The 121,896-nt window shown below is 39.9% G+C and overlaps 5 protein-coding genes across 10 annotated transcripts; 2 read left to right on the top strand and 3 right to left on the bottom strand.

Moving 5' to 3' along the window:
* Positions 1 to 15,761: 15,761 nt before the first annotated feature.
* RTF1 (RTF1 homolog, Paf1/RNA polymerase II complex component) lies at positions 15,762 to 44,246 on the bottom strand. Its single transcript, XM_066551910.1, is given in 19 exon segments — positions 15,762 to 18,520; positions 19,301 to 19,412; positions 19,703 to 19,798; positions 20,860 to 20,937; positions 21,512 to 21,569; positions 21,941 to 22,062; positions 23,391 to 23,468; positions 24,038 to 24,145; positions 24,230 to 24,317; positions 24,654 to 24,736; positions 25,659 to 25,836; positions 26,436 to 26,571; positions 27,409 to 27,520; positions 29,108 to 29,222; positions 31,267 to 31,471; positions 32,955 to 33,102; positions 41,399 to 41,509; positions 44,048 to 44,156; positions 44,158 to 44,246. Coding segments are annotated over 19 exon segments (2,133 nt in total). The 3' UTR covers positions 15,762 to 18,413.
* Positions 44,247 to 44,319: 73 nt separating this feature from the next.
* Positions 44,320 to 51,696, top strand: NDUFAF1 (NADH:ubiquinone oxidoreductase complex assembly factor 1). The gene is made up of 5 exons (XM_066552732.1): positions 44,320 to 44,487; positions 45,724 to 46,340; positions 48,149 to 48,334; positions 49,534 to 49,608; positions 51,265 to 51,696. The coding sequence occupies exons 2-5, from the start codon at positions 45,837 to 45,839 to the stop codon at positions 51,403 to 51,405; spliced, it is 906 nt and encodes a 301-aa protein (XP_066408829.1). The 5' UTR covers positions 44,320 to 44,487; positions 45,724 to 45,836; the 3' UTR covers positions 51,406 to 51,696.
* A 909-nt stretch (positions 51,697 to 52,605) lies between these two features.
* On the bottom strand, positions 52,606 to 86,698 carry NUSAP1 (nucleolar and spindle associated protein 1). 6 transcript variants are annotated; one of them, XM_066552965.1, is made up of 15 exons: positions 86,610 to 86,698; positions 81,846 to 81,881; positions 81,090 to 81,312; positions 79,958 to 80,277; positions 63,758 to 63,823; positions 62,529 to 62,717; positions 61,335 to 61,509; positions 59,745 to 59,828; positions 58,928 to 59,028; positions 58,181 to 58,240; positions 57,802 to 57,989; positions 55,685 to 55,860; positions 54,807 to 54,917; positions 54,134 to 54,239; positions 52,606 to 53,655 (listed from the first exon to the last, which is right to left on the bottom strand). In XM_066552965.1, the coding sequence occupies exons 5-15, from the start codon at positions 63,758 to 63,760 to the stop codon at positions 53,568 to 53,570; spliced, it is 1,281 nt and encodes a 426-aa protein (XP_066409062.1). In that variant the 5' UTR covers positions 63,761 to 63,823; positions 79,958 to 80,277; positions 81,090 to 81,312; positions 81,846 to 81,881; positions 86,610 to 86,698; the 3' UTR covers positions 52,606 to 53,567. The 6 variants fall into 6 exon arrangements, with proteins under 6 accessions (XP_066409062.1, XP_066409064.1, XP_066409066.1 ...); XM_066552967.1 differs by having other exon boundaries at positions 81,090 to 81,146; XM_066552969.1 differs by lacking the exon at positions 63,758 to 63,823.
* Positions 65,374 to 70,762, top strand: OIP5 (Opa interacting protein 5). The gene is made up of 5 exons (XM_066552970.1): positions 65,374 to 65,728; positions 65,863 to 65,929; positions 66,912 to 67,034; positions 67,556 to 67,637; positions 68,888 to 70,762. The coding sequence occupies exons 1-5, from the start codon at positions 65,401 to 65,403 to the stop codon at positions 68,960 to 68,962; spliced, it is 675 nt and encodes a 224-aa protein (XP_066409067.1). The 5' UTR covers positions 65,374 to 65,400; the 3' UTR covers positions 68,963 to 70,762.
* Positions 86,699 to 88,629: 1,931 nt separating the features above from the next.
* On the bottom strand, positions 88,630 to 108,579 carry CHP1 (calcineurin like EF-hand protein 1). Its single transcript, XM_066552303.1, has 7 exons — positions 108,353 to 108,579; positions 102,097 to 102,169; positions 95,067 to 95,147; positions 93,743 to 93,870; positions 92,786 to 92,847; positions 91,716 to 91,838; positions 88,630 to 90,411 (listed from the first exon to the last, which is right to left on the bottom strand). The coding sequence occupies exons 1-7, from the start codon at positions 108,417 to 108,419 to the stop codon at positions 90,358 to 90,360; spliced, it is 588 nt and encodes a 195-aa protein (XP_066408400.1). The 5' UTR covers positions 108,420 to 108,579; the 3' UTR covers positions 88,630 to 90,357.
* Between the last annotated feature and the right edge of the window lie 13,317 nt (positions 108,580 to 121,896).

Here is a 121,896-nt window from a genome sequence, read left to right as displayed (position 1 = left end):
TAAGATTTCAGCCTACAGGTAGATGTTCAAGTCACTTGACACAACTCTTCCTTTAACGTTTTCAAAATAATTGCGTTTCACAAAATCCTGTCACTTCAGAAATGCTGGGAGTCACTTCAGTCTTTGTTGCTTCCTTGTGCAGTCCTGTGTGCTGCTCCCTGTCAGGGCTTCCTTGGAGCCTTATTGGTTTTATTTTGCTTCCTGGTGCATTTGATTGTTATTTACTAAGTATAAATTGGGCAATTGATTGTTATTTACTAAGTATAAATTGGGCAATTCTAACTATATTTTCCTCAGTTGTGGATTTTGACATCTTCTTGCAAGACAGTCTTGGACCAGATAGCCTTTCCCCAACATCTTTTTACTTATTTTCATTGTAAGGACTTTATTTCTTTCTTTCTGGAAATTCTGTGTTCTTTGGTACCCAAATGACTTTTCTTAACTTACCTTCTATTTTTGACGGATATCTAGCCTCACACACATACCCCTCCAATTTGCCTGCCACGCTTCTACAGCACTTCAGGCACCCAGGGGGTTTGGTTTCCTCATCTCATATACACAAGCTCTTATGCAGTTTCTTGACACACTTTTTTTCCTACCCTGCTCCTGGCATAACTCCCTCTGTTTGGGTTCTAGTGAAGATGCTGGTCCTGCTTCCAAGGAGCACTCTTGCACAGTAGCTAGAATGAAGTCAGTTGGTGACTTAGACTCCAGAGGAAACTTTAATAAAACACCACCAGCTTCTCCAGCTGGGCACTCCCATGTCTCTTCCTCTTTTCCCAAGGTTTCCTCTAGGCAGGGCAGACAGGAGGGCCTGGCAGTGTGCAATGGTGACAGGGTGATGAAGTAACTGTGAGCACAGTATGTGCTCCCTGAATAGACAAAGCACTTTCCTCTGCAGGGTTGCAAGATGAGCAGCTTTCACCAGCACCATGTTTTTTCAGAGTAAACAAAGGCTAAGGTATTGCAGATCAAAACATTAACAAACCAGATTGTCATAGCATCATAATACTGAGATTTCAGCTCCTCTTGAGTGAAATTTAGATATTTCTGTAGTATCATTTTCTTTCATTCTGCACCAAACACACCAGTTTAATTATATTATCATGAGTCTGGACAATTGACTTTTTTTAATCCAAAAGGATGAGTTTCTGAGGACGTCGTTTTCTTCATTCTTCAGTTCTCTGTGAAAGACACATTCTGTGTGTCAGAAATATTCAGTCCTAACCCTAATGCACCTAATGTCTTAACTTAGTCCATGACATAAAGCTGAAAGCATGTTCAGGCTTGGAGAGAGAGAGAGGGAAAGATATGATGAAACAGCAACTGCGGTATACCCATTGTTTGACCATTTGAGAACTGTATGACCTCTGAGTTTACTGAGAAATATGAATAAACATGTGAACATAGTGAGTAATTTCTCTTCTCTGAAAGCTTATTGTGTGTTCAGGTTTTTCGAAGAGACATTTATAACATTTGTTTTTGTCAAAGATAAAGGACAATTCCTCCTAGCTACCTTTACTCAGCTCCAATGCACACATTGTGAAGTTTTTCCTGTAGAGCATGAAATAAACTCCGGGGAGCATAAATATTTGAGGACAGATTAGAATTTTCTGTCCCGATCATACATTTTTAAAATAAGCCTGACTTGGTTCTGCTCATGTTTTTCCAGGAGGCACAAGCATTTCTGCAGAACTGATCCAGATAGAACAGAAGGTTATGCGCATTATGGTGGGGAAAGAAGAGAGTTACCAGCAGTCCTGTGAGGACATGACAGACACCATTACAAGCAAAGGCCCCAGGATAATGTATATGAAGAGGAACACAAAATCAGCAAAATAGGGTTCAGCAAGATCACCTTAATTGCTTACAAGCAACTGCTCTTCCATGCAGAAGCAAGGAGTGCCCACGGGGCACTGTGATGGGAAAACCAAGCAGGACACCAGTGTGCCCCTTGGGAGTGCCTGCACACATGCATGCAGCATTGGGAATAACCATGAGGAGCTAGAGATCTGCCTGCCATCACAGGCCATGATCTTTTTGGGACCACAGAGACATGGTGGGATGGCTGTCATGGCTGGAGCGCTCCAACAGAGGGATACAAGCTCTCAGGAAGGACAGGCTTAGAAGATGAGAAGAAGTTGCCCTTTGTGACAGAGTAGCTTGTGTGCATGGAGCTGTGCCTGGGAATGGATGATGAGCCAGCTGAGAGCTCAGGATGTACTCCATGGTCCTGGGTAGGGAATCAGGAAAAAAGCATCATGAAATGTTTTGCTGAGCACTAGAAGAGGTTGTCAAATCTCCGTATCAAAAAATAATATATTAAAAAGCCACCTGAACATGGTCTTGGGCAACAAGTGACACTGCTTGAGCATGGGGGTTGGACATTTCTTCTAGCCTCAACCATTCTATGATTTTGTGATCATACAAAAACTGAAGACAAGTGTTGTCTGGCTAATCCAAAAGGAGTCTTGGCTTTGGCTTAATAAAACAGTCAAAAATAGCTAAATTACAAATTCTGTTGTTATGAGTCCTTTCAAACCACCACTCTATGAAGTCTGGAGATACAATCAGCAATGGACCCATTCTTCATTACAGGAGCAATCTCTGAGCTCTAATCATAACAACTTCATGATAACTTAATTCTTTCATAATGAAAAATAGCACCTGGAGTTTGAATGTACTACACTGCCTTCCAAGGCCACAGAACGCAACGGTTACTGCATTGGACAATGTCCTCTGCCCACACAAAGATGCACATTCAGGATGCTGGAAGTGGGCACCAACACCAAAGAAGCAATGTTTTGAGACAGAAGTTTTCATTCAAATCCTATGATTAATGCAAGGAAGTACTGGAGTTAATACTTTCAGTAAGAACAAAAAACTCATATGTTGGAATCACATAAAATACATTCACACAATACATTTGCTTTGTTGATTCAGATGATAAATACCTCAGTAAAAATTCCTGAGTGTTGAACAGAGTAAAGGGATCAAGTCATTGTACCCTTTCTGTGATACTGATCTGACACTTTTTACCAGAGTTCCTCTGTGGGTTTGGTGGTACTGGTAAAATGTTAGCAACACTGGAAATATTTGTTTGCTTCAAACTGGATTGTCACTAACAGACAAGAGATCAGTATCTTTGAAATTAACCTGTGTGTTCATTACCTATTGGAGTGGTATTTAAAGAATGAAGTCACCTGGTTTACACTACCAGTTCTTCATCGTAAAATCCAGAGATTATACTTCCTCATATTCCCTTTAAAAACATCCTGAGATTTGGGGGAAAAAAAAGAGAACATTCTAATCAGTTCATCTCTGTACTTACTTACTCCTAAGAGGAAAAGAAAATGTGTGTTGCACATAATTTTGAAGTGGAAAAATGTGTGATATGGAGAGAGAACAAGATTATTTAAAAGTTATCTGAGAACAAAAAAAAAAAGGAAAATATTGATTTATCCCATTTTTCATCAAAAAATTAAAATTTCAGACACCCTTACAAAAATTTCAGGTCTGAAGAAAGGAAGGAGAAAATACATGGAATGTAATACAATTATTATCTTTATGGTAGATGCAAAAATAAATATTCTGAAACCCAGTGTATGGATATAAACTTTTCATGTAGAACACTTAAGTAGCATTAAGACTTACAGTTTAGTTTCCTTTTCAAACACATTAAAGAAATAGTAAAACTAAAAAATAGCACTTGTGACCATTTGGGACGGCCATGACCTGAATGAGGGGATCACGTGCCCTCTCAGTCACTTTGCAGGCAGTACCAAATTGTGTGGGAGTGTTGATCTGCTGGAGGGCAGGAAGGCTCTGCAGAGGGACCTGTACAGGCTGGATTGGTAGGCTGAGGCCAGCTGTATGAGCTTCAACAAATGACGTGCTGGGTCCTGCACTTGGGTCACAACAATCCCAGGCAGCACTACAGAAAAGTAGTGGAGAAAAGTGGCTGGAAAGCTGCCCAGCAGAAAAGGACCTGGGGGTGCTGGCTGACAGCAGCTGAACATGATCCAGCTGAACATGATCCAGCTGTGTCCACCTGGCCAAGAAGGCCAGTGGCATCCTGGCCTGGATCAGCAACAGTGTGGCCAGCAGGGTCAGGGCAGTGATTGACCCCCTGCACTCGGCAGTGGTGAGGCCACACCTCGAGTGCTGTATCCAGCTTGGGCCCCTCACTACAAGAAGGACATTGAGGTGTGGGAGTGCATCCAGAGAAAGGCAATGGAGCTGGAGAAGCGTCTAGAGAGTAGGTCCTATGTGAGGAGTGGCTGAGCAAGCTGGGACTGTTTAGCCTAGGGAAAAGGGGGATCAGGAGTGACCTTATCACTCTCTACAACTTCCTGAAAGGAGGTAAAAGTGATAAAATAGTAGAAATTACCTCAAGTTGTGCCAAAAGAGACCAGGCCAGTAGCAGAAGTTTCTTCCCTGTAAGGGTGGTCAGCACTGGAACAGCATACCTTGGGAAGAGGTGAAATCACCGTCCCTGGAAGCATTCAAAAAACATGTGGACATGGTTTAGTGGTGAACATGTCAGTGCTAGGTTAAGAGTTGGGCTCTGTCTTAGAGGTCTTTTCCAAACTAAGTGATTCAGTGATTTTCTTACCCCCCTGCATTGGCACAGAACTTAGCTGCTGTAAGTTGTCAGTCATAGGTAACAGTAATTCCATACTCTCTCCTTTGAGATGTAGCCCTTAAACTACACAGAGTATGCCTAAGGTCTGTTTGGCATCTTGTCCCAAGGCCCTCTGATGTTGTAGTGAATGTTACAGTGATGACAAAAGGGGAACAGGAGCTTCTAGCAAACAGTCAAACTCTTGAGTTGGCAAAATTGCTTTCTTTCAGCTTTCAGCCCTTTACATATAGTTGTGATGGTGGCTCCATAGGTTCCAAAGGATCAGAAAATATTGATAGGTTTGAAAAAATTTCTCCTCTGCTTTACTCACCATGGTTTGTCATAGAGGATTAAATTTTCTGCTTTTCCTCCCATATTCTGCTCCTTAAAACAGGTCTGTGCTTTATTTGCTCTGTGTTCTCTTCTGCATTTGGGCAACATTCACCTAGCAAATTCATAAAATTCACCCAGCAAAAACTCTTCTTCTGACCTTACATTAAAACAGAAAACTAAAGCAAAGGAAAGGAAAACTGCACCAGGTATTAACAAACAGAAGTGGCAGTTCAGCAGCAGTGCTTTGCCAACTGGACAAACCAAATGGCAGTGAGTCTGTAGCCTGGCCTCAGCCTGGAACATGATTTCCCTTTTAACTGCCTGTTAGAAAATTCTGTCAGTGACTTGCAGCCCAAACTAACATGGCAGGAGCCGGTGCTGCACTGGCACCTGCCACTAAATGTGAGGTTAAAAACACGATGGGAAAAAAACCCCAGCTCTACTGCTTTCTCCTGCTGGATGGCTGGGTGCACTGCTCAGGGAAGAGCTGAGGCAGAAGGCTGAGCCTGACAGGCTGGGAAGTGAACACAAAAGGAAGGTAGTGTGGCTGGAGGTGCCAGGGTGGGGAACTGGGGCTCTGTAGAGGAAACAGAAGGATAAACTGATATCCTTGAGAATATTTACATAAATATTAAATACATAAATTCTCGAAACTGGACAGGCAACATGGTAAGGAAGCATGGAGGAACTTTCTGAAAGATATTTAAGTCAGCCATAGAGAGCAAAGACAGCAGTCAGTGCCTCATTAACAATGACAGAAAATCAATAGGGTGGGGATAAATAGCAGAGAGCCTTAAAAATGAAGGCATCTAGCCAATGTCTGATGTAATTAGAAAAGTATATCCCAGAAATGGGATATAAAGAGAAAGAGAGAGTGGATTATATATTGTCAACCAAATAAGACTTTAGGACAAGTCCCAAGCAAAGTGATCTTGTAATCAAATTAAGAAAGATGAAGTCCTGTGGACAGCAAGTGACAGACACTATAGCAATTTCTCCCAGTCTTTTCTCAGGGCAGCACAGCTCAGACAGCTGAATCCTCACAGCAGAGGAGATTGTGAACATACATACCTGCCAGAAGAATGATGCTTGTTGCCCCACACCAGCAAAGCTCCTGTATTGTTTATGCTTATACCTCAGCAAGGAGCACATGCCAGCAAGCCAGCCAGCAAAAAAGCATGATGGTTGGGCAGGAACTCTGTTCCTCACACTGCTCATGTTGAGGTTTGTTGTCTTGATCCAATAAAAAGCAGAGGCTTTGAAAAATGTCACTGAAACCTGCTCAACACACCACTGTTTCCTCCAGTACCACACTTCCTTTTAGCTCTTCTTCACCTATTCATTACTTGAAATAAGAAAAAAACCTCAAGATCTTTAACAACAAGGCTCTTGTTAAATACTGACTTTTTAAGTCTACAATCATACCCACAGTACACAACTCCTCTGCAAATTTTGGATCCATCAAAGACCATCATAGTTTCTCCTTGACCCTTGTTCCTCCTCCAGAGTTCTCTTGTCCAGTGAATCCCAGAGATTCCTCTTCACGTTTCTCAGCTTCTATTGGCTGTAAAAAAAATTGTGTTTTCTGCCACTTTAGTCTTCTTGCGCTTCCAAAGGAGATTGTGAACAAACAGGAAGAGGCTAGGTCTGCTGATGGCTTATTTCTTATGTTCATGTCCTAATCATCCCACACTGGCTGTTGTCTGAGACGGGATACTGGCTCGAAGGGATATTTCACAAGACTCAGCCTGGCAACTCTGATGGAAGCCCTTCCCTGCCTAGAAGGGGAATGCTGCTTTTCCCTCTAAAGAAGCAATGGAATATTTCCTGGCAAAATTTCTGACAGTCTGTCTTCTTGTGGGAGCCCTTCTCACCCAGCACAACTTTCTTTCTCCACTGGAGAGGTTTGCAGTATTTATAAGACCATCCTGTTGGGAACCTGTCAGAAAACCTACTATATTTCTTCCTCACCGTACAATTTTATTGTGAAACTTTCAGTTCCCTGACAGAAAAGAGAGAAATCAATCTTCTACAGCCTAGTCAGGTAAGTAAGAAAGTAAAGCTTATTATAGTTGCACATCTGTCCCGTATAGGATGTCTTTACTTTTTTAGAGAGATCCTTGCAAGGGATGGTCCAGTGCAGGGCCAGGAGTCAGACTCAGTGGTTCTCTTGGGTCCCTTCCAACTCAGCATATTCTGTGATTCTGTTTCATTTTTTTAAAATGAATCCCAAATCAATTTCAAGACCACAAAGAGACTAGCAAAGATTCCACAAAACCCTTGTCTCTCCATCCTGACTACCAGTTTTAGGAGTGTTTGTTTAATTCCTGGAAACTGAATGCAGTGTTCACATCTGATGCAAGTTAGCTCTGTAGCCTCATGATCTGCTACTGTCTAGAACAAGAAATTTCACCTTAAGTATTTTATCATGACAAGCAAGTGCTCCTTCTCTTTTTTCTTTCTAATCTAAGTACTTCTTTCTGAACAAGTCACATTTTCTCTTAACTTTGTTCATCTCTGAAAATAAAGTCTGGGATAAATGAGACAAAACAGAGCATATAAACATTTTTACAGGTATAAGCTAGAGCACCATCTTAGCCTGTTCAGCCAGTGAGCCACTAGCTCCTTCCACAACCATGCAAGCAAACCAAACAATTTTATTCACATCCAAAGTCTTAGCCCTCCCACACCAAGAGAAACCCCTCAGGAAATTCACCTTTTGCTGTGCTTGTTCAATGCTAGAGCTAAAAGGGCACCTAGAATTGCAACAATAGCCTGGCTCCTAAACAGGGTTTGACCCTAACAGGGTCAAATGTTGTCACTCCACTTGCAAAAAGTATAATACCTGAATGTGCTTGCCCAATGGATTGTTACCACAGCTCCCTGCCATGGCTGAATGGTGCTTTGCCTCCCTGAACTTGACAAATCAGTTCTTTTTAATACTGAATGAGTTTCTACAATACCGTGTTGGTTTTTCCACAGGATTAATTTTCAGGCTTGGTAATAAGTTAAGAATAGAAGTATGCATAAATATAATCTTTTTTAATAAAGAAAACAAAGCAATAGTAAACTACATACACGTTTTTTCCCAGAACCTAATCAAGTACAGCTGTGTTTTTACAAGCTTGTGCCAAAAAGCCAGTGCAGGCATTTGGAGAAGGGTGCTTAGGAAATGCTGCTGAGCTGTGGCAGCTATTCAGCATGCTCAGGAGCAACCTTACCTCCCTGCTCCCCTGAGCTCAGGGAACTGGAAAGACAAGCCAAGAGACCACAAATGGAGTCAGGCCCTGCTTTAGAAGCACAGTTCTCAGGTTTGAATGGGCTTGCCCTTGAGGCACTGCCTTTCATTCTCTTTGCTGCCCAGGCACTGCAACCCCAGCATCACATCTTTGGTGTTCAAGACAGGCCATGCTGAGAGACCAAGAGTTAGAAATACCTTTATGCTGCCTGGACCACTCGCTCTGTGACAGCCCACTCTGCCAGCCCCTCCTCTCAAGGCTGGGGTTCCGATCACATTTGTTGTATTTTTGTCAAACTCCCACTTCAATTCAGCCCTACTTTAACATCTGAAAAAACATCTGTTGTTCTGCTGTGACCATCTGCTTCCACCCCCAAGAAGGCAGGCCAAAAATACCCAGGGAATTCGAAGAACAGTGTTAGCTGAGACATATTTATGTTAAGACAGACCAGCAAATGGGTTATCTTAAAACTTACAGGAATCAATGGAACTTAGTTTCTACCTCCAAGGGTAAGTTAGCATCATTATTCCCTTTGAAAAGGGACTGCAGCAAATGGAACTAATATACCATATAAATATGCAAGGTGTGATAAACTGAAGAATTTACTCAAGGCAGAAGTTCATGAGCAGGAACAAAGAAAAACAGAGGGGCAATAATCCTTTGGAATTTAAATTATTTCTAATTTTATTGTAATAACTGAAGATTATTACTATTAACCAGGCATCAACAAACTTGTCATGAGTGATGAGTCACTTTATGGTAGATTACAGTGGATCTCTTTATGCGTCACTTTTTGAAGAGAGCAGGACCTGAGGAACTACCCAGGCTGTCTCTGCCCATAAGTCAAAACTTTAGTGTGTGGCAGTCCACAATGACCTCTGCCTTCACTTTTAGTAAATAACACAAAAAAAATCACCACAGGAAGAGTCCTGCCCTGTGACTTTGCAATTTGAGTCACCTGTGAGTAAAAATATTCCTCATGAGGACTCTATCCAGTTCCCACTGCCTCCCACAAAGTCTTCCCTTTCATTGTAACACTGGCTAAATAGACCATAATATAACATTTGGGACTGTATGCCTTCAGGCTTCTGGGCATTCAACCCCAAAGTGTTTCAAGATACAACTTATTTTTCCCCCTCTGTACTCTTATCTGCCTCTGGAAGAGCACTAGCTGCTGTGAACAGATTGTGCTAGCTGAAACAGGCAACACAGTGACAGGAAATCCAAGAGTACACTCTGTAATAGTAATGCTCTAAAATTAAAAGCTCTTCATTGTTATGCACTAAAGGGATGTTAGCCCAAAGTGAAGGTGTTTGTTAAAGACCATTTACCCCATGCTGTTATGAAAGTTCATTCCCACTTCCAGACTTTGGCTGCTAAGCTAAATTGCAGAACTCTTCATAGCAAATCCTTTACCAGGAGTAGAACTAGAAGAGGATTTTACAAAATGCTAAAATGGTACTCAGCTTATATTTCACCTCAAGTTTGGCCATCATAGTTTGCTATCTTCAACTTCCTACCTTTGATCATTTGAGAAAATATTGTGGAAGTTTGCAATGGAAATAAAAATCAATAATCAATTTAATAATTAACTAACCCTGATTCAAAATTGAAAGTAACTGCTTTGTGTTTGAAATTCATCTAGTCTTTCTCAGATGAAGACAGCAGTTATTCCAACATTTAAGTTTACTTCAATAGTGGAAAACCAATTTACCTCCATAGTCCATTATAATATTTCTGGGAGAGAGCTTTATTACAGTAAAAATAGCTACTCTCTGTTTTCAACAACTGAGAAGTCTTCAAGAGCAAATCATGAAACAAAAGTCTGGGTTTTTTCCTTTTAAGTATATATGTTGTATATGATCTGCTTTTTCTAGTCACAGATCAGTTTGTTCCCCCAGCCAAGGAAGACTACATTAAACTGACTGTTGAGTGAGGGCTTGTGCTAACTGCAGCCAGAAAAAACATTGCATTAGCACCACTCTTGGGAGAAGCTGTAATTTCTCATAGTAACCTTCTAAAGCACATGTGGGATATGAGCAATAATTTTGCTCTAATTTCTGTAGCATTAATCAGTACAAAAAGTCGTTAGGGCAGTAACGGTTTCACTAGAACTGCCCTGTCTGAAAAGAGCCACGCAACAGCTGCCAAGGCACCGGTGTTCAAATCGCTTCCGCTTCTGCTACTGCTTCCAGCACACGGCCCGAAAACTGATTGCCACATGGCTACTTTCAGGAGTTGAGCTTTTACACAGCAATTTCACTATGAAAAATAGTTGGCAGATATACCACAGGAAGAATTACAAAGGGATGAAGTAGACACCACTTACACTGTTGCACTCCAGGCAAATATTCTTGCGTGCCAGGTGGGGTATCTGACAATTGCATGTTTGTCTGTAGTCTTGAAGGAGAGCCAACAAATTATTCAAGAACAGTCTTTTAATAAAGCCCAAATCATCTCGAGTCTCACATAAAATTTTATCTGTTTAAGGGCACATTTTACGGCTGTTTGAATATCCCCCTCCCTGCCCTAAAGCAAAGATATTTTGAATTTCTTTCCTGAAGCAGGCACATTGAAACAAGGCATTGTGATCTTGTTTATGCCATTTACAAAGGCAGATCACTCCAAGCCTCTAATGTTTTACTCTGCTGCTGCCTCTTCCTTCAACCCACTGAATCATAAATTCAATCTCCCCAAAGACTTGATGTCTTTTGGTCATCATACATATATACTCATGCCAGAAAAGAACCTGTATTCTTTATTTCCATTCCAATGCTCACTTAGCAATAAGCTGCATTTATGAGTCTTGTCTAACATGGTCTTTAACAAGTTGACAAAGGTACTCATCTGCAGTGTAATTTATTACCCTATCCACCCCTGTATTTTCTGCAGAACAAGCTGACAGAGGTTTAATAACAAAAAAAAACTGCCTCAGGAAGACTGAGGAAATACAAAGTTTTTACTTGAATGTTAATGTGAGATTTAGGACATGAACCTGAGACTTCCAGCAAGTTTTTTTGCCAATGGCCTTCTTCCCTTTCTCTTTTTTTGTGATCATGGGTTTCTGTACTGACCAACTCTAATTTCTCCAGAATAGTACTCAAAAACCATAGCTCTCATATAACAAAATTGTATACATTTACTAAAACCAAATAAACTTGTGCAGAATCCACAATAATTGATGCATATTCAATTAAGTCAGGGATGTTGCTTGCAAGCATTGTATGAGTAACCACTAATTACCCAATTTCAAAACTTTATTGTTTCTTACAAATAACTTTAGAAAATTACTTCCTGCATGATGGTTTTCTGTAATATGGGTGAAAACAATGTGCTCCACTCAAACCTGGTTCCACATTTGGAAGAAGTGGAAGGCTAACCATGAGAAAGCAACATTATTTTTGTCTTTAAATTTGCACGGTATTCCTCCTCATGGCCCAGAGGTTCCTAGTGTTTCCAGGCTACAACTACTCTTTTCCCACCCTCCTTATGGCTCAGTGTTTCTTCTGTTGCCAGGGGATTACAAATGTGTTTAAAGACAGAAGCTCAGAATGGCATCTAAAGAGTTTAGTGGAGCAGGGTCTGCTGTTAGCTTTCAGGAATTAGACATCATCTGTTGTCACAATCAAACACACCAAGAAATTAAACCAAATCTTTTTCTAAAGCTTGATATGAAGAAAAGAAAAAAAAAAACACAAAGAACACCCCTCCATAACTATCACTCTTAATACACTCCCCTGCTTCATGCTGCTTAAGGGTATTGAGTCTCTTAAAGTACCCCCCTCACAGCGAGTGCCAGCACTTAAGAAAACAATTTTTTTTCATTTCAAATAATTACTCATGTTCCAGTACTGAAGACAGAATGCCAAGTTAATGACACAGAGTACATTCTACCCAAAATACATTCTATGCAACTTAATCACACTTAGGTAAATTATTTGCTCTACAGAAAATACACTTAACAATCCACAGACTGCTGGAATGCAGCATATAGAATTTAGAAAGACAGTTGTTAAATTCCAGTATTTTCCCAATATAGAGAGAGAGCTGCTGCCCACACCAGCAGTGGGCTACAGGAACAGAACTGCACTTTACATTTTGCATTCAATTAAAAGACAAAATTTAAGAAACTTATGTGCATTGTATATTTAGAGAAGCCAGACCTCACAGGAATCACTCACTGGCAAACAGCCAAGTCCTGTTTGGCAAGCTGGGTAACTCCTATCAGTTTTCTTAAAGCAGTTTCACTATGGAACAGACAAGCTACAGCAAAGTAAACTCAGGCTTCACTTAGAATCTACTGTAAATAGAGTCATAGTATAATTTAGATTGAAAGGGACCTCAGGAGGTCCCCAAGATTAGCCTCCTACATCCAGCAGGATCAGATCCAAGGCCACATTGCTCCAGCTTTGTCCAATTGAAAACCTCAAAAGATAAGCTCTTTGGGCAGCCTGTTCACTGTCCACATAAAGGAGTTCCACCACCTTTAATCAAAACCTCTAGTTTCAAACGATACCATTGTCTCTACTTCTCCCAGAACCCACAACAGTAAAAAGCAGACCACTTTCCTGAGCACCTCTCCACATTCACTGGAAGGCTGCTATTAGCTCCTCCTGAAGTTGCATCTTCTGTTACACTGAAGATTTTGTTTATGGGTTAAGAGGAAGCATAACATATATACAAGTAAAGCTAAGAATTTATTATTAACATATGGAAATCTTAACCCAATTAGTCTATTAGTCTAGATGTAATTACTACAGGAAAAGAACAATAATGCAGGTTGTGTACTTTTACACAGAAGTTGCAGTAACAAACTTTTAAGACACATTTCTCCATTTCCCTCCTTTTTAGGGGTTATTTTCACCCTTCTGTTGTTACTCTGCATCTCAGAATTAATGTCTCCAGACTGCTGGAAAAGATAACCTGAAGCTATCAGCATTTCTCCCTTTGTTGGGAGGAATATGCTGCTGGTGTCTTGTTCCTCGCTCTAGGATCTACTTGGGGTGGTTTTTATGTTTGCTAACATGCTCTTACAACTTTATTTTTCCCTATTGGCCTTCAGATCCAAATATATATGAGCCCTTCACATATGTTAGATGTAATTTCTTTTTTCTGTTACTTCCTAAACACAATTTCGTCCAGTTCTTGTTCTGCCTTAAACAACCAAACCAAGCCAAACAAAAAACCCACCAACAAACCAATCACAAAATCAGGAAAACCTACTAAAAAACAAACCACACCAAAAAAACCCACAGCCCAAACAAGGAAACAATTCCCCCCACCCCTATATTTGACTGTTGGTGAGTAACCACTCACCAATACAGAACTATGGGGTTTCCAGTTCCCCACATGTGCCCCATCATTAATCTGTACTCTTCTATTCTACATCCTTTGTTTCCAATTCTAAAGGCCTGCTATTATATAACATGCCTGCATTTCTCTCCATATCATTATTTTGGTCATAAATGTCTTATTGCACATAAAATACCTGCTTAATACTCGTACATATATAAAACTCTGGTTGCACCACCTGAAGGCAAACAGAAGTAAAAGAAACTAACCATAGACACCTGGCCAGTTATAGAAATTGTTATAGCAAAGCTAAGTAAAACAAAGATACAGGCAGGCCAAAGAAAGTTCATAAGGGGAAGCATGATTTTCCTCCTCGGGCCCTGCAGGCTTTGCAGACTCAGTACTAAGCTTATGGCCTGTTACTAACAGCCCTAAGACACTATTACAGCGCTTGTCATGACCTTCTTGGAAGAAGCTGAACAAGCCCTAATCCATGACCATCTCAGTGGCCTTTCACTAAATTTGTTTCAGGTTGCTGAAATCTTCCTTGAACTGGGGAACCCCAAAATTACACACAGTCTACATGCAGTCTGATATAAAATACCAGATACATCATCCTAAGTACTATCAATACTCACCCTGCCTTCTGTTACTGATAGGTAAGGGCAATATATTGGCTATTTCTGAGAAGTTCCTACTTTAAATTACCTTCTTTAACTGCTCATTCTCTTAGCTGAATACTGCTTCTTCTCAGGAGAAAGAAGTATGCTAAATTAAGAGTCAAGTCTCCCTCCAAAGGCTGGAATTATGCGGGTAATGCCTACCTGTTATGGCCTGACACAGCTGGGCCACAGGAGCCTTTAAAATCTTGATAGATGTCAAGGCATAAAGAACCCCAAGCAAATATTGAATGGCTGGCTTTCCAAAGAGCTGTCTGTAGAAGTTTAAGATATTACCACTACAACTCTCCATGTTTACTAGCCCCACAGTCCAACTAACCAAGCAGAAACCTAAGTTGGTGGTTGGGTTTTGTTTGTTTGGGGGTTTTTACCCAGATAATTGCATACACAATAGACTTGAAGAAATTGCTCATTTGAGATTCCTTCAGCTACTGAGTGTAGAGGTGAGCTAAAATCTGAAGCAAATGATGGTGGTGGTAAGGTAAAATTAGTGAGTTCAAGATGAAAAAAAAAAGAAAACAAACCTATTTGTTTGGCTACTTAAGCATTTCCCTCTAAAAGACTAAGCGACTGTGCCGAAAGTAAGACTGCATAGGTATCAGTAGCTTAATAACCCAATTTACAATTCACAAGTACAGCAAAGGAACGCTTTGCTAAGCAAATCTCAGTTACAGCTCTTAACTCAAACTTCCAGGCCAAGTCTTCCAGCCTGCTCAGTGATTAATCGCTAGGGACAATCTTGTTTCACAGACAGCCCTAGCAGGTGTCCACAACCAGGGAGTCTCAGAAAGGATGTGTTGGGAAATCCTGCACTGCTCATCCTAAGCCACCATGTCTGTGAGAAAAATTCTGGGTACTACATTACTTTGCATGTCAAAAGGGGGATGGGGCAGAGGCAGTACTTGCAGGGAAGACAGAGAAAACTGGAGAAAGTACAAAATTACTTACAGACTCATACATTAATTTAGATCAGAAAGGAGCTCAGGGTGATCCCCAATCCATGCTCCTTCTCAAAACTGGGTAAGCTACAGGATTGCTAGATTAAGGCATGAGTAACACAATCCATTCTCTTTTTGGAGGAAAACCTCCAAAAGAGACAGAAAAATATCTCAGGCAATCTAGTTCACTGTTTAACTGTCCTGAAGGTAATTTTTTAAATATTACATCTTGGCAGAGCTTACCCTGTTTCAAATTATGCCTGTTGTGTCTCATCCTCACACTGAGCGCCCCTGAGAAATCTTGCTTCACCTTACTCAGTAGCTTCTTCAAGTTCAGCTATATGCTTTAGCATTTTTGATTACAAAAGTAGACTGGATTTCTACAAGACAAGCAAAGTCTGTTTTAAGTGAGATGCAATAGAGGTGCAAGTGAACTAACCTTCCAAGAGGCTCCATTTGAGTCTAGTGATAAGGACCAACTCCAGATGTTAGAGAGTGATCCAGGAGTCAACAGCAGCTCTTGCAAAGAAAGAGGGCTTACTTTTCATTAATTATTTCATAGTATTAGTATTAAATATAATAGTGTCAGTTTCTAAAAAACAAGATCCAGACAGGAAACCCTTAGCACCTCAGATCAAGGGATAAACAATCAACCTTATTAAACCAACAAACCAAGTTTATTTATATAAGTCTGTACAATTGTGATGAACTATGCTAGGACACCAATGAAACAAAGTAAACAAATCTCTCCCTCTCTAACAAGTGGGAGGTGTAGTCACTCACCTTTACATGCACTTAAAGGAAAAAAGATTACAGCTTTCATACAATTATGTAACTATTCAAGAGTACTTTCTTCATGTATTATTTTCAATATAAGAGGTTTGCATAATTTACTGACAGTTGCCTTCTCTGAAAAACAGCATTTTAGGAAAACGCAGAGACTTTGAGAAGGTAAGTGGCAGCTTCATAATTGCAGATAACTAGGTCATAGTCCATCAATCAGACTGGCATCCTAAACACACTGCATCTCCTGTGTTTCAGTTTTCTCTACTAAAAGTTATTTGCAACACTGTATGGATCCATCATCCACATTTTGGTGTTTTGTGTTACCAAATGCAGAAGTTAACTAAAACTAATACATCAAGGCCAAGCATATTAAAAATACTGTATTTGGGTTAAGTTTACCTTTAGAGACCACTTGTCACTGCATCTCAGAGCTCTGAGGCATTTCTGTGGAAAAAATCAGTTCCTGAACTCTTTGATTTGGCAATTTCTGCAAACCATTAGAGTGATTATTTTTAAAACCGTCTATTGCCAAGTAAGTTTAATATTTTTTTTATCACAAATCACTTTAGCTGTTGAAAAAACCAAATCATATCAAATGCTTATCTACACAGTGAATCACAATGTTTCCTATGAAGTTATGATGGTACGTCCCATAAATCCAATCTTAAAAAGTTATAAGTATGTATATGTGACAGCCTACTCTAACTCCAGAGAAGCTGCTAAAATAGGCCATCAAATAAAGTAGTCTATGATTACATATTTACAGAATAATCCATATGTCCTAGAACTATGGACTATTCAGTAAATATGTACTGAAATAATTCTATTTATTTGTTTACATGGTAGGCTTCATATATTGATTTTCTTTTTATACACAGTTTGTAGAATCAATCTGCACATATTACATGATGTTTCTTTAAAGTTGCTGTTAAAAAAGGAAGAAAAAGTTAAATAAGAACTAGATTAAAGTTTCATTAAGAATCCAACAAGAAAGTATCAAACACAGGTTTTAAGATAACCAGTGTATAATTTCAGAAAAACAGCGATGCTCTGACACAAGAAGAGCATTGCATTTTTGCTCCTTAGAGTCCCCCAGAAACATTCCTATCCAGTTCAGTGCTTAAGTTGTTATATTCATACTGGCCTGAGTAGGAACACACACGTGCTTGCACGCTTACCTGAACGAGGGCCTCTAACTTTTAGATTTCTAATTCTCTTTTAATTTAGTTCTTAGTTTCATATATTCAGCTGTATCTTTTTTGGAAAAGCTATTTTTTAAATGTCACTTATATTTACATTTGATTTTTTTTTTCTTTTTTACACCTGAGTGATAATTTAGCTGTCAATTTATGCCTAGTCAAATATTCCATAAAGCCATATAATTCTTGTGCTAATGTTGCACTCTACTTGTACCAGGTTATATATGAAAAATGTCCATCACCTACCTCTCATATTACCCACTGATCTTTCTATTATGTCCTTCCCCTTCCATAAAATGTGATTTTTAAAAAAAAAATTTTGTTTATCATAGAAGTCCCATTTAAATGGTTCAGAAAGCAAGAAACAAAGTAAGCTGGAGTCCAGTGACGACATGATAACTTAACAAATATGTAATATTGAAGACTTGGAGAAGAAACTAAAGCCCAACCAAATGAGCTCCCCAGGATCACCCCATAAAAAGCTACTTCACCCCGTTACAGCTGTAGAGTCTGGATGTGCTATAGATGACAAGTCCCACATTAAGAGCTGTGTACCTCTTTCTCATCGGTTAAGTATAATTAAAAAAGAGAACATGAAGTTAAATAGCTATATCAGCCAAGCCGTTTTAGTAAGAAGAATCACATTTAATGAGTTTCTTTCTTGCAATTTCAGATGCTCAAATACAGCTGGTAGAAATTCAAACAGCCGTAAAGAACTGTGACAGACGGATACAAATAGTACTGCAGCTTAAAAATGATAAAAAACACCTGAAAAAAAGTCACACAACCCTCCCAAAAAAATTTACACTTTGAACCTAGGCCAGTTTTTGAAGATTCCCTTCTCCAAAACTAGGATGAAGGAGGAAGAAGAGGGAGAAAGTGCAGATGACCTTCCAGCCACAAAGGTCTTGCGCCAACGTTTATTCACTGTGCCTGTGGTGGTATGTAAGGGGAGATCACCAAGTGTTGATTCTGCGACTGCCAAGATTCCTATGGAAATCCAGACCTCAGGCTAATACTGAACACAGAGTGGACCAACGAGCTGCATCAACAAAATAAAAACAAAACTCAAACTAAAAGAAATGGGAAAACCCCAAATAGCACAGATCCACATTTGTGAGGGGAGCAGAGGAAAGGGCAAGAAGGGAGGTCTATACAGTAAATAGTTGAATGGTTTATGTTACAGATGACTGGCAGTTTTAAAGAGTCTCTTCCCAGCTCCATTGCTGCTCCAACCCAGAAGAGAGAACTGAAAAGGGAGGAAGAAAAAGTAGGACATCATCATGGAGCATGCAGGATCAGAAGCAGCAGAGTGGGCATGCTCAAATAAGCCCCCGTCTCTTTTTGTAGTCCTCCAAGTTCAATGATCGCCGAGGGGCACCATCTTTTGCTGGAGGAGCCTTGGAGGTGATGGCCAGTGCCTTAGATTCTGTTGGGGACAAGAAAAGAGTAAGGACAAAACTACAGGCAAAATTTTTACTTGTTGTTTTTGCTGACAACTTCACCACAAAATCATGTTTGGCTTCTCTAGTACACATCTTCAGTTAATAATACAGACAGTATTGGGGAGCTTATACTCATAGATGCAGCACATGCAATTTTGACTCTGTATATTAATCCAGAGACAGATAGTAAGCAGAAAAAGTCAAACATTCTATCTATGTCTACCACACACATTTTCATCAGTCTCCAGATTCTTCTGCTAAGCAAGGAGACTGCACAAAATAAGATGCCAAAATGGGTGTTCTGTCTAAGGAAAACTCCTCATCCTTCTCTCTTCAGTGTCCTTCAGTGCCTAACCCTCATCTGCTTGCTAACTCAAGTTCCTAACTCTCACTAGCTGTTACACAAAGTTTCTTGTTCTTGAACTCCTGCCTCATTCTCTAGTCTTACATCCAGAGTTGACCTCGTTTTGAAAAACAACTTCTCCTGCTCTTGCTTCTTGTCTTTGTGCATTCTTACAGTACTTCCTAAATTACTGTCCTCCAAAAAAACTGCAGATCTAATCCTTCAAGTAATGAAAGAAATGGATGTCACTATCACACATCCCCACCCTCCTCAGTTCAAGATACTTGCCAAGATGGTAAACAGAGTCCTTACTCCCATTTCCAAAAGCCCACCAAATCCTTGAAAGAATTATTCTGGAAGAAGTAAGTTCTATCAAAATGGGCTGGACGATCACATCCCCAAACTCAGATGGAACACCTACCTGAACTGGGAACCTGAAGATCAATCTTTACATCAAAGTCATGCACTTTGAAAAGATCTTCTGAGAGGTCACTAGCTGATTTAGAGTTCACATCTTTATCTTTTCCTTGACCCTGAAATAAAAACTACAGGTAAGTCTCCAAACCTTATCTGGCCACAAAAACAGAGATAAAAATGTTTTTTCCCCGTCTTCTGTCATAAACACACTTAGTGTAGCTTTCATACTGCTAGAGCAACTTAAATTTCCTGTTTCAAGTAACCAAGAAACTGTTGCTTTTTATGATAAAGCTCTACAGGATACCCTGTTCTACGATTGAAGCATGCATCTCTGTTACTCACAAGCTTCACAGAACAAAAGGGTGACAGTGTGAGGAACATAATGGAGACAAAAATGGAAACTTACCTTATTTATGTCCTTTGGAGCATCTGGTAACACACCAGATCCATATTTTGCATTTAGCTGGGCAAGGATGGCAGCTTGGACAGCAGGATCTCTGGACTGCAAAGGTGAAATATCAGGCAAGGATAAAAATCAAAAATTCATGCATTTAAATTTGCAAAAGCTAGAACTACATTTTGTTAAAACAGTTTTCACATCCATGAATCTAAAACCATAAGAGACTGTATATGCGTTTACCCAACTTTCAGAATCCCAGAAGGCTACTGAAATCATCCTGGCATTATCTGACAATAACAAACTAAAAATCATCGTCAGAAAGAAACCAGAAATACATTCCCTGGTTATACGGTTTGTTTCTGTGATTACTCTTGATGCTACTTAGTATGTATTTGCTTTCAGTTCTGCCTGAAACACTGACAAGCAATCTATAGAAGACTACTGTCTTTACCTAATAGTTCTCTAGCATAATAAAGCTACTCAGTTACAATTCTTTTCTATTAAAGAAGTATTTCAGAAATATTTCATTCAATCCCTGCAACAGAATTTCTCTTTTGTTTCCTTGCTGGTTTGTGAAGACTGATGAAAGCCAACCTGAGCAGTTGGTTTTTTAGGTACCTACACCAGAACCACATACTCTTCCAGAACAGACCTCAACAAGGCCAGATTACTTAGAAGGAGGAGGTGATCACCTTGCCACTCATCAGTTATATACGGAGGAATTGCAGGAGAAGGTTTTGCCACAGTATCACGAGGGAGGTTTCTGTTTAACTACTTCATCCATCACAGGCCCAAATGCTTGTTCTCCTCTCACCCTAAACTGACCTTTCAGGAAACTTTCAGCTAATTAAAAGTGAAACTCACACTTAAAGCAAACTATATTCTCAGAGCTAACTAAATCTGAATAATTCAACATAGATGAACTCATGACAGAAGTCTCAATCATGGTTGCTTTTGCAGTACATACCCACATCACTTATGTCCTTCACACTTTGCATTAAAAAAGAAGAGGGACCAGGATCTCACTCAGCTGTATCTCACACTGCCATTCAGGGTGTTAATAGCATATGGCACAGTTGGGAATTTTTGTTCCTGCATTCTGCATTACATTGGTTTCTGTTTTTCAACAAATTGCCTTAACTGAACTTAAGTCTTACACTCACATTAGACACTATTGTGGGCTTGCACTGCCGTCTAGTAAAGGGGTCCATTTGTTGGTTCTTCATGCTGTGACTTTCAGCCTGGAGAAGAAATTGCACATGGTTTTGCAGAGTTTGCTACTTGTTCTCTTTTAAATCCTCCCACAGCCCCCCATCCATGGAATTACTCATCTGCTATATACAATACTGAGATCAGAGAAAAACCAGCAACATTACAGATTAGAAAGATTTTAATGCACCCATTGTCTTGTGCTTCATAGGACAAAAGTGTCCATATTGCATGCAACAACAGAAAATAGGCACACAGCTCTCAGGAGGGTTAATGCTTAAGCATTTGTTAACAAGCTTAACTCTTCCTTAATAAAAATGTAACTACAAAGAACCGAATACCTCCTTCACTCTTCTCTTATTTGAAGTCTCCTTTATGAGGAGACATTTTCTTTCCCATACAACAAGCATTAAGTCACTCTTACAGTGACTAATCTGCTGATAACTGAATTGAGGAAAAGGATAAAGCAATGTGCTTTCAAATCATATCATTTGCCTCTATGAAAGATTTTACAGATTTTAAAAAATTAGTGACTTTGCCATGCAATTATCCCTCTGCATCATTTCACCTCTACTCGTAGAAAAGTATGAATTCAGCACTATTTACCACAAGAGCCTTCTCAGACTCAACGATATTCCACTCTCTATTTCTCTGGTTGATGTAACTGCAGAATGGAAAAAAAGGAGGGTGGGGGAAAGAAAAAGAAAGTGACTGTCATTTATCAGTCCCTACACAGCAAAACAGCTGAAAGCATTCTTGCAGCTTCATCCTGACCATAAATTACTCTTATTGCAATGCAACTGCACCCTGGGGTATATAGAAGACAGTTTACATTTTTGACAGTTTTAACAGCATGACAGATACAAGAAAGTGAAGATAGACAAGGACTAACAGAGCCATTACAATACACATTAACACACTGTACAGGAAAAAAGAAACAAAATCCTGCAGTTAATTTTTAATGCATTAGTTTCTCTTTTTTACATATTGTTTGATACTGTTTAAGAAAGAAAATGCCCAATATCTGCTTCTTACCTGATTGCAGAAATATTTTTTGTTCGCTGACGATCCAGGGCCTCTGCTCTCTCTTCAAGTTCATTAAGCTGATCTTGAATCTGCTTGGCCTTATCTTGGTCCCCCAAATCCTCAGCCATAGCCTTCAACCAAAAAGGAACTAATTAGGAACTACTCTCTACCCAGAATTACTCAGAGAGACAAGAGATATATCCGTAAATCAGTCAGCCAACCCTACTTCAGTCGTGAATGTTCTTCCCTGCATGGTAAAAGTACAACAAAGAGCTACACTTTCCTTACAACTCAGGGCAAAACTGGATTTCTTATTCTGAAGAACTCTGAAAACCCTTACACTAAGGAGGATGTAGGAACACCAGTCCCAGCATGGGGAGGACAGGTCAGTGAGATTACTTAAATTACAAGTTTTATTAAAATTTAACAACCCCATCATCCCCATTTAGCAGATCAGGAAAAGAATTATTTCCACAACTTCCAGTTGCCATTTACTTCGGCGAGCGGGGCGTCACCTGAGGCACGACAACAGCTTATTGCGCCACCTGGTGACAACAAAAAGAAACTGCACTCCCTGTGACGGGAACCTCATCATTTACATGTTCGTGTATAGTAAAATAGCGACCACAGAAAAAAATACAGTTAAACCAAGGAACCAAGAAAGGTACATTAATACGAACTCTTGGGTTTTACTGTATATGAAGCTTTAATGTCTCGAGAAAAACAAACAAATTTTGGCTCTATTTGTGCAGTCCTATCTTCAGAGATACTTAAGACTGCTCCTTTTCTTCACTTCTTGGCTTTGGCTTTTATGCACTGCTAGGTCTACTTGTTCCAGGAAGACTACAGGTAAAAATAGTTCATGGCAAGTAAACCTTTCAGCCACTTCTTTTTTTTCAATAGAAATTACCAGGCATAAAATGACAATTCAGTTAGTCCTGAATAAAAAATGTAAAACATCTTCTGTTTTTCCTATCTTATAATAAGAAGAGGAAATCAACTTCCAAACATTATTACCAAGTACTATAAAAACAAAAACAAACAAAACCAAAACAAACAAAAAAAACCCAAAAAACCCCCCAAAAAAACGAAACAAAAAACCCACCACCACCACCACCAAAAAAACCTAAAAGGACCAAAAAAAAAAAAAAAAAAAAAAAAAAAGAGAAAAAAACTAAGAAAAAATAAGAAGTTTCTGAGGCAGACCAATTTAAGACCTTGTTTAACAGACACAAGAGAAGACAGCTTAAATTGTTGGCAATTGCCCCTAAAAAAAAAGGGGTGCAATAGCTGACTGGATTCTTCTGAGTATTCCAATCCCAGCAATGAACCTTGAGAATCCCCTTCCAGCTACACAGTTAAAGTTGAGCCTACTGCTGACTTCTGCCAATCCAGATGAGCTCCAGTTCTTTGAAATCAAAGACTGCATTAAGCTTGCAGGCATCATCTCATCTCTCACCTTCTCCTTTAATAGCTGAGTTTTCTTCATGGCATAATTTGGAGGTGCTTTTCTGAACCTTTCCTTCTCCTTCACAATCTGTAAGATGCAGAGGAAACAACATGAATATGCAAATATGAAATCTCTATTTCAGTAGTTGGACATTAGAATCAACAGAAGAGTATCACCTAAGAAATTTATTTATTGCCACTGAATTTGATGTATGCTCTGATAGTTCTGTTTTTTAGTTTGTGCCCTTGGTAATGAGTTTCAGCTCCATTCTCCTTACTACCTACAAAAGCCTGATGCTTATCACCTTTGGTCAGTACCAAGCAAGTACAAAACTGCAAAACCTGTGAAAAATGCAACTACCATGATGCTGTCAAGTTTTTCACAACTTGAGAACTAAGTTGCCATACTCAGGAGTTCAGAGATACGCAACACAAGTTCAAGAGGAGATAACAGGGCACAAATGATAAAGAAAAGCAGGAGTGAACACAAGACAACGGCAGGATCACCAAGCTACTCTATCCAGTTATGAAACTTCCTTTGAGCCTTTTACTTCCTTGTAATGCAAATATCATGATCATTTGGCTTTGTAACTGCTACTGCATGAATTCCTGTCACTTTTAAGCACTGACACAGCTTCACTACAATGCACCATTTACCTCTTCAATGTCCTGATCATTAAACTTGTAGTTGAGGGCTTCTTTGATGGACACTTCCTTCTTGTTTATCTCATCTAGTGTGGGTAGCTGCATCCCAGCAGAGAACATCTAAACACAAGACAGAGTTACTTTCTACTTAAAGTATGTTTGGCAGAAGGCTGCTAAGAAGCAACTGAAGTCTAGCCAACTTACTGCTTCCTTCCACTTCATAAATTCACTTTCAGTAAATTCCTGATTTGAGACAAACTCCAAGCGAAACACACGTGAATCATTGCCATGCCTGCAACGATAAAATGCAAAACATCCCCTTGTGATGGTGTAAAGTGGTGACATTGGATCTATAAGTGTAATCTGATTAAACAAGTCCAAAAATAAACAACCACACATCAACATAATCATAACAGCCTGCATGAAATTTTTGGGGTATTTTATAATTTCCACTACGCACAAGGAGGAAAAAAAGCCAAATAAACCCAAACCAAACATTCTAGCATTAAGTAGCGTGACAAGGCTCAGTCTACTTTTCAGTTCTCACCTCCAAATCCCACACAAACCATTATTTGCTATGAAAAGGACACTTACTTACGAACTAAAGAGAATTCCTTTAGTATCTTACCGCAACTGCAGGCCTTTGTTTGTCCGTGTGCCACCAAGCTGGTAAACCTTTGCAGTCTCTACCACACCAGTTATTTCAGCAACCTGTATCACAGAGTATAATATATGAGAAGAAGGATGCAAGAGAGGTTTAGGGTTGTTTTTTCATGTTTCTGGAATGTATCGGGCATATTCAAACCTTTTCATTAGAAATAAAAAACCTTTATCTAGCTAACAATTCTAACCAGATCAAGGAAAGCAAGACACTTCAGTATACGTTATCAGGTACTGAATGAGTTGCTTCATACATAATTTTTGAGTTAATAAATTATACCATCTGAATACCTGATGCAGTTTTTGTATCTTCACAGCTCTGCCTTCCTGCCCAAATAGTGTACACTCTCCTACCTTTCCTATTTCCTTCTCAAATAATGTTGGTTTGGGTTAACATATATTTCAAATGAAATACACTACTGCTGCTCAGATACTAAACACACCCCTTCTGGGGTCTTTTTAAGGCAATTTTAGAGACTATTATTGTATCCTATGATTACAACAATGAAACAGAAAAACAAAACTGTGTTCTCAATGCAGTCTCTTCTGAAGGCACAGGGGTGTACTAGAAGCTTTGTAAAAAAAGAGTCAAGACCACACAATAACTTCAGAATGGTCCTAAAAGTAAGGAATGAATCTTACTCATCCTTACTTGGTCTAAGCAGTCTCAAACTAGAGTCTAAAACTCTAGTTTGCAATACAAATGATAAGACAGCATGAACCAAAACTGGAAGATCAGGCTTTTATAGTGCTCTGTCTCTCTCACTAAATTTATCTCCTCCCCTAGGTGGTCACACAGATTTAATTATTCTTAAACCAGTCTCTTCCACCTCTTTGGCAGCAATTACATTTTCTGGTTATAAGCAATCTTTTTTTATCAGTCAAACAGTCCCTGGTACCTGAGACCTGATAAGCTGCAAATATTTTATTACAGCGCACAACAAAGAATCAAATCCCTCAGCGCTACACCCACCCGATATACAGGTTTGCTGTTGTGATTGCCGATGCCAATGCGGACAAAGCAGCCGGTGACGGTCTTGGCAAAGAAGGGCATGTGACACCAGCGCTCCAGCTTGTGCCGCGACAACCGCACTCGGTTCAGCTCTTCAGGCAGGGACACTGGCTGGGACTTGGGAGGAATTTCTTCTTTCCTGATTTGGGAGAGGTGAGAGAGAATAAAGAAAAAAGTAGAGACATAATTGAAGCCCAAAAAGGGGGTCCTGAGTAAGGTGCAGCATGAGCACCTTACATTATTTAAATTACCAGTAAAAGGAATGATTCATCATGCACTAGTTGACTGTAGATGTGTAAATTTAGCATTCATGAGAAAGGCTTAAGGTGAAATCCTAGACTTATTAAATGCTGCCCCTGCTACCAGAAAGCAGAAAGACACACACCGAGGCAGTTTATAGACAAATGCTTTAAAATAAGCCAGCACATGTATCTGCCCAGAGATCTGCAGCTGCTGAACTGCAGGACTAAACAAATCAGTACACAACAGTGTAATTTGGGCTAAATCTGACAGCAGGGAACTGAAGTTGCAAACCCACCCAAGGTAACAAGTCCCATGAACCATGATATAGTGCCAAGGACTCAAATCTGAGCAATGCCATTTTGCCCAGAGGCAAAAACACTTTAGAGACACTGAACTGCCCCAAACAATCCTCTGAAAAAGCATGTGTCTACCTAAAGTAGATCTCTATTTTTGAACATACTTACAAGTAATCATAGCCTAGTGTTTACTACTTACTCTTCCTCTTCATCAGAGGATGACGATCTGGATGAGCGATCACTTTTCTCACTAGACTTATCATCCTCCTCCTCCTCTTCATCATCAGAGTATACTTCACTAGTTTTTAATGGCTGTTTTTTTGCAAGCAATTCAGCTGGGTGAAGGACAGAGAACAAGGAAAAGCAAGCTATAAATATTTTATGAAATGCTTCCCTATAAGAGCTGAACCTTAATTGCTTTAAAAAAAGTCCAAGAGGCAGACAGGTATTAATTTTACACTAGATACAGGTGGCACATGTTCAAATCCACTAGTAAGCTGTGCACTTCGTTGATTTCTCTCTTTGCATATACATGAAGTATTTAAAATCATTCTAAACCTCAGTTGTACTTAATTTCAGTCTCCCAATTTGACTGCACATAGTAACTCAAGATGGGTGTAACAACTGGATATACAAGAAAAAAACTATTATGATCAGACAACTCATTGCTATTTTACATGGAAAAATAAAAAACCTCATGTTTGGAGAGGATTACAATGAAGTCCAATAGAGTAAAAAATATGGCTGCATCAAAAGTTAGTGGCAAGATGGACAAGATGATGTGCCAGTGAAGAAACAAGCAAATGTAGACAGGGTATCACAAGTACAATAAGCAGGAGTTTGAATGATTCAGAGATTAAAAACCTGAATCCAAGTGACCAATTCAGATACATTAACTAAACCTTACTAAGAACCATTCAGTGGACTGTGATCAAAGTTCTGATGTTAGGCCACTCCAGGGAGGGGCAGGGGTGAGGAATATTCCATCAGTGGTAAATTGCCAAGTATCACCCTAGATGGTCATGCTGGGCAAAGGCCAAGGAAAACACAGACATGGAATTCATTCACTCCAAGGTGTAGGATTGATGCATTAATTTGAAACAGGAAGTAGTGATTTCAGAAAGCTGCAATAATGCCTCAAAAACTGTAGCAAGAGCAACATCCTTTCATACCTGTTCTGTTCTTCCTTTTCTCTCTTTCTGCTTTTAGCTCCTCCATTGCCTGAGATTTCTTGTCTAGCTTTTCATCCCGCTTTGATCTCCGCTCTTTGTTATGTGACATGACCTAAAAACATATGCAGAAAATCCCTCAACATCATTAATCCATAAGTTGAAAAGCATCAAAACAAATACTTGTTTGCATACTTTGAATTTTTTTCAAATAGAAATTACTAGCTTATTCCTTTTTGAAATCAGTTTTTTTCAGTTCATTTTTTATGGAAGCTAGAGAGAGATAGCAATCTGGAGCATATTTCTCTATTCTACCTCATATCAAAATTAATGAACATATTTATAGTTCAACATTTCTGCCACCAAGTCTTAGTCTCAAAATTCCTCCTTTAAGTTACAAAAGGATAGAGAAATAAAACAGAAATAATTCAGCAAATAACATGTAATGAGGAAAAACTGGATGAATAGTCTCATTTGCTGCTTCTGCAAGGCCAAATCAAAGCACTAGTTTTCATTTAGTAGCAAAGGAAAAAGTCATGTTAAAAAATACTTAAAGCAGAAAGAAAGTTGCTTGTAAAATCTGCAAGATGGTCCAAATCTTAAATGTTTAAAGTCTTCTTGTGTTTTCCATTTCTAACAGGTCTATCTCTATAGAGAAAGCAGCCTCTATAATAAGCATAAAAGACAGTAATTTCAGCTAAGTTGAAGTAATTTCTGCAAGGCACCGTAAAAGAACTCTACATAAGATCCTTTTACACATGCATATATGTATTTGCAAGTACACTTTGTGTATTATAAATGGACTATTAAAGCATACACAATGTACATATATGAAGTTGAGGGAGTAGGGAAATGTGATTCATTCCACTCAACATGTGCCTAAGGGAAAACTCATCTCACCCAATTAGATTTTAGGTGTTAAACATCTGTTTCACTAGAAAATAACACAGTGAATCGTCAGCTGAAGATGCCCTCTTCCATTGCACAAAACGACAGGCAACAAAAAGTGTAAACAATCAACTGGTTCTTAGATGGCTGAAGTTAGGCAAGATGAATCTCATCCCACTCTGAGAGCCTACCTGCCCTGGCTCTGTATTAATGGCAGGATCTTCATTATTTGAAACCACAGCTCAGTTACAGAGGCCTAGCCTCAAAAACTAGTGTTGTCCTCTTTTTACTGGAGGTAGGAAAAACTATAGAACTACTTCTGCTCCTCCTGGCATTCAAGCTTTTCCTTGACATCCCTGCCAGAGGAAACTAAGCATCTTTGCCACTGTATGTATGTGCACACAAAATAATTAATATGATAGCTGAGCAGTTTTTGGTCTGCTCTCTCAAACTTTTCAAGAAGAGCATGTATGGAATGTTTCAGACAGAACTACAGAAGTTTGGCTAAAGGAACTGTAAAAGGTTGCTTTCCTTTTCTCATGTGGGAGGGCTATCACAGCAACTGCAGACATAGCTGCAATTTTGTATTTTTCATTAAAGTAGTATTGTGCACCCCTCAACAGGCCAAAGATGTTAACTTCCTTAAATAAACTGGAAAAACTGAAGATAGCTTGAGCATATAAATTAACTAAATTCTGATTTGCTTACTACACTGTTAGACATTAAGGGAAAACATTAGGGGTAGAGAGGCCATATCCTCTCCCCTTTCTCCAAGGAAAAAGGGTTTGTTACAAAGAACAGTTTCATTTCCTACCTGGGATTCCTGGATCTGTGTGAGTTTTTTCTTCTCCTGCTCTTCCTCTTGCTTTTTCTTTTTCTCTTTCTTTTCTTTCTTTTTTGCTGTTTTTAGTTTTTTCTTGATTTCAAATCTAGTAGAAGTTATTGGAACAAAAAGAATGTATGAAAGAATGCTCTTCCTGAGAGAGCAAAGGATTGCTCACATGCTATCACAATTGCTATTAGGCTGCAAGTAACACTTCAACTGCTTGTTCCTTGTCCCTTTTATGTTATCCTGTCCCCTATTCCCACCCCCTTCCTTTCCCAAGAAAACATAGTGAAGAAAAGCTGAGCACACCAAGTGCAGTCCTTCAGAGAGCTAACCTAAAGGGTTGATGAGACCATGTAGAAATTACTATTCCAGAAATATGCCCTTACTCCATCTTCCTCTTTGCCAGTGCAGCAATCATTGCATGCTGCCTCAAACTCTAAAATCATGTGGCTATTTTACATAATTTGAACCTAAACAGCTAAAGATTTTTTTTCTTTAAAGCCACTGTCATGCTAGCTTTTTCATGCTTAAACTTCACCTTTTTACTGGCACTGGTCTGTATAAGAATGATTGCCACGTTTCAAGTCCTCCTTCAGCAGCTGAATTCTCATCAGACTCAGTTTCTGCAGAATAATTTAGGCACTTCCATGTCTACCTTCATGAAATATATCACCCTGATGTCTTATTTTCAGCCACTGAATTCAGAAGAGTAGTAATTTCAATAGAACAGACCCAAGAACAAGATTCCACTGCACCCTGGACTGGTCATTGCTTTAGTGAAGTGTGCATATGGACATACACAAGAAAAAAAATAGCTTCCAAAAACTGAAATTCATGTGTTATCTACATGCACACTACACAGTCGATTCTTCTTCAGTCCTTTACACCTGGATTTTGTAGACAACAAACTGAAGTGTCAGATGAGCTCATTGCCCTTTATGCCTTTAACATGAAGCATGACACACAAGGCACAGGCATTATAGCAGATGCAATGTCTGCTGTAATCCAAATGAACTCACAGCATAATGTGCACACAAAGAGCTTTTAAAAGATTAAATTTATCATAAATGACTACCCCACCACCCCCTTAGTTCTAACTGCCAAGACTTTACACAGACAGCACAAATTCATTTAAGATTAAATCAGTAAGTCAAGCTTTGACTGTTTAGCTTGTTTGTATCAAGTATTCTCCAGCATTCATTCTAGAACAGAGACATTCAGTTACCAGGAAATAGAGAGTAAAATTTGAACAATACGATGTCCTTCTACATGATCTAAATCCAAACTTACAATCATTCTGATCCCTTTGAGGAGAGCAGCAGACCACATAAGATTCTGAATGTGGTGTTAAAATCAAGGCAGGCAGGCAGTGCTCTAGCTATTGCTTGGACAAACACAGTTTGGCAGTTGCTTGTATTGACATGATTTACTCAACAGATGTCAGTCTTCTAGGGAAATTTCTCAGCAAGTGAGAAAAGAGAAGGCACTAAAGAAGAAAGAAACTCGAGAAACCTTGTCCCATACATGCCAAATCCTTTAGATTAAGACACATGGGAAGTAAAATACCTTTACTATATAAAGAAGCTGCCTGGACAGTGTAACAGCTACAGACAAACAATAAAACAACAGTACATAAGGTACTAAAGATTCCATGAAAAGGACATATCCAACACCACTCATTATTTCAGTATCTCTACCTTCTATTAGGACCCAAACCAGTTTCACACCCATATACAGGCAACCCTAACACTGATCATGGTTTTCTGAAAAGTTGCAAAAACTCATGTACACCTTATGCTTTGTTTGCCTTCCCAAAGCATCAACACATGACAGTTAATGCAAAAAAGATGAAGAAAAGCAGGCCTTCTGACTGTCTGGCATCTAACCTATGGGGCAGTAAAATAACTACAAGAGTAGCTGATAGAACCAGGCATATTCAACAGCTGAGAAACTTTTAGATACTGTCTCCTACAAGAATATGCAGAACTCCTGCTGTGTGCTTCTTAACTACTATAAGGACAGTTTAGTTACAAAAAATATACAGTCAAGCTTAACTCACTTAACAGTACTGAGAGCACAGTCAGCATACTCCCTATGCAGCCTTTAAGAATTTGCTACCAAATATCAACAGATATAAAATTCACCTTCTCTTTAGCACTTCTCTCTTCTCTATCCGGTTAAACAGCTCCTGCTCTCTCTCCTTTTCTGTCATTTGTTCCAGTCGAGCTCGGTCTTCTTCATCTCCCATCAGGTCTTCTCCATAGCCATCATGGAATTCCTCATCTTCAGATGAAGAATCTGAATCTGAGCTAGATGAGGAGCTGTTGCTTTCTGAGTCAGAGACCTCTCCTAAATCAAAAATATAAGGTAATGAGATTCAGCTGGGGCAAAGCCCAACCACTTCATTATAGCATATTAGCAAGGCATAACATGAATTAATTCTACACTTGTCTTCCACTATACTAAAAACATACCTATAATGCAATTTAAGGCCAGATCGAAATTATCATAATATATGTATGCTAAAAAAATTCTAAAATGAGTGGCACTACATTTGAATACAAACTGGGTTATAATGAAAAATTCTTAGTAGAACAAACAAATTTAAAAGGCCTTTTAGTAATGTGTTGCAGTCCTACAGTTAGATTTCTATGCCCATATGCTTATGTCCCTGACAAGTTGCTTATACAGCCATGAATTTGTGTGCACACACCTCAAACACCATGATCAACCACCACGGAATTAACCACCTCATTATAGCAACCTAAATGACCAAAATTAGTCATACAAAGACTGCAACACTATAAATTGCTACACCAGGAGATAAAGTTGAAACCAATACCCTCAGGGCTGGCAATGCCCTGTTACTGTAACAAGTCCTCCCAGCTCCAGAGGGGTTTAGGGAACAGCTGACTCCTCTCTAGTATTGGGTAATACCGCCTTTAAACTTGATCCAAGTCCAAACGCTTTGATTGTCTCACCTAATTGACTAAATAACATTGAATTATGAAAGCAGGCCATTAGGATTCCTTCTTTCACTTCCACTCTGGTATTGGTATTTCTGGAAACTTCCAGCTTTGCAAGCTCACACTGTGAAAACCCTTGATTTGTAAGCGCTGGTATATACAGGTGCAGTCACTCCATGCTTTTGTCTGTATCTGCTGTGCTTGATACACTTAAAACTGTAAGCTCCTTCATGTACTTTTTTAACTTCCTTTTTTAGCATCAATGGAAATTGCAAGTAAGCACCTGCAAACCTTCATGGACATGATGAAAACAGAAGATAGGAAGTTTGCCCAGCATTGAAATGTATTCAATATTAATTAAAAAAAATTCTGACAAAGTTAAAAAATTATTTTTCTTCTTCTATGTCAGTATAAATGTGCAAGAATTCCAATTCAGAGCAAATGCATAAAAGATAAGCTCTTATTTGCATCACAAACACTATGTACCTTTCCCTTTGTTATCACAAGAAGTTTGGGATGGGAAAGTACGTCAATGAGAATCAAAAATGCTTCCCACATGGATAGATAGGACATGCTAGAAGGAAGCAAGGAAGCCTCTTGTCCAGGAGAAAGTCAAGCAATGAAATGTCATTCATTCTTCAGATGAAATAGCATTTACCTTGTAGTTGTAATGGAGTGCTCACAGCAATGCTACACTGAATTACTTTAAGCCACAGTAAATGTAAAAGTTACCCTGACTGTAAGTTACACAACTAAAAATCTTTGAAGATGGTCTTCAATATCACCATGCAACATTTCTCTCCAGGGTGCACAACAGGTAAGTTCACTTGGAATCACTCTAAATAAATGCACAGGTATTATCTTACCCTCTTCAGGTGCCGAGCTCTCGGCCGAGCTGTCTTTATCCGAGCTGCCAGAAGAGGCAGCTTTGTTCATCTGTCTCTTCATGGCTCCTTTCTTCTCTGCCTTACCCGCTTTTCCCTTTTTCTTGTTTTTAGAACCTCCAACAGTCCACTGCAAGGAAAGAAGCAAGAAAGGGATTGTGAGATACAAACGCCACTCTCTTCTCCCTTCTCCAGAACACTGGAGTAAAACCAGCTGAGAAATAGTCCAACACCTGACAGCAAAAAAACCATACAAGTGTAAAGAAGAGAAAAAAAAGAGAAGCCAATAGGAAACTTATCACATAAATGAGAGCCTTTTTTGGGAGAGGTTTTCGGGAGTAGAGTGTTGTGCGGTTGGTTGAAGCTTTTTCTTTGAAAAAAAAAAACAGTTTTAACAGTTGGTAAATGACTGCTTTTAAAAGATAATGAAGACTTCAAAGTTGGCAATATCTGCCAAGCGAGGAGGTATTGAAAATATTTTCCTAAGAAAATAATTTTAAAAAATGTGTCCAATGTGTTTGTAAAGATTAGCTTTAGTTTACTATTGAACAGAAGCAACTGATGTTTTTCCAGAACTAGTTTAACCAGGAGCAGATTTTACATTCATGAAGGACACCAATTATATGTGACAGCCTCTTCAAAATCTCAGTTTTACCAAAATTACACAATGTCTGTATTTCTATGCAACAAGCCAACAGTCCACTTATAGATGCAGGTGGTGGCACTACCCCCTATGTACACAAAGTGGAATCAAATCAGAATCAAAGAAGTCAGGAAAAAAAAAAAAGAAAAAAATACAGTATCAAGTCCTAATTTTAATTTTCTTTTAATGTCATATTTTCAGTTAACTTGGACCATAGTTTCCAAGTACAAGACTTACACCACCACCAGACAGATAGCCATTTTAATTCCCAAAGTCCCAGAAGAACTAGGGTTTACCTTACAGTGTGATTTCTTAATAGAATTTTTACATTGTTTCAACTACCTGGGTAAAGATAGAGGGAATAGAAGCAATAAAGATTGCCCATATATTACTTAAAGGCATTACAATATTTTGCACTCCACCACCTCTTTCTAAAAATTCTCCAGGCATGAGACCCTCAGGCTTTTTACATTATATATATATATACATATATATATATATATATATATATATATAAATAAATATTTATATACACACACAGATCCTCTAAATACCTGCGTATTATTCTCATCTTTCATGCACATCACCATCTGGTTGAACACAGAGTCTTAAAAAACTAGTCATAATGCAAGTGAGCAAATACTACTGTGCATAAGTGAGGTCTTGCACTAAAAACTACTCTAAGTGGAAAAAAAAAACACCTTAGATTTGACCTCAGATACATAAAAACTTCAGGCTTCTTACCCAATCACTCTATCCTGGGGGATGAATCAAGACTATCTCTGCAGACAGTCATCATTCCATCAAATTTGATAAATTGTTCTGTCTGATAAGACACCATCCTCAGAGATCCCTGGTGTTCAATTACTCTAGATGAAACTCAAGCAGGTAATTATAAGCTACTACCTAATCTAACAATACCGAACAAATACCTTTAGAATTTGCCAGGTTTTGATTACTCTCACACCCAACCTTGTACTTTCCATGTAACCAAATGCTTCATCATGTACTTTAGGCACCATCAGAGTATTCAAAAGTCTCTCTCAAGGCCAAAGCTGGTTTTGTTCTTTTTCCTAAGGTAAAAGTACAGTGATGAGCCTTGCAATTCATACCCTATGCAGGTACCCCAGAGTCTGCTATGGTCCGTAGGACAGGTGAGAAAAAACTGCACAGAAAGCTTCTAACTTTATACCAGCCTGAGCTGGAAGTTTTTACTGGCTTCAGCATTAAAGTTTTACTTGTTCAGTGTTACAATATTGCTGTCTAATATTATTTCTGGTTACTATGCTCATATAAATCAGTAAAGAACAAGCTGGCACTCTGTCTAAATCTACTCAAATCTCAGCATTAAGGAATCATCTCCCAGGTGAAGAGAAAAGTGCATTTTTGCTATTTGCTCAAACACCCACCTACCGCTGACTTACCAGAGAGGACACAACAGCAGGAAAAGTGAAACTCAGTGTTTAGCAGTGATGAAGAGGTGCCTCCCTCCCAGAGCTCTGCCACTTCTTTTCAGTGTTCTAATGCTGAATTATACCTCATGTCAGCATGCTGCACAGCAAGGAAGCAGCACACAGAAAGCCACAGTAGAGCAGCACAGTTATATCAAGACCTTGAGAGGTCATGCTGAGATTAAAGAAGCTAAGATCAGATAAAAACCAGCAGGGCCTCAGTGAATAAAATGTTTGATAGCTGTACATACATGTGTTACATATCACTGTTTTCAGCTTTTAACTCACTAGTAGAATTGTGGATAAAACCTGTGACCAGGAAGATAGGACTGAAAAGAAACCTATGTGACAAACACTTGGAAAAACAAAACAAAACAAAAAAACAGCAACCAAAACAAAACCCACAAAGAAACACCAAACAAAAAAATCCCACCTAAACAACAAAAATCCCAAACACACAAACAATGACCAAAAAAAAAAAAAAACCCAAAGCAAAACAAAAACAAAAAACCCCACAAACAAAAAAACACGCCATCAAAATGAAAAAATGAAAAACCACCCAAACAAACCAACACGGGACAAGATAATTAAAATTCTGCTCTCTCATCTAGGAAAATGTGCTTTGGTTTCTATTTCACCCTGGAGATAACACTTCATCTCATTTTTGTTCATTCAAGTGACCTCTATGTCCATCTTCCAATTTCAGTGCTGTCACAAAGCCAAATTCTTAGCCAACTCAGTTGCTTCTGGGCTTATTCAGTTACCTCAATCCCTCATGAATGCCTGGTTATTCCCAGAACAACTACAAGACAAGACAAGAGTTAGGACAAATCTTGGACCACTCAAAACCAGGACAAGCACAAGACTCCTAGGCTCACAAAGTGCATTTGGACACTACTGCACTTGCTGTTTGGACACTCAATGATCTATCTGCTCTGCTCAGAGAGCATGGCCAATATGAATTTCTTCTTGCAACAGAGGAGGACACAACAGCTTAGCTGGTCTAGGAAGGAGAGGGAAGGAAATATTGGAAAGCCAAAGTCTTGAGTCCCTTCCTCATTCTCCAGCACACCAGCAGAAATCAAAAATACAACATGTTCACAATGCAACATCAAGTAAAAATGCACACAGTTATAGTCAGAAACATTTCTTTGCTCTTTTTCCCTTAACTCCAAACAACAGTCACTTTCCAAAATGTGTCCTTTACTGCAGTTTCTCCAGGTCCCCTCTTCCACTCTGCTGCAGTCAGGCAGCCCCAGTCAATGCCTCTCATGCTTCTCATGACTGTACTGCCTGCTGGGAACAGCCCCTCTATTCAGCACTGCCTCTTCGGCCACCATCTGGAACCCTCCGTGGTTCCAGACACAACAAGTTAATAAAGCCGTGCACAAGTGTAGTGCAACGTGCCCTTCTGCTTATTGTTCAGCACTACCAAACAACAGAGCTTTATGGCTCTCTCACAAGAAGGAGCCAGAAGAGCCTTTTGAATTTCCCTCTTGCTGCCAAGGTTCATAGTGCTAATAGCCTGCATGTTTCCTCCAAGAAACAGTTGGACATGATGATCCTAAAGGTCCTTGTCAACCTAAATAATTCTTTGATTCTAAGAAGTCCAAATTAAGCCACAGTAACCAGAATGGACTTAGGGAAAAAAAAAAACCCCAACTCACTACATTAGAAATTACCTAGATTTAAAAGTCAGCTCTAAAAAAAACAACTACACAAAGTGATTTAAGAAAACAATGTATAGCTCAGCAAACCTGGAACATATTTCCAGTAGGGAGACGAAATGAAATTGTGGGGGAAAAAAAGAAAAAAGAAAAAAAGAAAAAACCCTATACCTGAAGTGAGCTCAGAATACAGAATTGTTCTACTGCTCAGGTAGTTGCTACTTCCTTCTATTCACACAGTACCTAAATGCATTAGACGCTGAGATTTTAATTTGCAAATAGGTGTTCTCCCAGCTTTTTTTTAACCCCTTATCAAGCCAGAGAGGCACAAGGGAGGTTGCCAGCCTGTCTTGACATATCCAATGGCTTTATAAGCAAAATGCAAACTACAAGCCACAACATCAAAGCAAAATAGGTCCCTTACCAATATGTTCCTTTCCAAGGCCAGAAAAATTTCAGTTGTCCTGTTGGCATTGCATTTAAGTGCACCAAGGTAGGTAACATCAGCTCAGCTTACAAGCTCTCATGCATTCATACAGGAAAAAAATAGGGCAGTCCACCAGGCAAGCCATGAAACTACAGTTCCAGCCTGTCTGAACTCAACAGCAGGAAGCACAGATATGAAAATAAGACAGAATTTACTGTCTTCAGGCTTTCTCAAAGCTTGGAAAATTCTACAGACAGCACTCCAAGAGCTTCAAGGAGGAAAATACTCTCTACCACTACTTTTAAAACAAAATAGTAAATAAAAAGTCCCTGTTATTTATCCTGCCTTTACAGGATCTACACCTGTCATTTGAACACCTCAAACTCTTTCATGATGATAACAGCCTAGCAATCAGAAAACTTTAAGAACTATTTTAAACAGAGAGGAAATTCTAGGTACGAACACCAAAATGGAAAGGAAATAAGCAAATAAAGAAAACACCTTTGGAAGCCACAGAAGAGGCTTTCACAGGCACTGGCTGAAGAAGGCTTCATGGACCAAAGTATCACCAGACACCTGATCTACCCTTTTCATTCAAGTACAGCTCCAAGAAGCTCCCAGAAATCAAATCCTAGCATGTTATCCCCATGCTAGTTTGCAATATAAAGAAGTTAGTTACAGATTAAATTTTATACCAATTTTGTCCACAGCTTATTCACATTATTCCTTTGGACATGCCAGCCTTCACACAGCTTGTGCTATTCAGATTTGCACTTGCACCTTATTTGGAGTGGAGGAAATATCACCACCTCTCTTACTTGAGAAAAGCTTTACTATTGCACCCATTCATAGCTGAAGGAAACTGTCTCTAGGAAAAGTCAAAGTTACAAAGCACAGTCTATAAGCTGTGTATAAGAAGATTAAAGCATGGCCTGTTTCAAATTTCCTAAGCTTGAAAAAAATGTGTGGCAAAGGCCTCACAGGACTGGAGAACTCACTCATTTTTGAAGGTTTAATTAAGCAGTATTATAAAATAAAAGTACACAGGAAAAGACAATATTCAGTACTGTAATTTCTACAAACCCACAAAAAGACATCCCCAAAACAGAAAGAACACATGCAGTATTCTGTTCATCTATGCTTTGCTGGAGTGCTCTAACTTTAAGTGCAGTAAGGAGATACAAAAAGGCATAAAACCCTCTAGGCTGTTACTTGAAACCAATCTCCTCACTAGCTGCATGACTACTGCTCTTCCTCCTCTGTCCCGTAGCTCTTGACAAGATCTTCAGCTATACAGGTCCCTAACAAATTATCACATTTGTAAAAAAATGGTATAAACAGATAATCCTCACTAAACTCCAGAACAGTACTAAGCACTCATTATAGAAGTTTTCTAGTTCTGGAAGGATATTCTGTCCTGACCCTGTAGGTGTTGAAAGGCAGAACTGAACTCTTCCTGCCAGTAGAATGAGTGTACTTTTCAAGAGAAACAAACAGGAGCTCCTGTAGCACTGTGGCTTTCAGTCTAATCAACACTAATGTCAGTAAAGTTGTTCCAGAAGTCATCCCCTCTTCTCACACAACAGAATGAATTATCTTACTGTAAGCAAAGATGCTTAAAAGGAAAAGCAAGAGCCCAGAACTAACCTACTGCAATTGAGGAACATCATCCACCTAATGCCCTCAATCAGTAACACGAACACTTTGTGGACACACAAACCTCTGGCATGGTAGCCCCAGCAGGAACCTGGCTAGCACCAAACTGGTTACATGTAGAAAGCTACCAGTTTGACAGGGTGAGCTCTTGAGCAGACATGGTCACACACCAGATAAAGGAGCCATCTGTGTCCAGATTAGTACATCTCTTTGCAAAGGTGGCTCTCCTCATTGCAATGCCCTGCAGTCATTGCTATTTATCAGCTCTCTGAACAAAAGACTAGAGTGATTCAGTCAAGAATGCCCCACAGCTCCACCAGAAGGCAGTTCAGAGCATCCCTCCTATTTCATTACTTGCAACTCACTTTCAGTCTGGTGGCTAGGAAATTTGATTCAGACCACAGAGGTGGTTACGGAAGTGTTACAGAAGTGTTACAGAACTCAGCATCTGGGAGAGAAGCGCATTCTCACTGATACACATAAATATAACATAAAAGATGTAGTGACATCCCTTGGGCACTATCATATAGATGCAGCATGATTTGTACCTGCTGTTATTTAGTAATTCCAAAATGTTTTTTCTCTCCCCTATGCCCCACAAACTTTCCTCCCTCTAAAAGAAAGCAGCATGCTGCATTACACTCTGCAATAGATTTAGGCTTCTTTCCTGTACATGCAACATAGTGCCAATCTTGGAACATTTAGTGCTTTCCAGGAATCACAAAGGACATGCACATTGAAAAGCCTCTGTGGAAACACATGGGTACGATTAGGCACATTTGTCCAGGGCAACAATTTCCATGCTTTTGCCTCAAGGTCTTCACCTTGCAGGAAGTCAAATAATACAAATTCAACTTTTAGATCCCCCCTACTCCAAATCCCAGGGTTGAACAAACTCCAAACCAACCACAAGAATACTTATTAAAACGTGAGTTATTCAGCAGGACTAATGCAGTCAAGCCCAGGAAAGGAATGACTGGCAGAAGCAGAACTGTTGTAAGCCAGCCGCTCATCCTGCTGTGACAAGCAGCAGTTCAGAATGCATATTTCAGGCACAGGAATAGAAGCAAGTGTCCTAATTACCTCTTCTCTAAATCTTTTTCCTCTTGCTGCATGGAGGTCAGAAAGAACATAGTATCAATTTGAAATGACATACAGATTAGAAAGAGTATCAAACACGCTGGGTGCAACAGTAGCACCGCTGATCCGCAAGGTCTGTGCAAATTTGTGAAAAGGAATTCTACACAGAAGAGAAAGGTAGACCTTACTTATTACACAAGTTAAAATTATGACAGCTTTCAGAGATAAACACAGAATGGAAGGCTTTATCATCCACATGCTCTCCACACCCAAGTCTACTTTTTCCAGACAAGCTGGTCTCCACATAACTTAGAATAAATAAACTGGGAGCCAGCAGATCTGAACACACACCATGACGTGACAGACTGAGTAGTTCCCCAATAAGAAACCTAATATATCTAGGTTGTCCACTATTTTGTCTGTCTTTGTGCCTTAAATGCATATTAGATATACAAGAAGCAGGTTTTTTAAGAAAATTATTGATTTGGAACAGAGTTCCAAGCATATTTATTTTTAAAATGCCTCAGAAAGAAAATTAAACTGCACATTCTTCACAGTTATTGGAACAACTCTGCTACACTAACAAATACTTTACAGTTTATCACTGGCCTACCCTGTTAGGCTACAAGTTGCCACAATGGATAATCTGTACTGTTACCTTAGAAGGAAAAAAAGTACAAAAACCCACACCAAACATCTCCCTGTCAAATATTTAAGAATAGGTGGAATAGCAAAAATATTTGTAAGCTTTCCAGAAATTGCTTTTACTCACATACCTGTTTAACATTTGTCAGTACCTGTTTTAATAGTTTTTTTAAAATTTTTCTTTTCTTGATGCACAGGCTTTTGACCAGCTCTAGACTATAGTACCAAGAACAAATACTAAAAACAGAACCAGCAGATAAGCACTGTTATACAAGAAATTGAGAAACCTTAGAAAAAAGTAATGCTGAACTCTTTCTTGCCTCTTTCTTCAAAGATGTCAATCAAAACACACCCTGTTGCATATCCAAATGGCCAGACAGCTAATTCACAGCACAGTTTTTGGAGAATAAAAGTAGCTAAGTAGAACAGTTTTACTACCTGTAAAATAGTACTATCCGCCTTGACCCTTCTGTCACGTAGGAAGCTCCACTCAAAAGGTGAAAATCTCACTCCCTGAATTCAGAGTCCAGCTTTAGCAGCTTCACTGCTACTTCAACAGCAAGCACAACACAGGAAAAACACTAGTTTAAAGCAGGCAGCTCACCACACCATATGAATGTGGGAATAAAGTGGCAGTCATCTTTTCTATATACAGACTATTTTGTGTACAATTAGAATTCAAAACATATTCATTAAAAAAAAAATCTCTGGCCTTAATGGGTCTCCATCATTGTTAGCCAGTCCCACCTTATGAAGTCAGCAGGCTAAATATACTGTATGATAAATACACTTTCACTGCTTAGGTATGATCAAACAAATAGCCCACAGCAACGTCACTGATAACGCGATAAAGTCACCTCATCATCACTGTCTGATGTCTCAGAGTCCGAGGATGCTGTAGGTTTGCTCACAGGTGGTTCCTTTTCTTCAGAGTCACTGCGCTTCCGTTTGGCCAATGACAGGAGCTCCTGGTGTAAAAACACACACATTTATTTCAAAGTGTTGTGATTAGTTTTAACAATCCAGGTCAGTGCATGTGCAGGTTCTCTGCAATATCTGAGCACATCTCAGTAGCACAATCATTGCCACCTACTAAGGAACAACTCTACCTGTGTTTCATAAATATACATGTGCACGCACAATTTTAATACTGGATGCTACAAAAGGATTTTAAAGATAACAAGCTATAAAAGGTAACTATTACTACCATTACTTTCTTGGCATAAACAATGTAAGACAAGTTACTTTCAGAGTCATGTTCAGATCTGTCTTATTTGGATTGGGTAATAATTCAAAACCACCCTAACTACACCATGAAGCATCAGCTCTAAAAAGCCAAATACCAGTAGATAGCAGCCTTCTTCTCCTCAATAACAGAGATGTCTGCAATTATACACTTTAAAGGGTAAATGCTTTAGGCATCACTTTTACATCATGTTTGGTAATATTTAGTCAGTTTGGACAGTCTGTGAAACTTAGTAGAGCTGTTCTGCTCAAAAGGAAGCATTTTCACAGGCAACACACACGCACACAAAGAACTACATGGCTCTCAAATACTCTCATCATCTCCTGTTCATCACTTGTTCAGGTGACACAAGCAGTAGTACAAAGCAAACATTTTTGAAGCTGTGTTACTGTCTTTGCAGTCTGGGACACAGAATCTATTCTCAGAAACATTACTCTGGGGTTGATGAGTCTTAGCTGTGTGTAGAAATACAGCCACACCAACTTCTGCAGTCCTGGGAAGTTGATGCTGGATTAGTTTCCATTAGTTCCACAACTGGAAGATTATCTCAACAAACTGATTACAATTTACTACCTCAAATGAGAACACAAACACTGCAGAAACTGACGGTCTGCCTACTTACCAACAAAGAAACTTTTTATTAGTTCATTAGCAATGGCATTTTACCAACTTCTAAAGAAGCCCTGCAACATCAACATAGCACAACTGTACAATTAACAGATGTCTGGAAGCTCCTGAAGAAGCTTCAGTGCTTCTCTTTGGGAAGCTCTTGAAGGGAAGCACCACTTTAAAGCCATATTCCTTTTTCTTTCTTTCTTCCTTCCTTCCTTTCTATACTTGTTCTGTTTTCCAACATACTATATTTAAAAGGCTGCTAGCCCTTTGATTCAACAAGCCTAGATTGCCATGGGAACCTGTCAAACATTTAATCTACTCAGTATTTAACATTTAAGTCAGTATTCTCTCGTCTCAAAAACATGGCTTCCCTGCTACCTGATCTTCATCTTTGCACACACACCTCCCTGCTGTCACAGTTGCTACAAGCAGCTCAGTGGAGGGGAAACACCTACTACTCGGGTCCAGCTGCAGATGCCTGCTGCCAGTGAGGGATGGAACAGATGCAGAACCACGTGGTTACTCCTACCACCATCACTCCAATTGTCTGACTGATGCTAGAGCTAGTTCAACTCCCATTTTCAAGTTCTAAAACTATCAAACTGATACATTAGCAGCGAGATGTTGGCAGTGCTAAGGACTCTAGAGGTATACAAGATCAACCACATCAGCTCCAGTGTATTTGTTTTAATAGAGTATCTGATTGATTTTCCTGAAGCCCCAGTCTGCAAATGTATTTTTGTGTGTTGGGGAAGGCTGTTTATTGCAACATAGCAACAGCTTCTGTATTAAAAACTCTGAAGGTCCAACACATAATTTACATCAGACATGCCGGCTTCAGCATATTCGATCTGCCAAACTTCTCCCCGGAGCAAGCACTGCCATCCAAACTGCAACACACTTCACCTATAATGTCTTTATTTAGCATTGGAAATCACACCATCAATACCTGCTACACCAAAAGGTGAATCTTTGAAAGCAGCCCGTTCCACAGGGGGAGACATCCCCTTTGCAACCCTGCCACGCTTGAACTCACACCAGACATCGCACTTACAGCCCCGGGAGATGCTCGGATGACCAATACATAAATACTACCCTTCTTACATCTACAGGCTGGTTTCCCACCAACAGAGCTCTCCAGCGCGGTCACCAAGATTGAAAGGGTCGGATTAAACACGCATTAACACTCCAGGAGCCTGCCTGCCCCGAGGAGGGGCAGGGACCTGACACGCTGTTCTCCCGGCGTACCAAAGTAGCATGGAAAAGTTGCCCAGCCCTTTGGGCCTCTTTCCCCACTACTCGAGGTGAGAAGACCACTGGCAGCCGGGCCTCGCTACCCCCTGCTCAGGGCCAGACCGCCCGGAGCATCGCCCCGGAGCATCCACCGCGCCTCCGTCCCGCCGGCGCCGAGCAGCGGGCCCGCTGCAAAGAGCCCCCGCCAACGCGGGCCTCCTGCCAGGGGCGGGCCGGGGACCCGCCGGAGGGACGCGGGCTCTGCCCACGGCGGCCGCGGGGCCCCATCGGGCTGAGGAGGGCGAGAGCGGCGCGGGACCACCGGGCGGGAGCGAGGGAGGGATGGCGGCGCCGAGCCTCGCGCGGGCCGGCGATCCCAGGCCCCGCGTTTGGGCCGGGCCTGCCCGCGCACCTGGTCCAGGTTCTCCTCGCTGCCGCTGTCCTCGGTGTCGGAGTCGATAAGGACACGGCCTTTCCGCTTCTTCACCATGGCGGAGCCGGCGGTGCCCCCTCCCCGCCCCGGCGGCGGCGGCGGCGCTCGCACGGCCCGGCCCGGCCCGGCCTGACCCGCGCCGCCCGCCCGCCCGCCCGACACAAAGGGCACCGCGCATGCGCGGCGCGTGGGGCGGGGCGAGGGCGGGGCCTCCGCCGCTGCCGCCGTCCCCTCAGGGAACCGTGCGCTGTCCCCGCGGCCGCTCCGCCGGCGACCGGAGATCCGCGGCGATCCCGGGTCGCGCCTCGGCCGCCGCTGTGGGCGGGACGTCCGTGGCCGCCGTCGGTGGCGGCGGAACCGGAGCGCCGCGGCGCTCGTTCCTTGGCCGGCCCGGGCGCGGCGGACCCGGCGGCGGGAAGGTGAGGCGGAGTGGGTGCCGAGGTCTGTCGGTCACGGAGAGGCGAGGGGATTCGGCCGCCGCCCCCCCGCTCTGGCCTCGCCTCTGCCCGCCGGGCTCAGTCGTGCGGGCGGGATCCGGGCCCGGTGCCCAGGCCGCGGCGCAAGCGGGGCCGAGGCGCCGCCGCTGCCGGGCCGCGCACCGGGCTGGCGCTACAGCGGCGGACAAGGCTTCTAAAGCCTTGCTGAGGGACAAAAACCGGGCTAAAGTAGAACGCATTCGAATTCTCCGCTCTCTTCTGGTACTCGGGTGAAGCAATGAGGAGACAGGGTTTCTTGATCGAGAACTTGCTCCGATCGTAAAGTGCACGATAGAGCATAATGTGGTGTAGCTTTAGACATAACTTAATTAGAGTGTGAGAATAACAGTAGTAAATTTTACAGTGAGTAAAGGAAGGTGAGTGACATATAGAGGACATGAGTGGGGTGCCTGACTCCATTCTTAAAAGCTCACAGAAGTTGAATGCATGTGACATCGTTTTTGGTTTTGTTCTGTGGCATGAAAAAAAAAAAAACAAAAACGAAAAAAACCCGTTTAATTTTACAAGGAAGAGAAAATAGCCTCTGTACAGAGCATTGAGCAGAATTTTCCTAAAGCCTTATAAAAAAAAACCCCATATTGAACTCTAGTCTTTCATGTTAAACTTTTCAGTCTTTGCAAATGTCTCTGTAATCCTAACACAGGTTGAGGATGACTTGGAAGAAGATTGTGGGACTTAGTATTTGAGAAGTCTTGTCATCTGTGTCAGATGAAATTGTGATTTTTGTCTATGTGGCAGCAGCATCTGCCTGTTGTGAATTTGTGATTTTCATGCAGGAATAAAACTTTTTAGTTATGTAGGTGTCATCTTTTAGAAACCTTCATGAGTTGTTTTTGCTGGTGTTATCCATAACACCTAAACTTATTGTTGGAAGGGATGAAGAGAAATTGATTTTCTTTTCTTTTTTCAGTTTTATTTGAAGTAGTTTACTTGAGTTTTCTTATTTGCATGGGGATTTTACACCGTGGGGAGAGGGGAAAGCATAGGTTGGAAGTCAATAAATAAACTCAAGCTCTGAGGAAGTGTCATTCCTGATGGTTTTTTTCATTCTGTTTTCTAATGACTTGGATTTCTAGCTAGTATTGATTATAAAAGTTAAATAATTTCACAAGCATCCCATATGTAATTTTTTATAAGTTTTTCTCTTTTTCATTAAAGGTGAAGATCAACTACATAACTACAGTAAGATAACTCTGAATACTAGTTCTGTTGTTAAATTAATTTCAATCCATTAATTGCCTTACTGGACGTGGATTCTTCAAGTTACCAGTATGGCTCTGGCTGTGATGCTGCTGAATGGTACTTCCTTCCACGGTGGATGCTGCAGGCACAAAGTTTTGCTCTCCTCACTTGGACCTCTCCTCAGCAATTCAAAATTGTACAGCAGCTACAGGAGGCCCGGGGCAGAGCCTGAGAAAAAACTGTCTTGGCAAAATGCTGATTTCAGCTTTAAGAAGAGCATTGATCACCTGAAGACTCAGCTAAGCTTGCTGAAGAAGGAAACCCAAGATTACTTAAAAGGACCTGGAGGCAATCCATTAAGTCGACACTTGTTGGAACAAACAAGGGTGTTGTGGCAGTTTAGGAGCCAAGAAGATTTAAATAAATGGGTTATTTCCTCTGATGTGGAGATTGGAGGGAAAAGTAAAGTTTACATCAAATTGGGTAGGAATAACCAGGCTGCTCTGCTGTATGGAACCCTCAATACAGAAGTGCCTCGTGATGGGGAGACAAAATACAGTGGATATTGCAGTATGAGATCCAGACCAGAAGTGGTAAGTACAGCTCCGTGTTCGCACAGCTTCTCATACCGGATCTGAGGGTGTTTGTGGAATCCCAGTGACAGCAAGTGCCTGCTCTTTCCTGCTGATCACTTTCAGGAGCACTGCATTTTCTCTCAGACATGTAATTGCTGCTGTGCCGCTTTGACTTGGAGGGAAGTTAAATTTTTTCTTGGATTTCGTTTTCCTTTCTTAGAAAAGGAATAATACATATTTGATCATTTCCTTATGTACAATAGACAGACCTGTTTGCAGCATCCTTACAAATGAAGGATCTGGAATGAAACTTTATATCCAAAATTGGTATCATTGAAATAGACATCTTTCTAAATTAGAAGTTGATTGAATGTGTCATAAGTAAGAATTTTCTGGGCTTTAACTTGGTCTATTCATCAGACTTTGTTAGGGTGAATGAATCATTTTCTCACAGGAACAGAAAACAGTGCTTTGAAATGTACTTTTTAAAGGTTGACTCCTACTGTACATCAGAAAAAAAAAGTAAGACACAAATCTTTGATAGCTCAGAATTGAGCAAAATAGAACCAGAAATGGGTGTGCTTATTATGGATACTTCTTGTTTCATCCCTTATTTCTAAGCACCTTTAAAAGCCAAGGAACATTTTCACACACTGGATAAAATTCTTAAATATTTAATGTGTTCTGTTGTTTGTGTCTTGGCACAAGTGCTTAGGTAAAATAATTTCTGGGCCAGAATCTTGGGGAGCAGAGAATATGAGTAAGCAAAATCAATGGGTAAATGAGAGGCATATGAACAGTGATTAAAATGGTGACATTAGATCAGGTGACTGGAACAAGTGGAGTCTTGTCTGAGTTAGACTCTCAGGACTGCTACTGACTTTTGCAAATGTGACTCAAACTTTCACCTCCTAATTCTGAAGTAGTGGAGTGTATCAGTCCATCCTTGTTTAAGTAGAAAGGCTCAAAACTGTTAAAACCATAAAATGAAGTAGCTACAGGCTTTATATTTATATATTCATCATCTACTTATTCTGTTACCTACAAGATGAGTTGGTAGAACAATAGCTGATAGGTAATCCTAGTAGTGCTGTAAAATAAAGGGGAAGCATGTGAATTTTTGGTGCTAATTTTGACTTCTTGGCAAGTCTGGCCAAGAATAACCCTGCCCTCTGCCCCTCAATGCTCCAAGTGACTTCAGTGTATCTTTCTGAGGACTCTTGGATATGTCATCATGCAAATGACAACATCAGGATTTTTCAGATCTTTGGAAAAAATGCAATAAAGAATTAGACATGCTTGCAATCTTATTATTTTGCACAGTTAATGAAAAATAAGTTGTAAACATTAAATGCTCCCAGTGTTCATTAGTCTTCTGTTGGGAAGTTATCAAAGAGGATAAATTATTTCACTGCTTCAATTTCCTGCCATCACTTCTGAATGATCTAGAACTGACCACAGAATATGAAACTTAGTGAGCTACATAAGTGCTGATCTATCACTGCAGCATTTGTGTAATTGCCTGGTAGGGAATTCAGTCCTAGGAAGGAGGCCTGATTTCTGATAGTTACAAGATTGTGACTTATAATGAAAGTGTGAGTCCTCAGGCAGCAATATTGCAATTTGTGGTCTCTGATAGAGTGCTGAAGGAAATTCAGTGAGCTCAGCAGCCACGGTGAGGACAGAGTAGCTGTGTTCACTGTGTTACAGTAAATACTATCTGACATAATAACAAGGGCAGTGATCAAGGCAAAAATGCTCTGTTCCTCATGTTGAAAGTGTCCCTCTATAAATGAGAAATAATTTTATTTATCAATAATTTGTAGGGATCTTTTAACAGGAAGAAGTATTATGACTGGTCAAACTTCAACAGTCTGTATTTACGTGTCCGTGGTGATGGCAGACCTTGGATGGTAAACATTTATACAGACCCCTACTTCTCTCATCAAAAGGATGACCTCTACAGCTACTTCATGTTTACCCGAGGAGGCCCATACTGGGAGGAAATAATGGTGAGCTAAGGAATCTTTCAAACTAATGAGACCATCTTGTGGTCCTGGCCAAAGCACAGGAAGGGGAATTCTTTCCACATTCACAGTTTATATTGCTGTCCACTTGACGTTTTCATTATACAATAGACATGTGCCTTTGACTTGGGAGTTCCCAAAACTGGACTAGGGAGGGCACACTGTGCAATTGTGTTAGAGAATTGAACCACCAGCTATTTCTCTGAATGCCTACTGTTGGCTCTTACTGGATTAACAGGATAGATACAGCAATTGAAGCTTAGCAGGTGTTGCCTGGAATATTCTCTGTGGTAACCATTTTATCTGTAATGCAAATGGGTGTGGGCTGTTGGAGGATTTGTTCCATGCAACAGGATTTGCTTAACTTGCAGCCTCTCTGGAGTCAGTCAGACTCAAGAGTTGGGGTTTGTCATTTGTGACCTTTGACTCTGTGACACAGAATAATATTTTTAAGTGTGAGTTGTGGCTCTTTTCTGGTGAAACTTGGCGACCTTTTGTAATTCTCTGATGACAACTCCAGGGAGGTTTGCACATCCCTATGAAATGCTGTTGAGTGCTCCACGATACCATTGTCCAATCATGTGGGAAAGCCTGCTGTTCCACAGACGAGGAGCCAGGAGGATGAAAGTTGGAGTGTCATTGCTGGCTTGGATGTTTTCCTCTCACCCTCACCAGCCACCAGCCAGCCCTGCTTTCTTGCTCCCACTACTTTCAAAGAAATTTTTACATTACCCTGAGGTGCTTTGCTAGAGATACCGATGTCTGAGTATGAAGTTTGCACTGTGAAATCCACAGCCTGGGTACAGATGAGCTGTCAGTATGTGCCCATGGTAGACTTTGCAGTAATTTCTGGTTGCTATTTCCGTGTTACTGGAAGAAGATATTCTCTCTGTAAGCAGCCACCTTCTGTGCTGCAGCCATTCACTGTGTCCTGACAGGGTAGCGCTCCTGTGTGATGGCTGCAGCCACCACAGGACAGGGTGGGCCTGGAGCTGGCTGCGAGTGGCCACTTGAAAGGGTTAATGTGGCCCATTTCTTTGTGCCAGTTTTATGTACCCAATTAATGCTAGTACCAGATACAGCAGAGTGTTACTTTACTAACATGTTATTTTCTTTTCCCTAAGTTTCTATTTTATACACTAGTGAGACTAAAGTCTGATTTTGTTTTGTTTTGTTTATGTCAGATTCCATTCTCCAAATTCTTTCTCTCCAGTCGGGGAAGAGTCCAGGATAACCAGCATCCTGTCTGGTTAGACAAGGCAAGTTTTCTATAGGCTTTATTTGAAATTTCATTTGAAAAGGCAGTATAAGGAACACACAACTGCTCTGTAAGAAATTCAGAATTTCCTTCAAGATGGCCTGATATAGATAACTTACAAATTCTCTAATGTTTGTGAATTTGCAATTGAAGGGCCTCTTCATGTTATAAGGTACTTATTCTCATGTGTGATAAATGAAATCATAAGTTGTATATGGTCTATTTAAAAATATTTACTGGGAGTTAAAGGGAGAAATCAGTACTTGATCTAAGTATCCTCCACTGAAGTTTTGTTGATGATTATTTTATGTATAGCATTTGACAGCAAAAATTATGCACTTGCAGGGTAATTTTGCAAGCATATTTTAAAGAAACCCAAAAATCAGGGAAGCAGTGTGAAGGTAATTTAAGAAATCTTAATAAAATGTCTTGGTCACACTCTTGGTCACACGCTGAATATTTGGAGTTGGAAGGGACCCACAGAAACCATCAGGTCCAACTCTTAAATGAATGGCCCTCATGCTACTAATGTATGTTTTCCTAGGAGCCTGGAAAGGCAGAAAATAATTGTTAACTAGGAATAAAAAAGGCAAGAAACAGTCAATGTATCTAGGGCTTGCAAAGGAATAGATTCTTTAGAGCAGAGTTTAGGTGACTCCTGTAGATTATCTGTAACAATGTGATTTGGAAAAAAGGAGCTTTAAAAACTCTCTGGACTCCAAAAGCCAAGGGGCTGCTTGTAGAGCTTGCTGCTGGGAAGGAATAGCATGGAGAGCATTAGAATGATCCAGAGGAGTGTCAGTGCATTTACCTCGCTTTGTTCTGTTCTTTATTTAGCATATATTTGCAATATAGATTTAGATTCAGTCCACATTTATTCATCTGACACATCCTAGACATTATTTTCCCAAACTTACAGCAGTCCTTAAAATCATGGGCACTGCTCAGACCTGCACTTTCAGCAGGGCTTTGGGGCAGCTGAGTTTGTGAGGTGGCCTGCACTGGTGACTGGACTGAGCTGGTAATGATGGAGGTGTTTTGTAACATGTGAGAGCTGAGGGAGCATTTGGGCAAGCCACAGGCTAATAGAGAGCAGGCATGAGCCACACAGATTTGTGCTTATATTTAAGAACATTATTCTAATTGGGAAACAGTGGCTAAGAACCTTGTCTTACTATTAAACTCAGTAATTAAGTTTCATGCCAACTTAAACTTAACACCAAACCAGACATTTTAGAATTTTTCACAGAGTAGATGGTGTATCACTGTCTAGAATGATCCCTTCCATCCTTAATTACATCTTTGTTTCTCCTGTTAATGAAAGAATTGTGATTTTATGAAAATGTGTTTAGAAACTCAATTGTGATGAAAAGCATGAAGGATAAAAGTAACTGTTGCTTTAGGCTCAGGCCATTTTAAATCAAGGGTTTATTTACACAGTGGCAGAAAGGCACATGTGGAGTCATTTCCCACTGGAGTCTGTATTGAAAATGGGGTAGGGAAGTGTTCAAGCCTTAAAAAATGCTGCTGCATTTTGAACAATACCAGTTTAAAGAAGATCGCTGTGATCAGCATGGAAAGTAGGGAATTGGGAGATACAACTGAGTTTGATGGTAATATTATAAATACTGTTCTACCCTCTGTGTCTTTTAACTAGGTTAGAACCCTTGGATTCACCATTGGAGATAAAGTAGATGGTCCATTCCAGCTGGAGATCGATTTTATTGGTCTGGTAAATGACAGAGCTCATAAAGAAAAGTTTGCCTATGAAGCATATGACAAGAACACTCCAGTCTAAGCTGGGCTGGTGTCCTTTGGAACATTGTTCAGATATTTGGTTTATTTTTATAGAATACTTATTAACATGTGGCTTTTAACAACTTGAAGGACCTATGTAAACATTAAAGAGATAAGTGCATGAAGTGTGGCACCACTGGCATCTTGAAACTCCCAACTACAGAATCATGGAGAGACTGTACATAGATGGATGGACTGCAATGTAGCCTGAGAGCAGTTGTGATGTTCTTACAAAGTAGTGACTCTTCTTGGCTTCTGTCCTGACCTTTACTGAAATAAAAGTATTTCATGAGTTTGTTGTTCTTTTCTTGTCCACCACTTTCATTTTCTACATTGTGGTTTATTGACAGTTGTAAAACACTTGCATTTGCTAGTTTTAAACTGAAAAAGGTATGAGAATTAATACTCTGAGGACTGGTGCGACTCAACTTCTGAAATTTACAAAGAGCAGCACCAGAAGTGGAAAAGGCAGAAGTATTGGCTCCTCTAGATAGCTAAAAAAAGAAAAAGCTGCCACTGCTAATATTTAAACAAGAGCTATGCAGCAGGCTTGACTTTTCCTTCAGAGCTGTTGAAGATAATCCTAGAATGATACAGAGTCAAGGAAGTTGGAAAGAAGCAATGCTCCAAAGGAGGGGTGGGAGGAAAGCTGCAGCTCTGTCTGCTCCCTGAGGAGGCAGAGCTTGCCTTAGCATCATTACAGGGCACAGCAGCTCCCATTTCTGCTGTGCACAGTTAGCCTAACTCAGCTGTGTTGCAAGAATTCACAGCCTCAACTGCTGCACAGAACCTTAACACCTCCCTTTTGCAGAGAAATCCAGTTTTCAGTAATTCAAGATAACCACTCAGCACTTGTTTTGTAAAGGGCATGTTTCAGCTGTCAAATTTAAGTAATCAAAGCACTGACCTCCTCCTCCAGTGACCTTGTTTAAGTGTACTTTATAAATATTAAATGTACCTGTATTTTATAGGGAAGAGACCACAATAAAGCAAGCTGAAACAGAATCTTGTACTACCATTTTCCTTTTGCACTGAATTCAGCAGCTTAATTGTAGAAGAAGGATCATACCAGGAAAATACCAGAGCAAACATCTTTCATGGAGTGGGAGGCAGGAAAACACAGCAGTAAATACAAGTGTGAACAAAATGAGTGCCAGAGTAAGGAAGTTGTAGTTGGTATACTAAATGATAAAGCCAGTGATAAATAGGACATATACAAAATATTTGTCTTTATTAAAAAATTTGCTTTTTCTTGACATTGCAACATATATTTGATGGGACACTAAATTCAGTGAAACATTTATTTGCTCAACAGCTGAGATTACAACTGCTAAATTACCTTTCTACTTCTATCCCTAAAAAATCCAGACAACATTTTTTAAATGCAAAAATAACAGCTTCTTTTAAAACCAAGGTATTGAGTTTTACATATTTATACAATTATAACATCTCAACACAATTATAACATCTTCTAAGCATCTTAGAGGTGAAAAGCAAGAGAATTTTAACATCTGCTATTGACCATAGAAACTGTTCAAAGCATGCAGTTGGTAATTTGTAAATTCAGTTGTGACTATTTCAAAAAGGTAGTTTACAATTATGTTATGCATTAGTTTGCCAGAGAGCTTGCATATTTTTTTCTTCTCTTTGAAATTCCCTACTATTTCATAGGCATTAGATTAGAAATGCTGAATAATTGCTGTAACTTAGAGCATTTAAGGATTGATCTGGAGAACAGAGCAAGCACGTACTTCCAAATCTTGTCATTTTGAACACTTGAGGAACATTTGAAGCTGCTGGTATCTAAAGCCTGCATTCTAGCACACAAGTGCATTCTGATGTACAAGTCTATCCTAAGTTGCAAGGAGGCTGCTCGAGCATCTTTTTTCCACTTATATTTTCTTCTTTAACATCTTTTAGTCAAGTAAATTAGCTAAATGAAAACATTATGAAGCAACAAGAGAGTTCTAAGGCCCTGAAAGTTTAGAATTCTCATCTTAGTAGAGAAGTTGATCATCATTATGCTCAGAGCACATTACAAGGTCTCATTAATTGCTTTCTGGATTCCACTAGCTAAAAGCAACCTGAACCATACACAGAGCACAAGCCTTTAAATGAGAGGAACAGTATTTACAGTGAAGTCTTAGATACTTCTTGTTCATCCTAACACCCAGATAGGCCTCTACGTTTTCCAAGAGCGTGAGCCTTTTTCTTTTTTCTGTCTTGCTCAAGCGTCTCACGCCTTTCTTCCCTGGAGGGGAAAAAAAAAGACCATGTCAAGTTTTATTAAAGGTAGAGACACTAGCAACCAAAGGAATCTGAAGCTGACCACAGCCTAACACAAGTTTAATCAGCGTGCTGCCTTTGCCATAGGCAGAGATAAAAGTACCACTATGGACTGAACCCAAACATTCAGGCAAATACATCTGATGAGACATGCAGGTCTAACACTTGAGGTAACAGCATGGTAATATCGACAGCTTCTACCAAGATGAAGGTGAATCTCCAAACCCTGGAACTGATACTCTTCATGGAAAAAAAAGTCTTAAATTCAGAGCAGCCTTTTGTTGACCTTCTTGAAATTGAACAGTCATTGGAAGGCCCCTTGAAAACATCAGTATGATTATACAAAAGTATTCTTTCCTAAGCTACATTTAAATCCTAAGAAGAATGAATCATCATATTACTTTAAGTAACACTATCTATAAAAAGACGAGTGGCGTACTAACCTTGTCTGGAGATGTGGCTGCTTGTAATCTTTCCTATGTGAACAGATACCACCAGACCTACTGAGAACAGCATTTTCTTTAAATTCTCCCCACGGTTTTAGTCGTCCTACAATTTAGGAGCAAAACGAGAGACTAGTTTAACAGTTTAGTAACTAACTGTGTGCTTAACTTCTTATCATGAATTTATCCTAGCTAGCCTGTTTCTTATTGGTTGTTTTGAAGATGAAATGCCTCTTTAAGCTGTATTATCAGTTTCACCAGCCCATTCCCTACAAGTAGTTCTTCTGTAAGTAGAAACAGGTGACTGTACTTAGAAGTAACACTTACCATGCAAAGTTCAGCATCTCGCATGAGATTAAAAAAACCCACCTTGTTGTGTAAGGAATATTCTGTATTTCCTGTACATGCATCTATTCAGTGGAATGCAAGGATATTTATTCTTGTATATATGGGCCTTAGGTCATAAAAATCCTAATCTTCAGTAGGGAGGCTCTTGAAGCATGTATTATGAAGAAATTTAACATCAGACTATGTGGGAACCCATAGAGAAAACAAAAGGGGCAGGAAAAGAGACTGTAAACTTTGTTCTCATTGTTTGTATCAAAGTGCCCCCCCGCAGGAGCAGCTGAGTGCAAGGGGTATGACCACCACAGGCTGCGCAGGGTCACAGTACCTTTGTGTGGCTGATACCGAAGTGGCCGAGAGAGACTTGCTTTGAGATCAAATGTCTTCTTTCCACTTGTGGGTTCTGCAGGTTGAGCTCCAAACTTGAAGGGGGTAAGAGCTACAAAAGGCACCAAGATACCATCATTGGAGTAGCAAGAGCATCAATGTACACAGAAAGACCACACTGCGATTACCAAGACCAAAGAGCCATTAAATGCCGCTGCTGCTACTTCTAAAGATAGAATTGCACAAACAACACAATTCTCACTTGAAATAGGGAGAGGCAAGAGTTGTAGAGTACTGGCCCTTTAGTATTATACAGAAAACCAGGAAGCTCTGGGTTCTTGACCTGTGCAAATATGCCTATAATGCTAAGGGTGCCAATGGCTGGATAGCAGAGAAATTGTTAGTAATCAGATAACTTCTGATTTTTCTTAATTTTAGTTCCTGAGTTATCAGGGTCCTGAGGCTGATAACAGGTTATCCTAAAGCACAGCTAGAAACCTGATGCATGCTAACCCCACAAGAAGAATGAGACCTCTGAGAAGGTGTCAGGAATTCCTTTCTGTGCTGATGGGGTGTCCCTGTATCTGCTATATGAATCTTCTGCTATGTAATTCCTAAAGGTCTTAGACTTTCTATCCTCTTTTCTGTAGGTAGCTAGGTACCATATGTTTACGTTGTGGCACTTAAACATTTTAGTTAAACCACTGGAAAACAAAGGAAACAAAGAAACTACTGCAGTTTCTGAAGAACCAGTCATAAATTAGAGAATTAAATTAAAACCTGGGTCTACATGACATTCGATTGTTAAAAACTTGTACAGTAATTCAGTAAGACAAAAGTCTTGATCTGAAAGAGCCAAATAGTCACCATCCACCTTACCCTTTGATGCAGTCAGGTCATTATTTCTTGCATTTCCCTTACTGTTCTTCTGACTTAGTAGTTTGCAGCTCTTTTGAGTGTCAGGTGTGCAGATCTCCTCCATGTATGGAGACATTCTAGATGGAGTCTTGGTAAGAGAGCGTTTGTGCTCATTATCTTTTGTGGCTTCTGAGAACCTGAAAGATTTTAGAAGTATCAAGACAAGTTCAGTCACCTACAAGGAATGTAAGCAATGTGCCAGAATATAGAAGGTCCTGCCTTCTATATTAATTATTATTAAATTATTTATTACAGATAGAAATATTTACTGTGTGAAAGATGTTCACAGCTCATACAAAAACTGTACTAAAATACATTGCTGGTATAACACTTTAAGTTTCAAGCCAGTGTCAATAGCAGTAAGTACTACTAGAAACTACAAAGAACTGACTTTCTTGTTATTTTGAAAAGCAAATATACTTGGGTGCAATAAGCTAGTAGATTTATTCACCAACAGATGTGATTTACTTTAGACCTGGATTCTGTAGTAAAGCATTGCATATTTTATTAGTTTTAAAATTCAAATTAAGAAAAACTGAAAGACAACTAACAGAATGCTGGACCTCAAAGACCTACAAGAAGAAGAAGCTGAAAATTTTGAAACACACAAGTTACCTGCATACCAAGACACACCCATTCCATATGTATTCCAAATGTGTATATACACATTTTTAATGAACACCTATGATTACTCATACGTGCACATGCATAAAAATCAAAATCTTGCAAAAATGCATGAGAATAAGCCATGAGCTTGCAAGATTTAGAAAGACAAGGAGTAAATGTTGAAGAAAGCTGTTTTTGTGGACAAGCAAGTTTATGATGAAGTACAGCTTGCAAGGTCCACCACCACAGTGCAACTGTGGAATGGAATTTTGGAAGCAAATTCTGAAAGTGATGTTTTGGTTCACATATTGCTGGAAGTCAATTAGGGCTACAGTGAAGACATCCAAGCTCATCCAAGAGGACACTAGAGGCAGTGTATTTTTTACATTTGTTATCTATTGAAATAAAAAAGACATTTAAAGTAAAAACAAAGCCATTAATTTTGCAATCTTGATTTTGACCTTTGAACAGCAGAAGACCTGCATTCCAAAGTCTCATAAATATATATTATCAGCAGTATGAGAAGTTGCATTATCTAACTTAAAAAAAAAAATCCCACATACACTTTAGTCAGGGACAAAAAAAAAGCCCCAGCAGCCATGATCTTGGCATGCAGAAGTGGAAAAGTGAAGGTCATCAGAGCAAGGAACACAACCAAGGCCTGTGAACAACCGTGTATTGTTAGCAAAGGGAGAATATCTAATCAGAACTTCAGTCACTGTGGAAGGTTAAGGAAACTGATTAAAGTCAAAATCAGTATAATAGTTAGAAATCAACAAAGAAATAGCAGAAATAAAGGCTTTCATTAGAAGTTAGAAATTTCATGCAATATTAACACTAATAGAGAATTAGATTACTGTGGAGGAATGATGACATACACATAATGTTCTAAAAGGAAATGAGACGAGGTATAATAGCATTGAGTAAGAATTCATCCATTTAGCAATTGCTCATGACTTCTGGTGTCAGTTCCCATCTGAAACAGTCTGCTTATAGTAGTCAATCATAAGAGGACCCATGCTGTGACACTGAAGGGGAGGGAAAGTAGAGGACAGAAGGAAGAAAGTACCTAAAAACCATTGCAGGAATACTGAAGAGAGTTCTGATTTTAAAAATTTACAGAAAAATTAATTAGGATAAACAGAAACTACTAGGCTGCCTGGCAAAAATAGAAAACCTAACACAGTAATAGAAGAAAAATAATTTGCTTGATTTTGCATTATTTGGCTTCAGAAAAATGAAAGCCAGGACTTGAGATTCTTCTAACAGACATAAAAATGAAGAATGAAGACAGTAACAGCACAATGAGGCTTAAACCACCCAAAAAACCAGGCTGAAAGTTAGTAATCAGAATTAGTCTTGCATAGTTCATTTTTGGAAGAGAAATAATGTAGTAAATTCACAGTCAGTGTTAATTATTTCATATGTATCACATCAAATGGATTGCTGGTAGCTTTGGTTTGTTTTTTTACCTGACATTCATTTTGGATGTTGAAAGTACAGAAGGATGAAACGAAGATTTCTGGGATAAAATGCTCCGATTAGCAGCGTTCAGAGAATTGCGTGGTGAGCGCCGGACATTACAAGGAGTGCTGGTGGTGGAGAACCTGCCTCTTTCTGGATTTGGGCTGAATAAAAATCTTTTGCCACTGGCTTGTTTCTAGGGAAAAGCAAATTCTGAGTTACCATACTCTAATGAAAATTTATCTACAAAGCAGCCAAGAGGAAGGGAAAACACACAGTGAATCAGAAGCATATGGCCTCTTCAGTTCTCTCCCTTTTTTTCATCTTTAAAAGCATATTTTAAATGTAAGTATTTTTATTATTAAATTGACATGAAAAAACACATACCTTAGAATATGGAGTGTCTTTTTCTGATGCTCTTAAAGGATTTGATTTTCTGGTCAGCACCTGCCAATAGTAATTTGTCTGAAGTATACATTGATACAATATATGCCATTAAAAAAAAAAGTAGCATTCAGGAGTTTCATTCATTGTTACTGTTTGATATGGACAGTGCTAGAGTAACCAACCTGAACAATTCTATGGCCATTGCCATATTCATTCACACATTCATTGATGCATTACTGTCACTTTTTTAGGCTCTACTTTGTGAGAGGCCCTGTTAGAAGCTTTCACCCATGTGAGGGTGAAATACAAGAACTGAGAACAACACATATTGAATGTATTTTTAAGGAGAATCATATGCAGCCATGGGATGATAATTCAGGCACAAAAGAGAAAATTTCTGCTCTTTGAAAAATAACCTATCCCCTTGGTTAAATTTTGCAGCAATTAAAAAAGTTGTAAACAAAAGATCCAGGAGATCTTTCACAAAAGTAATTGTGACAATTATTTTTACTCAAAAACCACAAGTTAGTTGTTGGTTTCTACAGCTGTACACTGTTAACATGTAAAACATTGTATTGTTTTATAAATTATATACAAATAACTATATACATTGGTTATAATATTCCACTGCAGGTTCACATGACCAGCTACTTACTGATCTAAAGAGACCTGGTAGGACTTTTACAGAAAGACCCTCGAAATAATTGAATATGCCAACAATGGGTATCTTCCCAAGTTATCTCTTACCTTGACTGCACTGCAACTTTCATTCAGTTTTTTTTTCCTCTCAATGTAGTCAGCAATAGATTCCATTTTCTTGAACTGAGCCTCATGCAACTTTTTGAAGTCTAAGAAGTTCCAAAAATAAGAACATTCACAGGTATAATTTGGTGTTAAGGGAGTTTAGTACATAATAGGAGAATTTTGTGACACCAATTGTCATGGCCTCAAAGAAGCCAATGCATCCCTCTAACTAAAGGCTGTCCAACCAGCTGACCAAACAGGACCAAAAGAATCTTTCACCAGCAACATGGCCCATTACCTGGTAACCTAGAGCATTATAGAATCATGGTCTGAGTTGGAAGGGGCCTTTAAAGATCATCCAACCCAACCCCCAAATTCTGCAGTTAAAGAAAACAATAAATACTTCTACATTTGAGACAATTTAACACATTTTAAGAAGTGATGAACATGAGCTAATGTATAGTAATACAGCTCAACCATAGTATTTATAAAGTGAAAACTAAACGAGCATGAATAATAGCATGTATGTGTTCCTGTTCTTTCAAAATCATTAATACAAGTTTTGTATGGAAAAGTACCAAAATGTTCAATAAACCAGTTTTTTAACATACATGCCAGTCATTTACTACTATGAATTTACAAGCTGGAATATATACCTTGATATGTAACATTTGGGAATTCTTTTTTCTTGCTTGCTTTTTACAGAGAGAATATTCTTTCATTTGAGCATGAATAGAAATCTGAGTTTTAAAAAACTAAGCCAAGTCTCCCTTTACACAGAGAAAACACATCTCTTCCTAGAGATGGCAGGTTATCTTACTTGGTGTGGTAGCTGTCACTCCTGCAGACCTAGGTGCACGGCCTACATGTAAAGGGATCTTCCCTCCTGCAGGATGAGCATTACCTGGTACAGCAAGATTAGACAAAATCATTATGACTCCTGGATGATTTAAAGTAATCACAGTGGTTTTAAATATTGTTCCAATGTTTGTTTCAAAACACACTTTATCTCTTCAAAGCGGGTCATATTAGGTTAGTATCTTATGATAGTAAAATATTTTTCAGGGAAAGTTTACAAGAGACCTGTGCTTGCGGTAAACAAAAACTTTAAACTCACGGGCCTTGGTATGTGTTTTTTAAATGTTGATACTAAAGAAGAAATACCTTTTGACCAACTTTTCTGCCACTGCCTTATTTACATACAAAGTCCAAGCTATTGTTGTCATCTCTGTTCTCAAGTGTAGTAATACGCTCATGTTCACATTTTAATGATTAATTTTCTTAAGGAAAAAAATCAGGTAGCAACTTTACATCAAGTTCAGCTTTTGCATGTCAACAGCAAACACTTGTATTTCTGGTCATTCACATCCCCTCAAAAGTAAACTTAGATGACTACAATATATTGAAAGAAGTCCTTATTGGAAACAAATAATGGCATGCAGTTAAAAAATCAATTTAATATTAAATGCAGACTTGTTACTACAGCTATAGGAAGAGATGAGCACTGTACCAACTGTCAAGATGAGTGATGTCCCCTCATACCCTATTGCTTTTGTTTTTAAAAACAAAGAAAATCGTTTTAGTTCATAGAAAAACCCCATTTCTGAGCTAGTTCAAAATTATTGGTGGTCTCCCATAAGACTGTCCTTGTAAATTCTATGGAACAAGAAGAATATCCATAATAAACTTACAGACTACATGCACTGAGCCTAACAGAGCAAATGCAGAAGTGTATCTTACTTGACAGATCCCTCAATATCAAGAAATTATCAGATTAGGTGGACAAACCAATTTCTTCATGTCAGCTACATACATAAAGCAGTGGGGGATAAATTAATTCCTATTTTCAGTGGCATCATGTTTGACGGACTAAAGACACCACCAGATGAAAAAGTGATCCAGTGGAATACATTCAGATACTCTACAGATACAGGTAGTTCAAACAAATGGTAAAGGATTCTATGTTTTCTGCTGATTTTACTCCTGGAAAGCAAAAGATAAATCTGTTCCTCTGTAGAAAAAGATAAATGGATCATAACGAAGCAAGTTCTCCCTTTCTTGCCACCTCCTAGAGGCCAAACAACACCTCAAGGGTATTCCAAAAGGCATTGATCCTTTTGGAAGTGTAAAACTCAAAAACACTCATATCTCTCTGAAAACTCCTTCACTAAAACAAGAGTTCTGAAGTCAAAGCCAGCAAAATTCCTACACTGCAGAATTTGTGGATTTGTGTTACAATGTTAAACAAGTAACACAAACTCAAACCAGACCAATTTTCTTCTGGTAGCCCCAAAACAAGTTACTGATCAACAGATGCGCCACAAAAATGGTATGAAGACACAATAAAATTATCTTTTGGTTATTCTGAGCAGCACAAATTGAAGTTACTTTTATCCAATTTTCTACTTACGTTGTCCTCCCCAGCCTTTAGTAGAAGTCTTCTCTGCCTGTTTCTTCTGTCCAGCACCCATCCCTGGATTCTCAATATCTCTCTCTTCAGTTATTTGGATTTTGTTTTGTGATATCTTCTGTCCCTTTTTGTGCTCCCCCTGAGGCACTTCATTTTCTTTCATATCAGAATGCACCTGCAATTTAAACATACCTTGTTTAAGCAGTTTGTTCCAACTGGATATAAAGCAAGGCTGTTGTTCTGAGAACAGTGAGTCAGTGGAATAGATTGCCCAGAGAGGTGCACAGCCTTCATCCTCAAGGGTTTTCAGCATCAGATTGGATAAAGCCTAAAGCACTGGGCTCTAACCTCACAGCTGAGTATGCTTTGACTGAGAGATTGAGCAAGAGATTTTCTGAAGTCCAAACTGAGTTAACCTGTGAAATACTCACCCTGTTACTTCACAAACTTAGATATATTAGAAAGCTTTGACCTGCATAGCTCTCACATTTTAGTATAAAATTGCCTTTATGGATTAAAATTAATGATTTGTAAGTAAGATTAAATTCACTGAGGATGTTACTTTTTACTGCTGTATTTTTGCATACTGTACAATTCTCTAACACTAAAAGACTAATACTCCTCATTTTCTCATTCCCCTCCTCTACCTCAGTAAAAGTCTTCCAGACAGTTCTTAATTTACCTATTCCTTGTAACTCAAAAAAACTTCAACCTTCATCTCACCTGTAACTTTCTCTCCCTAAGTCACACAACCCTCACAAGAAAAAAAATTATGACATTTAGGCAATTGTGCAACTTCTGATAATTTTTTCTGTACCAAAAAAGAGAGAACAGCATTATTTTAGACAAATTCTGAAACTAGCCTAAGATTCAGAATATTACAATGAACTAGCAGCCTTACACTCAGATAAGGTGTTTGGAATTGTATATTTCTTACAGGAATTTATTGTCTTGAAGCAGTGACTAGAAGTAATGTCTGTTTATTATGGGACAGTGCATAAAGGGACAAAAGCCAGTGCTACAAAATACAAAAGACCAGTACCAGAATGCGTGCATATCAATTTCTGTATGTGTCTATACACACACATATGAACACATACCATCTATAAATGGTGACTGAAAAGAAATCAAGTGTGCTTAAATTATGCTCAGAGGAAGGGAGGACAGCACACAAAAGCATGCCAAGCAAATCACCTGTTTCTCATCTGAAAGCACTGGGTTTTCTTCACTGCTGTTAGTTTCCTCATGGGAGTTCCTCTTTTTTCTGGTTATTTTCTTATCCTGACCACGTCTTTTTGTAATGAAACACACTGAATCAGACATTTCCTCCTGATTGCTCAGTTCTTCTGATTTGATGGAAGCAGATGCACTCTTTACAGGACCCTGTAGCAGAAAAATACTATAACTGGAAGATATCTGACACAAATATGAATTAAATACTCCAGGGACAGTTTCAATTTTATTATGTAAAAAAGTATTTTATACTAAGGATAAACAGAAGCATACCACATAGCAGCATAGTAATCAAGAAACAGGCAAAATATAGATTCCCCTAAGCATCAAAGCTCATTGTTTGGAGACTTTAAATACAATTCCTATGACTGGTTTATCACATTTCATTTTAATAATTTATAATAATCTAATATTTTATTTTTGAAATCTAACTTGCATGATGCCATGACCCTCCCATATTTGTACATTTGTGGAATACTCTTCAGCAGTAAAAACAGGGCTCCTTTCCTGCTCATGAAAAATTTTAAAAACCTGACAAGGTTCCTCAAGCCTTTAAAGATTTTTAAGGGATGCACTTAAAGGGAGATGTATTTTAGAAAAAGGAGATAACAAATTACTTTAATCAAAAACATTGCCACATTCAACAAAACAATTCAGCTTACAGAAAACTTTTTAAAAAGTTAAGAAAACAAAACACTAAGAGGCAAATAAAGGAAGTAGCACAACTATATTGCTTTCTTATAGGGAAAGTAAACTGTAGTAGATGCAAAATGCTTTCCAATTAGTACCTAGTCTTCTTCATTTAGGCATGCAAAATGAATAAAATATTTTTATATTTGCTACTGAATAATGTCTAGAGCCAAACAAGCAAGAATTAAGGTTTGTTCAGTGGAAATAAAATGTCATTGTTCACAGAGAATAGGTTTGTGCTGATGCTGAAAAATACATTGGTAATTTTGGCAGCTGAAAGGAAATCAGCTTTCAGTCATAGAGGCCGCTTCAAAACTAACATTAGCATATCTATTTCTATCAGCATATAAGTACTTAAAACTAAGGGCACTAAGAAGAAAAAGGTATTTCTATTACAGTTCCCATTGTGGTCAAAATCACTCTTCAGGACATGCTCTGCTCTATGGGTTACAAATTAAGGTTTACATTTCTTAAAAGCAAGGTCTGATTTATTATGTTACCATATTTTCACTTTCTTCATTTGTCCTTTCAAAGTGTTGCTTCAATGATTCCAATAATTTGTCCGCCTGAAGAGAAATCGAAACAACCCATGAACCAAAGAGTCCATTAAGTCACTGAAGAGCTGCCCAGGCCCAACCCACATCCTAGAAACTGATCCAACGAGCGAGCAGAACATTTCCCGAATCCAACAGCATAAGGCATACCTAGGACTCGTTCGAGTCAGTCAATGAGAGAAAGCGCCTAAGGCCGCAGATAAATCTGCAGCATATTCTCCACGGAGGCACAACGGCAAATTTCCTTGACTAGGTTTCCCCTGCTCTATTGTCGAGGAGGTTAATTGTTCAAGGAAGGAGACAAACTGTTTTAAGCCCCACAGCGCAGCTGAACTTGAATTAAAATTGTGTCAAATTTCTGCAATTGCTTCTGCCTTGCCCATGCTACATGCAAAGCATTCTTTTCATCCCTCGCATACGTTCAGCAGTAACAGTAATAAAACAACGATGAAAACACACCATTGATAATTCAAGCTATGAAAGACTCTTAAAGACCTAAGTAGACAGGTCAGCACAAACACAAAGAAAGTACCCCCAAAACTAACATTTCCAGAAGAACTCTGAGTCCTGTGAGGACAGGGAACTGCCTTGTCCACCCAAGATCTTTCTTTTAAGGCTCTATGAGTTGTGCCATTGCTGCAGGAGGAGCCGGGCCGTGCCTCACAGCACCCGCAGCTCCAGGCAGGACCCTGGGGCGCCCTTAAGCTTCTCGCCCTTAAAAGGGACCGCCCTCTCCTCCCGTAAGGTACTCTCTTGTCACTGTTCCTCCCTGTCCGAGTCGTCAGAAAATAAAACCCAAACCAACAAAGCCACACAAACAAACATAGCTACCCGCACCGGGGACACCGGCGTGGGGAGCAGCCGGGCCAGCAGAGGAGGGGCAGCCGCCCCTTCTCGACACCCGGGGGACACCGGAGTCCCGCTCTCCCCCTCCCCCAGTGCGTGCCCGCACCCCGGACGGCCGCGCAGCCCCTGGGCGCCCCAGGGCGAAGTCACCGCCGCACCCCGTGGCGCTCCAGACGCAGGAGGGTGCGCCCTGGGAGGCTGGGGACGCGTTCTCGCTACCGGGCACAGGGGCACCCCAGAACCCGGAGCTTCGTGGGCAAGCGCTCCCTCGCAGCCACCCCCGCCTCACCCGAAGGTTGGCCCTCAGGCCAGCGGCCTTAGCGATACGCTGGAGCTCGGCGTATTTCAGCGCCTCCAGGGGCTGCAGCGAAGAGAGCGCCATAACAGCAGCTCCCACCGAGCGGCCCTGCCCGCCCGCGCCAACCGACACGGCTCGCACCGCCCCCGCCGTTCGAACTGGCCCGCTGCGCCAGCCCATTGGCTGGGCCAGGGAAGGGGCGTGGCTAGAGGGGGCGGAGCTCGGGAGCCGCCAATGGCGGCGCGGTCCGCTGCGCGTGCTTATTTTCAAGCGCCATGAGGCGTTCCCGGTAGAGAAAGTCGCGCGCGGTGTGGCCCGCTGCCCAATAGCCGCGGGCGGCCAGGATTGACGCGCCCACTGACCAATAGCAATGCAGATATGCGAACCATCCTCCAATCGCGATACTCGGGGGCGAGCCCCGCGTCCGAACGCTTGGCGGGAGGAGATGGCGGTGCGGCAGCGGCTGCGACAGCTGTTCCAGGACCCGCAGCCCATCGGGGCCATCGTGCTGGAGCGGACGCCCGCCCCCGCCGCTACCGCCTGGGCTTCGCCGCCACCACCCCCGCCCCCGCCGCCGCCGTCCCCGCCCCTGCCGTCGCCGCCGTCGTCTTCCTTGCCGCCGGCCGCGGTGCCGGCATCGCCGCCGCGGCGGCAGGGTCCGCTGCCGGAGGAGTGCGCCGTGTTCCACTGCCGTGGCTGCTGGACGGTGCTGGGGGACTCGCTGCAGCTGTGCGGGCAGGAGCCGCCGGGGCTTAGCGTCCTCATCTGCTTCAGTCAGTGCCTCGTCGGGCCGGCGGGTGCTGCGGACGCGCCGCTACCCCGCGCGGGCGTCGGGCGGGCAGCGGCGACCGGGCGGGGGCTGGTCCGGGGGCTCTCGGCTGCAGCGCGTCTCTCTCTTTCTCCTCAGAAGTCACCAGCGATGTGACCTGGGAGGACTCGCTGCTGGTCGGCCTGGAGGGAGCCCTCCTGGGATGGTGCGTAGCTCCCGTAGTTCTGGCCTTGGGCCTGCCCTGGGCGGCAGCCGCGGTAAATCGTGCGGGAAAAGCCGGGCTCCGGCACGGCCGGGAGCTCCTCCGGCTTGTGCGCGGGGGTTCTGCGGGGCTTGGCAAACTCCCAAGTGACTTCTGTGCTTGTTTCACACTTCGGATGGAGAAACCTTTTGTAGGGATGTAGTTTTCACTTGAAATCAAAGAGTTTTGTTGCTATAACCTCTGTAGGTAGAGAGAAAAATTCGAGCAAAGCAGTAGAAGACAGCAAAACTTGTAGGTCCTTTTGTTCCCTTCCTAAAACGTCTCTTAAAACATCTCTGCGTTTTGTTTGGTTTGGTGGGGTTTTAGTTGGTCTTGGGGGGAGGGGTGGCTATTGGTTAGTTGGTTTTTCTTAATACTGAAAATAAAAAAATCGTGCTGCCTTATTCAGGAACCTACCGTTTGCAAGGTTTGGTAACTCAGTCTAGCGGGAAGAAAGTGAAATGTCATCTAGGGGCTTACAGAACCAGTAGCTTGTTTAAATGATTTTTAAAGGCTATTTTACAAACTGTCAGGACTGGGAACTTTTTCTATTTAAGACTTGCTCTTTTTTTGACTTTTTTCCTTGCCCCTCCCTCTGCATGGGGTAAGAATCTATCTTATTAGAAAGAATTTACAACTAGCACATGCATTGCTTTATTAGTTAAATCATGTTTGAGTAGAATACTCTAAAACATTCTGTGATAATAAGATGTGCATTTTCTTCCTTAATAGCAACTTCACCTATTAGATAGATTACTTCTTTCACAACATGCCCAGTTTCTTATGGTTATGTTGTTTTTGTACATATTACTTTTTTGAGGAGGAGGTGTTATTATGCCTTGGATTTTGCCCCAAGGGAACTGAAGATTTTATGTCCTCTGACAAATATACAGCATCTGTGGTTTCAAAAGCTTCTTTTTAAAAACATTTCCCTTTCTCTTTTTAGTGCTTATTATTTATTATTCTGTCGGTCCTGTGGCTCAGCCGTGGGCTTCATTCTTTATTCTTCTGGCAGTGAGCTGGCACATCTCCGGGACTTGTTCTGTTTCTTCAAGGACAGCATCATGTGGTGAGTACACTGCATTCTTATGGTCAGTGACTTCACAGGTAGCTGTAAGTTACTGTACAACTGGCCTACAGCTAACAAAAGTGGTTTGACTTTTGTCTGAGCACATTGATGTGGGATTTTAATATTCTTGATGTCTAAACTGTGTTGATGTGAATCCCTTTGATTTGCCTTACACCTCTTGAGTGTCCTTGTGTAATGTAAGACTTCATATTTACTTGTGTGCAATGCTGAAATCTCTTCAGTTCCAGATGCATTTCGCTAACCTAAGGTATCAAAGTGATTCCATGATAGGTTGAGGACTTGACTATAGCAGCTGTAAATTACTTACAGCAGGTGATGAGAGGATCTTGATTCCAAAATAAAACCATTGTTATGTTTTGAGTATTTTCATAATTACTGTTTTTGGCAACAACCTTGTATCTGCTTTAAAATCATCTTAAATCATCTGTCTAAATAGTGCGACTATAGGTTTTTAACTGTTTTTCTTGTGGTTTTTTTTCCTTTCCCCTTTTGTTTTCCAGTTACTTCTTAAAAAATCAAATGATTATAGAAGCTTCTAAGGTGACTTTTCCAGCTGTGACCTTAAAGAAACACATGCAGAATGTAAGAAAATGCTAGTAATTCTGGACATTAATTCAAAAACATTGACAGAAATGTGGGGGTTTTTAGTGCCCAAGATTGAGAAAATGCTGCCTCATTTGACAATAGTTGACTCAATGCATGAGATGTGAAACATTTTCTAAGACCTCTGAAGTGCAGAACATACCCAGTTCTAGATAAACTTTGGCAGAAGTTTGTTATCCTTTTATCTCTATACCTTGCAAAAAAAAAAAACAAACCTAAAATCATTTATACAGACTTGGCCTAAGTATTACGACTCGTGTTGTCATTATTGAAGAATTTAAAAAAAATTTTTTTTTTTTTTTTGAAAGGGATTTTTAAAGTCATATTTTTATGTCTGTGTAAGATCAAAACACCATGGCAGTATTTGTAGTTTCGGAGAGAATTCTAGGACCTCCCTCCTGTTGTGGTGTTCAAAGTGGATGTTCTTATCTGTAACCTGACTAGTCGTTATGTTAGTTAATTGCCTGTGCCTTAGCTCAAATGAAGTTATTATGTGTCGGAGACAGCCAGAATATCCAGTATTTATGTGATAATTTGTTCATTACTTTTTTGTGGGGCTGAGTTTAGGTTTAGGCCTTTTATATTTCTTAAGTTTTATCCTCTTCCAAGTCATCTTCCAGTTTCTATAAGATCAGAGTGTTTTTACAGGTCAAGTGAGGCTAAGATACAAAAATTTTATCTAGATAAAACTTCTGAAGTTGAGACATGATTTAGTAATAATACATGATTGAAGTAAAAATATGACAGCACTTCATTGCAAACACAAATTACATGACTGTAGGGAGTTCCCTTGTTGACTAGAACAAGCTCAAGCATCTGGCCTTTGCTTTTTGAGACATAATGTCCATATGTATTCCTAAGCTAATGATGAAACAGTTTGTCCACATATTGTCAAAGAAAGTCTCTGTCTGTGTGAAAACTTGAGTTAACTAGGAAAGATCAGGTTTATCATAGTAAAACTGCAACAACTCCATCTTCATCTTCCACTGTGTCCCTGGAAGGGCTGATTCTGGTACACATTGATCCATCTCCAGTTTTTAGTGCAGCCCTCTGATCTGGGTGCTGTTTTTGTCAGTACTAAACATGCAGTATAGAGATCAAGCCCCTCTATATTTTCCCATCTTGAAAGTGAGCTGCTCTTTAGCCACTTTGAGTGGGGTGCAGGTTATTCAAAGATCCAGTGTTAGGACTTTTTTTGCTAATTTTAATACTCTTCTCTTTTTTCCTAGATGAAAGAAAAGCTTGTGGAGTTAAGTAGTCGTGTAGAATTATTGACAAGGAAGCTGGATAAAATAATTATGTAACAAAATCATTATGTAACAGAGTGGCAAAACTCTTCAACAGATGCAGATGACCTGCTATCAGGATATGCAAGAGTTAATGCCAACTAATACCCATTTTCAAGAACTGCTGGAGTTGTTTCTGCATCTCTGCTGAGTTTGGTCATTACAGAGAAATAATGCACCAGACCAGGTCTGAGTATTGATCTGTCACTTTATCTGTGTGTGGAAAGAACTGATGATGAAGTGCATCCCTTCAAGAACACCTGATAATCTGACATACTAAAGTTATGCTTGGAAGTCTGAATAGCTCACCCATGCAGCATGTTACTCTCTGAGGCTGTGTAAATCTGACTTTGGTTTTTCTAATGACTTTGGGGGAAAACCAGCCTTTGAAATACTGAAGTCAGGTTTCTGGAGTTATGCAAAATATACTTAACAAGGTGATGGTATTCAAGAGCCACCGTTACAAACTGAACATTCTTAAAAACTAAAGCTCTTGTCCTATCTTTCAATACAGACACGTTGTTAATGGCAGCTAGATTTTGGTGAAGTGGCTCATTAGCTACATCTGATGTGTGAGCCACTGCTATATGGACTCCTGAAGAGTTTTGAGATTTGCTTGTGTGTGTTGCCTGCAAAAGCAGCAGACAAGCACGTCACAGATGCTGCAATATTCTTAGAGCGTAAGTCAGGATGGCACCATGGAGACAGAACACAAGGTTTTGAATTTCAGGTAAAGGGCAACCCATGTGCCTGCCAAGTCTGCTGAAGTGCAGCCCCAGGAACAGGACTGAGTCAAATTTTGCCAGCTAAGGCTGTGAGCAACTGCCTTCAACAGATTTGAGTGTTTCTTTCTGGAATGTTAACTATGAAACCAAGGAACAGTCTTCTGCACAATCCTGGAAGCACTGCTTTCCTGAAGTTATGACTGCCTGTTGCCTTCAAATGGCCAGTTAGGATGTTTCATAAAAAAATACCTACTTGTGGCTCATTGGCATCTCTTTCTGTTGCAAATTGGTTCTGCTTATTTCCAAATATTTAGAAAATAAATTTACAGATAATAAAGCACTACTTACCCCTTTTTATTGGGACAGAATATCCCTAATTCTTGTTTTTTGGAAGATTAAGGTCCCTTTTCTCTCCCCTTCCCTCCCTAAAGGGCTAATGTTTTTCCCCAGTGGAATAATGAATTTTATGGAAAGTTTAGTAGTTTTCTGTAGTAGTCTAGAGAGGATTCTGTTTTCTTGATCAACTTAATTCCAGTGATGCAAATTGCCTTCTCCTAACATATATATGACCAGCAGGTTGCAGACCTTGTTGCTGCTACTGCCAGTTCTGTGTTTTGTCTTATTTGTAAAATAACTGCTTGGAGCAGAGGGTACAAAACTCACTGTAAGGCACCTCAGAGGTTTTAGGTGGGCAACTGGTACTTAGGCTACTACTAATGCTCACTGTATTTCTGTTTGGGAGTTCTTATGGACTCAGTTCATTGTCATAAGCAAAACCATGGAGTATCAACAGCCGTTCTGCAAGGAGAGCAGGGACTCTCACAAATTCTAATACCACCTTTGTAGTACTTCCTCAGTGCTTGTGTTGTTGTTGCATGAGTCTAAGAAATGTGATTGATAATGGGCTGTTTGCTTTTGCCCTTTCATTCTAATTTCTGCATTGAGACTGGTTCTTGCTATTTTATGTCTGTATTATGAATAATGCTAAATTGTTTTGTTTCATTAGTGCTGATCCTTAAAAGGAAACTGTCAGTTACATTTTTGTACTATATTTAAAGTTGTGAAGAAGGAACTTCTTAAATAAAAGCTAATTTCTGAAACTCAGAAATTCATATAGTCCAAATCACTGCCGGTATTATGTGAGTCCTAGGCCTACTTCTTTTCCTTTGATTATTTTGCAGAAAAACCCATCACTTTATCTCACTTGGGTCCTCATTTGTTATGAAGCATTAAAGTATCAGTTCCACAAATTATATTACGTACCATGGATTTAAATAAATAATAAGTATGTGCTGAAGAATAGCTGGTAAATTTTTAAACTGCATTTCTGTAATCTTTGAAACTGGGAGGACCTCCACCAACCACAGAAGAAATTTTTTGAAGTGTAGTCACAATATAAAAAAAAGTGTAGTCACAAAACAATAAACAATACATCCATAAAACATTCTTCTGAGGGGCCTTGTTACTATTAAGCAATCAATACAAGAAGCAGAATTTCTGCTACCCTCAAAAATAACCCTTGAAGGGACTGAAGTGGAATAACAATTTTTGTTTAGCTGCTATTTAAGAAGTCAGAAGCTCTTGTGCCTGAAGTCTTCTGGGACAGCTGGCCCCAAAGCAGATATCCAGCATATATGAATTCAGCTCAAGTTGTTAAGTTTTGACAGAGCTACAGCAAGTACACCTCAGAAGTGGAGTGGAATGTAATTTGGTTAATTTGTCTTCTGAACAGACGACACATCCAGTTTTAGTGCATTCTCAGCCTGTGCTGCTTTATTGCTAAAAAAGTTTTTATACAGGTGCAGAGTTTCCAGGTTCATTTTTAAACAGTTCCTCTTTACAGTGTCAAAAGAATAAAATCTTATCTTGAAATCCTCAAAGATGCATAGATATAAAAGCAAGCTGCCTTTTGGAAAAAATCAGAATTTGCAGGGAGACATTCTTTCACTGTTACCATGTAAAACATGTGCAATGGGAGTACATAGTTTGTAGTCACACCAATAATTTCCTCCACTAATCCATGCAAGAATGCTATCAGAAATTCAGTGTAAGTATTCTTTAGCCTATTAAGTACTAAGGTAATTTTTAGGAATTTACACCTAATACTTCTCCTTTGCTGTTATGTTTTTCAAAAGGAAAATAACTTCACTGATATCCTGAAGTAGCCTATTCCCCAGGTTATACTGAAGGGAAATACAAAGGATACAATGGCTTACTCATCACAATATTTAACAGACTTTAAAACCATGCATAGTGTTCTAAAGAATTAAGAATGACCGTGGTTAACCACTGGGCTAACTTTGTGTTAGAAATTTTCTTGTTTCTTGAAGAAGTTGGCTCAAAGACTTTCATTCAGTCTAACTTGTGATACCATGGAATAGTTATCTTCTCTTATAAAATTTGTATCTTCATTTGGCAATCCTTACATATTTCAAAAGAGCATTCATGGGTAAAACCACAATTCCCATTCCAAACCCAAAACACAGTGCTTTATGAATGGTTGGCTATGAAGTATGAACAGGAGTTAACTTGACACACCTTTTTTTCCTCCGAGACACTTTCTACTTAAGAGAGAGGACTGAGCCTCTGTACATGGAGAAGTGTTCTGCACAAGTTAAGCCCACTTACAAAATTAAGCTAAGCTACAAGAATGGAATTCTGCAATTACAAGCCAGTATTCTACACGTTTAATTACAAGTTTAAACTTGGAAAAGTATTAGTGATGCAGGCTATACCACACATTCTCTTATTTTAAAACTGCCAGCAGAAATTGACTGCATTATCCACTAAGAGACTTGAATTACAGAGAACACACTAAGAGTTTACAGAAAGATGGCACCCAAATTCCCTTTTATCTAGTAAGCAAAATAAAGAAAAAAAGACAATTGCAACCTCTGTTGCAGAAGATAAAGACCTTCAGTGATCAAATCTAATTTTCTGTTTTTAAAAATCTCTTTAAAGAACTTAAAAAATATACAACATTACCAGTATTTTCAGGTTCATTCCTGCAGATGCCATTATTGCTGGCTGGTACCAGTATGCTTCAGTACAGCTGCCTATGTGGCTAGAGTTACCCGAAAATACTGTCTCTTAAAAAGCTATTCAACACCTGAAAAATATCTACTGTGCTTATTAATTTCAGTATTCTCCAAATAATTTCTCTCACCACACTCAAGCTATTACTGCTGTCTGGCAAATACTACACTCAATTTGAGTCTGTGGTTTCTGTTACTCGTTTGTCGCCTTGGGTTTTGGGGTGATTTTTTTGTGGGTTTGGTTTTTTTCTTTCCCACCAGTCGCTCCCCTGCACCGTGTAAGAAACTCTGCACCCTTTTCCTTGCTACAGCTGCAGCAGGTGAGAAACCTCATCTCGCCTCTAAACATGCTTAGTTCATGCCCTGCTTTTTACATGCTCAGGACAGTGATATGAACCAGACTAGAGGTTAAAAAGGCGAGTTCTGCTGATCCCGGTTCCTGATTTACAGTTTTGGTGCCATGCTTCTGTCCCTATCTATACATTCTGCCCCCTTCTCTACAGAGGCAGCACATTCTCTAAAAAAAACCCAAAATTTGAGAATCAAAGCAGGAAGTTCAAGCTATTGGTATATTAATTCCTATTGCTTCATTATGTATAAATGCATATCTCAATTTACTGGTAATAACTACATTACACTAGACATTTTGAATCATGCATAATTAGAACACTAGCTCTAAGATTTGGTTTGTGGGCCTGTGCCGCTTTCCTTCAGTTTCTCCATGCAGTTCTTCATGCCTAAGGCATTACAAACTACCTGTCTTTCATTTGACCTGCAAACACACTCATTTGGAGGGGAACTGGAGAGAAGCAGACAGGATTTACATAGGACACACTGAACAGAAAGTTACCTTCTATCTTTAACTTTAGATGGGGTAAAAGTCTTGGGAGTTTGTCTATATTATAACCTGGTACATAGGCTCAGAGACAGAAACACGCTCTGCTGACATCATGAACACTGACACTTTCTCTAAAACGCAGGAGGAAGTGTAGAGACTGAATGGGAACAGATATCAGAATCCATGGTTAGTGTCTGCACTATTGAACAAGACACCCTGATTCAACTGTTGGCTTTTGTGTGCCAGTCAAAGTGCTACAGGGACAAAATGCTGGATCATTCCATGAAAGAAATCCAGTGGAATCTAAGTTGAATGTCATTCTGCAGCTCTGTACCTGATCAGCAAGCAGGATTATTAGTTTTGGAGGAAGACCAGCCAGTTTCCTAAGGATGCAAGAAGCAGTAATTTCTAAGATTCATTATACATCAAAAATAGTTCTACCTTCAGTATTTTTTCCTTTTCTGGCCCCCCCCCCCCAAAAAAAAACAGACTGCCAGTTCTTGACAATGTAATCCTCATGTAAAGTGTCAGTATCCTCAAGCTCAGTACAATTTCTTCCCACTTGCTATTGAGAAGTCTTTGCAAGACTTCCTTTTTTCTCATAAATTTGACAAATACCCTCTGTTTCAGAAGGTATAAGAAGGTTCCCAATACAAGTACTGGCTAGACCTTCTGCAGCAGCACTACTGGATATACACACAGAATATATTTGTATCATCTGAGTTTAGTACTGCTAAAGGAGGCATGTCCATACTGGTCATTATACATTTTGATATAACACACCCAAGAGTGGTAGAACCTGACACTTCCACTTAGGTTTAGAAGCTGTTAAATCAAGGAGGTTGAAGCAAAAATCATGCCATAGTACAAGGGCTGAAAGGCAAAGGAACTCCTTTTGTTGGTGTGAATAGTAATTCCTAGTCTAGCAGCCCACAGAATTCAGATCATTAATAAAAGCCTGAACTGGGAAGTGTATGTAGATAACTTGCCTGGCTACATCAGTCTTTATTTCCTCCCCCCTGTTCTGAGTGGATATACCCTCGAAGAAATCTGTTCAGCCACAAAGTTCAAACTTCTGAAGTATGAATGTGACTTTGTTTTCATTATAATTTCATTATTATGTAAATGTACTTGCTGATCACAGACCACGTAATTTCATAATTTCTCTAATGTAATCAGAAAGCAATCAAATGAAGGTCCCCTATGGCCAGCTTCCAATTTTATCAAAAAATCAATAGTTGGAATTTAAACTGATTACAATCTTTCAGATCAATTAGTTTTCATAAGCATATTACACATTAGCCAACACTTAATTTAGACATTCTCATGCTTATCCTGTTACTTTATACTGCAAAAATGCTCACAGCCCTCACAGTTCCATTATCAATTTATGAAGAGCCAAAGTGCTTCACCCCATGCTTTAAAAACACAAGAAGCTTCCATTAAGCTGGAAGCTTACAGTCTAAATTACTTCAGCTTTCCAGAAGAAATGCAGTCAGATTGATCTAAACCTCTGATTCTGTTCAGAATACAATACTGTATGTTGGGCCACACTGTGTCCATAGATGAGGTATCTACACTGAAAAGTGTCAACTAGGAACTGGTTAGAAATCCTGTGGCTCTTTTATGCAACCCTTTGATAGCAAGTAATTTTCTGGATGTAGATCTAGAGGTGAAGATCAATAACCCTTTGTGTTACCAGAGGCTTCACAGTACTTTCCTCTGCAAAACTTCAGGCATCAGCTGAAATCAATTATGGTCTGAAGCAGTGTTTAGCAAAGCTGAAATTATTTTCTGCTGTAACATCTTTAGAATTCTACAGTTGTGCTTGGCATGCACAAATGTTTTGAGTGTCAAGTGCTCTCTAATGTTTTGGTTTGTTTTTTTTTTTATTTACAGACTACCTCAGATTGGTCTTTATAAACAAAGAAAACAAAAAGTACTTCCCACCACAAAAGCTTCTAACTTTAGAATCAGGTTCTCTTCACAGTACAGTACTTGGAAAAGTTTAATTTCTCAGAGAAATAGAGCAAGTGCTAGGCTACAGAGAAAGAAAAAAATAACAGGGAAACTTCAGCTATCCTTTCAAAGAGAACTGTCTGCCCTTCCCCCAGCACTCACTGACAGTGCTTCAGACATGTGGCAAAGCTAATTTTTCTTTTTTTAATATATATATCACTTTCGTTAACTTAGTATTCAGTGCCAATTTCCCTCCAATGAGAGGAACATAAGAAGAATTCACCCTTCTTCTCAGGAAGACTCTTCACACAACTCCCTGCAGCACAGAGCGCCACAAACTTATTTGGTTATTACCCACTTACTCTACTGTACAGTCTTGCTAATGCAAGTTATTTACTATCACATGCAAAACAGTTATTGCTACTAAAGTTCTATTTTCTTATTAAATCATCTTATGGCTTTGTTTGCATCAGGGATTCTTCCCCCTACATACTGTGCTATTTTGCATTCCAGTTTCAGAGGTATTTTTCAATTGATTCTCCCAAGCACTAAACTGCTTTATTCAATGGTACAGCTACGTCCATTTAGAATTGAACCTGACTCTTAGCACAGGTCCCCCAGAGCTCTGCTGTAAATGGCCCACCTGTCCAATTTTCTCAGAAATTTTTAAGATGCAGAGGGTTGTTTGGTTGGTTTTGTTGGGGTTTTTTTTCTCCCTGTTACATACATTAACTCTGCCTGGATTACTGTCATTGCACGGAAGTACATGCTTTTTGATTAATTACTTTAAAGATATATTGTACCAAAATTACAAAACCAAGCTACCCATTCCCTCCCTCCCCCTAATGGCCATTTACAGGCAGGTCTCAGGAAAAAAAGATGCAGTATCCTCTCTAAGCTGAAAGAGAGAAATGGGTGAAGAGCAGCACTGGCATCAAATAAAAGACTTATTCCTAGGAAATCAGAGGATGCCATCCACAGAGCAATGCACATCTCAAGAATCATACCAGTCTCCTATTTGACCAGTCTAAGCTGCCCATTGAGTGCTAAGCCAATTTTACTTCCCTGGTCTAAACTTTCCTTCTGAAAAAAGCAGAGGGAGAGACAGAAATCATTAAAATTGAGCTTAGAGCTGGAAAGCAAAACTGGAAGTTACCTAAAATACAAGATATTGAATTCTCAATAATACAGGGGTGGGGAATCTCTGATTCATTGGCTAGAGACAGCCTGCTGCACAGATACAGCCTGCAACATCGTTTTCCAACAGCCTTGGACCTTAACGCATTCTCTCTTATTAAGATGTATGTAAATGCAGGATCCACCAAAGTTATTTTAAGATTCAATAGGATTTCAGCCAAAAAAGGTTCCCCATTCCTGCAATAATGGAGAAAAGTCTTCTACGCATAATTAGCACATCACATTTTGCAACTATTAACTTATCACACAATGAGGATAATGTTTTGCTAGCTATAATCATAGAGTCAGATCGGAAAAAAAGATTACTTAACAGACTTTGTAAATTATCTGAAGGTAAGAGATGTGTACAGAATGCACACAAACTCCTTAGCATATTCATACTTTTTGAGTATATCACAGGATGGGTGATAGATGGTTCAATAAAATTGAAAATGGAAGAAAACACCAACAAAGATTTAAAGAAAAGAATCACACCGATAGGGATGAGAATTATGGATACTTTTATACTCTAGCTTACTACTGTAGTTGGACAGACAGACAAATATCAAAAAGTCAACTATGATTCTATGAAGCCCATTAAGTGAATGAGTTCCATTCCTAAGGATAGCATTGCCATTGTCAAAGGGAGGATACTGCATGTTTAGACCATGTTTGTGACATTCCTATTGTATCCTTTCTAGTGTTAATTACATTACCATCACTGTTTACTAATAAATTTGTCACTCAGAAATTGTAAAAATACTACTAGGCTCATGCACTGGTCCTAACATGGCACTACAGTTTGCTACAAAGCACTAATGCTTATGGAACTATACACATCTCAAAATGGAAGACATTGGTGATTTTGTTGTTTTCGAACAACTTGTAACATCATTTTGTCCACAAGTATTAAAATATATATATGTATATATATATATATATGAGCTATTGCACATGCCCCTTGTTTTTGTAATCTTTCACATGGGAAGATTTCCAACCAACATAAAGAAAAAGCGGAGCAAGGAAAAGTGAGTCAGATGAAGCAGCATTTCCAAACACAGCAGCTCTTTAAAGGTGCTGGCCAGGAAGGTACAGCAATGGGGGTCTTCTGGGCATGCACTATAGGAGTATTATTTCTGTGAAAGCCACAGATCCTTAACCTAATAAAATCCTGATGTTCTAAAATTAAACTCGAAAACTAATGCTGCTACACTGTCATGAATAGGAGTTATTAAAAAAATCAGTAATTCTACTTTTTGTTATAATGCCAGGTTACAAAATATTAAGGAGCTTAGATTATCAGCTCTCTAATCAGGCAAATTTGCAATTTTTGTACATGTCCACAGAAAAAAAAAATACCTTCCTGTCCCCCAAGTATTTTGTCATCAAGCTATGCAAGAAACAACTGCTATCTTTAACATCAGAAGTGTAAGTATGGGCAGAAGGAAGAAAATTCCCAGATCTAAACCAGGCATTTCTTATACCACATACTTCCCAACCACTGTAATCCTATGATATTGACAGTATTTTCCACCACTTAGAGATGGATCCTGCTTCTACAGACATCTCCATTAAATCCTATTGGCTTCAACGTAAGGAGGCCCTAAAACAAAGTGTGCTTTTCTAGTTGCCTCCAATGCCAGAAAGTTCAGACCATATTCAGCAAAGTCAGGCCAAGCTGGCGGTCGCCTCATCAAGCTCAATGTTAGCTCTTATCACACAGCTCACCACAATGTTACACACAATTTTAGAGCACCTCTCTGCTCATTAAAGTTGGCATTACTTTGATACACAGCGTCCTGCCCATCACTCTTAAGCTTATGTGTCTGCTCTTTGCTTCATGGAAACACAAAATGGGTGAAGCTGTCATTAAATCCTATTGTTACAAAACAAGTCTAAACACAGACATTACTTGGAGGATTAGAATCAACATCATCGCTTGTCCTCACTCTGCTATGGAACTTGGTCCCACAAAATGTCACCACATTTCTGATACTAGAATGCTGCCCTGGCAATCAATCACCAAGATTTAAGAAGGATTTCAATTGTTTGCTTTTTGAGCCATTTTCAGGCTGTCTGGCTCTCTCCAGCAGTTTTCTAAAAGGAAAAACAGAACAAGAAATCTAGAACACTTCCCCAGCCATTTTAGTATCTCCCGTACTTTAAGCTAACAAGCCACATTTCTAAATCACAAGCTTGGAATAAGGTGCACTAAAGAATTTCAGATTTGAGGTGGAATATAATACATATCCCAGTTCTGGTAGTTTTTTGCCAAAAATCTTACTTGTTATAGATAATCCCATAGCAGGGAGCATGTAAACAATATATGCTCCCATCTCAGAATGACAGAAAATATCCTATATAATTACAAATTACATAGACAAAGAATCTTGTGTAAACATGAGAACAACCAGATTGTGCCTTAGTTTGGGAAGGAATAAGAAGAGCCAGAAAAAGGACTGTACTAAGTATTTCTGCTCTCAACTCACACCTCTTACGTGGCTAACATTCCATTTTCCTGGGCCTATTTCTACCTAGATGAAGGAAACATAAAGGTCCTCTCAGTCAGGAAAGAATCAAAAACAAGATTTTATCAGCAGTAGGAAAAGCTGAAATTGTGTCAAGGAAGCCAGGTAGATAAACTGCAACTTTACAGCTCTGGTCTCTTCCATCCCATCAAAAGTTAATTTCTATAATAAAGAAAGATGTTCTGCCCATCTCTTCTCCTGTAGAATGGTCTTGTTCCTTTTGATGCTAAGGATTCATTAAAAGCCTGAGGAAGGTAATGATTAAATGCAAACCTAGTCATTATGCTGTTACCCCAGAGGCCTTCAAAGCTTCCTTTTTCTTTGCTAAAAATGAAATGATGCAGAGTAATTTCTTCTTCAGGTGAAAGCTCTTCATATCCTGCACTTACAGAGGTTCACACATGCAAATATACATTTTGATCACAGCTTGGGATACACAGTATAGACAAGGTGATTCTGTATTTGTTCTTGTACATTAGCTGCTTTATGTGAGCTGACGCCTATCTACAAAGTCAAACCAGGGACCTGGACTAGAAAATACCTGTATGAGATACACCTAGTTGTTTGCTAAGTTTCTTGCAGAAAACATTCTGGTTTTCCTCCTGCAACTTTTCATATATATCAGGTCAGTCTGACACAGCAATGCATGCAGACGCTTTATCCGCTAGGAATTCCAATTTGACACAGCAAAGTATTTAACCATCCTAAAATTAAGAAGGAAATACCAGTGAAAAACACCAGCTTCAACTTACATCTGATTACAAAGTATTTTTCATTTTAAAACAGAATGCAGAAAGCTGAATGAAGAGCTGGCACAGAAGACATATTTTCAGGAAAACAAATGCCGATTTCTGTTACTCTGCTTCTGAGTTTTGATAAAACAATGGGCTACTTCTGTGGGGGAAATCATCTGGTGAATCAAATGTTTGGTGAGATGATTCAAACAGAAGTGGACAGATCTTTGTTCATTCAGCTCCATGGAAATGAAGAACGAGTTTTGCTTGCTAGAAGAGAAATATCCACATTTTATAGCCTTTGATCAAGTAAGAGGACCACCTTCTTAGGAGAGGATCTGGAATTCCAAATTAAAAAAACAGGGAAGGTAGTTTAGTAATCAGAATAAAATACATTCAACCTTAAAATGCCCACCAGTTCACTACTTTAAAAGCCTGACTCTATTGGATAAAATTATCTGGTTTCACAAACTGCAATAGTCCCTTGGTCTGTAAAATTCTGTATCTAACTTTAGATGGCCATAAGCTGGCTAAGGAAACACTTCAGAAATGCTGAACTACACACTTAGAAGCGATGCAGCTAAAAATACACTACTGTTAATTAGCTGTGGGGCTTCAGCCGTGTCTCCAACACAGAGATGACAACGAAGAGGCAGCAGCAGAGTGCACATGGCACAGAGTGTATGTACTCTGCTCTAGCAGGTCACAGCTCAAAGAGACATCATAAACTACCACCCAACTAATTACGAAACTGTCAGTGCCAGAGAGGAAAAGAGCACTTACAACAGTTTTAAGATCACATACATTAGCTTCTTACTTTTACTCATTTCTCCCCACTTAACCACAGCATAGCCAAATTTCAGTAGCTCATCTTTTCACAGATCTCCTGGCCTTCCATCAGTGATACTCACCTGGTACTACCTAGCTACAGCAGCTGTTAACACTGATATTTTTGCATTAAGTTAGAAACTAACATGGCTGCACTCCTGCATCGCTATTACCAGAATGTTTATTAACATTCTCTGGTGCTAAAATAAGATATGCAAAATAGAGGGGAAAAAAAGGAAAAAAATATTTCTCATATACAAGAACATGAGAGTAACTAACCTCTTCCTTTTTTTTCCCTGTCTCTATTTCTTATTTTAATTACCTTAACCATTCTGTTGATCAAGTCCAGAAATAGTCTTCCAGTGACAATTTTCAGCTCCTATGTTAGAAGCAGTGAGTAGACCATGAAAATGGCAATATAGTACATGTCACTATCAATATCTCTCTTGAGTCACTTAAATATTTTTCAGCTGATCATTGGGCTGACCATCGACTGTTGGGAAAATCTTATTCTTATGAAGATGTGGAAAAACAGACCTGGAAAGCTGCAATAAAACATGCCAAAGGTTTGTGACAGAGCTGAGAACAGAATATAGCCCTTTGCTGCACACCTTAACTACCAGAATATTTCATTCACTGGGAAAAAATAAAACTACAGAAGTTTATTGTAATCTCAGAAATTCTGAATGTACTTTTTTTCTATTTGATAATTTACATTTGGTTATTTTATCATCCTTCCAATCCTATAATTAAACAAATAACACTTTTAAGAAAACTATTACAAGTTAACACAATTTGTTTTAGCAGAGCAAATGACATCACAGGACAGGGATTTTATAACTTTCAAGGCATTTATTCTTGTTAGAATATATAATAGTCAAATCAATGTTTCTTTAAGGTGAAGCCCAAGCTGAAATCTGACACTGTGGCAACATTCCATTTCTCTGAAAGCACACTACAAAAAATTAAAATCTCAATGACAGATTTCTTCGGTCAGGGAAAAGGGAACTAAATCAGCTGACAAACTTGGTTTAGTACCTTACATTTAGTACCTAAATAACCTCCCAATTGTACTCACCATTATTTTTGATCATTCCACATCCTCTTCCGTGAGCTTAGGAAGAAAGAGATTAACAAACAAAATTAAATTTGCATCTAGGAAGCAGCTCAGATCATACATGATTATCTGTATAATACACAAAAGATTAGCTGTACCTTCCATGAAGCAGGTAACATTTTTAGACTTCCTACATAAAACATGCTGATGTTATTTTTCAAATTATCAGATATACCCCCTCTTTTAGTTTAAATCAAGAGAATTAGACTGTGGAAGAGCCAAGACACACAAACTTCAAGTAATTGGAGGCACACATTTCATTTTTATGGGAACTGAGATGGACACATATTCAGTCTCCAGTAAGGCAAGAAACTCTTTCACGTTAATAACAAACTACTGTAGTGAGGATAGTGAGAATACTGAGCTGACAACCTAACTGGAAGAATAATGGATTGCTATAAGCAGAACCATCTCATCACACAGAACCTAAATCATTCAAAATTCCTTAGCAGAGTGTTATTAGCTTCCACACTCCTGCACAACATAGCATTTCTACAAGCACCATGCACCTGGACCTTCAGAAAATCCCCAGCCATGAGACAATCCCTATTTCAGGGTAGTTACTTCCTTCCCATGTTGTCAGTTCTGGCCCCTCCTACTCAAATTTTCCCTCAAGAACCATCCAAGCATTATGTGACTTTTGAGACATTAAGGAACCAACAGCATATGCTTCACAAAAGAATTAACTTGAAAAGGAACAATTACCAGGATTGGTATTAATTGGTAATAATCCCAAATTGCCTTGTCATAATAGAAACCACATAATAGAAACCAATCCAATCTTTGAAAAGCTGGGTCTTCTTTCATTAAGACTGTGAATTAACTAAACTAAACACTAAAGTAAGTCTTATTAAAAAAGAAAGCAGCTGGTGACATTTAAAGCAACTCAAGCAAAGGACTGGTTCATCCAACACTGAAATTCAGTTAGCTTTAACCTACTTTTTTAATTTTAACAAGTTCACTGACTTTGAATGCCCCAGTTTTTAACTACTCTGCTTGATACACTCTCTACCTGACTTTCATCAATTATGGGAGCACAGAGGTCACAGCAGTCCAACAGAACTTGCAAATGCAACTGGATATATATCAAGGTTATTAAAAATGAGCAGGCACTGAGACTGATGGTGACACTATTAATTCTTCAGATAAAAGCTAGTGGACATTACAAAGAAAAAAAATGTCATTTTTCTTGTTTCATACTGTACTGAACATACAGTCAATTGATGTGGAGCAAGAAATATCTGTGAAAGCTCAACACTGCCTACATGACTCCTTCTTTGTTAAAAATTCAGAATGTATTATTTTCATTAAGTCTTGACCTATTGCCCATTAATTTTTTTCTCTACCATAACTAAAGATTAGTTTCCATGAACTTTAAATCTCACATTCAGAGAGGTGCCTGTATTGAAGAAGTTCAGGAACTTCAGGAATTCCAAAGCCAAAAAGAGATGAAGTCCTATCTCATAAATAAATTTACCAGCAAAACTGCAGTATTTGTCTTCTCATATATATTAACATACTGTATTAACAATCCATCAGTATGGCAAAAAAAAACCCCACCAAAGTTGGTGTTCTGACATAATCAGCACACTGGAATTGGAGACTATATTAATATAATGGTATACAGTTATGCAACCAACTACCACTCCACCCTCCATGCCCTGTTTTAAGGTACAACAAAAACTGAGATCCATCAGGTCTGGCATTCCAAAATACTATCTTTGACTCTTATACAGACACAAATCCTCCAGGAGATGAGCAGAACTAAAAAGACTCAGAAGATGATTCCACTTCTCTTGCCTAGCACCTGAGAAGTATGACAAAGTAAGGAAGGAAAGATCTAGAAGCAGGTTTATATAGAAAGACCAATACACAAAAAATTGGAAGTAAAATGGAGACCTATGGAGATACAGAAAGCAAAACTAGCCCCACGCGAGTCCACTGTGGTTTTCCCTATGGCTTAAAAACTGCCAAATTTAACCTGGAAACTGAACGACAAGCATTTAAATTACAAACACAAATACAATAGAAAGTAGCTTACAGTCCTGCAAAAAATAGCTGCCTTCATGCTCTTTTTGCTTTCTAGGCAACTTTGAACTAAGCATCTAAATCTGAGCTACAAGGCAAAGGTGAGAACTTGTAAAAGAAAGTCTTAGACTGGTGTGACTGGAGAAAGACCAGGCGTGCCCGGAGTGTGGAGACACCAAATGTAACACTGAGCAGGATCTGGGCTCTTAGAAGCAGCACCCAGGTTAGCAGGTCAGATCCCCCTGCCACTTCAGAACACACCCAGATCTGGAGACAACATTGATAACCCAGTCAGAACAATGTAGATGTTCTGCAATGTTCCCTCCAAAAGAGTTCACAAAGGCACATCTGAAGCCTAGAGTGGTTGCCAGCCTAGGAAGAGGCCAGGAGACAGTAAGGACCTGTCAACTTTTGTCCCCTGCCAACAGAGACTGCCAGTCTGCTGGATCCATAGCATGGTGCTTGGCTGCTGTAGAGACATCTCAGGCAACACACACACCCCACCTTCATTTTTTGTTTCACTCTGTATTTTTAAATAAAACCCCTTTGCTCTTTTACCAGGTTTCCAATGCACATCTACTTATTGTTGGCACAATATTTTAACAGTACTTCGTACCACAGCAGAGAAAACTGCTTAAAGATGAGCTTTCAATTCCATGATACACACACTGTAGGAACGTGCTCTAGGAACGCTGCTCAGGCAAAGAAACAACCCTTCTTCCACATTCTATTTTGGAAAAATCCTTTTCGTTTTTTTAATCCCCTAAAGACTGTGCAGGTTTTGCATTTCACACTCACATAAACTCTGGCATGTCAGGACTGGTTTCAAACACCACTCCTTTTTTAGTTTTTAAGAATGAATGTGGGAGGTGTTCAAGTGATACTCCAGACTCTTCACAAACTTGGTCAGGACTTTTTAGCCTTGGCTGGCCCATGACTTCTGACACCCCTGAATAAGAAGTGACAACCATGAGATGCTTAGCCTGCTCATGCAAATTTTCATGCTGCAGACTCACAGGACTGTGGGCAAGATTGTAAACCAATGCATATTGATTTGATATATACCAGAGTAACAGGAAATTCTGATATTATTTTTAAGACACTACTTCTCACAGCTTTGTGCATTGAAAGCAATTAAGAATAAATACTAATCCATATGAATTTCTTAATGCTAAAGTAGTGTACAGCTTCACACAAAAGTAAGCTGATTGCTTATTATTATTCTTCTAATGATAATATAAAACAGAATTATCTTTATATGTAGTATGCCAAAGACAAATCCCCTGGCATATTTTAAAAGTTCATACACAGACATGTATAAGTAGAAATATTCATCAGAGGCAGCATACTGTGTCTTAATGTTATGTTGCTCCTAAGCTGCTATTACTCTTACTACATGAGTAATGTTGCACACGAAAATCAGTAAAATGTTCCTTAAGAAATTTTTCTCCTAAGTAGCTACTGCTTTCAGAACTAATTATAAGACATGCTTATATTTCTTTTGAGTTATTTCACTAGTTACAAACAACTACTTCATTATTAGCTCATCTGTGCTAACACACCATGTCTCCACAAAATCTAAAGCTATGCTTCTCGTTTAACCACTTCAACTTGTTTCTTTTACCTAACATGCAGATTGAAAATGCAATCACAATTCCAGGACAAACTCAAGAACTGCTATCAAATATAGAACACAAGGAATCTCATGCTAGTGGCATTAATTCTTTTGCTTTCAGTAAGAACCGTTGATGCCCCCATTTTTTTTTCTTCAGATTTAAACTAAGTACCATTCTCCAGCACAAAATTCCACGGACAATTTTGAAGAATTCAGGGGAATACCTGGCCTGCATGGTACTAATTTGGAAGGATAAAATATAATTTAGCACTATCTGAAAACAGTTACTGCATTTCAGATTAACTGAAAACAGTTTCACGTGTTTCATGGTGTCTTAAATTCTTTTTATCTTATTATCAACAAGAATGCATAGGGCTAAATCAAATTCCACTATAATCTCTCCGCTTTCCATAGAACTTGTTTTGCAGGGTAGATTTTTGTACCTTCTGGTTTTGTCAAACAATTAGGAAGCCATCCCTTTTGTGCACTCCTGTGTCAGCACTACAGACATCATAAAAGGATATAACCATTCAGATTAGCAGAATTCATCCAGCCCACACATCGCATGAATAAGGATAACAGCAGCGTAGCTGTATTCGGCGCTATGCTCGTAGCAGACATGCGAAGCCTCATTTCAGATGATAATTTCGGTTTCCCTTCCCCAGGTCGCTGCCGGCCACAGCTGTGCCCAGTCGGCTGCGGGGTACCGCTGTGCAGGAGCAGGCTCTCCCGCTCGGCCATCTGCTGCAGCCCGGCGCCGGAGCTGCCGGACGCCCTCGTCCCCAGCGCCGAAGTTGCTCAGACTTTTCAGGGTAGCGAGCGGGTGGGACCGGCCCGATTCCGGCTGCCGTCCCTCCCCACACGGCCACCGGCCCGCTCCCGCTCGGGGCGGGCGCGGCGACGGCGCCCGGCCGCTCCCACTGCTCCGGCCCGGCGCCGCGCGAACGAGCCCGAGCCCGGGCCCAGCCCAATCACGGGGCGGGACGGGGAGGCGGGTGTGCGGGCGCTCGGTCCCACAGCCCAGTCAGGGATCCGGCACCAGGCTTCGGGGTGGACGCAGCCGCCGCTCCCGCCGCACTCACCTGAGCGCGGCCGAGGCCGCGGGGCCGCGGCCGGCCCGGCCCCTCCGCCTCCTCCGCCCCTCACTCCGCCATCTTCCCCTCCTTCCCCCGGTCTCCCGGCGGGGGCTCGCTGCGCCCGGGCCCGCCCACTCGACCGCGAGCCTATTGGGTGCCGTGCCCGTGCATCAGCCCCCCGATTTTGGCGGTGATTGGCCAGCGGCGCCGTCCATCACAGGTCTGGCCTCCCGCCTCCAAGGCGGCCGGCTCTGATTGGCCCCGGGCAGGGCACAGGGAAGGGATTGGCTCGGGCGGCGCGAGCGGGACTGGCCCGGGGCGAGTCCTCCGGTGACCTCCAGGGGGGTTTAAAGGGGCCGCGCCGCAAAGGCGGACGCGCTGGGCACCCGCCCCGCACCACCGGCCGGGAGGGAATGGGCGCGGGTCGTGGGGTCCCAGTCCGCCGGCCCTACAGTACCTACTGAGCTCACCGAGCATCGTGCGTGCTCCGAAAGGCGGCCTTCAGTCGTTCTGCCTTCAGTCATTCTGCCGGGTTTTTGTCATCCGTAATTTTTTTTTAAATTTTTTTTAGCAGCGGTAATTTTGCACTTCAAGCTGACGGGTGGATGCATTGAAGAGTGTGAAGAGGAGTACGTACCCATTCAGAAAACTCTCGAGAAACACCCCCGTCTCACCGTGATTCATCCCACATTACTACAAACCATTTAGCTCGAAATCTTAACACGTGTGTTCAAACATTTAATACAAAGCTTTTCTGCGGCGTCACGTTTTAGAGCAGACTGGAATGAAACGCTTTTGCTAACTTCACTACTATGCCCACATTCTATTTGCAAGCAAAGCTCCAGTTTCAAAGAACCACAAACACGTTTTTATGTTCCATTCTACAATTACAGAACATAATTTTTACCCCTGCTCTTCATGAGTCAAATCCTGTATTTGGATTCTTTTCTTTTCCCAGTTGTTGCCAAGCTAAGGGGCCTATAGGTTTCAGTACTGATTAGATATCAAACCTATTTCTGCTTTCTACGGTCTTCACAATACTCTGGTAACCAGCTGCAACCAATAGTTCTGCAGTCAAGCCTCCAGCCAGCCTCAACATAAACTCCTGGCTGCAGATTTGAAAATAAGACTCTCCCTCAGTAGACTGGAGAATGGTTCATCTGTATTTAAAATTCTAGCCCTTGTACTACTTTTCATAAGACAAAGATGAAATATTAAGTAGCTCTGTCTCTGAGCTGCCAACACATTCACCTTCAAGATGATCTTTATCAAGACAAAATACTTTTATAAGAATCAGGTATGCCAAAAATATTACTTTAGTGGAAATCTGCTTGTATCTGTACAGCTTAGTTAAATTTAAAAAATTTAAGAGCTCAGGTCTCTAAAACTCCTCTTACTGTCTACCACCTTTTAAACTATATGTTATATATATAGTTTTCAGAATATTGAGTAAGATAGTTATTTACACGTGATTTATTCTGCTAATGGCGAAGTTAGATTCTGGTAGTTGAGAATCTTTCTTTTATTCTAGGAAGGTTGGTTGTTCTTTGATCAATTGTGTTATGGGGATTTTTTGTGGTACATGTGTTAGACTATTTGTGTTCACCTTCAAGCACATTAGCAAAAATCTCTGACATCTGAGGTGCGAGCTTGTAGGAACAAATGTCACGAAATGTCTGTGTGTCCTCTTCTGGAGCTCAGAAGAGGACATTCACTGGTTTCTGCCAGCAGAAGAAAGGATTATCAAGACTCTGAAAATAAGCTCAGTTACAAGAAACTGATCTGTAAGACCTGCTAGCACCATTCTTACTGGTATTTAGCTTTTCCAGTAATTAAAGGACAGTTGGTTGCCCTACAGGAAGAGCTGGGGGATGGTTTGATTTTGATTTTTGTTTATACAGTAGAAGGTTTATTTATGGATTGATAAATACAATATCCAGTCTCACTGGGACAATAAGGCACAACTGTAGGTTACAACTATAGTGTCAGAAGACAGCAACACCTACTTCTAAGCAAATCACAAAGCTACAAGCAATTTTTACTTTTCATTAGTACTGTTACATTCCTATTTTACATGAGGCAGTTATAAAAGTATAATGTTTCTTTCTCATACAGAATAGAGCTTTTTAATTTACATTTCTTTCTGGAACTGTGCTGCACTCTGCAAAACTATGAAGTGCAACATTTTACTTTTGAATTTCTTTATTTATAACAAATCAAAAATCCTTCAGAGACTTGCATGTTATTTTTCAACGAAAGTGATGATTGAAGGAACTGAGAAAAAAGGAAATGCACATTTAACAGTAGTTTTGAGACCGGTAAGTATTTATAGAAACATTAACACATGACAGAGAAGCAGTTATAACACCGATTCTTCAACAAACAAGCTCCCAGGATTTTTTGGTTTTATTGGAAGTATCTCCCAGATTGTGGAATGCTCCAGCTGAACTACACGAGATCATTTGTCAATCTAGCCACAGAAAATTGTTACTATTGAACCTTCAAGGATTCCGATCTCTTTAATTTATCATCATTACATTAATAGTGTTAATCATCTTACACTTGCAAAGAGATTTTTATAGAAATACATTCTGAAATATTTGGGATAATATGATCTTTCCCAAATTGTATTCTTATACCAGAGCTTTCTTAAATACAGCTACCACCCTCAACACAAATATAACAGACTAGGACTTTCATACTGGAAAATATAAATAATTACTCATTATGCAGGCCACCATAATTGGGGGAAAAAACCCTATAAAATCAAGTTTCACAATTTCGTGTTTCACGACACTGTTACCAGGGGCAGTTACAGAACTACAAATCCAGATTTTAGCACGACTGGTTTTCTTGCATTTTGTACACTTTCAGAAGCAAAACCACCCTGATGAGGGGAGGGATCTTAGACGAAAACAATCTGGAGAGGACACTTCATGGTCCACCAGCTGTCAAGCCTGCAAGCTATGCAAAGGAAAGAAACAAGTTTCTGCCTCTGCTGCTAGAACAGTTCAAGTGACATAGTGCAGATTTCCTATTCCTTTTGAGAATACCACAACCTGTCCCAGAAAATCTACCACCATAGATTCTACTATTGTCCCCGAGAATTCATTCCACAAAGAACAAAATCTATTCACAGTACTTTAAAGTACTCTTGGCTATCATCATGCATTTGTGCTAGTTGTACAATGAAGCCATAGAAATTGAGAAGTTCTCAAGTAAAAGGCAGACTTAGAAGCACTGAAGAAACAAGTCTGCATGTAAAGAGCCAAATGGGAAAGGGGCAAAAATACTTTTTAAAAAAGGCAGCTGTAATGTGGCAAAAGTGAATTATCAATGCACCTAGTATGTGAGTAGATGCTTGTCTCTGAAATGTTTCAGAGGGCACTTCTGTGGCATGTTCCTGTTTTTCTATTCTCAGATTCAGAGCTCAGAAGAATCAGTTTGTAGATTAAACAGTAGTGTTTAAGGAGAGACATTTTTACTAAAACGGTAGTGCAGAAGGAGACAAGAAAAAGGGCAAAAAACCCAGGATGGACAGCATTAAAAAAAGCTCCTTTTCCAAGTTGCATGGTAGCCATTTCCCTTCGTTCCTGTTGCACAGGGAATGTTCACATTGGTAGAACAAATCAGGGAGGGGTTGGAGATGTACTGTATATGCACCAGTAGCAATGCTCTGGGTTATGGTGCTAAGGAGAAAATGAAGTTCTATTCATTACATAGTTGGAGTAGAAAGGAATAGGCTCTCCATCCATCAGTGAAGGAATCGAATGCTCATTTTCTGCTCTACATCCACCTTCTCCAAAACCTGCAATAAAATTGAGAAACAGCTACTTAAGTTACTGTACATCTCTCCTACAAGGTTTCTTATTCTAGTAGTGAGGGAATGGGCAGGAACGTGGGATGTCTTCAATTCAGCATGCCAGTCCTTCATCTAGATGGAGACTGCTGTTTCTCATTGTGGGCTAAGGTCCATCCAAGGGAAGGAACTTAGCCATCAAAGCCGCAAGAAGGCCAATCAAAATGTAACTCATGTGGTTTCAGTCTGCCAACAGCACAGAAAGGCCTGGATTTCCAAAACTAGACTGTGTGGTATAATGTCCAGCCAGGAAACACAAGGGAGAATGGAGTAAAGAAAGGGATGTGAGCAATCATTGAAGAGCAAAATCAAGACCAGAGCACCACTAATTTAGATCATTGTAAAACTGGGGAGGCAAATTCATTCACTAAATTGCTATTAACACTGAGGCATGAAGACATTACTCTGCTCCAGGCTATTTCAGGAAGCAGACTTCAGTGCTCCAAGATGAAAGTAATTTATGTTTGATGAGACCTCTGGAAGTCTTTCAGTCCAATCCCTCAATTCCTACTTAAAGCGGGGCCTACTGAATCAAGTTTCTCAGGGCTTTGTCCTGGTTAAGCTTTAAGTATCTCCAAGGAAGAAAGATTTCTACATCTTTCAGAAGCTATGACCATCCTCCTTGTAAAATGTTTTCCTTAGAGCAAACCACAATTTCCCATGTTGCAACTTGTTTCCGTTGCCTTTTTGTTATCTCCAAGCCTAGTTCCTCTTGTCAAGAGTATCCCCTTAGACAGCTGAAATTGCTCTGCTACAGGATAACTTTCTCCACTGACTATCTAAAATGGCTCCCTACTATTACCTATTTCAGACTATTACAACATGTAATTCAAAGTACCAGAGCTAGGACCTTGAATACCAGTATTAGTTGTGTTGCTAGCAGATGAAATCTACCCGTGAAAGCTGATCAGTGCTATTACAGCAGAAGAATTAACCTGTTCTAACTGTGATAGTCAGGTTACTTGCGTAGAAAGAAGCTGCAAAACAAAAAGCGAAAGTTCTTCAGTATATTCAGGGCTGTAGCTTTATTTAAGAGTATAAAGAAATATGTGGACTAATTATTAGCACCCTGACAGTATTAAAAAACCAAAACATGACTAATAAAGGTCTAATAAAAAGCTAGCAGAAGGCTTTGCCCAAATGCAGGCACAACTATTTCAATTACTTCCTCTCTGTTCCCATTTGCATTTGTCTGAACGACTTGCTCATTACTGAGCAGCTTCACTTAGTCATTAAAAACATAGTTTACAAACCTTTACAAATTCTGCAAAGGAGATGGCACTATCTCCATCTTGATCAGCTTCCTGGATTGTCCTGTCAGCAATGCTGCCCAGCTGTTCATCAGAAATATTTACACCAACCATCATCCGTAATACCTGTAGCATACAAAATAACTATCACTGACATAGGAACAGAAGCATTCTTAGTGTTTTCTTTTTATGTGTACTGTCAAAATAACACCACACAAGATTTTTCACTGAATTAATTTCTAGCCAGACTTCTGTTGTCCTTTGTACATTAAGTCTTTCAGGAAATACAGGTATCTTTTGCAGCCACCACTGACAAAGAATCCCGCTTTTTCACTAGGCAGCAGGAAAAGGCAGAAGCAAGAGAAAATTTTTGAAACTAGGAATGAGTAATTTTGTCCAATGCTTCTACTTTTTCCCCCAGAAAACATACCAGCATTTGATTGAGTATCTGCTGTTTGAGATGTTTGCCTACAGGAATCTTGAAGGCACATGGTCCAGTGCCTGAACGTTACCCTCCACGTTCAGTAAAGCATTTTCTGAGCAGATAGAAGAGGGCAGTTCCAGTCAAAAGCAATCCTTTTCTTACATCAGGAACCACAAATTGTCATGTGTACTTCCCAGGATTAGTAGCGTGTAATTACTCCTAGCACAAGCCTAGTTTCATACATATGCAGAACTGATGAACTTTGATTACCTTTGCTGCAATTTCAAGAAGTTTTATTGTGTACAGAGGATGCACAGAGGATCAGGCAAACAACCTAATCCACCTCAGTGACTGTCCTTTTGAAATCCTTTTAGAAGCACCTTTGAAAGTTACAGAAGGTAGTTTTTAAGGAGCTTAGTGTATTATTTGTTGAGTGTTTAGGTGCCACTAGCAAAGTATCTGCCTAGCCTACCAAAGAAGAATAAAGTCCCATACTATATTTAAAGCTTTAAGGCAGAGGTAAGCAAAGCCACCACATTACTCCAGCAGCTCTTTTGAGAAAACCGTTGCAACTCCCCTCTTCTAAGTGGGTATGAAGTGACAGAGATCATCATGATTAAGTCATTCAAAGCAGCCCTGTACTATTTACCTGGAGAAGCTCATCCCTGGAAATTTTGTCATCTTTATCTAGATCATATAATCGAAAGGCAACTACAGAGAAGAAAGAAAGAAAGAGAAGGAACAGTTAAATTCAAGTGATGTTATTTATATTCATAATAATAGATGTATCTGAAAGAAAACCAACAAAACTAAGTACTTGTAAATTATTTTAAGAGAATTAGCTTAGAATTTTAATTCACCATAAAACTCATCCTCAGTTCCATAAAGTATTGTTAGCACACACAGGAATAGCATTACTGCCAATAATGGAAATTTTTTTTGTTCACAAGCACTCTGCTTGCAGGATATTTCCTAAAAACCTCAAGTCATGGAAGAATAATTATCACTAGGATACATTCAGACCTTTAATTTCAGAGCCAACCGTTTTTACATGATCATTCCTTCTTTTTGACTATATTCTGGATGAGATATGACAAATTTTAAGTGTGAGGACTGTTGCCAACTTTGATTAGCAAGAAAGAGCATTCTGCTCATAAACTGTAGGCAGATATCCAATACTTGGGAAAGTACTCAGCTGAAGGTGGGGAAAAAAAGCAGAATTATATGGAAGTACTGGAGAAATAAGCATAAACACTTATTCATGTATGGGATATGGCTTCTAAATCTGAAATAATTTTGATACAAACCATTTTGAAACACACTTCTGTTATGAGACATCTTGCAAAGTATGTATATTACTCAAGAGTCAACTAATTCCAACAAATTCTAATAAAACAATGGCTCAATTGTTGACATTCTGAACAGATAAGGTTCCAAGTAAGCTTTTCAGAAGATTAGGCATTAAAAGGGATCATTCCACAGGAAATAACTGTGCGGGAAATCTCAAGCCACTTCCCTCCAATCCTAAGGGGGGAAAAAAACCCCAACCCAACCAAAAAGAAGATGGAAAAATAATTGATTCTATAGGAAGGTTCATATTTCTTACAGTGGAGCTTGTTACTTCTGCTGTTCAGTGGTTCTGGTCCATTCTGGTCTTTGCTCTTTTCATTATCTTCTATGGGTCGGAAGTGGGCTAGTGTCCTCATGAATCCACGGAAATTCACCTGGTCCTCTCTGTGTAAGAATTCAGCAGGTCAGTTTTTGGCATACCTTATACAAGCTCTTCATTTCAGTGAGGAAGACTATTAATATCCAAAGCACCAAGACCATGTGAACTCTTATTCTCACCTCCCCAGGGTTTGGCTGCCTATGCTGTTGCACACTGGGATTGTGCTGTTACAAAGTATGAAGTGTAAAAAAACCAGAAGCTGTGAGAAATCTTACTGAGGGCTCTCCTTCCCTGACCTGCAAAATCTATTTAAGCTGAAGCCCTCACCCTTAACCGTGCCTGAGCTATCTTGCTGATCTGGATTGACTTGCTACAGTTTCAGCACTGTCAGACTGGCCGACCTGACTGCAGTCACTGGGCCTGCTCTGCTTTTGTGTTCAGGTGTGTGCCCTTCTTCAGCAAGTACAGCACCCCTTCCAACTTTGCTGTCACTCTTGGCCCCTGCCTGTGGGGCTGTCATTGCTCAGTGCTCTCTGACAAAGAGTTCTCTAGTTTCTCTGGGAACCAGCCATGTAAGTACTTCCCAGGATGCCTTGTTTCTGTTCAGTAAACCCTGCCTCGTTTTAGCTGTTATTATGACTTGATCAGACAATCCAACCTTCATCAATCAGTAATAGCAACTGTGTTCAAGAGATTCCATAGGACAATCCAGAAAGGCATAATGAAGAGAGACAATATTGAAAATTTGATCATCTCTTTGGATTTGTGTTACAAATGTCATAATCTATGTCTAAATGTAATAAAAACCTAAAATCAACCAACCAAAAGACAAAGTAATAACAATGGTACAGTTACTATATCAGATACAGTAAGACCAAATTAGTTAATTGTAATGCTGCTTTGCACAGAATAGTGTTGATACAAGTTTGCTTTAAGAACCAAATTCTATACACGGCCAGGAATTTCTTCATAAGTGTTCAGTAGTTTAAGAAGAAGAGTGGAAAACTGTGACAGGAGCCTGAGTTTGTCAATAAATAAAGCCCAAAAAAGTCTTGTAAAGTTGTAAAGTATTTCTCATTAAGAGAATTAAAATATGCTGAGGAAATTATGTACCCACATACACTTCATGGCAAGTTTGAAGTATTCAGGTATTAGTCAATCCAAATTCTGTGCTTTAACTATCAGCATTTCACTTCTATGAAAACTTCTGACAAACCACAAATTTTGGGCCTGCTCATAAATTCAGTTTGTTGAAACTCACCCTTCTGGAAAGAAGGCATTGATAATTCTGTCTCCGAGTGGATTGATGGCAAGCTCTGGAATCCGCTGGAAATCTTCACGGCTAAGGAAAGCAAATACACAACCAGTCAGCATAAAGTTGAAGTCAGAGAAGTTGCTTAAAAAGAATTTACAGTAAAACATCAGTGGAATCCTATTTCTGCAGCAAGACATTTGGTGATTTTGAAAATGCAACTTTTTTAATCATGTTTTCTTTATGACTAATGGCAAAATAAAAGACAATGCCAAACCTGTATTGCATTACAAACTAGCAGTGCTCATTTATCACGTTAACAACATTTCTCAGACACTAACATCATTTGTGCTAGAAACTTCACTGTAATGATGCCAACTAGTTTGCAATATAAGAAAAGGAAAGCTTCTGAAGTTGTTTTGAAAGAAATTCCGGCTCAATGAAAATATTCATTGGAGTTTTTAAATACTTATTTTGGTACTTATTCATATGAGTTGTCATGACTTTTCTAGACTGCCTTATTTCAGATTCTGGAAGAATACCATACTTCTTTAAGCATACTGTAGGTCATTAGCCTGTTTTGATAGATTTTTTGTTTGTTTGTTTATGCAAGAAATCTTTATCTTATTATAAATACCAAATTTCAGATTATTTTCGCTTCAACCAAGCAGTATTCCTCTTTTAAACTAGCAATGTTACACTTTTACAGGTACCTGTACACCAGATATAATTTCACCAGTAGAGGCAAGTACTCAATGCTTTTGCCAGCCATTCTATTTTCTGGTCATGATTATTTGTACACAGCACAATATAAACACAGCTATGCTTACACTATTATTCTTCTGATCTGAAAGACATCGTGAGCTGTACTGCATACACATTTTAGAACAGTATGACATGAACACAGGCTTCATTCTCCTATTAGAATTGCGCTAAGATTTTTCTTTCAACCTGACAGACTGTCAGTGACAGCAGAGTGGGTAATCTTGGTGTGACCAAGGCAAACACACCAAATGTATCTTAGTGAGCAGGTTTGCTTGGTTCGTTTTTCCTTACAACAGAAAACAGCAACTTATCAGTTAGTTAAAGATGCACTTCATAATCATCTAGATTTTAAACTGCAAACAGCAAGGGGGTTAAGCTGTAAGAAAGTCCCACCCTGTTATGTCTGGATGTGTAACTTGACGTTTCCTGCCCAATCTCCAGAAATATTGGCAGTTCCCTTCAAGTCAAATGCAGTCTTGCTGATTTTGAAATTGGGGTCAAAGTCTCAAACTTGATTGCTGAATTTTCAAAACTATGCTCACTAACTAAACTGGCAACAAGGTCTGACTCATGGCATCATTACACCAAAAACTTGGCTTAGTAAACACAACGAAATTTTGAGATAATTTAAGTATAAAAGCCTTTTATATTGCTGTGATATTAAAGGGTAAAAAAGAAATAGGCTGACTTTACCACCAGTCTGGCTTGGGAAAGGCAGAGAAGCAAAATGTTCTAGTTTTAAATGTATTCTAAAGCACTTTTTGCACCCAGTCACCACCACAGCACTGTTAAGAATCCTTATTACAGTGCAATCTTGTTAAACTGTATGAACTTCTAACAGAGTGACCTGACCATATTTTTAAGTTATCCCAGCAAACTTCTCTGACCAGGTCCCGTGTTATTTTTAATAGGCAAAGTTAACATCTGTTTAGCATGATCAACTTGTTACCAGGCCCTTCAGGACTGCAGCATTTTAAGCTATTGCCGAAGGGCAAAGTATGCATTAATGATTTAAGCAAGAGATGCAGTGTTGTGGAAAGCCTATGTCCTAATAACAGTATTTTAACAGCAGAACTTCAATGTCAATGCTAACTTTATAACCTAAAAGCAGCAGCTGCTCTCTCTTCCATGTAGACCAAAATCCTAATCCTTCAGAAACTTTTACTTGCATATAATGACTTTTTAGTATTCAGCCTCCAGTGATTCTGTTTTCTAACAGGAGATTAGCAATTAACCACAAATAATTCCCTGGTTTCAAATCTATTTGTCCTGTCATTATCAGGATTGCAGTAGAGCACTTTTGCTTATTAAGAGCACATTACTGAGTGAGTGTTATAACTGAAATAGCTGCAACAGCCATAAAAGCAAATGAATGTGAGGCAAGTTATTCTCACTTTATAAAGCTAAGCTTTCCTGCAGTCATTAGGGACCAACTTCACCTGGCTGAAGCTGGCACTTACATGAAATTTAATACCCTCTACTTCTTCTGTGTTCATGGGCAACAAGGCTCCTCTTAAGGTATCCTTACATGAACCTGGCTCTTATGAAATCTTTGCTTAAATGCAACAGGCAAAGCCACCTTTAATTGCATGTGGACATTATGTAGGCCAACCATTTAATACATACGCCAGTGTATTCACAATTAGATGTCATTTGCAGCTAAGAATTTCTAGAGTCTAAGCAAGACAAGTGTTCCTAAGCATGAGTATTCCCTCCAAGACACAGAGCAGATCCCTGCTGTAAAGGTAGTTCTGCCTGATTCTAAAGACTGCAAAAAGCCTACAAGACCCTTTTTTTCCTTCTGTTTCTGGTTGTTCATTCTCCTGTTACTTCTAGATGTTAGCAAAACGCTGTTCTATTTGTTCAGGGTGACAGGGATGAGGAGGGGTATCTAGAGCTGAGGGAAAGTATAATAATGGAAAGGAAAAAACTCCCATATATATGAGCATCAGAAGTGGTAGAAAAAAGAAAAGATGCCCAGACTATACAGGTAACAAGAAATGACTTGAAGAAGGGAAATAACTAAAAGCAGTAAGGCGTATTATGCAAATTAGTCAAAAATATTTAAGAGCTTACTGCTGAAGAGGTTCCATTGCTCCATTCCCTTTGCTAGCATCAGCTTTGCATTCATCTAACCTTTTGATCGTCTATCGTATCCCCTATAAAAAACTCCCTACCTTCCCCCTCTCCAATTAGCTTTCTGTGGAATTCACAACTTGAGGCAGTTCAAAAACTTCAAAAAAGTCTAAGAGCACCACAGCTGACAATGAGGTGCTGGCAGCCTGGAGAAGTTACGGGGAAAGAATACCAATATCCCCGCCCTTCACAATTGTGTCATCCATCTCATCTAACTCCATCCTTACGCATGCTCTATGCAAATGTTAAAAGTTGCTTAACTATCACAGCACTAATTGGTTCATAAATGTAAGGCCAAGGAGTATGTAAAAAGGTGATAATTAGATGAGCAATAAGGAAGGGAAGAAAAAAGGCAGCATGCATAAAGTGTGGTTGAAGATGCAAGTATAGTCTATTCTTGTACCCTGTCTTTTCCAATCCAAACCCATATCCTTCCTGTCTTTTCTATTTTAGATAAAGCTAAAAATGCTTTGCATTTGCTTGAGCAAAAGTAAAGAATTCCACATTCACAGAGCTAGCTTTTACGTTTTGCAATCTTGAAGTATCTGTTTTAACTAATAAGACCAAGCCTGACATCTTTCCAGACCCAGATGGTTCAGTCAGCTGACAAAGACTGACAGATGGCCTGGCTGGCTCATGTTACCCTTCTCTCAGGATCAGAGGCTTTCTGAAGTTCTCCAGAAGACATGTGTGAACAGCTTTCATAAACACAAGACATGTATAAACAGCTCAGTGTGTCTATTCTCTGTAGCTACCAGCTTTCAGATCCTTCCTTCTTCTATGCTTACCAGGCTATATCAATTACTGTACAGTAAAAACCACTTCTCAAGTGCTTAACCTGTGTTTTCCCCAGTGCCTCAGAAACTACTGTTAAGTGGGAGGTTCCATACAAAAGTTACAGGCAAAGATTGCAGTGTACATAAGTACCTCCTTTTACAGCTCTCTATATGTCTGTCTAGAGCTACTTACTAGTTGATAAGCTTTGGAACAAAGGTATTCTTGTGTGGTGTATGCTGCAGTACCAGCCCAACAGGAAGACTCACTAAGCAATCACATACTTGCCCTGTTCATGCTATACTATTTCCCCATATTGGAAATCAGCATGTAAGTAAGGAAACATGCACTCTTTTCCTCCTGAGCTATAGTTAGGATGTAAACTGAACAAGTATATTCCAGATTTCACAATTTAGATGTAGCTATGGACAACCAAGGGTATCAATCTTTTGTTTTGACAACTCTGCATGTCACAATATTTAAATCAAAGGTGACAAAAGAATTTTCAAGAACAGTTTTGTCTTGTCTTTTCCAACATGGTTTTGTTTAGAAAAACTCATTTTGTTTAGAAAAAGTGAAGCTAAGGAAAATTACAAAATTTTTCTACACTTTTAAAGAAAGGTGAAGGTAAACCTGATATTTTTATCTTTACAGGTAAAAATGGCTGTAGTCACTTAGAGAATAAATATGTGAGAGGGGAAAAAAGGAAGCAAAAACCAAAAACTTTTTGAAGACCAAGTTTTGTCTTTATCAATAACCATCTCTAATATTTCATTTCTGTAACTCTTTAAAAACAAAGTACCTTGAAATTGCACATAAGTACACTGGATAGAAATATCTGGCTATGAAAGATTTCTGCTTTTGATTATAGTTCCAGAACTACCAGGATTAATCATCATCTATCAGATTTTCTGTACAAAGTGCTCTTTACTTTGCCCTTCTTCAGAAGTGTGGTACACATTTAAAGATTTATTTCATGCCATAAAGAACTGACTGACATTTCTTTTCCTAATCATGGTCACATGAGTGATTTTGTCATGTTTGATTTGTAAATCAAAGGTGCAAGTCATCCTTACGGAAACAATAAATCTTGCTCACAGGAAACAAACGGAAGACATACCCTCTGAACTGTTTGGTGGTAGTAAGCAAGTGATAACTTCTTCTTACTTGTCTTAAAGCATCAAGTTCTCTTTGATCCGTATCTCAGAAACCAACATCTATGACCTTCCAAGCTGTAGTTCTTGCTCTCTCCTCAATCTATTTTTCAGGAAGTAGTTATCCATTACTTAAACTTACAAAACTGCATTTTGAGAGTACCAAAACAAGTTTAAAAAATTGAATGCCACTCTTAAGTCAGACATGTTTGAGAGTGGGCTGTGCTTAGGGGGCAAGACTGCAAGTCAAGAGATCATAATACGCACGGTTGCTAGGATTTCCCAAACAACCTCCACTTCCTTTCCTAAGTACTACATGATTATCAACAATAGAAGTCTGCCTCCTCCTGATGCATAATACCATGAAACTAAGCATTGTGCAACAGACATTCATAGCATATTTAATCAATTACTCCTCTTACATAAACTGAGTACAATCACTTTGACATTTATACAAACCTTATGGATTCAGTAAGTGAATTTAGTGTTGGAGAACATGCAAGAGATGAGGAAGAGCACGTCCTAGGTTCAAATTGTGCTAGACTAATTCAGTAGCCATCACCTTTATTCATCAATGAATATTAAATTCACATATAAAGTTTGAAAAGGCTGTTAATGTTCTTTTCAAAATAATTTTAAACATAAGGAGTATTAACCTTATCCACAATCTCATCAGTTGATCTCTACATCAGAATTGCCAATGCTACAATTTAAATGCATTGGTTGAAGTGTCAGAGCGGGCTTTTGGAAGTTCCTGCATATCGCATCCCAAGCCAATTTTTTACGTGCACAATCCATTTAGTCATCCCTTCAGCTATGCAAGTCTAGATATTTACAGTACAGCCACAGTCCAAATCACCGGAGTCAATCAGCCTCAAAACCTACACAAAAGGCAAAAAGGGAAGGAGAGTATTTTTAACCCAAAATAATCACTCTGTAGTCCTGTTTACCATACAATTCCACATCCAATTACTTAAATGCTGAGAAGTCAGCAATTCGTGGCACCAGAAGGAACTGCGCATTTCCTTCAGGAAAGGAAACTGCAGTAAGCCCAAAGTACTGCCAAAGACCATGTGTCTTACAACTTGCCACTTTGATCTTTTAAGAGGTGATTGCAGCATTACAGTTAGGCTGGTTTAAAGGTAGGCCTATAGCTTTTCTGGGTTTATAGTGCATCCTGCAGTCATATTTTACAAGCTCACATACAAAACCTCAGGTGATGCCTGAATCACTGAATTTGACAGGGAGAGAGCTGCTATAAAAGAAATTAACTCTGTAGGAGCCAGATCTCATGTTATGCTACAACGATGTCCCTTTCTCCTTCCTACTCTCTCCTGCATTCTTCTCCAGCTTTCCTGTGCCACTGTGGCTATATGGTGAATGGGAAACAAAATCCATGAGAGCAGGAAAGGCAGGGAATGACAGCAGGCAGGGATATATTTTAACAGGCCATCATCTCACCAGAGTTTACCTTTTAGTTGGGAATAGTATTTTCTAGCAGACTTGGTCCATCAAAATGAAAAATATTTTGCAGATAAAGTTAAAGAGTCATCTTTATTTAATTGACTAAGCTGTTAGAAACCAGTTTACTTCTGTAGCTTTCGAATTGTAGATAGGAAACAAACACTAAAGATCTTAGAATGTTCTGCACTACCACTTTAAATAACAGAATGTTTAGTCACAATGACTTGGTTCCAGCTCTTTTTTTATTTTTAAGCATACTAATAGATATGGGTGTTCAACAAGAGGTGCAAAATTAAATATAGTAAATGGATTGCAGATCCAAGTGGTGTTTTAAGACACTGGATATCAGAGACAAGTAAGTATAGATCTTTTTTCTTATGAAAGCCAGGATAAAGATGACACAGCAGAACCATTCTTGTATTAAATAGTAGAAGCAACATATAAAGAAAGGTAAGAAACAGCAATCTAAAAGTGTTGTTTCACAATTCTGAACATTTTTATAAGACTCTGAATACCAAATCTGAACTTTCTCCTATTAACTACTACAAACCTTCAACACAACAGTAAAGACAGTTGGTACTTAGAGCACCTCAGTTCAACAATTAAACCTTTCATGTAGACAGTAGCTATGAAAAAACTTGTTACAATAGCCTCAGTGATTTACTAATGAGAAAAACAGGCAGACATCCTGCAACAGCAAGCCACCAATACAGATGTGCCAATGCAAGTACAGCGGAATTACCCACCTAAGAGTGCCATTTTCTCCTTTGTCCAGGCTGGTGAAGCGACTGTAGAGGCGGGTGATTTGACTGTGGGAGACTGAAGAAAAAAAGAAAGAAGATGACAAATTAGCATGTCAATGATTCCTCATAGGAGAAGACCTCTGAACTTTGCTGTTGCCAGAAGCTGTATTCAAAAAAGAGTTCACGTAGAACCAGTTACATTGAAAGCACATGACAAGGAGCATTTAGGGACTTTATGAGCTATAAATCACAGCTTAATATTCAAGAATCCACAAATTAGCTCATTCTTCAAAAATCTGTCTAACTCCGTCTTCTACCCATTTCTATTTTTTATCTTTAACAATTTTTGGTTATCTGACTCAGTAAACGTCAATTAAAAAAAAACAAACTTGATTCACAGTTCCACTTTATTTCCTTTAATTCCTTTACAGCTAGAAATAATCTGAACACAGCCTACACTGATAACCTCTATATCACTCATGAGACTAAAGACCCCTGCTATAGAATCTTTCCTTAACTTTTGCTTATCTCTACTCCCATTGTCTGTTTTCCACCTAAAGACAGAAAGTGAGCTCAGTTTCTCTGCATCTGGCAAGTGGTCAGAAAGGCTTTAATTTTTACTTTACTTTTCTTCCTTTACAGGACTGCTGAAATCTGAACATTTTGGGGTTCACAGAATAAGAGAATAACCTGACTTGGAAGAGACCCAGAAGGCTCACTGGAGTCCAGCTCCTGACCCTGCACAGCACCATCCTCATGTGCCTGAGAACACTGCCCAAACATTTAAGGAACTCTGTCAGGCTGGTACTGTGACCCCTTCCCTGGGAAGCCTGTTCCAGTACCCATTCACTCTCTGGGTGAAGAACTTTGTCCTAATATCCAGCCTAAACTTTCCCTGTCACAGCTTCATGCTTTTCCTTCTGGTCCTATGACTGTTCACCAGAGAGCAGAGATGAGGAACGTTTTGTTCCAGAACTTGGAGCCAAAGATAGATTTCTTGTTTTTATTTACTATTATATTTTTAATAGTATTTTTTAGATCATGCATTCAACCAGCAATACTTTGGTGCCCAGCCCTCTGTTAAGATCTCTCTGCCTTCGAGGGAGTCAACAGCTCCTCCCAATTTAGTGACACTGGCAAACTTAGTATGCCTTCCAGTCCTGCATCCAAGTTGTTCACAAAGACATTAAGGAGAACATCTCCTTAACATCAAAGATGTTGAGGAGAACAGCTGGCCCTGAAATGGAGCCCTGCAGAACCCTACTAGTGACTGGTCACCAGCCTGATGTTCCCCATTCACTGAAACCCTTTGCACCCAACGTGGGAGCCAATTGCTCAGAAAATTAATTTCCAGGTTCTAGGACATGGAATTAAAAATAAAAAAGCCTATTTCTAAAGAAATTTGAGAAGGAGTTGAGCTACAAAGCAAGCAGAAAGTTATTGCAGACTTTAAATCTGCACTTTGAAACATAAATTACAAAGGCAATATTAAGTTCAGCATAACTGTGTCAACATTACCAAGATACTAGACAACCTAAGGTATTAGACAACTAGATCTTTAGTCTGTGATGTGAGTGGGATGAACCTCTATAGAATAGCAATTCCTTTAACACTGAAAGAACACTTGTCCTGGTTTCAGCTGGGACAAAGTTCATTCTCTTCTTAGTAACTGGTACAGTGCTGTGGTTTCTGGATTTCATAGGAGAGTAACGATGACAACACACTGTTGTTTTGGCTGTTGCTAGGTAGAGTTTACCCTAAGCCAAGGGCTTCTCAGCTTCCCAGGCTCTGCCAGTGAGGAGGTGCACAAAAAGCTGAGAGGGAGCACAGCCAGAACAGCTGATCTGAACTGGCCAAAGGGATCTTCTGATCTTCGCAGAACATCATGTCCGGTGAATACAATTCTGGAGGGAATTGGCCAGGAGGGGCCAATTGCAGTCTGGGGACAGGCTGGGCATTGGTCGACAGGAGGTGAGCAGTACTGTACTATGTACAGTACTTGTACTGTGCTTCATTTGTCTTTCTTGGGTGTTATTTCTCATTCATTACAATTAGTATTAGCATTGTTATTATTGACATTTTAAAATTTATTATTATATTTTACTTTATTTCAATTATTAAACTTTTTATCTCAACCCATGGGTTTTACCTCCCCTCTCCCCGAGCTTCTACCCTGACCCTGACAGGGACTAAGGAAGCATCTGTGTGGTACTTACTTGTCAGCTGAGGTTAAACCACAAGGCCCTACAGTAGATCTTGGCTTTTCAGTCTCTTCTGATAAATTTAATAAATACATGAAATAAGATTGATTGACTGTTAATGTGTATTCAGTAAAGATGTGATTGTCTACAATGTTAAACTAGGACTTACTGTAATTCTCAGATTAAATAGTTTAAAAAGCCTTCACCAGGACATGCACAATGCTTCTCTTACTTGCTCAAACTTATTTGGGAAGAAGTTGCACACTAGCTGTTTGATCTGTAACAAGTGAGGCAGGTTTCTTTTCAGGTTTGTTTTTTCTTTCTCGAGGCTATTTATTTGTTTAGGTTCAACAGTTTTCTCCTTTAGCACGACCTGCCAGCAACTGGGTTTTCAAACACACCCCCCCCGCCTTTTTGTCTCCTCAGCAACTTGCATTCTTTGCATAGGATTGGGCAATTTGCTCAGTTTCACCTCAAGCAACTTCTCTACGATAAGACTGGGCAGCTTGCTCACTTCCAAGTTAAGCAACACACACAGAGAAAACAAGTACCAGTACTATAAAGACTTCAACCTTCTGCATTTCTGATTTAATGTTTTAGATACCATAACAACAACTGATGGTGAAAAAAAGAAGGCTAGAGTTAGATCTATTAGAAGTCCCATACTCCCACTCCTCCCTGAAAACAAAGAAGGTGATGAGAATTCTACTCAGCTACCATTCCCAAACTGATGTCAGCATCTCCATTTTTGGAACATCGCTGTACCAGCTAGTATGTGAGAAATAGTCCATAGCTGTTGACAGGAGAAGTGATATTTTCATTAACGTCACTCTAGACAAAAAGCATATCACAGCTCTGTGCAAAAGGAGGATGATTCAGGTTCACCACTGTCTTCTGTCGTAATTTCCTTTTGGCTCTCATCCCTCACAAAAGCTGTGTCACTGGGCATTTTTCAGTGCATTTGTAAGCAAAGTAAAGATTCTCCTGAATACCTAGGAGAGTTAAGATCTGCAATTTATGACTGCTTCTAAAGTTATGACTCAAAAGCTACGGTTAAGGCTTAAAATTAGCTGAAACACCATTTTATACTGCTACTCCACTAAGATCCTCCTAAAAATTTTGGGTCAAGACCTCTAAATTAGGAGTTGCTCTCTCTATTTTACTTATGTTAAATCACTGTAAAGCTTTTAGCAATTACATATTCTTGTCTACAACAGTAGCATAAACTCATATAAAAAATATATATATACTTGGAAAAATATATAAATATCCATCAGAAAAATCTATTATCTGCTACCATGCAAACATTTTTTCCTCCCAAATTAAGGTATGAGCATTAATTTATTATTAATCCTTAGGCAGAGTGCTTCAAAGCATGGAAACAAAGGGTGTGAACCAAATAGTTTGAATACTGTTACATTCCAACAGCTTTCCAAAAGCTTGCAACAGAATGCAGACAAGCAACATCTTGGGTCTCTCATCTGTTTTTTTGTTTTGTTTTTTTTTATAGTTGTTAATGAAATATCAAAGCAATTAGGATGACTTCAAGGTGTTTTCCTGCTCAAATCTCAAAATGTTTAAATGCAAAGCAAACACTTTCCAGACAACACCATGTGAGGTTTAGGACTGTCAACTTCAGGCTTCGCACCTGCTGCTGAGAACCTCATGCATTACCTTTGCACATGTCTCTGAACTTACCCTACAAAGTGCTTTTCACTACCACAAAAAAGAGAAGAATTTTAATTCAAGCAAATTTCATTCAAGAGATTGTGTCATTTGCTTAGCTTTTGAAAGACTATGCCTCTAGTGTCCTAAAAGACATGTTCTTTATCTGTTCTGCTGAAGAACATTAACATACAGTTTCTCACTCATGTCAGTATCATTAGCTATTCAGTTTTGTGCTACATGAAATTGAGCAGAAGTTATATAATTCCACAGTTGAACTCAATCAAATTGGTTAAGTTGGTTCTACTCAGTACTACACACGTACCCCAAATGAACTGTAGAAAACACATTTCACAGTAAAGAGGCCAAAAAGGAATCTTTGGGAGCACTTATCAGACCACCAGTTCAAGATGGACTTGTAATGCTGCCAGATTTTTTCATGTCTACAAAGTCCCTTTCTCAAACTCTTCAGTAGCTAAAGTACCATCAGCATTAAGTTTCCAACAGACCACAGCAGTCTATTCAGTAACACTACCTTAGCATTCTGCCTGTGAACTTCGATCCAGTTAAGTAGTGTTTGTTTGGGTTTTTTCCCCACCTTGTATAAATATTTTCACCTGTATGAAGTGTATAACAGTGCTAACATCTTGGTGGAATTTTCCATCTACCTAGAGAAATATAAAAAGCAGAGAAAAATCACATTCCTAAACTGCAGTTACAGACTGGGGAGAAGAAGAAAATGATTGATAACGTCAATGAGACACACTGTGATGACTTACAAGCAAGCATGAGTCAGAGATTAGCAATGGTTGGTTAACAAAGTGGTACTAATTATAAAATTTACTAGATAAAAACATGGGGAAATGAATGGACATCAGGTCACAAAGCTGAAACCCACCAGTCATAACTTTGATCACCCTCTGATGATACAAGAAGAGCATTTAGAGGCTAACTAGAGTCAAGTGGATTTATTGCTTACAATGCCTATATAGCCATCTAAATGGTATTTATTTAACTATCATGTAAGTAAACTTTAAGGAATAAAACACCACAGACAATAAATCAAGTAGCAGCATGAGGAAAAATGTAAAACCTTCTGGAAAAATATTCCAGATTTGGGGTTTGGATTTTGAAGCATCTTTATAAATGACAGGAGGCTTCCTTTACACCATGATCTTTGTGATTAAAAAGAAAAAAGCCATAGAAAGTTATTGCTGGATAAACAGACTTTGACATTTCTACTTGTTTATCACAGCTTTCCTCTAGAAGGTTTTCATGACAGATGGAAAAAGGATCATGGAAACTATGTTAACTCACTCAGCCTGCCACTACACTAGCTCCAGTGCTCTCTTAATCTTCTACTCCTTTCCTGTAGACAAGCATTTTCCTGACACAAATAAACTAACACTTAAGAAGAATATATGGTCTCATTTATATTGGAAAGAAAACCAAAGAAAGCATTTTCAAGTAGCAAGAACAGATCAGAATGTATATTCAGAAGAAAAATTGGAAAAGCTGGGCACAGCATGTTAACCTGAGAACATTCCTGGAGAAACAAACAGCAAAGTGATACCTATGATGTTATGACCTCTGCTCCCCAGATAGTTAGGAAGGCATCCTGCATTTATTATCATTTAGTCGAACTAAATCATTTCTTATCATTTGCTGGAACTCTCAGGCAGTCATTCTATCAGGCAAATTAACAACACTGGAGTTTCACCTTCTCTAAGGTACTTTATGTTTGTGCAGTATAACTCGATCAAATACTGTAGGGTAAAGTATCTAAATATTAGAGTCCAGCTTAAATAATGCTCACCCAGTTGCTGACTAGTACAGGAATTTCACTTCTTTTTAGTTAATAACACTTATGTCTCGTGAGTTACATTACTTCCTTTAGGGTTTAAATACTACTCAGCATTCATTCTGAATACCCTTACGGCAATTTTAGCATTAACCGATAAAACAAATAACACTTGGGGGAAAAAATTACTATCCAACGACAGCTTCTGTGGGTTAAAAACTGAGAGACACTCCAGCATCAGGCATCGATACAGACAACTCTTCAAAACCCAAGGAGTTATCTCTGACCGAATACAATACTGCACACACCAAGAGCACTGCTTCCCTTCTATCCCGCTGGGATCTCGCTGCTGCCACCGGCAGCGGTGGGGGGGAACCGAGAGGCGCTTCCCAGGTTTCCGCGGGCCTGCCACACATGCCCGGCCCCGGGGGCTGCGCTGGCTGGGACCGGGCACTGCCCCGACGCGAACGCCGCGGCCGCGCCGGGCAGGGCCTGTCCGGCCCCAGGGACTGCGAGTGGCCCCGCTCCGGCCGCCGAGCCCGGGTACTGCCCGCCCCGCCCCGCCCCGCCGCACTCAGGCTCCCGCACTCACAGCCCGTCTCCTTCTTGATCTCCTCGATCTCCTCGTCCCGCAGCAGAGTGGACGCCCGGGACCCCATCGCCGCCGCTGGGCCCGAGGGGAAGGGAAGGGAGGGGCCGGGGGAAGAGTTACGCAGCCGAAGAGCGGCGACGGCGGTGCCACAGCCGCCCCGGCACAGGCCCGACCGCGGCCGCCCCCTGCACTGAGGCGGAAGGCGAGCGCGCACCGACTGCCGCGGCCCCGCCCGCCGCCTCCGCCCAGCCCAGCCCGGCCCGGCCCGGCCCCGCCCGCAGCCGCCCGCCCCTCACGCGCCCGGCAGCCGCCCCCGAACCCCGCGCGCAGGCGTGTGGGAAGCTCTTGTGCGCAGCGAGAGAGCGGCCGGCTAAAGTAATTGCGTTGTTCTTTCTTTCTTTCCCAAGTTGATAGTGGCTCCCGGTCCTGCCGTCTTGCTTTGTTTTGCAAATCGCAGAATCACAGAACGGGGGAGGTTGGAAGGGACTGCAATGGGTCAACTGGTCCAAGCTCCCTGCTCAAGCAGCACTTGGCACAGGATCCCATCCAGATGATTCTTGAGTATCTCCTGTGAGGGAGGCTCCACAACCTCTCTGGGCACCTGATCCAGTGCATGGTCACCCACACAATAGAGTTTTTCCTCATGTTCAGGTGGAACTTCTGTGCATCTATTTCTGCCCATTGCCTCTTGTCCTGTTGCTTAGCACCACTGATGAGAGAGCCTGGCTCCATGCTCTGACACTTTCCTTCAGATACTGATAGACATTGAAGAAGTCCACACTCAATCATCTGTTCTCGAGGCCAAACAGGCCCAGTCCCTCAGCCCATCCTCCAGCTGACCATTCATCCTTATTGCACTCCACTGGTTGCTCCAGGAGCTCCACGTCTCTCTTGTACTGAGGAACCAAAAACTAGAGCACAGGACACCATTGGCCTTCTTGGCCACAAGGGAGGCCACTGCTGGCTCATGGCTTGTTGCCCACCAGGACCCCCAGGTCTTTCTCTGCAGGGCTGCTTTCCAGCAGGTCAGTAGTAATGATAAGCTTCCACCTCAAACAGTGGAACCTGATGAATGTCTGTATTTTTTTCCCTCCTTCATGTCAGTGAAGAACTTGGAAATTGGCAGAAGCGCTCCAGGATTAAGGATAATTTTGGTCATGGAATAGTCAATGGTGAGGTTTGCTTACTGCATTTTGGGGCAGGGGGGTCGTGCCCACCAATAGTTCAGCATTTTAAATCCTTTTTGGGTCACATCTGAATTACTTGGTTTCATTTTTTCTCCTAAAATCAGTAGGAATTAGAATGGTGTATAAATCAAACGGCTTTTGTTCCCCAATTATCTATAAGTGAAATAATAATAATAACAGCTCACTTTGGGAAGGTCTTGGGACTGTATTGAATTAAAGCTTACTGGTTAAATAACAGTGGTTAATGTCCAATGAGACTGCTAATGAAAGTAACTCCTCCAAAGTATTCAGTTGAGATAAGAGTGCCCCCTGTTTACATCCTGAAGGCAAGTTCATTTGATATGTTGTTGTACATGTGCAAGACTTTCCCTTATGGACTGTGCTGAGAGGTTAAAGGTCATGTTAACTTGGTCTTACTTTTATTCACACAGGCAAAAACATCTCTATTGAATGATCTGTTTATCTGAGCCTCCTTCACTAATGGCATAAATATGGGAATATTTAAGAAAAACATTTCTAACGTATAAAGGTCCTGTGCATTTCTATTGCCATCTGCTTTGCCTCAGGGATAGGAGCAAAGTGCTGAGGGGCAACTAGCTAGAAGGCATCTACTGGACTTACCAAGTGATTAACTTACTTCATTCTGCCTTTTTTTATGTACTTGCTTTATTCTATATGTAATAATCTGTAAATTAATTAGTTATAGTTCAATGCTGGCTTTGTTTCTGATGAGATGCTTAAGTCATTAGATTTGACTAGTCTTTAACAAGTGTCTAAAAGTTGCTTTTCAGCACTAGAATATAAATTGCTTCTGTCATTAAATTAAACAGATTCAGGGAAGGGAACAGCAATGCTTTTTGAGTATAGTGAAATGCTTCCTTCCTTTCACAGGAGGAGAAGGGATGCGCAGTGCTTGCTGGGGGAACCACAACTCACACTGACTATAATTCCAATTTTCAAACTCAGTTGTTCCAAGTTTGTTTTCCTCAGCTCTGAAAAGGTGAACAGGGTGGTGGGTATAAGGCTTCTTCCAAGGTAAAAGGTTCCTCCAAGGTATTGTTTACAATTCTTCTCTCTCACATTTTTCTCTCTCTTTTTTTATTTTTGTTTGTTTGGTTTGGTTTTGGTTGGTTGGTTTTGATTTTGTTTTTTGTGTCTTGTTTCCCAGTAGTGTTCCTAGATAGAAGAATTTCCTTGGTTTGTTTCCTTGTCAGCTTGTGGTTTCAGGGAGAATTTCCTATGAGCATTTCACCTATGGTGGAATGGTTCCAGAACAATTTTACAGGAAAGTTAGAGTTATATAGATGCTCTCAAAACATTTATAAGTGTGCCTTCAGAAAGCTAGTAAAATATATATTTCAAACTCCTGCAGACCCATGCTCCAAGATGGTTTTACTTTAAGTCTTCTCACATGACCACACTTGAATAGTTTATTCAAATATTATGTTTCTTCTTGAGGTCCAGTGATGTTACCATTTTTTATTATTTTAGTAACTTCTATTTGACTACAGTAAAGTTTCAGTGATGCAACTGTTTTTTCATACTGGTGAGCTTGTATAATTGCCTTCCAATTACTACCTAACTAATGGATCAAATATTATTGATTCAGGGTAAAGACTGATATTTAATTTGCATCATTCTTGGGCTCCAGTCAGGTACTTCATTCTTTGTGCTGTGAACTGCAGTTTACTTTAAGACTGTTGCTGATCTTTGCAGTGAACATCTGTTCAGGTTCTGCTTTCACCTTATATTTTCAGAATAAATGTGAAATTTTATCTGAGATAAGGGCTTTTTTATGGAAAATAAGCTTATTGTTGGCTAGCTTCAGGATCTTCTGTAAGAACCACACACACTGAATTAAGGAGTTGCTTCATATGCAGCAGTTCATTTTCTGACCAGAGGCAGAGGGTATTGCCTGAAATATTTCTCTTTCACATTGCACCAGCATGGACATTATTTTAATAATGTTTTGACTTCTGTGTTAGGTTTGTTTGTCTTGCTTGCTCAGATGCACTTTAGGCTGTTGAAGTTAACAAACAAGCAGACACAGAACCAAGCAGACTGTGGCCCATGGAGTTCTCCCTATGTTTCCTTAGAAAGCCATCTCAGGGCTTCAGATAGCTCAAAATATTCCCTCTGAGGTAATGTGGATATTAGCCAAGCAGTGTACTTAGTCTTTGTCAGACAACGTTTTTCCCAGAGATTGTAATCTCTTGGTTTGTCTGTATCAGAACAAGATGTATTCTGAGAGAACAATGGCAACAGAAAGGTAGGTACAGAGCTTGTTATCTGCAGCCATCGGAAGGAAACTGGCCTGCTTTCTAAAATGTTTATCCTGTAGCTCTTACCAACTGTAAAAGTGGCTGAGTAGCACCACTGATCTTTTGGAGGAATCAAAGTGCTTCAGCCAGTGAGCATTCCTCTTGGTGACTACTTTGATCTTATACTTATTCCTGAAATGTACATGGTGTGATATATAACTCAAAGCTCAGTAAGTCTATTTGTAGGGACACAGTTTGTGGTAATTGGGAGTGGGGCTGCAGCCAAGCCTCATCCCCAATGGGCTACAGGTGTGAAAAGCAGGTGAGCAGCATTTACAGCAATGAGCCATGGAGTGCCCAGGGGCACTGACCAATCACCAGAGGGAACAGAGGGCACACAGGTGCAGTGCATGAACATGAGGGGTATAAAAGGTTGGGCTAAAGACTAAGAAGGGTAGATTCTTGCAGTCTTCTGAAGTGGTGTGGTGGTGCTCTGTATGGGTTAAGGCTTGAAGCCTTCTGAAATTGTATGGTGCTACTTTGTGTATTGTGGCTGTCTCAATTGTGCAATATGCTGCAACAATGATTGCCCTTTGGATTTGTGGTGGCTGTCAGGTGCTGATCTGGTTGTGTGGTTCCTGCTCTGATGCATATGCAGATGTATACTTATACAGGCACAGATCCAAAATCAGCTCATTCTGTTCTCAGAGAATGGTGACAAGAGTCCAAGGCCTGTATAGGCTAAAGAACAGGTACCTGCTTTTACCTGGATAGTGGGAGAGAAAATAGAGTCATAGAATGGTTTGGATTGGAAGGGACCTTAAAGATCATCTAGTTCTAGAGACACTTTGTATTAGATGAGATTGCTTAGAGCTCCACCCAGCAGCTTTGGTTGCATACTCCCAACAGGGGTTGCGTACCTGTTGGGCTGTAGCTTTGAACAATTCCAGGGAGATCACATCCACATCTCCTTTCATATAAAATATATACTTTGATCATTTTACAATAGTCTGCTGTTTGTATATACTCCACAGCTGAGCTGTTAAGTGTTTCAGCTATTTCACTGTCTATTCCCTTTTATATTTAACAATTCAAATACCAAAGTATGAGAGGAAAAAAAAAATTGCAAGGGTTGATGCAATCAGTCTGTTAGTTTTGTCTTTGCAGCAATCTTTTCCCTTCCCTCGCTAAGCCTGGAAATTAGGGTGCATTCTGGTTTTAGTGCACATAATATTTAAATCTGAAACCTTTTTGTTTCATTGTGCATCATAATGAAAAAGAGTAGTGCTGCAGTTCACTCTTAAACAGACAGGGTTTTTGGTTTTTTTTGTTAAATAACAGAGTTGGGGTCATGCTCTAGACTGTAGGCATTTAAATCAGACTGTTCATGCTTGAAGTCATGCATGGCTGCTGCTGTGTCTCAGATTGTCTCTTTCACCAGTACAGTGTCCTTCAGTGTCTTGGATACACAGGTGCCCTTTGAAAGTATTCTGTTTGGGAACAAAAATTTAACCAAGAGAAACTTTAGGGCATTCTCTCAGAGAAGGTCAGCATTACTAGGATGTGACAGTTGTTGAACCATGTGAATGTTCTGGCTAGAAAGAATGTTGTTCTAGCTAGAAAGAAACTGCGGGCAAGGCTGATAGAATCTTGTGTAGACCCATTTTAAAAGGTAGTTACTACCCAAAAATAGCAGCAGGTTTAATGTGCCTTTTTTTTTTTTTAAAGATGTGTTTGCTGTTCTTGATCAAACTTGGAACAACCTGAGGCTACTGTGACTTAAGCAGGAGCCAGGTCAGCTTGTGCATTATGTTCTTTGTTCTTTCTGCCCCTTGCACAAGTGCAGAAACAAATTCAAATACAGGCATCCAGCAGTGGGAAGCATCTGCTGGTAAAAACAGAGGTGAAAATGAGGGAACAGGCCAAATTATCACAAAAATCTGATTTTGCTGGTGCTAGCCCTGGTGGTGTGGTGGTTAGTATGTGACTAACAGGAGAATTAAGAGCCTTTTGAAGAGAAGAAAGTAACACAACGGCTATGATCCTTCATAATGGGCATGGTATGTTATACATAGTTGACTTGGCTTGCATATAGACTAACTTTTCATGTCATAGGTATGACTGCCTGTAGGAACTCCTCAAATCCCAAACATGGGCTATATAGCAAGCTTTCTGTGGCATAGGATTCTCTCAGTTACATTCTAATCTTAGAATTTTTAGAGGCCTCTTGCCCCTAAAAATTATGTTATTTCTTTACAGATCACATATCAGTCATTGTTAAGTCTTGACTGTATGAAAAAGGTAGAGCTGAAAATTCCCACCCAAAGCACTCCCAAAGGTACTGGCTAGAATATGTAACAGAAACAGGGGCAATAATTAACCAGAGCTGCCCACAGCAGGATCCAAGGTACACAGAATTGCACTCATTGTTCTGTTGTCTTGGTATGAGCTGCTGTGCCCGCTTTCCTTGCACTGATAGCTCTCTGTGCTCGGAGAGTCAATTACTCTGATTCCTTGGCCTCAATCCTACTTCTAATGGAAGTAAGCGACTGACAGAGTCTGGTTTTGGGTACCCTGTAGTGTACCTGATACTGTGAAATTGTCTTGTCTTCTACTCTGTACTGCTGGATGAATAACTGGGAGGTACTTCTGAGCAAATTCTCACAGATGCTTTTTGTGAAGCACTTCCCAGAGACAGCTTCTCAGTGTTGTTAAAATGGGAACAGGCTGGGTGCACAAGTGAGACTCTGCATAAAAAGGCAGCAGTGGAATTAAGAACTCTGGCTTACATGGAATCCTGCCTGCATAATTTGAAAAATGTTATCCCTGGTTTTATCCAGTGGCTGCAACAGTTTATTCCTTACAATAAGTAAACTAATATAATTAATACACCATTTAGAGTGTAGCAGTGTTCTGATGTTCTTATAATACTTAAAAAATCACCAGTTGAAGTAACTTTTAATAAAGTTTGTGGAAGTGTGATACTGCTATTTTACATTTGACTTCCCTGGGGGCAGGGGTTATGTACCTCTTGGGCTCTAGCAGCCTAAAGAGCTGCATAGTGAGCAGGCAGCTAGCTGTTGTCAGTGCTTACATCCCTAACCTTGCTTTCTGGGCATCCTCACACTTTGAAACTCCTGCCTTTGTAAAATGTGGGTTGCATATCTGTGTACTACCAAAACAAATACTGCACTTCTTCTTAAAGGTGTGTGCTGAAAAAAATACAGAAAATTTGACAGCTTGTGAGAGACTTTCCATAAGACAGAAGTCCATGAGTCAAGGTTTAACCATAAAATGCACAAGTAAAGAACTCACCGCTGCTATCTGATTCCACAGATCATGCAAACAGGTAAAAAGGATGAAAGCAGGAATAGAAACAAGCAAACACCATGCTATGCTGTTGCCTGCTTTCCTTCTGGCTCTATGTGTTGTCAGAGATTAGTCATAATGACAAAATCAGTTTATAGACAAAAGGTTTAACAACTTAGCTATTCTTTCATCATGTTTTCCTTATCTTGAATCATTATTTTAGGTTTTGGATAAAAGGTAAAACTGTAAGTATCCTGGGAAAGTATCACTGTATGTTTACTCTCTTCTGAGTACCGGGCTAGAAGAAGACATAGACAAATACAGCATAAAACTTACATAAGTCATTCTTAAAATATAATCTACCCTTTTACATAACAGCTTTAAGGAGTCAGATTGCTAGCTCTGCACTGCATGCAGTCAGAATGGTGGTTAATTTGCTTGTAACATATTTTACTTCTTATATGCAACCCCACTGTAAAACCTCCACATTCTTTGCCTTGGGTTAATGGACATTGGTCATGGCATATTGATCCCTTCCATCACAGGCTGCTGATGCTCTGCAACTGTTCTGCAGTTTTCAGTGACAACTTGTGGCTTCCTTCTGCACCATGTCTGCACATTACAGGTGAGGATACCTTCCAGTGAGATGCCATCATGAAGTGCAGACAGCAGGTGACTTCACTGAGTGATTCAATGAGGCACCTTCTGAAGACTCAGTGGTGAGCTGTCCTTTGCCCATCGTGAGATGTTTCTGTGAGGTTCTTTTTTGAGAGCAAGGCAGTAAGCAGTGATTAAATTGCTGTAGTTAAGGACATTTTGTAACAGTGCCTTGATAGACAGGTGCAAGCATTAGTTGGCATCAGTGCTTATGCTGGTATTTCCTAATAGCTCATTTGAAATTCAGGTTTTGAAGAACCACAAAGGTTGTACAATACAGGCCTATATATAACTTGAGTGGGAAAATGTTCTGGATATATGTTAATATTTTTGACTAATTCTGAAACCTAGTTTCAACAGAGCAAATTGCTTAAAATGAATCCTGAGTCAAATGGGGGAAAAGGGAACTTTTATTGACAGCACTATTAGAATGAAATAATTCTTGTGCAGTTCAGCAGCCAAATTATCATTCTCTATTTTCCTTGGTTTTGTTCATCTTTCAGATGGGAACAAGCAAGGGAAAACTTGATGGGTTAAGAACTTCTAAGATTTGGGGAACATAAGCTTGATAAAATAGACTGTTTCATATGGAAGGGACCTACAGTGAGCATGTAATCCAACTGCCTGACCAGTTCATGGCTGGCCAAGTCAAAGCCTGGTATTAAGGACATTGTCCAAATGCCTCTTAAATACTGTTACGCTTGGAGCATCAACCACCTCCCTAGGAAGTTGGTTCCAGTGTTTGACCACCCTCTCAGCCAAGAAATTCTTCCTAATATCCAGACTAAACCTTCCCTGGTGCAGCTTTGAACCATTCCCACATGTCCTGTCACTGGATACCAGGGAGAAGAGCTCAGCATCTTCATCTCCACTGACCAGCTGGTGGTGCTGTGTTTGATGCATCCCAAGATGCCATGCTGCTGACTCCCACTGAGCCTGCTGGCAATCAGATCCCTGTCTGCAGGGCTGTTTTCCAGCCACTCTCACAATATATACTGCTGTCCAATGTTATTCCATCCTAGATGCAGAATCTGGCATTTCAACTTGGAAAATTTCATCCCATTAATTATAGCCCAATGCTCCTAACTATGTAAATCCCTCTCCAAGGCCTCTTGTCCCTCACAAGTCAGCAACACCTCCCAGTTTGGTACCATCAGCAAACTTCCTGATGGTGCATTCAACTCCTACGTCCAGATTGTTGACAAATATACTGAACAAAACAGGCTCTGGAATTGAACCGCAAGGAATACCAATGGTATCCCTCAACTGGTGCCAGTTGCCAGCTAGATAGATGTAGCTCCATTCACTAGAACCCTTTGAGCTCTGTCCTTCAGCCAGTTTTTCACCCAGAACACCATGGACCTGCTTATCCCACAGCTGGGCAACTTGTTCAGAAGGATGCTCTGAAGGGCAGTATCAAAAGCCTTACTAAAATCCAGAAAGAATGTGACCAGCAGGACCAGGGCGTTGATTGTCCCCCTGTACTTAGCACTGGTGATGTCATGGCACAAACCCTGCAGTCGGTTTTGGACCCCTCACTACAAGAACAGCATTCAGGTTCTGCAGCATGTCCAGAGAAAGGGAATGGAGCTGGTGAAGGGTCTGAAGCACAAGTCCTATGAGGAGCAGCTGGGGACCTCGGCTTGTTTAGTGTGAAGAAAAGGAAGCTCAGAGGGCACTTTATTGCTCTCTACAAGTACCTGAAGTGAGGTTGTAGTGAGGTGGAATTGGTCTCTTTCCTCTGGTAACAAGCAACAGGACAAGAGGAAATGGACTCAGGTTGTGCCAGAGGAGGTTTAGATCAGATATGAAGAAAAACTGCTTCACTGAAAGGGTAGTCAGGCATTGGAGTAGGCTGTCTGAGAAAGTGGTGTAGTCACCATCCCTAAAGATATGTGGATGTGGCATTTAGGGATGTGGTTAAGTGGTGGACTTGATGGTCTTTGAGGTTTTTTCCAAGCTAAATGATTCTATAATTTTTCTAGGATTTTAAATCACATAACCTGGCTTTTTTGTTCTGGAGAGGGGTTGAGGTGGGGTGAGAAGACTTCCAAAGGAGCTATTAAATAAGGATATCAGATACTTAATGAGACCTCACTATATAGGCAAGATTTTTTACCAAATAGGAACAATCTCTTTCCTACAAGAGCATTTTTTTATCCCTTCATTCTGGTCTTTTAACTTCCTCAGTAAATATAGGTGGGTTTGTGCTGCCTGTTCATAGACTTAAAATCTTTCTTTTTCAAAAGCCTGGATTAAATGTTATTTGATATTGCTATAAAAGCTACTCAGTGAAACCTCTAATTCAAACACAGCTTTATTTTTATCTAAGTTTTAGAATTCCAATAGTGTCTCTCAAAATTTCTGTTTTGAGAATTCTGTACAGCAAACCTAAGCCAAATGACAACATGCCTTCCTTATTACTAGACCAAATCATCCTATTGCCCTGAAGACTAAAAGTGGAAAATGACCATGTAATGTGCATGTAATAAATATACCAGTGTAAACCACTCCATAGTGCAGTTTTGCCCAGGGTATCATGGTCGTGCTGTTTAATTGGGGCTTATTTTCATGTTCTTCTGGTTTTGACTCCTGATGATGTTACTATCCCTAGCTGCTTCTCTAGCTCCCTTCATGGCAGGTGGTTTTTTTGTCTATAGGTCTTTTATTTCAGCTCTTAGGAATCCAGTGTAGTTTCAGAGATAGATGATAGAGAATCTAGCATTAAATGCTGGAGTAGGTGTGTGTTGGTTTTTGGTTCATGTTTTTGTTGGTTGGGTTTTTTGCTGGTTTGTTTTGTTTTGTTTTGTTTTTAAGGAAGCAATCCCTCCTTCCAAATTTCTGCTTCTCTAACCAACACAGACTTGTACACAGATGGCCTTAGACACTGAAAGCATTCAGTTGCACTGAAAATAAAGATCAACATGAGGAAATATGTTGTAAACTGCAGAAGTCTATGATGAAAAGCTTTCTTAAATATTTTTCAACTTAAGTAACTGTCTTGGGACAGAGTACATTTTCTTCTTAGTAACTGGTACAGCGCTGTGGTTTTTGGATTCAGTATGAGAATAGTGTTGACAACACTGATTTGGTTCTTACTCAGTAGTGGTTACCCTAAGCTGAGGGCTTTTAGATTTTCCATGCTCTGCCATGAGGAGCTGCACAAATGGTGGGCATATGGCCAGGACAGGTGATCCAAACTGGCCAAAGGGATGTTCCATACCATAGAACGCCATGCCCAGTATTTAAACCAGAGGAGTTACCTGGAAGGGAGCTGATTGCTGCTCAATGATTGTGCATCACTTTTTCTCTTGGATTTTATTTTCCTTTCTCCCTCCACTTATCATTATTATATTATTAGCTTTTTTGTTTTTTGAATTATTAAACTACTTTTATCTCAACCCACAAGGTGTAACTTTTGTTTCTAGTTCTCCTCCCTACCCTGATGGGGGTTGAGGGGAGTGACCTTACAGCTGGCATGGGATTTAATTTGTGGCTGGGATTAAACCACAACAATAACTGGTTTCATCTGCACTGGGATATGCAGGAGAATCTTGATATATGGTCCTTGAGACCCTTCCTAGCTTCTCTGCCTAAAGCATTTGTTCTGAAAGCTAAGTGCCTTCTGCTGTTCCACTCATCTCTAATGGATAACTTGATGTCTGACCTAACAACTTATTTAAATGCTTACTGGACTGGATCTGGAGATCACTTTGTGATCACAAAGGTAGGTATGTCTTTGATTATTTCTCTGGCTACTGATTGGATCTAGGGCTCTAATGGATAAACTCCAGAGTACCCAGTTACCAGAAGCTTCTTTTTCTGCAGCTGTACACCCTGCTTTATGCTACATACCTTGTTTCAATGTGCAGAAGTGCTGGTGTCTGTATGTACCTACCTCCATTTCCTGTTAGTTCAGTAGCAGAAACCACCCCATGTCTGCCTAGTGGATGGTGAGTTGCAGCTCTTAAGGCATGAGCACAGTCACCTGCACCTTCTGTTCACTCTGCTCAGAGACCAAGAACCACTGGGCTCAACAGGGGCTGGTACATGTGTGAGGATATGAAGAGCAACAGGCAGGAGTAAAGTGCTGGTACCTGGAGCTGACAGAGTTGCTTTGTTTTGGTGAGAGTGTTTGGTCCCCACATCTTGTTCTGTTTTTCTCCTGATCTCTCAACTGTGCTGCTGAGCTGGTTTGCATACACTGTCTGGTTTTGAGTAATGTTTGTTCACCAAAGATTTTTATTTCTATAAAAGCATGACTGAGTTATCTGGTCATCCTTGTTAATTCTCACAAGAGTTATCTTAAAAAAAAAGGGAAAAATCAAATGAAGTAATGTTTTTCATCTTTGGTTACACAGAACCAGTGGTAGTGGATGCTCAGGTACCCTGGAGTGGCTGGATGGTGGAGACTTCTGTAATTGTTTGTTAATTTTTAAAGCGGAAGGTGGAGGAAATGAGATTTTTCGTGAAAGAGCTTCACTTATTGCACTGCTGGAAAGAACAGGTCCATGCAAACCAAACAAGCAGTGGTATTGGTGTGGTGCTTTTCTGTCTGCTCAATGACATAATCTTGTGAGAGCTTACACTAACTGTGGAAGATATTGTGGAAGATATTGGTGAAAAGTGCATGGTCAAACATCCTCATTCATAAGAAAGAGACCAAACTAACATGATTAAATCCTTTTAGCTCCTCATTTTTGCAGTTTTAAATGTCTTGAAGTATTTATTAGGAAAAGAGAATGCAGCTCTATCTTCATGAAAAAAATTCTGTTTTTCTTTGCCCTAGTTTAAGAAAGCATTGAAGCACAGACTTGAATCCTTTGGGAATTACTTAAGGGCTCAAAGCCGTAAATCCCATTATTGAGGATTTAGGAGTAGATCAGATAACCACAAGAGGTCATAGTTGCTTCACAGATAACCACAAGAGGTCATAGTTGCTTCACAGATATAAGAGAGGAGGTCATATTTGAAAATCTTTTCTGTTTAGAGGAAAGCTGCCAAAAAAAATAAGGTTGTTCTTAGTTCATGGAAAAAAAAAGAGCTTGACATGTGAATTTCCATGTGAAATGCATGCGAAAGTAGGCATGATACAAGAGAAAAGAACAGTTTGTTAAAGGGAAGAGAGTACAAATTCTGCTTTGTATTGGGCTATTTGTAGAATTTTTTAAATGGTTCTCCGCTTGCTGAAAACAATCCTTTTGTAAATCCATTTATTCCATAAGATTAGCCAAGGAAACTTGATCCTGGGTATTTCAAATGGTATTTTGAAGACTGATTTGATATCTCATCTTGTTGTCATTACTTTCTGCATTCTAAAGCAGTTGGCTTCAGAAATCTAGTACGGGTAGCAAAAGGAGCCATTTTCACTGTCATTTCATTGTTAATAATTTTCTGTTGTTTCTATATCTTGTGGGTAGATCACACAAATAAAAGTTTCTTCTACTTTATTTGAAATCTGTTTGCAATACATATTTAAACTCCAAATATGTAGTGGCAAAATACCAGAATCACTTTCTGACTAAATGAGCTCCTGCTAGGGTCAGATCATCCTTGTGGTCTTTGACATACTCAGGAGTGCTTGATTTCAGACTTCTGCATCATTGCATGTGATAGATGTGATCAGACTGTCTGACTTACTAGCAACAGCAAAGTATTGCCAGTGGTTCACAGCAGCCAAAAGAGATAATGCAGCATTCTTGTTGATGAAGTACTGGCAGAAGAGGATGAAGAAGAAAATATAGAAAAAAAAAATAATAAAAAGGAAGGAAATAAAAAGAAAGGCATCCCATTGATCCTGATGTTTTTGGAAAGGTATGTTGACATTTCCTGTGGTTGCCTGTGTCATCATCTGCAAGTGGTAGTTGAGTCTTCTGAATGGTGGATGCTCCCTCCTAAGCAAGGGGAGGACACTCCCTGACTTTTTACCCACAAACCAGATGCAAAGCAGCAACCTCTGATCCTCAGGGCTTCATTATCGAAACCCTCAGCTTCCCTCTTCCTTGTCTTTCAGAAACTGATAATCTTCCTCCCTGCTGAGGGGGAGGAGTGAACACAAACTTCCCACCCTGAAACGCCTGGCAGTTCCTGCATTTTCAGTGTGACTGTCTGCCAGCAGTAATTGTTCTTC

Source organism: Molothrus aeneus, chromosome 6 (genome assembly GCF_037042795.1).
Source record: "Molothrus aeneus isolate 106 chromosome 6, BPBGC_Maene_1.0, whole genome shotgun sequence".
Taxonomy (NCBI): domain Eukaryota; kingdom Metazoa; phylum Chordata; class Aves; order Passeriformes; family Icteridae; genus Molothrus; species Molothrus aeneus.
Note: the sequence above shows the minus strand (reverse complement) of the source record. Positions and strands in the feature narration are given on the sequence as shown.

Coding starts and splice junctions, on each gene's coding strand:
- NDUFAF1 (XM_066552732.1), top strand. CDS start 45,837: ATGGCTCTGGCTGTGATGCTGCTGAATGGTACTTCCTTCCACGGTGGA. Junction 48,335..49,533: donor CATACTGGGAGGAAATAATG/GTGAGCTAAGGA, acceptor TGTTTATGTCAG/ATTCCATTCTCCAAATTCTT. Junction 49,609..51,264: donor ATCCTGTCTGGTTAGACAAG/GCAAGTTTTCTA, acceptor TCTTTTAACTAG/GTTAGAACCCTTGGATTCAC.
- NUSAP1 (XM_066552963.1), bottom strand. CDS start 65,039: ATGGCGCTCTCTTCGCTGCAGCCCCTGGAGGCGCTGAAATACGCCGAG. Junction 57,990..58,180: donor AAGACACTCCATATTCTAAG/GTATGTGTTTTT, acceptor GCTTTTCCCTAG/AAACAAGCCAGTGGCAAAAG. Junction 53,656..54,133: donor CAGCCACATCTCCAGACAAG/GTTAGTACGCCA, acceptor TTTCCCCTCCAG/GGAAGAAAGGCGTGAGACGC.
- OIP5 (XM_066552970.1), top strand. CDS start 65,401: ATGGCGGTGCGGCAGCGGCTGCGACAGCTGTTCCAGGACCCGCAGCCC. Junction 65,729..65,862: donor TAGCGTCCTCATCTGCTTCA/GTCAGTGCCTCG, acceptor CTTTCTCCTCAG/AAGTCACCAGCGATGTGACC. Junction 65,930..66,911: donor GAGGGAGCCCTCCTGGGATG/GTGCGTAGCTCC, acceptor TTCTCTTTTTAG/TGCTTATTATTTATTATTCT.
- CHP1 (XM_066552303.1), bottom strand. CDS start 108,419: ATGGGGTCCCGGGCGTCCACTCTGCTGCGGGACGAGGAGATCGAGGAG. Junction 93,871..95,066: donor AATGCCTTCTTTCCAGAAGG/GTGAGTTTCAAC, acceptor ATTCTTACACAG/AGAGGACCAGGTGAATTTCC. Junction 92,848..93,742: donor CAGAAGTAACAAGCTCCACT/GTAAGAAATATG, acceptor TCTTCTCTGTAG/TTGCCTTTCGATTATATGAT.